This window comes from Rattus norvegicus, chromosome 19 (genome assembly GCF_036323735.1).
Source record: "Rattus norvegicus strain BN/NHsdMcwi chromosome 19, GRCr8, whole genome shotgun sequence".
NCBI lineage: Eukaryota > Metazoa > Chordata > Mammalia > Rodentia > Muridae > Rattus > Rattus norvegicus.
Window position 1 is genome coordinate 61929391 of NC_086037.1, and position 127458 is coordinate 62056848.

At 48.8% G+C, this 127458-nt stretch overlaps 3 protein-coding genes across 3 annotated transcripts; all 3 read right to left on the bottom strand.

The window, feature by feature from the left end:
* Positions 1-1723: 1723 nt before the first annotated feature.
* Positions 1724-12127, bottom strand: C19h16orf46 (similar to human chromosome 16 open reading frame 46). Its single transcript, NM_001101015.1, has 3 exons — positions 11956-12127; positions 4094-4341; positions 1724-2763 (listed from the first exon to the last, which is right to left on the bottom strand). The coding sequence occupies exons 2-3, from the start codon at positions 4301-4303 to the stop codon at positions 1753-1755; spliced, it is 1221 nt and encodes a 406-aa protein (NP_001094485.1). The 5' UTR covers positions 4304-4341; positions 11956-12127; the 3' UTR covers positions 1724-1752.
* Positions 12128-15459: 3332 nt separating this feature from the next.
* On the bottom strand, positions 15460-26217 carry Gcsh (glycine cleavage system protein H). Its single transcript, NM_133598.2, has 5 exons — positions 25989-26217; positions 22439-22518; positions 20716-20779; positions 17201-17332; positions 15460-16201 (listed from the first exon to the last, which is right to left on the bottom strand). Exons 1-5 carry the CDS (start codon positions 26125-26127, stop codon positions 16104-16106), a joined length of 513 nt encoding a protein of 170 aa, NP_598282.2. The 5' UTR covers positions 26128-26217; the 3' UTR covers positions 15460-16103.
* A 2743-nt stretch (positions 26218-28960) lies between these two features.
* On the bottom strand, positions 28961-115934 carry Pkd1l2 (polycystin 1 like 2). The gene is made up of 43 exons (XM_039098121.2): positions 114674-115934; positions 113854-114018; positions 113176-113361; positions 108543-108653; positions 105083-105230; positions 101653-101882; positions 98866-99270; positions 97452-97529; positions 96577-96626; positions 93571-93688; positions 92573-92780; positions 90487-90607; positions 89618-89759; positions 88146-88322; positions 83894-84039; positions 83324-83515; positions 81837-81968; positions 79961-80137; positions 77756-77880; positions 76184-76310; positions 74930-75061; positions 73928-74147; positions 72451-72644; positions 68735-68965; positions 66709-66810; positions 65520-65698; positions 63266-63412; positions 59989-60188; positions 58974-59188; positions 57795-58011; positions 55782-56010; positions 53339-53543; positions 50553-50646; positions 48164-48301; positions 45878-46063; positions 43627-43954; positions 42606-42739; positions 40667-40794; positions 38259-38419; positions 33513-33723; positions 31757-31858; positions 31192-31323; positions 28961-29361 (listed from the first exon to the last, which is right to left on the bottom strand). Exons 1-43 carry the CDS (start codon positions 115065-115067, stop codon positions 29200-29202), a joined length of 7479 nt encoding a protein of 2492 aa, XP_038954049.1. The 5' UTR covers positions 115068-115934; the 3' UTR covers positions 28961-29199.
* Positions 115935-127458: the final 11524 nt, after the last annotated feature.

Sequence of the window (127458 nt, forward strand, 5' to 3'; positions counted from 1 at the left end):
GCTTATCTGTGCTTCTGCTGCTGCTTAGTCAGGGAGTTAGAGAGAGCCCTGGCTCAGGTAGGCAGGCTCAGGGCCTGTTAGGGCCTACCTCACTGTCCACAAACAGTGAGATACCCAATTTGTCCTTGGTATGGAATCCAGGCGGCTTATTTGGAAAAGGAAGAGCGGACAAGAGGACAAGTTCTTCCCGAGCTACCTCCGGCCAGCACATTAGCTTCTGACCCTGTGCTGTGCCTTCCGCTCCTTTTCCTTCACACGTTGGCTTTGTTTTGGTTTTCTGTGTTGGGACTGCAAGCTTCTACAATCAATACTGGCTATCATTTTGGTTTTCGTCTTCCAGAATGCTAGACATTGTCACATGCCTATAATCTAAGCACTTGGGAGGCTGAGGCAGGAGGATCAGTTCAAAGCCATCTCAAGGCAGTAGGAGTTAGATGAAACTAAGACACCAGAAACAGTGAAGAGAAAAGAAACAGAAAAACTGAGGCTAAGACAAGATGTTAGAGACGAATTCTGTAAAGCAGGAATATACAGTCATATTCTGTCATCACTGAGGAGATGGAAAATCTGAGTTCAAGTACAGCCTACTCTAAGCAGTTCAAACTATGTCATTACAAAGCAGTTTAATGGTTACTGATTACCACAAAATGGTTGGAGCACCTGTCCACACAGCGACAGCACTTGGTATTAAGATATCATATTTTATATCTAATATACAATGCATGGAGCTACAGACTGGTGAAAACACGCTTAGAGAAGAGGGAAAACGGATAAAGCTAACAGCAGCATTCCCTCTGTGTCTACAGGCCGAGGCTTCCCAGAGGCAAGGGAAGGCTGGAGAAGGGAGGTCAGGTCAGAGTAATCAGGGAGGGTCTCTCCAGACCAACCAATTCCTAACCTCCTCTCAGCTTTATAATCTGTGACTAAGTCTTCTAGACACAGAGGTGCCTGAGGCTGCAATATGAGGATGTGACACCCTAGGCAGGAGAGGCATGGACAACATGTCTCTGGATGTAAGACAGAGAGATGGCACCTTGGACATTGGTATATCCACTTGGATACAGCTGAGACTTTCCATGTATCAAGTATCTAACATCATCACTGAGGGAAAGAAGGCAACAAGAGCTGCCTTGTTCAAAGGGCAAGCCAGTGCCTCTCTAAGCAGACCATGCACTAATCTGGGCTCTACTGTGGCCAGAAGCCCTATTGGGAAGCTCTGGGGCTAGGGTGAGAGCAGCCGGGTGCCTTTCTGATGCTCCACCTTCCACCATGGGAGCCACTGCCCAAGAAGGCAGACACAGGCTGACCCAACTTAGATTTTATAAATGGCTTAGCAGCAGAAGCAGGTGACATGCATACAGTGTCTTGTTGTATAGTCCAGACTGGCCTTGAATTTGGCGTCCTCGTGCCCCGGTCTTCCAAATGCTAGAATTATAGCTGTGTCAGCATACCTGCCTAGCTCAATGAATGAGTCCAAGCTCATTTTTAAAAGGAAAAGAAAAAGAATGGGTGAGGAGTGGAGAAGATGGGGAAGAAAGGGGAGGAGAAGGGGAGGGGAGAAGAGGGAAGGGAGAAGAGAGGAGGGGAAGGAAAGGAGGAAAGGGAGAGGAGGGAAGGGAAAGAAGGGAGGGGACATAGGGGAGAGGAGGGGAGGGGCCGACTGAGGGGTGGAAATGGAAGGAAAGGGTGGGACAGGAGGGGACAAATGAGTTTCAGGCAGCACTTAGTCCCAGGGAATTATATTGTGGCAAATCAGAGGACTCTGTGGGTGGAGACAGGGATGACAACCCTGCTGACTGTGAGGGATGGCAAGAGAGGTTTGGGGAAGACTTTGCTCTCTAGCACATGAGGCCTGCTTTCCTGCTTGGCCTCTGTGACAATATGCTTAGGAGTGGTCCTGGGAGGTTTTGCTTCCTTGGCTTTAAGCCTAGTTCTGCAGTTTTGCCCTCCTTGTTGCCCCAAAACCTGCAGGGTGGCAAGATAGTGGATGTTGGTGGGGTTGGGTGGGAACACAGAGCTTTTCTGGGGCAGGAGGGACCAGTGCAGGCAGCACCTTTGGGACTCGGCTGACAACAGGTGGGTCCGGGTCACAGTGGGTGGGAAAGGCAGTATGTTGGTGACCTTCAGGCGGCTGGCCAGCTCGAAGTGTGCCTTTTCGCCTTTCCCGTCCACTCCTTTCAGTTCATCCGGACAAGCCATGCACTCGTCCTTTTCCACCCCCAGCACCTTTTCTTCCGGCTGCCAGAAAATATTCCTGCTTTTCTTACTCAGGCTGTCCAAGTTGTGAGAAGAGCTTTTCAGCGGGGGTAGAACCACGAGAGCCTTGGTTGCAACGGCGTCAGAGATGGAGAGCCCTTGGTCGGTGCTGCTGCTGGGGTTCCTGCAGGCCTTGCTGCTAACTGCCTCAGGGATGCCCCACTCCTCCATGCACCAGATAAACTCCTTCATTTGCAGGCTTTTTTTTTCTCCATGCAAGTATGTGGGAAAGCAGAGTTTGTTAGGCTCTCTGGAAGCAGGGCCCTGGGAGGGACTGTTCCAGTTCTTCTCAGAGCCCCAATTCTTCTGGGAGCTCACCTCAGCCACAGCAGCCTCCTCCAGTTTCCCAGCCGCCGAGAGGGGCCGGGGCTCCAGACTCCCTTGCGAAAGACTCATACAGAACAAGCAGTTGCTGCCACCACTGGTGCCTTCTCCTACCCGCCCCCTTCTCACTTTCTTCTTTGACCAGATGCAGGCAGTTGGTGAGGTCCTTCCCCAGCCATGGACCTGCAGAGACAGTAGCATGTCACCCTCAAGCCAGCTGTGCCAGGTCCTGCTTCCCCATCTTGGCCACACTCCTGGCAGCTTTACTTGAGCCACATTTTTTTTTTCTTAAAATTGACGTATCTTAAACACACACACACACACACACACACACACACACACACACACACACACACGCACACACAATCTTAACATGGAGCCTAGCTGGCCATAAACTCCTGCCTCTGAATCTGAAACCCTAAACCTCCTAAAATCAAAACCCTGAACCTTTGCTATTTTAGCCTCACACAGGCAACTGTACTATAGCAGCGTATGCTAATCTCATGCTAATCTCGGGTTCAACAGGAGCTGCTGTTGACTAAAGCCCTCCGCAGGGCACCGGTACCAAGCCACTGGAGTACTGACTACTGCTCCCTTCCGGCACAATCCAGTTCAGCAACATGGGCCTAAACTGTCCATTTCCATCCAACGGCTTCTTGTGCTGAGTCAGTTTCCCGAGCACAGGGCAGGCTATTCAGAAAGGACAGAGGGGCAACAAGGAGCAGAGCAGTCCTGGGAACCCAGAACCCCTGAGTGCCCCAGGTATAGCTATGTCCTCTACCTCTGAAGCCTCCTAGTGAGGCTGCCTACATTAAAAAATAACAACAACAAAAACCACAGGACTGTATAGGGATCACACATCTGAGATTTAAGTAGGGTAGCCTGTGCTTTGTGTTGAACAACCTGGAAACCCCACATTTAACCTTCGATTTGACTGTTTCCTTATTACCCTAACCGTTTAGTGTCCGTGCGCTCTCACAGGCAGTGGGATCCATGTGTGGGTGAGCATGCTGTGGTGTGAGTGTGAAGGCAGGAGACAATTCTGTGGAGTCAGTTCTCTCCTTCCTCCTGCATGTGGGCTCCAGGGCCCCACGACTTGCCCTGTAGGACCTCTGCACGCTGAGCCAACTGCTGGCCCACCGTTCAGCCAACTAAGTCAGACGCCCCACACTCCTTAGGAAATTGTGCTAGCAAGGCACCTGCCTTATAGTTTTAAAAGTTGGAGGGAGCCTGTGTCTCGGGAGCTTTTCCAGCCCTCTGTGCCCATTACTAGTCAGTGATGTCTGGGCGCCACCGTTCACCTCTGGGTGCCTCAGCAGCCTCTTTCCCAGCATGAGGCCCCAGATGGCTACGGAGCTGTTGACAGAACATGTATGGGTGCCTGTGAGTCACTGTGTCACTGTTTCACCTCCCAGGGCTCCTACATTCACCACGACGTTTGCGGTAACATAAACTACTTGGGAGAGGCCCTGCAGTAGACACTGAGGTGAGAAAGACCCAAGAAGGCACTCACAGCTTCCTCCCACCCAGTGCTGATGGTGAACTCGCTGGCCCTCCCATCCTCCTCTAGTGTGAGCTCGCTGACACCAAGGAGGCAGCAGACATGATTCCTTTCACTCCTCTCGTCTGGACAATGGAAAGTCAGCGCCGTCTCTTCTGCATCTTCAATTTTCTTGTTTTCCTTATTTTCTAAAAAAGTCTCACTTTCCTCACAGAGATCCATTTCTGAGGTGATTGCTTATGGTTTTTAACATCTTCTTCCTACAAAGTTCAATTAAGCTTGGTTTTAATACGATTTTTTAAAACAAATCAGAAGCTCAAGTGAAATATTTTAATATACTCAAGAAAGACTGAGAATAAACATTTCAAAACTATCCATTCCTTTTTTTTTTTTTTTCCGGAGCTGGGGACTGAACTCAGGGCCTTGCGCTTGCTAGGCAAGTGCTCTACCGCTGAGCTAAATCCCCAACCCCAAAACTATCCATTCCTAACTGCTGACAAAAAATATGGTAATTTTTGTTAAAAACTAAGGGATTTTTTTAAACATGTGTATGATGGTGAAGGGGAGAGGAGGGACATGCCACGACACTTTAATAGAAGTCAAAGCACAACAGTTCTGTAGTTCTGTCCTTTAATTCCCCACCCCCAGTCCCACCTACACACACACACACACACACACACACACACACACACACACACACTCGGGATTGAACTCCGGTCATCAGGCTTGTGAGGAAAGTACATTTACCTGCTGAGTCATCTACCAGCCCAAGACAACTGAACTTAATAGAAGCCAAAGGAACAGAGAACAGGAAGACACTAGTGTTAGCTCTCTCCCTGGCTACCGTTCCAGAGTTCACAAGGGATGTCGGTCTACAGATGGCACTATCAGGAGAATAGTGGGTCCACACAGCTTACAGAATCAGGCTTCACATGTTCCCAGAATCCTCAGAGTTGGCTGGGGGTCCCAAGTTTCCAAGGAAGCTGGTTACTCTTCTTCCTACCCTTCTGTATGCTGGCCCTACTCTGCTCCCCAGGATAAGCTCTACTTCCCCCAAACAAAGCAAAGCAGCGAGTGTTGGCGGAGAGATCGACCCCCAGCCCTGTGCAGGATGAAATGGAAATACTTGGAAAGCATCGTGGTAACACACAATGACGTAAAACAAGATTGTCACAGAACCTGATAACTCTGCTCGGAGTTCTACACTTAGAAACTGATCCTCACGCCTCTGCCACAGTCTGGACAGTGAGTGCGAGGACTGGGAAGGGCTTACAGTGGGACTGACCACTGGTGGATGTAACATGGGTCTCCCTGCACTGCCAGACTAGAGCCAACTTCCTGTCTTAGCCACCAAGTGGCTGGAATTTTGGAAGTGTGCCACCACTTATAGCTAAGCATTGATATATTCGCATGTATTGTTTGGAAGTAAATATATATGTTCCACCTTTACATAGGTGGTTATGAGGGTGACAGGTGCCTTTATGGGCTGAGTCATGTCGATGACCTTTCTTCCCAATACAGAGGCAACACTGGTTTCTGCACACCAGCAACAACTTTTAGCCCTGCACACAGAGCAAAGCTTTTCAAGGGGAAGTGCACAGGCTAAGCCTAGGGAACCTGAAAATGCTGGTACCTGCATCACAAAGTGGCCTAGCAGGATAAAAGTGATCGAATCCCAAGTCTCCACAGTCTACCATCCAACCAAAGCCCCGTGTTCTCTCTTCCAGAGTAGCCCTTTCCGGCTGTGTGTGTCATGAGAAGAATCTGAGGTGTCTATGCAGATTGATAGTGAGGTCAGCAAAGGATGAAGGGTGCGGTTTGGGGTGAACCCCATGCTGCTATAGAAACTGGACCTCACGTCTAAGAAGATGATCCAGCTGCATCCGATTACACTGCAGCAAAGGAAACTCAGTATTGGTTTATAAACAACATTTTTTATATGTACTTTCCCCATGGCCTGCATTGACCCCTTTGACGTCAAAGGAACGAGTCAAAACTTGGTCAGATCACTACATAGCAATTCATTATACGCCGCCACTTGAGAACACTGAGGTCCCTGAGGCAGAAACTAATGCTCCCCTAGCAAGAGAATGTGGCTGCCCTTTTCCTAATTAAAAAAAGTCAGGGCCAGTGAGGTGACCTGGCTGGTAAAAGCTCTCAAAGTACAAACCTGATGACCCAAGCGCAATCCCCAGAAGCCACAGGATTTAATTAAAAAAAAAAAAAAAATCTACTGAGCTGGACCTGTAACTCCTCACAGACTCCCAGTGAAATAGAAGGCACTGACAGTAGAAGCTTGCTAGTCAGCCTAGAACACACAGCACAACAGAAAACACAGGCGGTGGACGGAGAAAACCAACTCCAGAAAGCTGTCTTGTGCCTGCCATACACAAGCCGGGGCATCGTCATGGGACGTGTGCATGCTAGCATAGAAATGCCTAACTATACTAATACATTTTTTATTATTTTGAGTATTGGGGGTGCGGTAATTTGCATGTGCTGTGCCCACAAAGGCCAGAGGCACTAGTGCTCCAGGAACTTAAGTTCCAGGTGGCAGTTGTGAGGTACCTGATTGGGATAATACAAGGAACCAAACTCGGGTCCTCCGAAAGAGCAGTTGGTGCTCTTCTTTCTAGCCTCGAAATTAGAAATGAATGAGTCAGTCAGTTCATGGCTTCAATTTTAAGTTTTCCTACTATAAATATACCTTCAACTTTGGCTACCATTCTTTTCATCTAATACATATTAACAGTTAACAAAATGTAAGCGGCAACTAGAGCTGAGTATGATAGCGCATGGCTGTCATCCCATTGCGGGAGGCTGAAGCAGAAATTCAAGGCCTATCTCAATCTTCCTTTATCATCCTCCCCCTGCCTCCACTGCCAAAAACAAAAATAAAATCATCAAAACCAGACATGTGTGGTTTCATCTTTTTGTTTTGTTTTGGCCTTTCTTTTTAAAATTTGTTTGTTTGTTTGTTTGCTTATTATTTGGGGGGCTAGCAAGGTTCTTCAGTAGTTGAGAACATTTGCTGCTCTTGTAGAGGACCCAGGTACAGTTACCAGCAACTACACAGCAATTCACAACTGTCTGTGACACCAGTTCCAGAGAATCTGATTTCTCTCTTGGCTTCTGCAATACTGCATATATGTGGTTCACATACAGGCAAACATTTTTAAATAAAACAAAATTTATTAGGTTTATTTGTGTTATGTGTATGAGTGTTTTGCCTACATGTACATATGTACTTTCCATGTGTGCCTTGTGCTTCAGAGACCAGAAGAGAGCACTGGACTTACAGACAATTGAGAGCCACTATGTAGGTGCTGGGAATCAAACCAGGGTTCTCTGCCAAATAAGTGCTCTTAACCAATGAGCCACCTCTCCAGCCGCTCTAGTATGTTTTTGAGACAGAGTCAGCCTTAAACTTGGGGCAATCCTTCTACCTGTGTTTCTTAAGTACTGGGATTAAGCCAAGTATTTCAATGGCTAGCTTGTGACCTCTCATAAATTATATGCAGATTTACTATTCTGTTAGAATGCAGGAGGTCTGTATTGTTACCCTCCTTGCCTTTTTAAATGTTCCTGTGTATATGATGTCTTGCTAGCATGTATGTGTACCACAGGCATGTCCTGTGTGCTAGGACACCAGAGAAGAGCACTGGATCCCCTGAACTAGAGTTAGTCATTGGCTACCATATGGGTGCTGGGTATGAACCTGGGCCCTCTGCAAGAGCAGCCAGTGCTCTTAACTCCTTAGTTAGCTTTCCAGTCTGTATTTTTCCACCTTTTAACTCACATCTTTATACAGGGTCTCATGTAGCACAAACTAGCCCTGAACTCAATACATAGTGAATGCCTGAATTTCTGATCCTCCTGCTTCTATCTGCTGAGTGCTGTGATCACTGAAGCCTTGAGCTTCAGAATTAAACTGTATGTGTCTGTCGACTCGTGTAAAGGTGTGCACATGGTGTGCACATCAGCTGTCTTGCTCTCTTACTCACCTGCCTTGTTCCCTTGAGACAGTCTCTCAGGGGGCCTGAAGCTTAGTGTTTTCAGGTTAGGCTGCCTGGCTAACAAGGCCAAGCGTTACATCTAGGGTGGGCTTGAAAAGACAGCTCCGTCGTACAGTGCTTGCCACACAAGCAAGGAAAACAGAGTTCAGATCCCCAGCACCCACATAAAAAGTCAACTGCTGCGGGGAATACCTTTAATTCTGACCCTAGGAGGCAGAGACAGGGAGGTTCCTGGGCTTGCTGGCTGGCCAGTCTGGCTAAAATCAGAGAAGTCTGGGTTCAGTGAGAAACATGTCTCAAAAAATAAGGTGGCCGAGGGCTGGAGAAATGGCTCAGTAGTTAAGACTATTTGCTACTCTTGCAAAAGATCCATGTTCGGTTCCTGGTACCCACATGGCAATTTAACAACAGCCAACAATTCCACTTGCAGGGAATCTGATGCCCTTCTCTGGCTTCCATGAACACCTAGTATGCCCATGGTATACATACATACATTTAAGCAAAACACTTGTATACATGAAATTAAAATAAATAAATCCTAAATTTATATAGATATAAAAAAGAAGGTTGGGCTGGAGCGATGGCTCAGTGGTTAAGAGCACTGACTGCTCTAACAAAGGTCCTGAGTTCAAATCCCAGCAACCACATGCAGATGGTTATCTGGAACAGGGATCTGGTGTCCTCTTCTGGTGTGTCTGAAGATGGCAACAGTGTACTCATAAATAAATAAATAAATAAATAAATAAATAAATAAATAAATAAATAAGGTAGAGAGAGCTTGAGGAAGATGCCCAATGTCAACCCCTGGCTCTACGCACACATGTACATCTGAACATACGTACACCCATACACAAAAGGAGAAGGGTTTTAGTTCAGTGATGGAAAATACTGAGTAAACTAGACGTGCATACAACTGATATTGCCCGCACAGAGGTGTGGTCAATCGTGGAATACTAAGCCTTGATTGGCTGCATCCATCTGACGTAAACAGCACAACCCTCACTGGTTTGGTTTGATTTTGTTTTTGTAAGACAGTCTTGCTATAGAGACCAGGATCTCCTGGAACTTCTTAGCCTCAAATTCGTGATCCTCTGGCTTTTGCTTCTGAAGTGCTGTGACTTCAGGGATGGGTAATATACACACAGCTACAGGTTTTTACTAGGAAAACAACCTAATCAGGACTGGACACATGGCTCAAGTCAATACAGTGTTTGTCTCACAAGCATGAGACCTGAGTTCAGTCCTGAACTACCAGCCAAAATGTTAGGTATGATGTCATGTGTTTGTATTTCTTATACCAGTGAGGCAGAGATAGGTAGACCCCTGGGGCTGGCTGATCCAATTGGTGAGCCTCAGTGAGAGACCCTATTTCAACAAACAACACACACACACACACACACACACACACACACACACACACACACATATACACACACACACTTAAAAATTTTAAGAAAGCAAAAAAAAAATAATTAAAAGTTACCATGTAGGTTGGGGATTTAGCTCAGTGGTAGAGCACTTGCCTAGCAATCGCAAGGCCCTGGGTTCGGTCCCCAGCTCCGAAAAAAGAAAAAAAGAAAAAAAAAAAGGTTACCATGTAGCCTGCAGACTCTCCACGGAAGAAGTGTGTCCCAAAGCTGGGCTTGGAAACTGTGAAGTAAGGAACCGTGGCCAGCCACATTACGTCATCTAACTAAGTACATGACCCTTCCCTTGGGACTGGACTGTAACACAACACCCTCAGCTCACACCAGCACAAAAGAATATCCTTCCGCCGCTCTGCAAATGGCTACACCTTATTCAATCTCATCGTGTATAACATGAAGATGTTCAAAGGCAGAACCATGTCATATGCCAGAACGTTGACTGTATGTAGTAGGCTAGCTTTTCTGTTTTACCTTGAAGAGGGTATGAACACATGGTCAAATGTGTATAGGGCACAGAGATCCTGTGCCCCTGCAGTAGATTCCAGACATAGCAGATCTTTGAAACATTTTGATGTAGAACTATCAGCTGATTGGCTTAGATAATTCAGAATTTGACTCTGAGATCCCATAGTTTTCCTTTTCTGCTTTAAGACTACTTTGATTTGCTGGCCATGATGGCAAACACCTTTCATCCCAGCATGAGGGAGGCAGAAGCAAAGGCAGGTGGATTTCTGTGGGTTTGAGGCCAGCCTGGTCTATATGGTGAACTCCAGGATAGCCAGGACTGCATAGAAAAGAGAAAACGTTTCTCTTCCTGAGGACCTGGATCCAAGCACCACATGGCAGCTCATCTCCATGTGTAACTCTAGTTCAGCCTCTGAGAGAACTAGGCACCAACATGGTGTACAGACTTACATGCAGACAACAAGCACTCTCTCTCTCTCTCTCTCTCTCTCTCTCTCTCTCACACACACACACACACACACACACACACACACACACACACACAATTAAAGAATGAAAAATAGGGTGATAGATGTGTGATAGAGCACTGGGTTCCAGCCCCAGCAACCAGGCACAAGGAAGGTGTGGGCAGGATTGGAAATTTAATGTCATCCGAGACTACCTAACAAATTCAAGGTTAGCCTGGGGTACTAAGCCCTGTCTAGAGTGGGGGGAAAAGCGTTTATTCCTATTCCGATGATCAACTCCATACAAGCAGAGGCTACCTAAATGTGCTGAGAAGCTTGATACACAACCACTGCAAGAAACATTCTGTTGTTGATTGATGATGCCTGCCACAAGCACAAAGAGGTAGTGCACACGTTTGCTTTTGTCAGTGCAGTCAGAATACAAGATTCCTGCGTCTGACAGACACGTTCCTAATCTATCAGCAAGTACTGAAAGCAGGTTGCCTGGCAAGAAGCCAAAGCCCAGGATAGTGTAGGCAAAAGCATATGCTACTTGTATCCCAGGGACACTGGTTCCTGAAGCCTCCTATCTACCATGCCACAGCACCTTACTGTTCTACACCTCATCTTACTAAAAGCGATGGCTTTAAGAGACTGCTGTAGCTGCTCCCAGGATTCAGAATCCAGATGCTGGCGGCACAGCTCAGGAGGTTGGCAGGAGTATACCCAGTTCCAAGTCTACCAAGCTAGCCTGGGCTACAAAGCAAGACTCTGTCTCAAGTAGACAAAAAGAAAACAAGAACATCTCCCTATACTAATTAGCTGTGGCATATACTTACATGCCTACACGCACGCATAGCAGCCATTATGAAGCACTCTTTTGAATTCTTCTGATGGATCGGGGTTGGGGATTTGGCTCAGTGGTAGAGCGCTTGCCTAGGAAGCGCAAGGCCCTGGGTTCGGTCCCCAGCTCCGAAAAAAAGAACCAAAAAAAAAAAACAAAAAAACTATAAGGAATTCTTCTGATGGGTAGGGTGTGTGCCATTTCTACTCAGACAGCTTCTAACTCTTGCTCTCTTTCATTTTTGCTTAGGGTCTAGATTTTTGGTTTTAACAGGGTCGCATTTTGCCCTTTTTCGGCTCTCTGAATTCACTAAGTGCTGAATCCTGAAAGGGACTTCGAGGGCTCCCAAGGCTCACAGCAGACAGAACCCTGGCACCCAGACCTTCCCGTCTGGTTCCTTCCTTCTACTAGTAGCCCCTCACACTCCTTCATGCCACATAACAGCCTCTGGCTCCTCTCCTCACTCCCAGAGGCTCCTACAAAGCTACAAGCTGAGAGTCAGCCCATCCTTCAGAAGGTCCCACAAGGCTGCACCAAGTTCTTCCCATTGAAACCTCGACCACGCCCCCAAGGCCACGCCCACCAAACGACTCCTCCCCTAAGCCCGCGCGCTCCCCAGGCCCCGCCCAATCCAGGGTCCCCATCAGAGCCATACCCCCATCTTCGTCTGACTTACCCGCCCAGAAGGTTGCTTCCTTCCGCGGCTCTGCCGCCCGTGAAGTGTCTAGGGAGTGTTCCCCGGGGTGAGGAAGTGGCCACAGCCACTTAGACGCTCCTACGGGGCCGCGAGGCAAGGAAGGTCCGGAGCGGCTAGTCGCGGCCCGCTAGAGCCGGACTGTTGCCCTAGGTTACGGCCGCGTCGGAGGCGAGCCTAGGGGCAGTCTTGACGGAAGTGACGTAAAGCCTCAACAAAACAGCTCAAGGGAGGAGGCTCTCTGAGGGCGGGACTAAGGAGATTCCCGTCGCGCAGTTCGCGGTTGCTTGCTTTACCCCATGGCCTGTTGCTGGGTCCCTCCTTTGCCTAAACGACGATTTCGGGCGACTGGCCGGTGGCGCCTGCGCGCTGCGGCCCACGTGCTGTCAGGCTCTTCGAGGGCTTCGCACCGTCGACGTTGGGAGGCCTAGTTGCGTTGGGAACAGCCTTTTGCCTTCTAGAAGGAACGCCTCAGATGCCAGGCAAACAGTGTCTGTAGATTTGGCCACTTCTTCCTTTGGGCAGAATCGTCCCTTCCTTCTTGAGATCCCGTGTGCTGGTGGAATGCAGGGGCAGAACTTCGTGGGAGGACTCATTCCGGTTTGCATGTTTTTGAGTCACAGTCTCCTCTGTTTTGTAGCCTAGTGTGGCCTTGAACTCATGGCAACCCTCCTTCCTCGGTGTCCTAAATAAACATTGAGGGGATTGAGGGTGTGGGTTTCCACCTCTGCTGATATGAAGGATTTGTTTTGTTCTTTTTAATGCTGCCCACTTTACTGGGGCAGAAGCAGCAAACAAATACTCGCAAGGGGGGCCCCACTTCACCATGCTGCTCTTGGTGCCTTTGAGCACTGAAAAACACACCCCAGGCTCGTAACCTATGCCTGACGTCGGGCATTGGGTAGTAAATCTAGCATCCCAACTCTTCATGTCTAGTACCAAGGCCTCTCTGCTTTCTGGTTTAAAAAGTATTAGGAAAACAAGCCTTCAAAAGCACGGTGAGTAAAAGGCATTTGGAAAAATAGCTAAGAATTACTACTTTTTACATTTATAGCATTATATAATATATACACTATAGCATATATCAATCGATGGCATAGATTCATAGCATTAACGGCCTCTAAAAATGTGATGTATGTGACAGATTATTAAGTTGGAACAAAGTCCTCTTCTAAACTATGAATATTTATTTCCCACATACATACATACATACATACATACATACATACATGTTTGTTTGGGAGAAATACATATTGTAATATGTATTTCATAACATAGGATATGACACATACTTCTAAAACTTTATGTTTTTAGATTTATGTATACAGGTGTTCTGTGTGTGTATGTACAGCATGTTCCTGCTGGGCAGTAATAAAGGCACACTGGTTGTTTTCTAGGTTCACATGTTAGACAGGGACTCACCGAGATGTGTCTCCATTCCACATTGTTTAGAGGTAGGGTCTCACTATGCTGCCTGGTCTGGCTCCCAAGTCAACATCTTCCCTCTGTCTCTGAGTGCACGTGCCACCAGACCTGGCCACTCAAGCATAATCTTTACAAGTGAAGGTAGGCAAAAATCTTTTAAACAGCCACAGAAAAGCTCAGAAATGGGGGCGGGGGAGGGGGGAGATCAAATTTCCTAGTCGGTGGAGACAGGATCTGGTGTCCTCAAGCACTGGTCTTGGTCTTTTTCATACAGGATACTGTCTGTGGAGAGCCCTCTAGTGGTTCTACTAAGACCCAGCATAGTCAACCTCCAAGGTGACTTTCTTTTGCTCTGTGGAGTTTTGTCGTTGTTTTACGTTTTAGTGCCTTCTGAACAATCTGTGTTTTTAAACTTTAATTTTTTTTAAAAACTTTTAAGTGTATTGGTCTTTTGACTGAATATATGTTGGTGCAGCACTCCCATGCCTGGTGCCCATGGAGGTTAAAAGGATGGGGGACTTTGGAACTAGCGCTACAGGCATTCATGACCATCCATGTAGATTCTGGGAATTGAACCCAGGTCTTTTGGAAGAGCAGACAGAGATTTAACCACTGAACCATCTCTGCAGCCCCCCTGCTATATTTCTGAGGTTTTAATCTTTTGAAAGCATTCAAAGATGTTAAGAAAAGACAAAGACGGGGTTGGGGATTTAGCTCAGTGGTAGAGCGCTTGCCTAGCAAGCGCAAGGCCCCGGGTTCGGTCGCCAGCTCCGGAAGGAAAAAAAAAGAAAAGACGAAGACTAAAACAAAAAGGCAAAGGAAGAAAGTATCTTTCCAAAGTCTGGCCAGGTGTGACGGTGCGTCCTTTAATCCAGCCCTTGGAAGATGAAAGCAGGAAAATCTGGAGTCAAGGTGGTCCTTGGCCACACCCTCCAGCTCAGCCTGGGCTTCATGAGAGCCAAGCTAAAGCAATTAAGTCAGAGGGAGTGTGACAGAGCTGTCTACCTGCTTTCCTTAGGAGGGTGGGGGAGGGGTTGGGGATTTAGCTCAGTGGTAGAGCCCTTGCCTAGGAAGCGCAAGGCCCTGGGTTCGGTCCCCAGCTCCAAAAAAAAGAACCAAAAAAAAAAAAAAAAAAAAAAAGGAGGGTGGGGGAATTCACCCATGGGTTTTGGTTTGGTTTGGTAGTGGTGGAGTTTGTCTGTGTTCTTATTTGAACGTCTGAGCCCAGGCTAGCCACGGGATCTATAGCTAAAAGATGACCTTGAACCTTGAACTCCTGATCCCCAGGCCATCCCCCTTCCAAGTGTTGGGGGTCACCAAGCTTGATATACATATCGGTGTGCATACCATTCCCCACCCCCAATTCCCAGTCAGCACTTTTAAAGCTGATCTTAGAGAATCTGCCGGACCAGCTTTCTGACATCCCATCTGTCAGTAAGCACACTTGAACTGTAAAGAACAGTTGTTAAGTCAATGTCAGAAAGTTTTAGTGTCTACAGCTGTTAAATAGAAACCTGAACACAATGCAAGTTCAGACACAGCATGTTCCCCTCTCCTAGCTAGCTATGACGAGACGTTAAGAGGATTTCGTTCTCTTTTTTATGATCACAGGGGAAAGAGTGAATTCGATTTCCCACCATTGCTAGTTATATAGATGAGTTTGCCTTTGGGGAAAACACAGGGTCCACGCACACTGAGAACAATGGGTAAACCTGACCTGAGCATGTGCACCTCATGTACGTTTGTGATACCTTCAGAGGTCAGAAGGCATCAGATGCCCTGGAACTGGAGTTGGGGATGGTTGAGCTACCATATGGGTGCTGGGAACTGAACCCCCAGTTGTCTGCAGGAGACGCAGGAATAGCAAGTCCTCCTAACCACTGACCCCTTTACCCCTGACCTAATTCTTTTTCTTTTCTTCAATAGTTTCACATGGTTCGGCAGGGTACACCTCAGTGGTATCCCTAGCACCAGACATAGTAGTGTCCTATAATAAAAGCTAACCTTTCTAAAACTAGCAGTCACTGAGTGAAACACTGATATCCAAACAAGACCATGACGAACAAGGACATGAGTGTTTTATTTATTTCTCAGTGTTGCAAAGCCAGTGCTTCACCGTGGGAGAACAGCACAAGACGAGACAAAGACGGGAATCTCCTGCATCTGACACTGCACAACACCTCCCCACAGGCCCAGCATTTCCAAGGAGAAGACACGAAGTCTCGGACCAAAATCCAGTGGTGGATATGGGCAAGTCACAAAAGTACGTAAGATACACCACTGTTATCCTGAATTATGAAATTCCCATAACCAGTAGGTAGCATCCCACCTTGTAACTGTGGCTGGTCTGGAACTTGCTATGTAGACCGACCTTGAACTAACATCTGCCTGTTGAGTGCTGGGATCCCATGGTGGTCTGTCACCAAGCCCAGCTTCATAACTACTTTTCACCACAGATGATCTTAAGAATTCTAAAAACCAGAGCTTAACCCCTAGTCTAAATACTTATTACGGTGATTATCAAAAATCTGTACACTGTGTTTATCTGCATCCATTAGGAAGTTGGGGGTGGGCCTTAAGTAGCACTGTCAAGAAGAGTTCCTTTCCTTCACTATTGCTAAGTTATGTCAAGTCCTCTATTCTCCACTAGTTTAAGACAAGCATGCTGGAACAGGGCACGTCCCAGTTCTATGTGGAAGCCATGGTCACTCCTCAATGGACTTCACATATTTCTCATACGCTTCTTCACTCATTAATTCATCCAGCTCAGAAGGGTCACTCAGTGTCATCTTGATCAGCCAACCTGTACCCAAAACAAAACCTCAGTTCAAATTGCCTTTTCGAAAGTCAAATTCATTCAAAATGTAAAATTTTAAGTCCCTCAAATTAATACAGTGCCTTCATTTAAGTGATGTTGTTGCTCTAACATACATCCATTCTTTCCTCAACAAGTTTAGCCCTCAGACATTAGTGGGCTGGAGTGCTGGCTCCGTTCTTAAGAGTTTACTGCCATAGCCCAGAATCCATGGTTGGTTCTAAGCACTGATATCAGGCGGTTCACAACCTACGAACTCCAGCTCCAGGGAATCTAGCACGCTCCTCTGAGGGCCCCTGCACTCAATAGCCCTACATAGAAACAAGTAAGCTTTCTCTTGTTTCCATTCTTTAAGACAGGGTTTCTGTTTAACAGTCCCAGCTGTCCTAGAACTCACTTTGTCAACCAGGCCGGCCTTGAACTCAAGACATTCGAATGCCTCTGCCTCCTTCAGAGGTAGAGTGGAATTAAAGGTGTGCACCACCATGCCCAGCTCAAATAACTTTAATTAAAATATTTAAAATAAAACCTTGGGGTGGGAGAGATGATGGCTAGGCAGTTAAGAGCACCTGCACATATGTTTCTTAAAGGCACACCAAATATTAGCTGTTAGAACTAATGGCAGTAGAAAGACCGAGACCGAATGCCAGGCATGGTGGTATACACCTTTAATCCCAGCACCTAGGAGGCAGAAGCAGGAGGATCTCTGTGAGTTTAAGACCAGCAAGAGCCATGTAGAGACCCTGTCTCAAGCCATCCAACCCCAGAGAGGAAGGGAGGAGCTAGGATGGGGGCACCCTAGAAAGTCTGAAGGGCAAGACAGCAAGCCAAAGAGAGCCACAACCAAATCCTAACATCGCCACCTATTGGCTATGTGGCCTCCGGTTACTTTTGAGGTTGTTCATTCAACTGTAATAGGGAGAAAACTGCTGGAGGCACAGTGAGTGAGTTACCTCTGTTGGAGTTAAATTCTTACCAACAACTTACCGTCTTCGTAACATGATTTGTTGACAAGCCCTGGGTTTTCGGCAAGTGCTTCATTGACTTCAGTTACTTCTCCTGACAGAGGAGAGTAGAGTTCACTGGCAGCCTTCACGCTTTCCAAAGCACCAAACTCCTCTAAAAGGAAGCAGTGAAAGAAATTAGTTAACATCAAGTCAGTGACTTAAAAATATAAAATGTCGGGCTGGAGAGATGGCTCAGTGGTTAAGAGCACTGACTGCTCTTCCAGAGGTCCTGAGTTCAATTCCCAGAAACCACATGGTGACTCACAACCATCTGTAATGAGATCTGGTGCCCTCTTCTGGTGTCTCTGAAGACAGCGACAGTGTACTTATATATAATAAATGAATAAATAAATCTTTAAAAAACATATATAGGAGTGGTGGTGCACTTTAGTCCCCGCACCAGAGTCAGAGGCAGGGGGAGCTCTCTAAGTTTACAGCCAGCCTGGTCTATAAAGTGAGTTCCAGACCAGCCAGGGATACACAGCGAGACCCTGTCGAAACAAACAAACAAGATACAAACAGGAAATCTGGTAAACGATGTAGCTAGGTAGACAGAGCGTTTGCCTAGCATGCATGCACCTTAGGCTCATTCCAAGCACTGCATAAACTGGGTGTGGTGGTGACACCTGTAATCACACTGCTGGGGAGACAGGCAGGAACATCAGTTCAAGTTCATCCTCAGCTACACAGGGAGTCAAGAGGATAGCCTGGGGTAAAGAAGATTCTGTCTCAAAATAAACACCCCAAACAAAAACCTTTTTTAAAAAATTCCTTGAAGTGGTTCCTTAGGTAAAGATGCTTGCTTCTAAGCCTGATGACCTGAGTTCAATTCCCAGGACCAAGGTACAAGGAGAGAACCATCTCTTGCCAGTTGTCCTCTTGACACCCCTCAAAACAACAGTGTTAGAAAACAATTTAAGGGGGCTGGGGATTTAGCTCAGTGGTAGAGCGCTTACCTAGGAAGCACAAGGCCCTGGGTTCGGTCCCCAGCTCCAAAAAAAAGAACCCCAAAAAAAAAAAAAAAAAGAAAACAATTTAAAGACAAACTAAAAAAAGTGGTTACCCACTATTCAGTCATGCTAAAAAAGATTCTGACTGTCTTTATTTATAGTCAAAGTTCTGTTGGTTTTGTACAAGAAAGGCATGAATAGCTTCAACAACGTGTACGTACTCTGCACACTGAATGACCCTGGCAGTGCAGTGTCTGACACCAGTGTGCTGATGTGCAGTAAAACAACTTGTAATTTGCTAGCCACGCGTGGTGTCACATACCCTGGCCTGTGAAGGAGCCCTAAACATCACCCAAGGGACTTGGTAAGGCTGAAAGAAAGAACTGCAGCCCAGCCCAGGGAGCCTGCACCTTAGAGTAAGCAAAGGTCACCTAGTAAGATGAACGCCAAGTGTCTTCTTTACGGTTACTCCTGTGGTGAAACACCGTGACGAAGGGACTTACTAAAGGAAGCATTTAACTGGGCTGCTTACAGGGGGCTGGTCTCCTATAGTCATGGTGGGGAGGGTAGTGGCACACAGGCTGGCATGGTGTTGAGCCATTAGCTGAGAGCTTACATCTGACCAACAGGCCCACAGGCCAGGCAGAAGCCTGGGCCTGGTGTGGGCTTTTGAAGCCTTTGAGGGACACACATTATCTAAAAAGGCCACACCTCCCAATCCTATACAATCAGTTCTACTAACAGGGGGCCAAGCATTTAAACATATGAGCCTATGGGGCCCACTGTTGTTCATACCACGCCAAGCCTACATCTTAAGAGCCAGGCATCTGATCCCAGAACTAGGAAGCCGAAGCAAGGGATCTCCGTGAGTTGGAAGCCAGGCAGGAATACTGAGACCTTGGGGTTTTTTGTTTGCTTTTTGGGGTTTTTTTGATCTGTTATTCTTTCAATTCATTTTTAAAATTTATATATTGGTGTTCTGTCTACATTTCTGCATGTATTCTGTGTGCATGTGCTGACTCCCTCAGAGGCCAGAGGGGGGCATCAGATGCCCAGGAGCTGGAGGTACGGATTGTTGTGAGCCACCATATGGGTGCTGGAAATTAAACTAGCTCCTTTGGAAGAGCAATTAGTGCTCTGAACTATCACTCCAGCCCAGAGGCCCTGTTTTTATTTTGTTCTGTAAAAAAGGTACCTACTGTCGAGTCTGATGACCTAAATTCAATCCCTAGACCCAGGGTGGTAGGGAGAACTAACTGCCCCAAATTGTCCTCTGACCTCCATGTATGCACCGTGGCATGTGCAAAGCACACGCGCGCGCGCACACAGACCGACACACACACACACACACCGACACACAAAACCACACAGGCAGTAGTGGTGCACACCTTTAATTCCAGCAGGTGGATCTGTTTCAGGCCAGCCTGGTCTACAGAGAGAGAGAGTTCCAGGATTGCCAGGACTATACAGAGAAACTTTGTCTCAAAAAACAAAACAACAACAAAAACAAAAATAATCAACAACAACCAAAAAAAAAAGGATAGGGAGTTCAGTACAGCACTGGCTCAGCACAAGGCTTGCCCTAGGCACAGGACCTGAGTTCGGTCTACAGAATCCATAAACAAAGAGAAACTTTGCAAACCTCACACGAGATAAAGGTGGGCGTGTGGGGATAAGCTATTAAAGATACTAAGAGATCAAGACATCCAAGCGGAGCAGCACTGTCTTACAGAGTTCATGGTCAATTCTGTAATTCTGCTTAAGTCATATGACTGGTAAATTGTGAGGCTAGGTTCAAAAACTAGGTTCTGGGCTGAGGAATACCTGCTCCCAGTACCCACACTGCCCTTCTGAAGCCTGTGCAGACAACCAGGCATACACACGGTATACATGCAACATGCAGGCAAACACTCATACACATAAAATAAGAATAAATCTTACCCACACACACACACAAACAACAAAAAGTAGGCAGACTTTTATGTTGGATTCTCTCTGCTGTATGCAAAGGAAGGCAGATTTTAGCCTTTATTTTGCAGTGCTGGAGATGGCACCCAGGGTACACATGCATGCTAGCAAATACACTTGACCACTGAGCTACACCACAGCTCCCTTTACAACCAAAAGCGTTAGTATTATTTTTTGTGGGTGAGGAGGATAGCATTGATGGCCTTCCCTCTGCCCCCTGACTTTCACTGTAGACATTCCCTGTGCTCATCATCTGTGACATGGGTGGGAACTGGAAGAGAGCGCTTGCTGAGACATGACTTCTCCAGAGCCGGTGGCAGCCTTCTTCAGCCTAATTACACACACTGAAGGGGAAAACTGAGTAAAGACCCTAGGTCCTCCGTGGCTCTCTCTGAAACACCTTTTACCCACTCATCTGCAGCCTGCTCGTGTAAGCTAATGAACCAGTAACTGTTACACATTTCTATTTCAATATTCTCTTTTCCTGAAATTACTCTAACTGACCCTGAGTGCAAACAAATGGTCATTCAGGTAAAGGCCATGGACTATGACATTCCAAAATGAGAAGTACACTCACCTTGTTTTTTCAGTTTTGTCCCAACTTCAGGCAGACTGCAGTAAACAACATCTCCCAAAGCTTCCTAAAACATAAAAACATTAAAATGTCTAAGTGGACCCCACCAGAGAACAGGAAAGAGACAAACTAAATTTAGTCTATATTTTGGTCTATATATTTCACACACAAGGGGCTACATTCTTTCCTCTTCTTTATATCCCTTTAAACATGTAAACTGGGCCAGGTGTGGTGGGATATCTCTAAAATCCAATACTTAGGAGGCAAATAGAGGAGGGTTATGAGTTCAAAGCCAGCCTCAGCTACATAACAAGACTCCATTGCACAAAAAGAATAAAATTGGATGAGACTTGGTGGTACACCTATCAGAAGCCAAGAAGGGAAGAACCCAAGTTCAAGACCAAGCTAGGCTACAGAAGAAGTTCAAAGCCAACTAAGTCACCTTAGCCAGAGCCTATTCATCTCAAAATGAAAAGGAAGAGAAGAAGAGGCATACCTCAGTGATGGAGAACCTGCCTCACATGTGTGAGGCCCAGGGTTCACTCCACAGTACTTCAAAAATAATTTAAAATGTTAGGTGTACTGTGGGCACATGTATATATGTACTGCATATATGTGTGCAAAACTATGTGGACGTTAGTGGACAACCCTGCAGGAGTCAGTTTCCACCTGTCACCTCTGTCATGTGCATCCCAAGGATCAAACTTAGGTCGCTAGGCAAGTGCCTTAACTTGTTGAGCTGGCCCAGCAGCCCTAAGTATATATAGTTTAACTGGAGATGCACTACAAGAAACAAGCCTCCAGCCGATCTGACCTCCAGGCTAGAGGAACCCTGGGCACAGACTACATATTCCAACAATTACCACTGGTTCTGACCCAAACTGCAATGCCTGAAACCCTACCCACTGACCCATCAAACAGTGGTCCTCACAGACCTGCCTTCCAGGGCATCGCCGTGCCAGGTGAGTGACCCACCTTTGCTCACATCACCCAGAAGGGCTCTATCGCACGCATTTTGTACTTTGCTGTCTCATAGGTGATTCCCCTTTGTAGATAAACAACCTGTTAAACAACCTGTACTGTGCCCCCTCAGGAGGAATACAGCCATGGCAAAGAAGGTATCAAAGACGGAGACCTGAGAATCTAGCATGTCTGAGGGGCTGTGCATTTATTTTCTCCAACAGTTCCCCTTTCTCCCGTCTCACTGCACACATGCAGCAGGGAGAGACCACTGAGTGCTACTGCATGGACAAGGTTATAGAGAAAAGGCCAACCAAACAAAAGGGCTCTCTGTGTATTTATCCTTAGCTGCATGCCCTGTCCTTGGTCACGTGGGTCTCACAGTACCTATAAAGACAATGAACCCCAACCCCGCCCCCAGCTCGTGAGTTTGCTCTTAACTGCCCAACACCAAACACTTCTTAAATTATGTTCCCTCCTTTTGAGTGTTGACCTAGTATAGTAGTTTTTTCAAAGAATCTTGAGGTTGATGTCAAACTCATGGTGGTCTACCTGAGTATGAGGTAACACTTATGTCACCATGCCAAACATGGTATCCCTTGTAACAATACACGGGCCTACTAATGTACATCTGAACTCTTTTACCTCTGATTTTTCCCTAAGGGTCTTTAGAAGAGCCCAAAGCACTATACCATTTTTATAAGGTAGAGAGAATCCAATCTACTTGAGAGCACGCTGTTACAGATACATCAGGGCAGTCCAATACCTGTGCAAAGTTGCTGATTCCCACTGTTCCAATACCATCCTTTGCTGTTACCCATTCGTGCTTCTCTGTGAATTTACGCACTAAAACAGAAGACCAGTATTTCAGAAAAGTAGCAGCAGCATTTCCTCAAAAGCCCTTCAAACATCATTGCTGTCAAAGGCTAAGACTTCTCCAGGGTTGGTGATTGACTTAACCGACATTGCTTCAGTAGTTAGATGCCCAGTAGAACAACAATGTATAAAGATGAGGCATTTTAACAACACTGTGTAACCACAGATGGACCGAGATGAATGTTGAAAAGATTGATGTTTACGTAGGTGAGGGCCTTACCTGAATACATGTATGCATACCACATGTGTGCAAAGTCCACTGAGGCCAGAAGATGTCAGATCCCCAGAAACTGGAGTTACCCAAACCCAGGTCTTCTGAATAGCAACTAGTGCTTTTAACCACAGAGCTATCTCTCCAGCTCCAAAGATCACATCTTAAATGGAATCCTTGTCCATCTCTGGGCGTATCTGTTTTAACATCAGTCTAAATCATTCAAAAAACTTCAGAGCCTATTTCGTGAATTTATTCAATGACTTCTTTTGAGGACAGGATTGGGGTGATGGGTCTGGGGAGACAGAATAAAGCCTGCTTATACAGAAAGCAATGTATGCTAGTACACAGCTGGTTGACCTGGAATACAGGGGCTGAGGTGGGAATGTGGCAAGTTTAGCTGGACAGCGTGGCTATGCCTGTGACCTAGCACTTAGGAGGTGGGAGGACTGAAAGGTTAAGACCATTAGGATGGCTTTAGAGATGACCCAGCAGTTAAGATACATATAAAAGTAAAATACCATTAACACAATTCTAAAACACAAGAATCAATTCTGAAGGACTGAGAATAGATGATAACTTGTCTACCATGTGGGGCTCTGGATCAGTCCCACTGGTAGGGGAGGGGGGTTGATTTACACCGGGCACAGTAACCTGTAACTATAATACTGTGGAAAGGGGGATCAATTGAGTCTGAATTCAAGGGAGCTTGGGCAACACAAGACCCTGTCTCAAAAAAAGATCTGAAGTGAAGAGATCGCTCAGCAGTTAAGAGCATGAGTTGTTCTTGTATAGGACCAACCATAGGAGTGTGTTCCAACACTCGCCTGGCTGTAAGTTTAGTTTTAGTAAATCTGATAGCCCTCTCTGACCTCCAAGGGCACCAGGCACACATGTGGTGCACAGACATACATGCAGGCAGAACATGTGCACATGTGCAGCATAAATCTTTTAAGATCTGAAAACCAAAAGATTTAACCTAAAAAGGGTAATGTGAGTCTTTAGGTAGTTCATTAAGGTGACTACAACTTGGTTCTGAGGACTGAAACAAGCTTCCTATAACAACTATAACTTGGCCAAGTTCTTGTCAAAGCCTTGGCTTCAATTCCCAACCCTGCTAAAAAATAAAGGAAGAGGGATCTGGGTCAAAGATGATGTACGGCTATGTGGCTGTGGCTCTCAACTGCCATTCTCTTACAAGTCTAGAGCTCCCTGATCACATCACCGACCAACCATCATCAGTCCAATGCAACCCCTGACCAAAGAGGCAGACAACCACTAAAATGTGACCTGCTTGCACGATCCTTGGTCACCCTGCTAACAGTGAGTGCCGCTGCCCTGGCCTCAACTTTGCAGCCCTAGCTTGAGCCGGCAGCACTCTGAGCTCAGCACACGTAGGTCCACTTGTCCTCAAAGTCTGTATTGTCCTTTTAACCCAGGAATGCTACCTAAGCTTAACCACAGGTTGCAGTTCTCCATTAACCCTTGACCCTACTCAAGAAAGCAGATTAGGTAAGTAACCCTAGATAGAAACACAGTTTAAGGCCTGGGGATGCTGGGATGGGTGCTTGCCTGTCCCTGAGGTGGCTCTTGGTTCAGTCTCTACCATTGCAGAAACTGGGCCTGGTGGTGCTCACCTACCGTCCCAGCAACGTCAGAAGGACCTGAAGTTCAGTGATCCTCAGCTACAGGAATCGTCCAAGCTGAGCAAGTGAGATCATGCCTCAGAAAGCAGGCACATGCCTTTAACCCCAGCCCTCAGGGAGGCACAGGCAGGAGGATCTCTGTGAGTTCCAGGCCAGTCTGGTCTCCAGAGAGAGTTCCAGAATAGTCATGTTTCTGCCTTGAATTGAGAAAGTAGAAACCAAACCCCATCAGGGTTTGGAGTCACAGAAAAACTGAGCTGAAACTGAAGATATTGCATTTTCGAGGACAATCTCACTTAATAAGGGTCAGTGTTCGCTCTCTGGCGCTACACACTAATAGTCAATAACACTATTCACGACAACATGTCAAGCTGCAGGTGACAGGACCTGACTTCATTTCTTCCTCCCAGTAACTCTGAGGTAGCTGTTGCCTCCAGTGTTCTAATGCAGGGCACTGGGGTTCTGAGAAGTTGAGAGACTGCCTGAAACCACACAGCTGCAAGAGGAAAAACCAGAATTGAAGAATGTCTGCTTTAACAAGCGCAAGGCTCTGTACCCTGCATAATAAGTGCACGCACTATTCTGCCAGTTCAAAGAGGGTAAAAATGAGAAAACCTGAGTGGTTAAGCAGGCCACAGGAATTGATATATTAGGCAATATTTAACTAAATACCTGGAACTCGGCATGTAGCTCCAGCTGGCCCCGGACTCACAGCGATCCTCCACTTCAGCAGTGCTCACACTGCTACAGGTGGAAGCCACCCACCGTGCCTGCCTTGAAACGGAGTGCTTATTTGAGCATTTCTTTACCCCTGGACTCCAACCAGTAACAAACTGGAGGCATTTTAGCAAGAAAGGAACAAACGTGCCACTCCATACTGAGGAATAACGTGATCAACATTTTGAGTTCCACAGATTTCTGAGAAAGCACTTGCTGAGAGCAGCCGGTCCGATTTGTGCCGCCTGAGTAAGGTTCCCCACTACTTGCACATAAAACAGTTTCCCAGCTAACTGCAAGCGTACGCGTATAATGGGCAGGTCTCCCAGTTATTTCCAGTCCATCAAATCAGCCTCGTTTGAGCCCCAGTACACATCAATGACTCAGTTACAGACGTTAGAACTCTGAAGTCTAGAACTGTCTGTAGTTCACAGCTCAAGCTTCAGCGCTCCGCTTGGCTTTGCGGGGAGCGGGGGAGGAGAGTAAAAAAGCTTTTTTGTTTCAGTGCTTTGACTTTTCATTCATCTGTATATACATTCTGCAGCATTTTAGTCCACTTAGCAAACCTAAGCGCTCCCCACATTTAGAATCTCGGTGTACCCAAAAGCAAGCTCACCCCGGAACGAGTGGCCAGCTTACCTATGGGTCCAGCCGTCCTTCCCTCCCAGCTCCACCTTTCTACCCCGGGTTCAAAGTTTGCTTGTGTCTTCTCTCGCCAACTTTGGGAGAAGGGCCGCAGAACCAGGATCCCAAGAGCGAAAAGAAGCGCGGGCAGGGCTATAGCTCGCTCTGGCCCGGAGGCTTGGGAGTGGGGCGCCGGAGGTCTCCGGACCGGCGGGAGCGGTGACCACGTGCCTCGCACTTACCCGAGAGCAAAGCAGATCCGGTGCGCAGCGAGCGGACAGCGGCAGCGCTCGGCGCCCAGGGCCTTGGCGGGCAGGAGGCCAGGGCGATGCGCAGGCTGCAGGCCACAGCCCGCACACTCCTTACCACTCGCAGCGACATGATCCAAGGTTCCGAGGGTAACTGCGCTTCGCCTCCGCCACCGGGCCGGCGGGGACGAGGTGGGCCAGAGTAAGCGGAGCACCGAGGCCCAGGGGCGGGGCCTGGCAGAGGCGCGCTCTGATTGGACAGCTTGAAGATTCCACTTCGGATAGGACAACGCGCGCGAGGGGTGTGTACATGTGGAGGGGCTAAGGCCCGGATGGGGCTGTGTGAGAGGCTGGACTGACTGGGCGGGGAGGAGGCGGGATCTCACCGGAGGGCAGAGCTTCGTCCCAAGAGTGGGATCTTGCAAAATAGAAGCTCTAAGTCCGCAATTTACGGATTGCACTTAAGCTGCATCACCGAGCAGCCTGAGAAAGATTCCAGAAAGGATGGCCTTGCTGAGTTAACGCAGTCTCATGCCACTAAGTCCTAGGAAAGACGAGGTGCGGCCAGGCCCTTAAGCTTGCAGTCACGCCTATCTGCACAAGGTCACCATCAGGGGACTCATTTTGTCTAAAGACTGTTCTAGGTATCAAAGTCGTACCGACACGGATCACAGCTTTTTTTTTTTTTTTTTTTTTTTTGGTTCTTTTTTTCGGAGCTGGGGACCGAACCCAGGGTCTTGCGCTTCCTAGGTAAGCGCTCTACCACTGAGCTAAATCCCCAGCCCCCACAGCTTTTTAAAATGCTGAAAACAGCCTGGCGTGGTGGCTCACTCCTTTAATCCCAGCACTCAGGAGGCAGAGGCAGGTGGATCTCTGAAGTTCTACGCCAGCCTGGTCTAAAAAGCGAGCTCTAGGACACCCGGGGCTATACAGAGAAATCCTGTTTCAAAAGAGAGAGAGAGAGAGAGAGAGAGAGAGAGAGAGAGAGAGAGAGAGAGAGAGAGAGAGAGAGAGAGAGAGAGAGAGAGAAAGAAAAAGAGAGAGAGAGAGAGAAGTAAAAGAAAACATTCCGGGCTGGAGAGATGGCTCAGAGGTTAAGAGCACTGTCTGCTCTTCCAGAGGTCCTGAGTTCAATTCCCAGCAACCACATGGTGGCTCACAACCATCTATAATCAGGTCTGGTGTTCTCTTCTGGCCTGCAGGCATACATGCAGGCAGAAAGCTGTATGACGTATACATAATAAATAAATAAATGTTTAAAAAAAAGAAAAGAAAAATAAAACAATCCAGGAAGCCACTTTATTACCTTAGAGATCCCAAAAGGGGTAGAAACTCTAAACCCAACAGACAGAACCACATGATTTATGTGGGCCTGGTACACATGTGATTGCGGTCCCCAGAAGGTAGAAACAGAAGATCAAGATTGCAAGAGCAGCAATCTCTCTTAATCATTGAGGTATTTCTCAGACCCAAGAGAAGATTTCTAACATCCAGCTAAAAAGCGTGTTGTCCATCCTCGGGTCATCAAATCAGAGCCCTTCATTTCTTCTGCTCACTGTCAAGGGTCATGGGTTGCCATCACCAAGACAAAACAGGATTTACTTAACCTGATGTGGCTGTGGAAGTCCTGGGGAGAGGGAGAGAAGGCTCCCTGAAAAGGCCCAGCTTCTTCTACACCCTCCTGAGCAGAGACAAAAGCCTGGCAACTTAAAATGGGTGGGCTTTTCCTCCTGCCAGCAGGCCCCTGCTCAGGGACTGGCTTAAGTTCCAGACCATATCAGGACCTATTTACAGCACCTGTAGGCCAACCAGCCACCCTGTCTTTCTTTAAACTGACCAGCTCTATAGGGAAGACTCTTCAAAACCAACAAACAAACCCAACCCTCAAGAAGAGACTCCAGCCAGGTGGTGGCACACCTTTAATCCTAGCACTCAGGGACAGAGGCAAGTAGATCTCTGAGTTCAAGGCCAGCCTGGTCTATAGTGAGTTTCAGAACAGCCAGAGAAACCCTGTCTGGACAAGCCAAAGATAGATAGATAGATAGATAGATAGATAGATAGATAGATAGATAGACAGACAGACAGACAGACAGACAGACAGACAAAAAGACTTATAAAAAGAGGAGGAAAGTGGTTTTCTTGGCTTTCCTAGTCACCAGCCTGCTTTGCATAGGGTCTTTCTGTGTCTGCTATTTTTCATCTCCAATAAAACCCTCTCTTCAGCGATGATTCTGTCTGCTCCTGCTTACTGTGTTCAAGATTTCTCAAAAACTACCTGTAGAGACTTTTCCCTGCCTTTAAATTCTTTAACCGTAAAAACAAACCCAATCAGGACCCCAGAAGAGCTAGGCATGCTGGGATTGCAGGTGTGCACCACTACCATCTGACCGTGGATTTTTGACCTTGTTCACATTCTTGTTTGGTTGGTTTTGGTTTTTGTTGCTGTTTTTGTTGTTTTTGAAGACAGTTTCCTCTGTATATCCCTGGCTGTCCTGGAACTCACCCTATAGACCAGGCAGGCCTCCAACTCAAAGAGCCATTGTTGAGGTTTGGTCCGTTGCTGTGTGTTGTAATGCTAAAATCTCAGCCTAGACTGAACATGGCAAGTTAGATCTCAGGGTTATTAACAGGGAAGTAGACAAAATAGCACAAAGGGTCGATATCTGCACAGCTCTAGTACTTTAAGGCTTATTATAAATAAGCCTTTTGTTTGGCTTCCTTTTGTTTGGGAACTACATGATCTAAGGTGGGGTAGAAACCCCCAATTAATATTTACAACAATCTGATGCCTCTGCTTCCTGAGTGCTGGGATTACAGGTGTGTGCCACCAACCACTGATGCTGTCCTGTTCTTTAAACCTATCACTTGTCATTCTTGGTCCCAGCAAGCTAACAGGATTCCTATTAGCATTCAGGAGTCTTGAGAACCTTTCAGAGACAACTGCCAATAACCAAAGCCATGAATTAATTGTTCCATGCCTGTGTATTTTATTTCAAGGAGAAAGTACATCAAATCAAGCCCACACACATGGCACTATTATGTATGTATATATTGTGACTATTTTCCCAGCAGGGCTACAGAACTCCTCTACAGACAGCAAAGCCAGTAGGACGGTAGTGTCACTGGCAAGTGCAGGCCGGAAGCTCTGCCCCCACCCCCACCCCCATTCCCCACACCCTGCCTCTGCCACCTGTGGATGAACAGTTTAAATCCCGGGCAAAGCTTGTGCTGGCTGAAGGGACAGAGTGTTAGGGGACAACTCCGGCTGCTCACTGCTGCTCCAAGTCTCTTCCCTTTTACATCTGATGCCCAGAAAGCTGAGGATTTTCATCAGGAGCAAGTCCGCAATCTCTCCTTCCTCTGAGAGCTGCAAGAAGAAAGGACCAGGTGGTGTATCTGGAACCATCTTAAGGTTTTACTGCCTTGTTTGGTCCCAAAGATGAGGCTAGCGCTTGGTGGTAGAGCGCGTGCCTAGGATGCTCCAGGCTCTGGGTTTTATCCTCAGCACCACAAAGCAAACAAAAATAGTCTGTTTGTCCCAAGCTGAAAGTCACTAGGTTGTCCTAGACTTGGGATGCCCTTCTACTGGGGCTCTACCTCCACTAGGGAAGGGCAGGCCTATGCTTCGTGTTGTCTGCAGCAAGCCCTCTTTCTCTGCCGAGGATGCCTGGGCTTTCCTGGACGTTATATCCCAAACTGGACAGGGAAAGCCTCAGTTAGTTACTGAACCTAGACTTAAGCACAAGCAGCCTTTCAGAACTGACTGTCTGCTCACCTCACTTACCTTTGGCCAAGTTCTCTTCCCCTGTCAGTATTACCCTTCTGCCTGCCCTGCTTACCTCAGTCTAGCCCAGTATGGGAGGGACTGGGATTCCAGGGGAAGGAGAAACTAAACAGGTGTTTCTCACAATGCCTTTCCCTTACTTAACCACAAATGACAGATAGATAGATAGATAGATAGATAGATAGATAGATAGATAGATAGATAGATAGATAGAGCTTTAAACCAAAGGAAAAGGCATGGCTCCACAAACCTGTAATCCTAGCCCTTACACATGAAGACAAGAGAAAATCAACTTCAAATCCAGCCTGAGCTGTATATCAAGATCCTGTCTCATTCAGAAACAAACAAAGCAAAGCAAAAACACACAGGAAATAAGACTGGCAGGCCAGACTTAAAGGCTGTAGACAGAGCACACAGACACGGTGCCACAAGCCTGTAATCCCAGCACGTGGGAGGCAAAGACAGGAGGATGAGGAGTTCAAGGCCAGACTGAGGATCCTCCTGAGCTCTTGTCTAAAACAAACAGCAAAACTGTACATACATTATGAAGAAAGCCATCCTATTGGATTAGGGATTCACACTGCTCCAACATAACACCACTTAACTGATTATGTCAACAATGACTCTGTTCTCCAGTGTGGCCTTTTATGGAATAATGGGGCATAGTTAGCACCCTGACCTGTTTCTTTAGAGGACAATCATTCAATCATAATAGGCATAACTCCCTCCAAAAAGGTTCTTAGACTGTGAAAATATGGGCAATGCTCAATTACAAAAGATAATGTAGGCCAGGTGTAGGGGCATATGCCTTTAATCCCATCACTAAGGAGGCAGAGGCTGTTTAATCTGAGTGTTAAAATCTAACCTGATCTACAAAGATTTCTTTTTTATATACATAATTTATTTTTTTATTTTATGTTCACTGATTTTTGCCCGCATGTGCATCTGTGTGAGGGTGTCAGAAGCCCTGGAACTGGAGTCATAGACAGTTGTGACCTGCCAAGTGGGTACTCGGAATTGAAACCAGGTCCTCTGAAAGAGCAGCCAGTGCTCATAACTGCTGAGCCATCTCTCCAGCCAAAGATTTCTTTAAGAGCGAGTTACCAATGATGGATACTACAGCATAGATGAGCCTCAAAAATATCCTCAGGCCGGAGAGATAGTTCAGCAGTTAGAAACACTTATTTCTCTTTCTGAGGACCCAGGTTCGATTCCTAGCACCCACACTGGGCAGATCACAACCGCCTGTAACTCTAGTTCCCGGGGATTCTAGAAACTTTTCTGACCTTCACAGGAACTGCATGCAGGTGGTGCACACACAAACACAAAGGCACACACACACACACACACCCCACATGCACACATACACACATATGATCTCATTTATGTGTAGACTAGGTTAAAAGAGTTTACCTGGTCAGACTTTTGCTCCTCGCTGAAGGCCACCAGAATGACAGAGATAAACAGATTCAGTACCACAAATGTCATAAAGACTATGCAGGACCCAATGAGGAGGGAGCCAAGAACTGGGCTGTAGTCCAGGACCTGCCAGGAAGGAAGGCAGTCATTACGCTTTCCCTCAGCAGCAAGTCAGGGCGTCTGAACTGAGAAGACTGGGGACAGTGGCCTCTGTCAGGGGTGGGAGTGTGGGCAGAGGAGCTCCCCAGAGCTGCCCCAGAGGGGGTATGGGCTACACCCCTGCCCACCCCTGCTTCCTCTAAAATAAGGCACTATAGCTAGTGAGGGCTGGGTATTTCTACAGCCCAGCGTGGCCCTATCTGACAGTTCTTCTGTAAGCAGGAGCCCCCAGAGTGGGCTGTCTAAAGGTATGGGGAGTGCGTTTCCATTGGTCTAGAGAAGCCCCATGTGGGCCAGGCACTGCATTCAAAGCTGGCATAGGGGTAGGTGGGCATAGGTGAAAACTTTGATTTTTCAAAGTTTCACACAGATTGCAGTAGCCACGCCCTCCCACCATTACCTCTTCATAGTTGAAGATCCCCAGCTGAAGGCTGATCATTGTTTCTGCCGCGTCAAAGAGGGTTTTGTAGGAACGGAGTTTCCAACCAAATATTAAATGTGACTGTCATGGAAAGAGTATTCATGAACAGGGAAAGAAAGCGTAAAGCCTCCCCCTAATTCTGATGTTTGAGAGAGTAGTAAGTCAGCCACTTCCTTGGCCTGGCCACATTGTGGACACCTAAGCGGTCATACAAGTGAATACATATACACACCCAGCTCAATATGAGACATGGGTCTGTGCATGCATGACTAAACACATGTGAATTGTGTGTGTGTGTGTGTGTGTGTGTGGGTGTGTGTGTGGGTGTTTCTGTGGGCACTGATACATGCACATATGCATTTGTGTATGTTATGTTTGCCTATGTTATATGCTCTGGAAGTGTCTGATCCATAACTTGGCTGCATTCTCAGCCTCCCATTGACAGATACCTGTGCGCCCACCAGCACGGGAGCATCCGGATACTTCAGGGGCTCAGGTACCCCTTGTCCAACCCTCCCGCATCATTTGCCGGACTCAGGGATGGCACTGGCTGCTCTCAGGCCCCAGCCTCTCTCTCTACCTTGGGAGGATGAATGGGGCTCCTCCCACCACGCTGTCTCTCATTTCCCTAACACTGTCGCAGGACTGCGGTATCCGAGGAAAGCCCAGAACCCCCTCCTTTTGAGTTGGTGGCGTCTGGCTCCACAGGATTTCTGCCTTGTCCCTGATCTTTAAATGGAGGGCTAGGTAGAGCAACAGGAGTTAAGGTATTTGCAGGAGAGTTGTTTGGGAGAAAACCATCCTTACACAGACCCTCCACCCTTCTCTCAGTGCACCTCAGCCTGGGTGGGATGGAAGGAGGAAGGGGAGGTGAGTGGGCGGAGCCGAGATGGCTAGAATGTACAATGGGAGCGAGTTGGGGATAAGAACAGCGCAGCGCAGACAAAGACGTGCAGGCTGCTGCTGCACATGACCTAAGGGATGACAGCTACTGAACTGGACAGAGCTGGGCTGAGATAAGATCAAGGTGGGGCTAAAGGTCAAAGACAAAGGGGCACCCGGGACTAAGTTGGAAAGCCAAAGCCGTGGGGCTTCTGAGCTTCCGAGTGGGAATGTGTATTTGGACCGAGAGCAAGAAGAGGTCAGAAGGAGCCTTTGCTCTCCTCGTTACTTGATAATAAGAAAGAGGTGAAGACTCCGGTGCTTCATGGTCGTCGGCTTTCTAGTGACAAACAGATGTAATTGTCAACATGTAGTGTCAAGGGGCAAAATGAAAGAACGTTGGCACTACCGAGTCTGAGTATTTAGAACAGCATGGCCTGCACCCTCACCTCCCCATCCCTGCCCTAGCTCAAGGAGAGGGTGGGCCGATTCACCCACCAGCGTAGGAGCTCACTGCTCTTGCCTAGAAAGCAGCTGAGAGTCTTCTGAGCAATTGGGGCATGAGACCCTGCAGTCTGAGAAGGGTTGGCTGCAGAAAGCAGCCCGTCATGAGAGACCATGGGCCCTTCTGGTCTCAGATCTCACACTGCCTCACCTTTTTACTGAGCTTCCCCATCTTGGTTCTTGGAGGTAGCAATTTCAGAAGCTCCCAGTTAGCAGATCCTGGATTCACAAACTCTGTCACTTCCTTCGGATTCCCAGTCTCCCCCCTAATCCTGACTGGCCACACAGTATCAAGTAGCCTTTACTTTCACCAAGACCTGCCTGAGGAGGTCCCACAGGAGGTGCTCACCGCAATGGAGTAAGCCAGGAGCATGATAAGAATGACGGTGACAAAACCTGAGATGTCGCCCCAGGCACTGCGCAGTGCTGACGTGATCATGTTCATTTTGGGATTCAACCTGAGCAGGTGCCAAAGCTTCACTGTGGACAGCAGGACAAGGAAGGCGATGATGTAACCAAGCGCAGCATCAGCCGCTGCCGTCTCGCTGAAACTGACCCCCCTGTGGGAACAAAATGGGAAGCCCTGCCATCTCAGATACCAGAGGAGCAGGGCCGGAGCCCATCGGATCCAGGGTTAGATTTACCGTGATCTAGAGGTCATCATGTCCTGAAAGTGGTCTGGAAGACAAAGTAGTCCCAGTTCCCCCCAGTCAGGTGGTGGTGATGATGGTGGAGGTGGTGGTGATGGTGGTGGAGGTGGTGGTGATGGTGGTGGTGGTGATGATGGTGGAGGTGGTGGTGATGGTGGTGGTGGTGATGGTGGTGAAGATGGTGGTGATGGTGGTGGAGGTGGTAGTGTTGGTGGTGGTGGTGGTGGTGGTAGTGGTGGTGGTGACGGTGACAGGGATAAGAACGACAGTAGCAGATGTACCAACTAGGTGGCTCAGTGGATAAAAGTAATTTCCATGTAAGCCTGGCTACCCGAGTTGATTCTAGACCCCATGTAAATGTGGTACAGGTGGAAGGAAAGAACCAATCCTTGAAAGTTGTCCTCTGACCTCCACACCTGTGCTGTGGCATGTCCGTGCTCCCCAACAAATAACCATAAATGAAATAAGCTAGGTGTGGTGGTGCATGCCTGTAATCCCAGCACCTGGGAGGCAAAGACAGGTAGATCTATGTGAGTTCAAATCCAGCCCGGACTCCTACATGTGAGTTCTGAAATAGCCGTGTACAGACCCGATCTCAAAAACAAACAAACAAAAAAATCAAAATAGGGCTGGAGAGATGGCTCAGCGGTTAAGAGCACTGACTGCTCTTCCAAAGGTCCTGAGTTCAATTCCCAGCAAGCACATGGTGGCTCACAACCATCTGTAATGGAATCTGATGCCCTCTTCTGGTGTGTCTTAAGACAGCTGCAGTGTACTCATAGACATAAAATAAATAAATCTTTTTAAAAAATCAAAATAGGTTAATACATCAATAAAAGAACGATAGTGGGGGGGCTAGAGAGATGGCTCAGCGGTTAAGAGCACTGACTGCTCTTCCTAGTAGGTCCTGAGTTCAAATCCCAGCAACCACATGGTGGCTCAAAACCATCTGTAATGAGATCTGATGCCCTCTTCTGGTGTGTCTGAAGACAGGAACAATGGACTTATAAGTTTAAAAAAAAGGAATCTGCAATTACAAAGTCAGAAAAATTCTTTTTTTTTTTTTCCGGAGCTGGGGACCGAACCCAGGGCCTTGCGCTCGCTAGGCAAGCGCTCTACCCCTGAGCTAAATCCCCAGCCCCCAGAAAAATTCTTAAAAAAAAAAAAAAGAACGATAGTGGTGGTGGTACTGATGATGGTGTTGGCAATGATGTAACAGTGACAGAGATGTAACAGTGATGATGAGGATGGTGATGGTGGTGATGATGATGATGAGGGGGAAGAAGTCGGAGGAAGAGGAGGAGGAGGAGGGTGATTGGGATAACAAGGTCTTGAAGATCCAGGGGTTTGTTCCCAGGACCTTTAACCAGTAGTACTGGTCATTGGCTACAGAGCTATGAAAGGATGGCAAAAGAGGACTAAGTTAGGTGTGAGGGTTGGGAGGACGGATAGAAGACTCTGTTGTAGTAATTCTCTTTTTCTCCTCCCTCGCCCCTCACCAAAACTCTGTGCCCGCCCCACTTTCTCTCTGTCCAGTTACAGACCTCGCCTTAACTTGTGCCAGCTGTTGGTATTCTGTCTAAGCTCCACCCCCACAGCTACCTGGTTCCGCCCCACAGTTGCCTGGCAGCAGCCAGTTATGCATGACTATAAAGGGGGCTGCTTGCCCCCTCCTCTCCCTCTTGCCCTTTCTCATCTCGTGCCCTCTTTGTCCCTGTCCCTTCTTTCCCCATCCCCCCTTCCCTCCACGTGCCCATGGCTGGCCTCCTTTACTTCTCCCTTCTACTCTTCTCTCATTAAACCTCTCTACGTGGAAGCGTGTTGGCTTGGTGTGCTTTATCTGAGGCCAGCCGAGATGTAAACCCTAACCCCATCCCTCACCTGCATATAGACATCAACCTACAAGAGTCTTTTGAGAGCCTTCACCTCCCTGCTTTGGGTCACTAAATGCCACTGACATTTGAATATGTTCCCAGCTTCCCTCATATTGAAAGAAGCACGGGGTGGAGATGGGCTATTTGTTGTGCTAATCAAGAATCTGATTTGCTAGGGTTGGGGATTTAGCTCAGTGGTAGAGCGCTTGCCTAGCAAGCGCAAGGCCCTGGGTTCAGTTCCCAGCTCCGGAAAAAAAAAAAAGAATCTGATTTGCTTTGTGCCATTGCACTTCAAGATGAAGCAGGTCCTGCTGTCTCCGTTACACAAGTAAGAACCGGGAGTGGGCACAAGGTCACTCAGCTGGGGTTAAACAAGACAACTTCTGAGGGGAGGAGCGAGCTGGAATCCAGGTGTGTCTGATCTCAAAGCCCTCCGTGTGACCATCTGATCTGTGCCGTCGTATTCCAAATTCCGTCTGAATACTAGGGTGACATTTTGTTGTTTTGAAGCAGTCACTCATGTTGCCCAGGGTGGCCCCAAACAGACTAAGGACGACCTTAACCTTTTGAACTCCCCCCCTCAGCCTCTCAAGTGCTAGGATTTCCAGTGTGTAGCACCGTGCCCAAGCCAGTGCCGATATACAGGTTTTCTATCAGCTTCCATCAATCGCTCAGTAACGGGTTTCACCAAGCTAATTCTGTACATGCACGTGATGTGGTTTGTTTTGTTTTTAGCTGTCTTCAGTCACACCAGAAGAGGGCATAGGATCCTGATACAGATGGTTGTGAGTCACCATGTGGTTGCTGGAATTTGAACTCAGGACCTCTGGGAGAGCAGTCAGTGCTCTTAACCGCTGAGCCATCTCTCCAGCCCGATGTGTTTTGATTATAGTGTGTTTTTACTCACGCCTCTTAACTCTCCTGTCCCCTTACCCACCTCCTGCTGGTCCCCTTCCTAAGCAGCCCCCCTCCCTTCTTGTCCTTTTGGGATTTGTTTTGGTGAGCCAGTGGGTTTAACTAGACTTGTGGTTTACATATACACCAGCAATTAACCAGAGTTTACAGCTTTTCCAAATCTGTTTCTCTGATCGGTACATTTAAATTTTCTTGTTTGTTTTAGACAGGGTTTTTTTCCCCTGCTCTGTAGCCCTGGCTGACCTGGAACTCACTCTTCTAGACCAGGCTGGCTTTGAATTCCCAGAGATCCACCTGCCTCTACCTCCCAAGTGCTGGAATTAAGGGCCCGGGCCACCACCGCCCAGTGGTATTTTTAAGTTTTATGCAGACATATCACATTTCTCATTTATTGAAAAAGGTACATCCATTGACAGGAGGAACCTTGCCGATCAGGCCCAGAGCCTCTACTGAGAAGGCAAGAGCTCTCCCATACTCCAGCTGGGCTCAGCGACCCACCAGAGCAGCTTTCTACAGGGAACCTAGGCACGGGCTGGCTTTGTCCCTTTAGGTCTAGTCAGGGCTGAGTGAGAAGCATCATACTACAGCAGTCTCCAGCCTTCCAGAACTTTCCTCCTGCCTGAGCAAATGGGAGCTGCTGGTATGGATGGGTCCTTCTTCCCTTGGCTCCTTGAGCATTTTCCTATTCCTACTCCTGAGCTAGCAAGACGGCTCAGTGGGTAAAGATACTCACCAGCAAGGCTGATGACCTGAGTTTGATCTTAGAGACCTACACAATGGAGAGAGCACTCCCTCAAGCTGTCCTTCGATGTTCACACGCATCCCCCCCCACACACACACACAAAGTAAGTATAATTAAAAAACTCAAATAACCAGTCCCCACTCATGTCATTGGATTGCTCAGTCTGTGGAAAGAATAACAATTCCTGGGCCCTTGTCTGAGAAGGTAATTAGTGCCACTTACAGTGAGCCTCTCGACTTTGGCTACATATTAGAATAAGCCGGAAGAATGATAAAATACCTACGGCTGCCAGAGCGCTGTCTCTGGATATCATGAGGACATCTGGGAGGCAGTCTGACCCACAGGCCTAGCTCCCTTCCTCCCAGAATCCTACTGGGAGCCAGAGCTAAGAAGCACTGGGTTGCAGAGACCGTGAAACAAATCACTAGGTCTTAAAAGGTCGTTTATTAATGGGTGTGAGAGACAGCTCTGAGGTTAAGAACATAAGCTGCTCTTCCACAGGGCCCAGGTTCAATTCCAATGCCCATGCGGTGACTCACAACGATATTAACTCCAGTTCCAGGGAATCCTCCACTGGCCTCTGGCCTCCTTGGGCACTACTAGGCACACATGTGGTGCACAGACACATGTTTAGGCAAAATACCCATTGTGATGAAAGCCAATGTTATGTATCTATAACATACATTCATACTTTGTAGCAATTAATACATGCTCATTTAAAAATAAGAAATGAAAGAACCCTCTCCAGTTTCCTAAGTCTCAGGCCCACGGTAAGCTAAGGGCAGCTGCAGTTATATCTGTGGGGACTGCCCTCTTCCCACTCGGGGCCAGCAGGGTTTCCAAAGCCTCTTTCTGACAGGTATAGGAAGGAGAGGCAGGGAAGGGCTAGGGAAAGAAGAGAAGTCACTACATACTCGCCCCTGTTCTTCCGATAGTGCTGGAGGTCACGATCAGCCAAGACGGCTCTCTTTACAAACACCACAAGGGCGCTCCAGCTGGCCAGGATGATGGCCAGCTCCAGAAGATTCCACTTGCTGCAAAAGTAACCCCACTTCTGCTTCCTCATGAGCTTGCCCTGGAAAAGGGTCCAGAGAGATTCTGCTTAGGGCTGTGGCAATGTCTGCCCCTTCATGCCTAAGGTTTCTAGAGGATTTACCTTGGCCCCACCCCACATACATATACTTCCTGGAGATCTCTCCTCAACCTGCTCCTGGTGACTCGGGCTAGCAGACTTGTAACTAAATACAATAGCTAAGAATGTATGTGTGTTAACTGGGATTGAGCCTGGGGTCTTAAGCTTTCTAATCACGCAGTCTGCCATTGTTATATCCTCAGGCATCTTTTACTTTTTATCTTTAGATAGACCCTTGATAAGGTACCTAGTCAGGGCACTGAACTTGCTCTGTAGCCCAGGCTGCCCTGGCACTGACCATCCTCCTGCCTCTGCTCCCCAAGGTCTGGGATTACAGGTATGTGCCCTATGCAGTTGGGTACCCTGCTTTAAGAGGCTCCTGTTGCATCACAGGAGATTAGGGTGAAGGTCAGATGACAGACTCTGACTTCAAATTCTGAATTTTGATAAAACACTTGTCTAGCAAGCAGGTAGCCGTGGTTAATAAGCTAACCTTGGTAGATAAGGTCTCTGGGCTTTTGTGCTTCCTCTGAATGCTGAAGAGGACCTTTCTTTTGTAAAGAAAGAACATAATATCCTTAGCATAGTGCCTGCTTCATAGGCAAACACCAAACCTACCATCCTGGTTTTCTTTATCTATTCATGGTTGGTGCATGAGAAAGAGGGAGAGAGAGAGAGAGAGAGAGAGAGAGAGAGAGAGAGAGAGAGAGAGAGAGAGAGAGAGAGAAAGAGAGGGGTGTCAGACTACAATTTATGGGAGTGAATTCTCTTCTACCATATGAAACAGCAACAAAACAAAACCTTTTCCACCTGCCTCAGTCCCCCACCACCTCTGGAGGTAGGAAGGCCAAGGGATGAAGTCACCAGGCTCTGTAGCAAGTGTCCTTACCCACTAAGCAAGTCATCTCACCAGCCTGTCCTGACTTTAAAGAAGTTGTTAGGTTAGGCCAGGCACCATGGCTCACTCTTGTAATCCCAGAAGTTAGGATGCCAAGACAATAAGATTGCCACTTACGGGTTGGGGATTTAGCTCAGTGGTAGAGCACTTGCCTAGCAAGCACAAGGCCCTGGGTTCAGTCCCCAGCTCCAAAAAGAAGAAAAAAAAAGATTGCCACTTAGGAGAGACCCTGCAAACGGAATGAACAACGAAAAAGGGAAAAGCAAGAAATAAACCCGTTGTTGGTGCAGGAAATGGTAGGTAACCAAGATGCCTGGTTTAGACAACCCGTGTACATGTGTGGGGGAAGGAGAGCTCCTCGTCCACTTCAGGTAAGGTTGTGACATCTTTAAACTCTCATAGTGCGACATGGTAGTGAAGGTGGTTAAGGCCCACAGGTGAGGACAGAAGATGCTAAGAATACCACATGCTAAATTCAAGAGAACCCCAGCCTTAGGAACGGTCACTTCTACTTCCCATCATCCCTTCTGTTGGCATTCTGTGTAAGCTCCACCCCCACCGTTACCTGGCAACAGCCAGGCATGCCTGACACTATAAAAGGGGCTGCTTGCCCCTCCTCTCTCTCTTGATCTTGCTCCCTTTGCTCCCTCTTACTCTCTTCCCCCTTTGTCCCTTCTCTCCCCATTCCCTTCCTCCCTTCTTTTCACTGCTCATGGCCGACCTCCACTATTCTATTTCTCTACTTCTCTCTCTCTTTCTCTGCCATACTACCCTCTTAACTCCCCTCCCCATGGCCTGAATAAACTCTATTCTATACTGTACTGTCATGTGGCTGGTCCCTCAGGGGGAAGGGATGTCTCAGCATGGGCCTGCTGAGGCACCCCCTTCCCCCAGTCCTCCATAGAATATACCTCCCCCTCTATCTTTTTATCAATATATTGGTGCTGAAACCCAGGACATATCTTCTCTATCTTTTTATAAACACATTATCTTCACTTAAGACTTCGGAAGGTTTCAAGTCAGAAGCCATAGGACCCACCTCCCCCTAGCAAGGACTAAGCCTGAGATGTCAGTTCCTGAGGAATACCAACCCTGGTCCTTCTTGCAGCAACCTGGATTGGCACTCAGGAGCAACAGAAGGTCTACCAGGCAAGCCCCTGGGGCAAAAACAGCAACAAAACAAAACAAAAAACAAAACCTTTTCCACCTGCCTCAGACCCCCATCTCTGGAGGTAGGAAGGTCAAGGGATGAGCCCCCTTATCTCTGCCCCCTGAGCCCTCTTCCCCCTCACCTGCTCCACCATGTAGTAGAAGAGGAAGAGGAAATAAACGAGCTCAGCCACCACCACGAAGGGGTGCCAGCCATCCGTGAAGGGGTACAGGCGTAGGCTCTGCAGGGTCACGTGTGAGAAGAAGGTACCTGGGGAGAAAGGTGCCTTCTGTTCGCCTGTGTATTGGAACCCGTCTTCTGACCAGACTCGGGCCACAGACCTCCAGCCCTCTCAAAGTTGGCAAGGGGAAGACAGATGTCCTTAGGACAAGGAGATACCAAGGACAGTGGACAATCCAGAAAGAGCTGCTCCAGCAAGTCCCTGAGGTCTTCCACTTCCGGGGTAGATGTGCATGCACAGCACCTCACAGAGCGCAGAGCCCGTCCACCCAGCATCTTTTTCCAGCCTCCCACACTGCTCATTGAAGCCATCCTCCTCACAGAGCTTCCCGGAAGACCATCAAGTGGTCTATACTGCAAGCCAACCTTCCTGTGCGTTATCTGCCATCATTTATCAATCTCTTTTTTAGTTTGAGATAAGATCTCACCATTGTTGGTATTCTAAGCTCCACCCCCACAGTTACCTGGCAACAGAGAAGTATGCTCCACCCCACAGTTACCTGGCAACAGCCAGCTGTGCCTGGCACTATAAAGGGGGCCACTTGCCTCCTCCTCACTCTCATCTCTCCTCTGCTCTCTTGCTCTTCCCCTCTTCCCCTTTGTCCCTTCTCTCCTCATTCCCCTCCCCACTTCCCTCCACGTGCTCATGGCTGGCCTTTCCTCCTTTCCTCCTCTACTCTTCTTCTCTCATTAAACCTTTCAATGTGGAACCATGTTGGCCTGTTGTGTTCTGTCCGGGTGCAAGCTGAGATTTCTACCCCAACAACCATATCCCTAGTTGACGTGGAAGTCCCTGTGTAGATGAAGCTGGCCTTGAACTCACAGAGATCTACCTGTGAATACTGGGATTAAAGCTGCGCGCGCGCGCGCGCGCGTGTGTGTGTGTGTGTGTGTGTGTGTTAATCTAGTGGTGGTGGTCTGATAAAAAAATACACCATATACATGTATGCATGAGTAAAATTCTAAAATAAAATATATATTTTTAAAATTTAGGCTGCATGTGGTAGTTCTCCAATATAGAGTCAGTAATTAAGAAGGAGAGAATATGATAAGTTTGAAGCCCATCTGGGCTATCTGAGACTCTGTCTGAAAATAGCCAAACAAATAAAATAGCAGTTGAATATTTATTAAATATTCAGTGTTTAACAGAGAGTAAGCTGAGTTCTGCGCAAGTTGTATGTTAGCCGAGAAGGGTTTAGGTTGATTTTTGGTTCTGGTAGCTTGTAATGAACATTTTAAAAAAGATGGTAGATGGGGAAAAAGAATAAACAAAACGTATAAAATCCCACCACAACAGTTAGGGTGAGTATGGAGTTTGAAGCTCTGGCCTCCATTGTGTGACAGCGGTGATGAAAGTGCTTCCCACTGTGGGATTAAGAGAAGGATAAGCGGGCTGGAGAGATGGCTCAGAGGTTAAGAGCACCGACTGTTCTTCCCGAGGTCCTGAGTTCAAATCCCAGCAACCACATGGTGGCTCACAACCATCTGTAATGAAATCTGATGCCCTCTTCTGGTGTGTCTGAAGACAGCTACAATGTACTCATAGATAATAAATAAATAAAATATTAAAAAAAAAAGAGGATAAGCTACCTTCTCACTCTACTGGATTCCTTTAAGAAAATGAAAGAAACCAGGCCAGAGTAAGAAAGGACAGTCGGCTGGGGTACAACTGAGGCCTTGCTGTCCGGAACCCAGAGATTCATGGCCCATTGTGAGGTGAACGCAGACCCCTCCCCCACTGCAACTTCCCTGGAACCCAGCCCCCCCCCCCCCCAGGCAGCAGGACCCAGCTTTGAGGGTGGGGACCCAGGGTGAGGCTTTCTAGGAGAGAGGGCTCTCACCCAGGCCACTGGTCTCCAGTGTGAGTGTGACACAGCACAACAGATTAACATTGGCGTTGTAAACAGTGAACTCCACAAACAGCGCTCTGGTCAGGGCGTCCAGCCATCTATTGTCAAAGAGGTGTTGGAGAATCCTGCAGAGGAGGGGGGCGCTTGGGTATCTTCATTCTCGGGAGGCTCCCTCCCCATGAACCTCTGGATGAGCTAGGGCGTACTGTCCAAACCTTCTCCTCTACTCTGATCCAGGCTATATGCTTAGCTTTCAGGGAGCTTGGGGGGTGGGGGAGACAGTCACCATTTGCCAGCCACAAGGCGTGTTAGCTTATAGAACAGAGGCTCTCAAGGGGGTCCCCAGTCAATATTTGGAGCATATGGTGAGTGCAGACTCTCAGGCTGTCAGGCACATCAGAACATCTGGGTCAGGGTGCAGAAGCATGTGCTTGGATGTGCCCCATTCCCCGGAAGTGGAATGCTTTTGTTTTTTTTTCTTTTACATCAAAGAGCCGTAGTGTTCTAGAGGAACCCCATGAAGCACTAGGACTCAGGCGGTGGCTGCAACTGTGGAAGTTCCTCTGGGATGGCACCTTACATAGGATCAGGTCCTGGGGAACTCATCCTGGCGTAATTAAAGGAGCAATGTGCCCTGGGGTGGCAGAGGGAGTTGGGTTCAATTCCCCACTGCCACTTGGGTAAGGGACTAACTTCTTCAGGCCTTGGTCTCCTCATCCACAATGGCACTGACATCAGTCCCTCCAGATGGAGAAAATGAAATCACGCATGTGCACGCACATGCATGCTTAGCAATACTAGCTGCAGAGCGCCTTGCCTCCCAGGTCTGGGGACGCGCCTGAGACACTTGGGGCCTGGAAATATTTGCTGGATGATTCGTGCTCGCCCTTCCCCTCCCACAGTGGCACGATCGAACTCAGCCTGGCCTTATTGTCAGCGCTGCACCTCCACTCCACCAGGCGCTCTCAACAAATGCCATCACAGAGACAGAAAGGAACTGAGTGGCTCTTACCTTGAGGCACTTTGGTGATCAGTCCCCAAGGGGACCACATAGCCTCCTCCCCCATACACGGCAAGTTTGCCCCATGTGGGATAACCCCGGCGTCGGCTCTGGCTCTGGTACTGCCACACCTTAGGGAAGCCATCGCTGCTATTGTGGGCAGAGGCATTCCAGCCTTCTCCATAGTCTGCCAGGTCTTCAGCATCCAGGGAATATGGCGCACGGCATCCATCAAAAGAACCCCGTAACTGCCAGGCAACAGCGCAAGAGCTTTCTCGGACCCTTACTTGGCGAAGGTGGGCACTGCCAACCAACTTGGAGTTCCCGTCAGTGACAAAGCCTAAAGATGAGAACCAGGAGGGCGAGGGTAGTATCTGAAAGCCTTCTAACACATCCCAGGCTCCCCCACCCAGACGCGCATATGACCATAGGTGTATCCGCCACAGAGATAGACACAGTATGCATTCTGTTAGAACATGGCCCTGTCCCTTTAAGACCCCGGGCACTTGGGCTGGAGAGATAGCTCAGAACACTAACTGCTCTTCCAGAGGTCCTGGGTTCAAATCCCAACAACCACACAGTGGGTCATAACCATCTGAAATAGGATCTGATGCCCTCTTCTGGTGTGTCTTCAGACAATGACAGTGTACTCACATACATAAAACAAATAAATCAATCTTTTAAAAAAAGTCCCTGGGCACTCTTGAGAAGTCAGCGCCTACAGCCCAAAGGGATTAGGTCACACCTCCGTGCAGCTCTCTCTGGGACAGAATTGAGCAGTACTCTGTGCTGTGGTTTTATGATTTATGGTCCTAACCAGTACCCCTGCTCTTTGTAACATATGCTATTCTGTATGTGAGTACACTGTGGCTGTCTTCAGACACACCAGAGGAGGGCATCGGATCCCATTACAGATGGTTGTGAGCCACCATGTGGTTGCTGGGAATTGAACTCAGGACCTCAGTGCTCTTAACCGCTGAGCCATCTCTCCAGCCCCAATGTACGCTATTCTGAATGAAAATCACATTATGCAAAACTTCCCACCCCCTAAAAAGCATATAAAAGTCTGATATGTCCTATGTTCTGGAGATTGTTCTTCAGATTTCTCAGAAGATTCCTCACAGGACTGCCCTGGGGATTTTCTCTGAAGGCACTTGTCTGGCCTCCTCCTTATCTCTCTCCACCCCCACCCCCACCCTGTGGTCTCTCTATGTAGCCCTGGCTGTCCTAGAACTCACAGAGATTCATCTGCCTCTGTGTCTCAAGTCCTCTGGGATTAAAGGTGTAGGCCGCACCCCACCTTATTCTCATCTTTAATGAAGGCCTCTCAGGCTGTAAAAGGAAGTCTTCCTTCCCTTTAAGGGCCTCATCGTGCTTGGCTCTCCCATATGCTGTGCCACTTTCTGTCTAATGATCTCCCTGTCTTGGGGCCCACCAGGGTCCTGAGGCCCTTTCTCCGAATAAACCTCACTGCTGAAGGGCAGTTAAGCGTCAGGTTCCTTTCCTGGACCAACCGCTGCCACACTATCATGAATATATCTAATCCACTCATCCTTCCTCACCATTAATCCATTCTGGACACTGTATGTTCCACATTCATTCTTTTGGGGGACCGCACCCCCACTCTGTCAGCCTAAATACCATCTGCGTCCTTACCAACCCTCACTTTCTAACAAGCTCCACATCCCAACAGTACTTCCTATCCCCCCTCTCCTGTATCCCTCATCTCTCCCCATCCTCCCTCTCCCTCCCCCCCACCCTCTCTTCCTGACTCCACTCCAGCCTCCACATCCTTCCAGAGTGATACTCCTTGCCCCACAGGTTTGCGCTGCTTCCTTGTGTCCAAACCTCCATGCTGCCTCTTCTCTACAAGGATAAAAGTGATCCTTACCTCTCCTCCACAACCTCCCCTCCCTGTCCCTTTCTTCCACACAGCTCCACACCCGCCCTTCACTCAGATACCACATAGTAGTCACACACACCATCTTGGAGTTTCAAGATGGACTTTGCAGTTCCATGGTTTGCCGGCATGACTAGTCCCACGTCCTGTCTCCTGCCTGTACACTGTATTTGCCTAGCCAGTTTAGGCTTCCTACCTCTTACACAAGATGATCGTCCGTGCACACCAGCCTTCTGACAGCCTGTCAAAGCCTATGACCATGCGCCTATTGTATTTTCAAGCTGTCTGTGACTTACAGCTGATCACACACAGTTACACGCACAAGAGGGGCTTTGACATGCTGTCTCGAGGCTAGGGGACTACCTGGGTGATGACCATATAGGTTCTTCACAAGAGTGGTGTTGGCCCATTCTAAGAACCCTCTGAAGTCCAAAACAGCTGAAAAGCCTTGAGTGAAGCTCCGTTCCAGATGTCTGTTGAAGTGGTAAGCACTGGGGTCCCTTTGCCCGTAGGCCACCAGCAGCAGCATCCACAGGAAGCCCAGGTAAGCTGGAAAGGATGCACAGCCTGGTCAGGCGGGTCCTTGACCAAGTCCAAAGAGGAAAGAGATCGCACATGGCTCAGAGCCCTGGAGGGCTTGCAGCCCAGCCCCCACTCTAGCCACAGAAACAACAGAAAGGAGGGACATGTACAAAGAGATCCTGCTACTTCCTCTCCACAGGCGCCTCCTTGTGGATTATTCAGATAATAATTTTAAGGCCTGGGACTGTGATGGAAGGTTCAGCTACTGTTTCTAAAGAAAACGTTTAGAACACAACCCAACCAGGGCATCATGCTCTGTGTTTCTTTTAAGCTCGGTCTCATGTCCGAGGCTGACTTTGAACTTGCTACGTCAGCGACATCGGCCATGATTTCCTGACCCTCCCAGCATCGGAATTATAGATCTGAGCCCTCCTTGTTTGACCTTCTCTTCAAAACTACTTATGCATTGTTCTTATGTGTGAGTGTGAACATGCATATGCCACATCATGTGTGTAGGTCAGTGGATAATGTTGGCATTCTGTCTAAGCTCCACCCCCAGTTACCTAGCAACAGCCAGGTATGCTCCGCCCCATAGTTACCTGGCAACAGCTAAAAATGGCTGACTCACTCTCTCTTGTTCTTCCCTTTGTCCCTTCTCTCCCCATTCCCTTCCACATGCTCATGGTCAGCCTTTTCTCCTTTCCTCTTCTACTCTTGTTCTCTCATTAAACCTTTCCACGTGGAACCATGTTCGCTTGGTGTGGTTTGTCCGGACGCGAGCCGAGATTTCTACCCTAACAGATAGCAGGCAGAAGTCCATTCCCTACTTCAACGATGGGTTTTAGGGAGTGAACCCAGATCATGAGATTTAAGCAGCAAATGGCATGGCTCACTGGGGATTGGCTGGGGATTGACTGCGGTGTCTGTGCTTGCTAAAGGAGCTCTCCCACTGAGCTAAACCCCAGAACCTGTTAGCTTTTTCATTTTCTTTATGTGTGTGCCGTGTATGCACATACATGCGGGTGCACCAAAGGACGATGTTGAGGACGATGTTGAGTGTCATGTTATAGTATAACTCTCCACCTTTGCCCTTGAGACAAGATCTGGCACTGACCCCAGAGTGAGGCTGGCAGCCAGCAAGCGCTCATCATCCTCCACTAGCACTAGGGTTAAAAGTACACGCGACCACCTCTGTTTTTTTATGCAGGTGCTGGGAATCCAAACTAGGGTCTCGTGCTTGCAAAGTGGACACTCTTACCTACTGGGCCCCCTTCAGACCTCTATCAGTGTATTTATGACAGAATTGTCAAAATCAGGCACCTGCCCTGTGACATTGCTACCAATACAGAGATGGGGCAGACAGATACGATCTCTGTGCTCATGGCGTCTACCTGCTTACTGAAGACCAGCGGGGTCTTGTCTTTAGATCAGAAAGTCACACATAACAATCCAAGCAGGGTACAGATTCCTACTGAGCCAGACCTTCCAGCCTTGGGCTTGGGATCTGCACCAGGAGGCACCACCATCACCCAGTCCCCTGCTGGGTCTGAATGGACACCGATAATAATACTTCATAGGAAAATTGAGGGAGTGGGTCCCAAGGTCTCAGACTTTTTCCTTTTCCTGTGGTATTTCCCTCCTGACCCATCTGCCTGGGATCACCTTGTTAATGAACTATAACTACCACCCAGATCTGCTGCTTCAGGGGAATCAGGCAGACAAACTCTGAGCTTTGAAAGCTTCGGTTGCTCTTTGAAGATAAGCTCTAAGAGTTAAAGAACAGGAAGAATTAGCCAGAAGGGAAGGTAGGGAAGAGGGTGGCTACACTCTAGGTAGCTGAGGATAGGACAGAACAAAAGGTCTGGGAAGCAGCAGAAGCATCAGATCTTAGGAGCTGCAGAACCCTTGACCCTGGGAGGCAGGAGAGGGAACCCAAGTGGGTAGAGCCACAATAGGGAACTCAGACTTCATCTCAAGTGCTTAAAAGATTCCAAGCAGAAAGGAGAAGCCAGGACAAGTTGCCATGGACTGAAACTGAGGCCTAGAGGCAGCACGGGGCTCATCAAAGGACACTCGGTGTGTCTGCTCCAAGATGTACCAGGAACCCAGGTGTGGGAAGTTGCCCACCCAGGATCTCTCTGATGAGGGCAAATGCTTTCTGCTCCTTGAGGCGTGCGGTTTTCATCTTCTCAATGGCAGCAGCGGGAGGAGGCCGGTAAGCATCCTTGCTGCTGCGCCTCCGTGATTGGGACAAGACATGGGGACCTGTGGACACAAGGACACAAGAAACAGTCCCCCACGTGACAGGGAAACCAGGTGTTGTCACCAGCCATTCTGATAGGTGCACGGTGGCCCACCTATCGGATGTGCTCATGTCCGTCTGCCTACTCTGTCTCCAGCATTTGTCATCTACCTCCCAGCTGGTCTCATTTTTGACTGGATACCTAGGGTCTCCAGGGCAACACTGGTGACCTCTGTAAAAGACAAGGCAGATAGGGCCACCATTCTCCTATTTTAAATTCAGAAAGCCCAGAATTGCCCCAGACCCTCCAAGTCCCTTCCTGCCCTGCTCCCTAATCCCCTCCACCCTCTCCATGAACCATCTCCTTTAACATAACTCTCTGAGCTCCAGATGTACCAATAGTGATTGCCACAGATGAGTAGTTGTCTCACCTCAAGGCCTTTGTGGGCATCTAGGGGTTCAAGTCTTCCCCTCTCCTTCCGGGGCTGACTAGGGGATCCTGAAGGGTCTTATCCCTCTGCAGCCTTGCCTGCATCAGACTCCCTTAGATGTTTGCTTCTACATTAACCTGCTTTACTGTCACCTGCCTACAAGGTCTATGCTGGCAGGGGTGTGACGTTCCTTTCAGTCAGTCCCACATTGCCCAGGGCTGGGGTTGGGGTCAGGGACAGACTCAAAGGGGACAAAGGGACCCTTCTGGGGGATGGAATGTTTTAAATCTCAATCACAGCGATGATAGTTATATAACCCTCTGAATTTACTAGAATCAACGAATTACACCCAACAGCGAGCGAATTTTATGTTGATTGTGCTCCAATGCCATCGCTTCCTGAAACACAGCCAGCCCTCCTTGAAGACGCGCCCAAAGAATGAACGAAGGAATATCCGCTAGGCTGGGAAGCTGGCGTCTCTTCAAAGAGAAGTTACTCTTTCGTTGAAAAAGGAGATTTTGGTTGGAGTGAAATGGTTCTTTTGTTTTGGTTTTTGGATGTGCAAAGCCAAAACTCCACCCTGGGATGGAAGATTACAAGCCTGGGGCGGGGTGAACCTCTGTGCGCATGAGCGCACTGGCTCCTGCTTTATCTTCGCTAAGGTCAAGGTCAGTTATTGATTCTGTTCCGTTTGCTCATCTGTCTGAGGAAAGCTCTTCTCCAGGTCCTTTGAGAGCTCCACTGGGAAGGGGGGACTGACCAGGGGCCTCTTAGACCAGAGGTCTGGGAGCCTAGTTGTTCCCATAAATCTTTGTTTACCAAAACCAGCAGGGACAGTTTGGACCCTTGGTTACGGACTGCAGACTTTTTGTCCCAGAAGTCTAGTGTGTGGCCACCCTCTGCAACCTACCCGGCAGCCAACTGAATGCTTTGTTTTCATTTGAAATCTCAGGAAATCACTCTGTTGGCATTCTGTTTAAGCTCCACCCCCAGAGTTACCTGGCAACAGCCAGGTATGCTCCGCCCCACAGTTACCTGGCAACAGCCGGGCATGCCCGACATTATAAAGGGGGCTGTTTGCCCCCCTCCTCATTCTCTTGTTCTCTTCTCCTGCTCTTGTCCTCTTCCCTTCTTCCCCTTTGTCCCTTCTCTCCCCTTTCCCTCCCCCCTTCCCTCCGCGTGCCTATGGCTGGCCTTTATTTCTCTCCTCTTCTACTCTTCTTCTCTCATTAAACCTCTCCACGTGGAACCATGTTGCTTTGGTGTGGTCTGGCCGGACAGGAGACGAGATTTAAAGCCCAGCATACACCTTGGTAAAGGATGGCGCTCCTTTGGTAGAGTGCCTGCCTAACTTGGGCTTCGCCTGTGTTTTGTCCCCAGCACCACATAAACTAGCTCGGTGGCACATGCCTGGAGGTGGCAATGGGTTGGGGGCATCTGAAGTACAAAGTCATTTTCAGTTATGTACCAAATTCAAGGCTATGTGAAGGTCTATCTCTAAAAAGAATATATATAGCCTTCCTTATCTCTAAGGGCGCACTCTGGCACAACAGTCCTTCCAGATCCCCAAGGGCACACCCTTGGTTAAAAGGTCACGCTGGGTTATCAGAAAGTACGGAAGGGAAGGAATAAAGCTCTTCAAAGGAGGGAGGGATGAAGTTAGGAAAGAAGGTTATCTCTTGCTGGTCTATTCTGGAATGGCTGATAAAGCCGTGAAAAGGCTGATAACATCTGGGAGTGCCCGAGGCCCAGGACATCTCATAGATGTTCACCAATGGCCTACTCAGCCTTGCCGGACCACCCGCTGGTCAGGCCCCGTCTCCACATGCCAGGGCCCTATTACCTGGGCTAGACAGACGTCCTGGAAGTAAAGGTAAGGTCTCTTCATCATCCTCTCTCTTCAAAACCAGCGCAAAGAAAACAGCAAAGCCCAGCACCTGGAAATCACCTCATGTGAACCCAAGGTTGCAGGGAACTCTCATGCCTGAGACTCAGGGATCAGCCATTCCCACAGAGGAAGGTCAGTATGAGGACGCAAGGCTGAGAAGCCCAGAAACTTCCCAGAGCTTCCCCGCTGTGCTACCCAGCTACCCAGAGCGTGTCTCGCTTCTGACTCCACCTCACCCCATCCCGGAAGCTCTGCATCAGCTGATACAACCTGTGACCGGTTTGTCTGTTATGCCCAAGCAAAGGGGATCCTGTGGTTTGATATGGAACACTGGGGACACACACCCCAGCTCTTCCTAGTCGCCCAGCCCTGGCTGGTGGAATCGTCACAGAAGCTTCTGAGTCTTATCAAAAAGACCATTTGGGACTGGGAAGGTAGCTCAGTTGGTAGCGTGCTTGCCTGGCAGGCACAGAGCCATGGTTTGACCTCCGGCCACATGAATGGAGCCTCTACATTAACAGAGTGACAGCACACACCTGAAATCCCAGCACTAGGGAGGCGGAAGCTGGAAGATCAGAAGTTTGAGGTCAGCCTCAGCTAAATAGTGTGTGACCATCTTGGGCTACATGACCTTATCTATAAATAAATACATACCTATAAATCAGGGTAGAACAGCAGGGTAGATGGAGGAAGGATTTGAGATGACCCACAGGAGAAAAATTTCCAGGGGCTGGGTATGGTAGAAGTGCATATCTATAGCTACAGTTTCAGCTCTTGGGTTATTGAGGCAGGAGGATTGCTATCATTCAAATTGAGTCTGGGCTACATATTGAGTACCAGGCTAGCCAGGGTTACATAGGAAGACTCCATCTCAAAAACCAAGCAAAACCAAGTAACTAGGGCTGGAGAGATGGCTCATTGGTTAAGAGCACTGACTGCTCTTCCAGAGGACTTGAGTTCATATCCCAGCAACCACATGGTGGCTCACAATCATCTGTAATGAGATCTGATGCCCTCTTCTGGTGTGCCTGAAGACAGCTATAGTGTACTCACATACGTAGAATAAATAAATCTTTTTTTTTTTTTTTTGGTTCTTTTTTTCGGAGCTGGGGACCGAACCCAGGGCCTTGCGCTTCCTAGGTAAGCGCTCTACCACTGAGCTAAATCCCCAGCCCCAATAAATCTTAAAAGAAAAAACAAAACCAAGTAACTAAACCTGAGAAGAGTCCCTAAATGGTCACTTTACTTTTACAGATTTCCTGGTCCCCTGCCAACTGGCAACTGCCTGGCTCTTTCCAGAAGCTGGTCTGTCCCTGCTCCCTGCTGGGTTCTAGTCTGGGCTTAGTATCTGAGGCTACCATGCTCCCACATAACTTTAACATCTCAGGGGATGGGGGCAGGTTTCTGAAGGAAACAGTCCTTTAAATTGCTATCTTCTCTCATTTCATACTTAGAAGTTATATGCATGTATATATATATGCATACACATCATCTACAGCTACATATATACACCTACATACATATATCACATACATACACATACATAATATATACATACACATATACATCATATACACATATACATATACATCATATACACATATATACATACACATATACATACAAACATATACACATGCATCATATATACATACACATATACATCATATACACATATACATATACATCATATACACATATATACATACACATACATACAAACATATACATATACATCATATACATCATGTACATATATACATACACACATAAATATCATATACATATACACATACACATACTTCATACACATACATCATACACATAAACATACACACATAAATATCATATACATATACACATACACATACTTCATACACATACATTATACACATAAACATACACATATACACATACACATGTACATCATCATATACATATACAGCATATACATATACAGCATATATACATACACATATACACCATCATGTACATACACATACACAGATACATATACATCATATACATATACACATATACATACTTCATACACATACATCATACACATAAACATACACATATACACATACACATGTCCATCATCATATATATTTACAGCATATACACATACACATGTATATCATATACATATACAGCATATACACATACACATACTTCATACACATGCATCATACACATATACGTATACATTGTATACATATTCATATACATCATATACATACACATATACATCATATATATATTCATGTATGCATACACATATATCATATTCACACACACACACACACACACACACACACACACACACATATATATATATATATATATATATATATATATACACATACATGCTACAAGATGTTTTTGATCTTTTTGGTGGGCGTGCTGGAATTGAACCAGAACCCTGTGCATGCTAGGCAAGCTCTCTCTTTCTGAGCTACCTCCCCAGCTTTCTGAGCTCTCCCCTATAAATTTTCCCAGAATCCTAAGGGTGGTGATGATAAAGAAGCATTAGTACCGGCACTGGGGGACAAGTCTTTTGGGCTATTATGGTACCACCTCCGTTATCCCTGCTCCGTGGTCAGTGCAGAGGTAGCAGCTCACATGTTTGTTAAATGAACGTTAAAAAAATACTTGCTATTCTTGAGGAAGAACTGACCACGGGAGGGTAAAGGTGGGTAGCAGGGGTGGGCAGACACTTTGAATCAGGGTGTTCTGACCTTCAGGGGCTGGGTGATGAACACACTCTCCACAAAGGACACAGCCATGGAGATGAGCCACTTGAGGGAGCTGGCCCTTCCATAGTGCAGGCCGTACAGCATGGTGAAGAAGGCTGCCACCCCACTGGTGGTCGCCACCAGGAGCCAGCCCACTAGGACACACCACCAGGGCAGGCAGCCAGGGCATTTGCTGGCCCGAGGAGTGCTGTAAAAGAGGTTAGACCAGCACAGTTAAGGTACAGCCCGAAGACCCACATTAAAATCCTGATCCATCCTCATCCTCCAAATGGCCTTGCAAAGCTGCTTGACCTCTGAGAATCTGTTTCTCCGTTACTTGTACCTGCCTGAAAGACCTGTTCTATAGGCTGCCATTTGTCCAGTGCCGGCTAGGGGGCAGTCTCCAACAGCAAGCCTCGAAGGCTGGTTCTATGTTATTAAAAGTCTTTTATTATAAAAGAGTCTCATCATACAAAAGGCATCAAGCCATCACCCCCCTCCCAGCACTTATCAGCTGCTTTCAACAACTCCCTCCATCGTGTCTGGCACACCCCATCTGTCTTACAGCCTCCCTTTTCCGTTTGGAGGGGGAATATTAAAAACACATTCTGGGCACAATATAAGATCATCCTAGATTACCTCAGAAGACCTCTCAAGAAGGGTCATTTTCTGATTAATTAATAACAAATATTTTTTAATTTGTTGAATACCAAAAGCTGTGTGTCTGTGAGCTATGGAAAGGCAGACAGCCCTTGGGTCTCCAGCATCCTAGGTGGGTCTGTTACCACTGAGCTATCTCTCTCTCTCTCTCTCTCTCTCTCTCTCTCTCTCTCTCTCTCTCTCACACACACACACACACACATTTCATATATATGAAATATATATAATACTTCATATATATATATATATATATATATATGGAGGGAGAGAGAGAGAGAGAGAGAGAGAGAGAGAGAGAGAGAGAGAGCTCAGTAAGAACACTTTACTTCTCTAACAGCAGACTAGCACATTAGGTGCCTCACAAACACTTGTAACTCCAGTTCCAAAGCATCCAACACTCTCTCTAACCTCTGATACTCTCTCACACACACACACAAACACACATAATAAAGTAAAGTAAATCTCATAAATAACACAGAAAAACATTTTTTTAAAGGAACACCGAGTCAGGTGTTGTAGATCTCAGCACTCGGGAGGCACAGGAAAGGGAGAGTATCTCTATAAGTTTGAGGCCAACCTGGTCTGCACAGTGAATTCCAGGACAAAAAGGGCTATATAGAGAGACCCTGTCTCAAAACAGCAAAAACAGTAAGAAAAATGGACTGTAGGTGCTAGAGAGAGAGCTTCACAGGTAAGAGCACTGGCTGCTCTTCCAGAGGGCCTGGGTTCAATTCCCAGTAACCACGGGGCAGCTCACCACTGTCTGTAACTTCCAATGCTCTTCTGGCCTCTGCAGGCACATGAACTGGTGGCACAGGTATTAAGTGCAGGCAAAACAAAAGGACCAAACAAACGTAACACTGGGTCGTTTTAAGTCAACTTGACACAGCTGGAGTCCTCAGAGGAGAGAGCCTCCACTCAGAGCATGTCTCCATACGATCCGACTGTAGGCAAATTTGGAAGACATTTTCTTAACCAGGATTGACACGGGAGCAAGCCACGAGGAGCAAGCCAGTAAGCAGCACCCCTCCATGACTTCTGCATCAGCTCCTGCCTCCAGGTTCCTGGCCTGCTTGAGTTCCTGCCCTGACTTCCTCCAGTGATGAACAGCAAAGGAGAAGTGTAGGCCACATAAACCCTTCCCACCCCTCTTTGCTTTTGGCCATGGTTCCATCAAAGCCACAGTAACCCTAACTAAGACACCCAGCTTGACCTTGAGCTTGCTATGCAGCTCAAGCTGCTCTTGAACACTCGATCTTCCTGCTTCACCTTCCCTAGAATTCGGGATTGTAAGACTGCATCAGGCCTGGCACACTTAGTTCCGTCATCAAATAACCTGTCTTCAAAGTTTCCTGATTGTTAAAAGAAACAAAAGCAAACACTTGCAGAGAGACTCCCTAGCATGCGTAAGGATGAGGTTCAACCCCCAGCACTTCAACAAACACACAAACCGTCAAACAAATGGAAGAAAACATCCGTTGGGTTTGAACCAGGAGATGCACACTTTAATCAGTGAAACCCAGGCACAGAGAGACCAAGACACGTCTCCAGCATTGCGGACTGGACAATAACCACCACCATGATCCGCAAAGTTCTGTGCAAAGGCTAAGCGTCTTCCAGCAAGTAACCTTGTCCCCTTAACCACTCATGGCTTTGCAGGGACTCAAGAGGATCCCTAGTCCCTTCTGCCTGCATGGTCTGGGTGGACACCTTTCCAAGGCTGGTCAAGGTGTCCCAGGCTGGAGAGGGCAGGTGTGCCCATTCAGCATTTGAGGACGTTGGTTACCTGGTATATGCCAGTGCCGGGGTACCAGGCTGTCCCCAGAGGTGGCCCTTCAGGACATGTAGCTGCCTGAGGGCCTGGGCATGGCTGTGAGGATGCCGGAAGCCTTGGGGCCCCACCAGTCGCAGCTTCCTCTCTACATGCTCCAGCCGAATGTAGAGACATGGCCTGTAGATGCTGTCCTTCCAAAGGTCGCTCACCGCCAGCCGGGGCCCCAGGTGCCATGTGTTCTCTGTGAGTCAAAGGGAAAAGTGACCAGATGGGGGTGGTAAGTGACAAAGAACCAGCTACAGTAAAGACAGCAGCAGCACACGTGTGAAAGTCAGAGTATAACTTGTGGAGTTGGTTCTCTTCCTCCAGGGATCATACCCAAGCTGTCAGGTATGTGTGTGTGTGTGGGGAGGGGGGCTTCCACCTTCTATGCCGTCTAAGCCTCCTTCCTCCTTCCTTCTTTCCCTCTTCTTCCTTCATAGGAGTTTGCTTTGTAGGCCAGGCTGGCTTCAAACTGGTAATCCTCCTGCCTCAGCCTCCTGAACGCTGACATTATAGGGATGTACAGCAATGTCTGACATAAATATATATATATATATATACACACATACATACATACATATACACATATACACACACACCATATATATACATACATATATATATATATATGTACGTGTATGCATGCATGTGTGCATTTGTGCACCCATATATCAGGCAGATATGGAAATCAGAGGACAACTTGTGAGAACTCTTTCTCTGACTGAGTGCTGGGTTTTGAACCAGGTAGTTGGGTGTGGAAGCCAAAAGCCAGCATCTAACCCACCGGCCCCGTTACTGTTTTTCTACAATTGGTTTGGTGAAATTTCAGATTCTCCATATTTCTTCTCAGGGCTGGAGACAGAACCTAGGGATTAGTCATATGCTCCATTTCTATCCCCAGCTCCCCTAAAATGTTTTTTTTTAAAAAATGGATGTTATTTTGTCTTTGAGACGGTGATTTGTGTATCCCAGGCTGGCCTCAAGCTTTCAGTGCTGCCAAAAATGACCTTGCCCTCCTCTCCAATCCTCCTGAGTGCTAAGTGGAGGGATTTCAGGCAGCCTCGGCCACACCAGCGGAAAGAAACGTTTAGACATCTCCTTTTAAATCATAGGAGTGACATAACGAGAAACAAAACATGGGCCGGGGAGGTGGCTCAGAGGACACAGGCACTCGAGGCCAAGATTGATGACCCGTACAGCAGGGGGAAACCAGTCACACAAGTCCTTCTCTGACCTCAAAGCAATCCTTACCCACATCCAGTAGTGAATGTGCTTGTTTAGTAGTGAATGTGCTCGTTCTTTTAAAGGAGCATGAAGCTGTATCTGCTGGTGCATGCCTGTAATCCCAGCATCTGGGAGACTGAGGCGAGGTCTCGAGGTCCAGCCTGCACCGCCTGGCCCCCAAGGACCACTTCCTTTTAAAGAGACTCTGGCCAGCTCCAGTGTGAGCAAGGCTCTGGCGAGCCTACCCTTCTCTCTAGTTCCCTCTGCCTCGCTAAACTGTTAGCCTTCATTCCTAAAGCCAGCCCCAGGGTCCATTTCCCTTATTTGGTCACTTCCTCCTCCTGAGGCTGGCTACCAAGGTCCAGCTATCAAAGTGTTGAACTGCAGCAATCAAAAGCCCCCTCTGGCTCACTTAATTAACACGTTCAATTAAAATGAAACACCTCATCCTAACACAGGTTTCCCCTTTACCTTTATAAACCACCATTTGCCTATGGGCCACATCTGTCTGTCTCTCTCTATCCAGAGGCAGTACTTTGTCCCTCCAAAACAAATACCCCTCCCCATCTCCCTTGCCTTTTCTGTCCCCTCTCCTTTGCTCCCTTCCCCTTCTCCCCTATCCTCTATTTTTGTCTTTGTCCCTTATCTCTGCCCTCTGCCCCTTCGGGCGCAAATAATCTCTTTTGTGCTAAGAACTTGGTCTTGGGGGTCCTGAGCCCTGCTCCTTTCACCTTTGGCACAGAAGTGGGGAGGACTTACCTTCCGGTTTAACAGACCCATGTGTGAAGGTGAGAGGGTCCTCTCTCCCTCTGGCTTCCTCCCAGAACTCCTGTCCTGCTGTGCTCTCTGGAGAGACTATGTCCTCCATTAAAGCGAGGAGGGAGTTAATGTCCATCTGGTTTGTAGAGTCCCAGCCTGAGGCTGGGGGCGGCACCTTCAGGGCTTTAAACAGTGAGCTGATGAGACTCTGTATACCCTGCAAGAAAGCCCAGTGAGGTGAGGAAACATGAGCCACAGGCAAGGGCACACGGTACAGAGGCCAAGAACATAGGCCCCGAGCTGCATGACCCACATTTCAACTACAGCTTTGCCCCCCACCCCAGGCACGATCGGCAACCACTGAAATCTCCCTGGTGGAGCTTCAATGGACTCACTCCAGCGTCTCAGTCTACATTGCGCAAGTTACCACACACAGTAAGGGTCCTATAAAAGATAATCAAGCACCCGAGTGCAGGGAAATGTGTCTCTTCTAGCCTGGGGGGTCTACAGTACAGCACTGTCCTTAGAACCATACTGCTGCTCTATGATTCTGGGCAAGCTCAGAGAGGAGCAGACCAACTGGGCCTGTGGATCATTTACCTTCCCTAGAAGGGGCGGGACAGGAAGGGTCTTGAGGCCCGCAACCAACCTCATGCAGTTCTGACCCAGCACATAAGGTCTGGGTGGGGGTGGGGATGGAGGATATTGGTGAGGAAGGAGGGGAGGGGGGCTCCATCTACACAGCCGTAAAGAAACCATTGTCACTGCAACGTGCTACCCTTCCAAGATGGCTGCTTTAAGGTCCTGTCTGTAACCCTTCTCCATTGCTCGCTCAGTCAGGAAGCCCCAGTAAATTCATTGGTTTCTCCAGGTGAGTTTGGAGGATTCGTTCTTTGGGTTGTCCTTGTAGTCTAGGAGGAGTGTGGATTTTGTTTGTGGCTCCCGCCACGGAAAGAACTTTACCAACAGAATTTCCACAGAGGGTGGGATATCTTGCACACGATAGGTACTCAGAAAGTGTGCACATGCACGTATACATGTATCGGGTCGTCTGTATGTTTTCGGCTGGCGAATCTTGACAACTACGACTTCCAGATAACCCATACACCAGCCTGCACTCCACTCCTGCCAGGTTAGAGCGAACCTCCATTCCTACACAAGTTGAGGCTAAGAACATGCCTTGGTCAGTGTTTCAGGTGTCAGAAGTCCCTCCTCTGTGGGCTGCGGTAAGGGAGTTGGGTGAGGGGATCCCTGTTTCCGTTTCCCATTCTTCTCCATCAGGAGACGAGGTCGGGTGTTCCGAAAGATCTGGACAATCAGGAGATTGATGGGGAACATAAGAACGGAGCTCTCCAACCCGATCATCACCTCCTGCCAAGTGAACTCAATTTTGCCTGAAGGAAAAGGAGGGGAGGAGATGTCAAGTGGAGACAGATGCCCAGAGTCCAGTCCCCTCCACCCTCTTAGCAGGAGGCAGCTACCCAGTGAAGGACCAACCAAGTACAACGCCTGAGAGGTCACCCATGAGCCTTTAGATGTCCACCCTGCTCCTAAGAGGCCCTTAGCTTACTCAGACATATGGGCTAAGCCAGATAGTCCATGCTAACGTGGCGTTTACCACAAGTCTGGGCCATGTTTGCAGGGTCAGGGCTAAGGTCAGCTATGAGGCTACATGGACAAACACATCTACTTTGTCCTAGTGAAGTATCAGGGAGCTGAGGAGGCAGCTTGGTCTGTAGTGTTTCCATGCAAGCTCGGGATCTGTACCCCACCATCCTAAGCACCACTATAAAACCGTCAGGTGGGGTGGCACCTGCCTATAATCTCAGTGCTGAGAGGAGGGACAGGCAGATTACTGGGACATTTTGGCCAGCCAGTGTAGTTCAGCTCTTGAGCTTAAGTCTTCAAAAGTGAGGTGACTGGCTCCCTGGGAGCAACACCCTAGGTTGTACCCTGGTTTCTGTATGCATGAACACACATGTGTTTGCACATATGCACACAAACACTAAGTCAAGTTAGGCATGGTGGCATACACCTGTAATGGTTAGCGATACCTGGTCCACCGAGACCTTGCCTCAGAATATCAAATTAATCAAACAAAGCTAAACATCTCCTTTAGACAACAGTGGTCTTGCTGGAGCAGTGGGAGTGGTAGCCACCAGCCCCAGACACCGGAAGTAATCCCGAGATTTACCCAAGTCCATCTTCTGCTCAGCTGGGTCCTTAGGGACCCCCCAGAACATGATGCTGGTCAGCATGGTGCAGAGAAGCATCGAGAAGCAACAGGACACCCTCTGCACACGTGTGAAGCTGCTCCGAGTGGAGTTACAGAAGACTGAGTACCAGATGTGTCCATCCTGGAAGCCCGTGGAGGTTTTAGTGAAAAACAGGTGACTGTGGACAGATCAGGAGGGAGAGGTGGAGAGACATTTAGGGAAGGAAACAAATACAGAGAGGACTGGTCTCTCTCTCTCTCTCTCTCTCTCTCTCTCTCTCTTTTAAGATTTATTTATTTATTTTGTGTATGAGTACACTGTAGCTGTCTTCAGACACACCAGAAGAGGGCATCGGATCTCATTACAGATGGTTGTGAGCCACCATGTGGTTGCTGGGATTTGAACTCAGGACCTCTGGAAGAGCAGTCGGTGCTCTTAACCACTGAGCCATCTCTCCAGCCCAGGACTGGTCTCTTAAAGACAATCTGGAGTGGGGCACACCTTTAACCCCAGCACTTTGGAAGGCAGAGACAGGTGGAGCTCTGTAACTTCAAAACCAGCCTGGTCTACAGAGCTAGTTCCAGGACAGCCAGACCTGGCATACAGAGAAACCCTGTCTTGAAACAAAACAAAACAAAACAAAAAAAACCCCAAACAAACAAAACCCAACAACAACCTGGGATTCACCTGTAAAGTTTAGCATGTTTGAGGACCAGCAGGATGGTTCAGTAGGTAGACTCCCTTACTCTAAAACTATGTTTTTTTTAAAAAAGCTGGATAAGGTAACTTGTAACCCTGGGGTTCTCCTAAGGCAACATGAGAGTTGTAGACAAGAAATGCTCTCAAGTAAGCAGCAGAGACCCTGCCTAAGAAATGAGGTCAGGCTGAAGAGATGCCTCAGTGACTAAGAGCACCCACTGTGCACTGTTTCATAGTGGATAAGAGCACCCACTGTGCACTGTTTCATAGTGGATAAGAGCATCCACTGTGCGCTGTTTCATAGTGGATAAGAGCACCCACTGTGCACTGTTTCATAGTGGATAAGAGCACCCACTGTGCACTGTTTCATAGTGGATAAGAGCACCCACTGTGCGCTGTTTCATAGTGGATAAGAGCACATACTGTGCACTGTTTGTTTAAAAGGACCTAAGTTCACATCCCAGCACCCACATGATGGTAGTTAACTTCTAAGAGGTTTGACACCTTTCCTGGCCTCCAACAGGCATTACATGGACATGGTGCACAGATACATGTGCAGGCAAAACACACATGCACATAAACTCTCAAAAAACTGGAAGAACCATTTCTTAAAACGTTGCCCTCTGAGCTCTGTAGAAATGCCACATCACAAATACATACATATGCCACATGCATTCTAAAAATACTAGCAGATGGTGATTTTACTTTTGACACAGTCTCCTGTAGCACAGGCTGGTCTCACAATCGCTATTGGAGAACCACCTTGCACTCCTGACCGTCCAGCTTCCAGTCTCTTGAGTGCTGGAATTTCAAGCAGTTGCTGCCACACCCAGGGGCCCTAGGCAAGCACTGTGGTGACTTAGCAACACCCACAGTGTGTGAAAAGAGAACCACCTTGGAGTCCTGGCCTGCCATCCCTCTGCCCAGTGACCTCAAGCGAGTGACGTCATTCCTCATGCCTCGGTTCCCTTGATGTCTGGAAGGATTTAGAGTCATATTCAGCACTAACAGGTAGGTAAGCGGTCAGCATGCGTGGTATCTTTACTGAGATTTGAATTTGACAAGATAGCTATAATATTATCAGCTTAGGACCCATCACCCATGCCCCCATATTAAAGCAGATCTCTAATTCAGAAGCGCCACTGAAAGGGGATATCACCAGACCACTGAAGAGTAAGTAAATTTGCCATCCATTCTGCGCGCGCTCCTGCAAAGCCATTAGGAACACTGGGTGTGATGGAACATGGCTGTAATCCCAGTACTACGGGAGACGGAGGCAGGAAGATCAAGCGTTCGACAAAAACAAAGAAAATTACTTGACTTAAACATACTCTCCCCGAAGGGTGACCGTAATACGTTTATTATATTAAAGACAGAAGGCAGCGCATTTCCAGTAATACCATAGATGCAAAATAAGTGGCCTGGGTGATGGCTTTGGTAGAGTGTTTACTACGTGAGGACCTGGGTTCGATCCCCATCCTATGAAAATAGGTGTGGTGATGCATGCTATAATCCTAGAGTTGTGACGGCAGAGACAGACCGGAAGGTTTCTGGGACTCCCTGGCTGGCCACCCTAGTTAAAATGGCAAGTTGTAGACCAGTGAGAGACCCCTCTCTACAACCAAGGGGATGGTGACTGAAGAACGACCTCTGTCCCCGACATGTATACAAACACAACACACGCACAAAATAACGATGTATGTTGATGTGCATGCATGTAGCTATTAGCGTCTGTCCGTGGGTGTTTGCAGACCAGTGTGGAAGGAAGCACCTCGGGCGAGGGAACAGAGGAATGAAGAAACGGAAAGGAAACAAGAGCTGAAAACCCATCTGCCCTAAAACACAGAAAAGGTCCCCAAAGGGCCAGCGGCTGAATCAGAGTTTATCCTACTTAGGGTCTCCGTGGCTGGGACAAAACACCATGACCAAAAACAGCTTGGGGAGGCAAGGGTTTATTACACCTGACAGCTTAACATCCATCACCAGGGAGACAGAGACAGGAACCTGGAGGGGAGAACTGAAGGGCGGACCACGGAGGAATGAGGCTCGAGTTTGCCTCCTAAGGCATCATCAGAGGTGCAGACACACTGGCCTGCTCAGCCTTCTTTCAGTGCCCAGGACACCTCCCAGGGGTTGTGCTGCCCACACTAATCACCAATCAAGAAAAGATACCACAGGCTCTTCAACTTTGGTTCTTTCTCCCCAAATGATCCTGGGTTGTGTCCTAGTGTATACATAAAACTAGCCATCTCACCATTCAAACGACCATGGCCGCTAACGGAGAAAATAATCCTTCGACATTCATCAGGAAATACGGGTGGGGTGAATGACCCCCATCTCCTTAACCCCTGGAAAACACTTCTGGCTTTTCGGCTGCAAATCCTGCTAGAGCCCTCATTCCAGCAGGACCGTTGGGCCAGCAGCGTCACGTACTCATAGATATCCAGGCCACCGGTTGGAATGTGCTTTCGTTAGCATGCCTGGGCTCTGAGGCTACTTCCCTAAGATTAAGGAAGACGTGCAGTGCATTTGCCGAAAAAGACAGAAAGGAAGTACCTGAACTGCTTCCTGTCCTGCTCTGTGGCCACAGGAAACACCTTGTCCAGGACACAGTCTCCAACATCGATGGACAGCCACGAGTTGCAGAGGAAATACCATTTCTGGTCCACCACAGGATCATAGACCAGCACCCGACTCACATACCTGGAGAAGGGAGATACAGCTCTGAGGGTAAGAGGTGGGGGGGGGGGTAGGACTCCCTGGGACGTCACAAAGGTAAGACCTTCAGAAAGTGAACCCCCAAACAGGCACACGTGGAAAAGTGCGTAATGCTCTTCCCTTGGTGTATGGGTGACATTTGGCCTCCTGTGAGGAGGGAGGTCAGCAGAGAGAACCAGCTTAGCTTTGAAGGCAGCTGCTTGTTCTGAGAGAGGCAGCCGGATGCTGGGGGATACATTTGAAAACTCTGGACCCCTGCTGGGTACACCTAGCCATAAGCAAAAGAAGCCAGGGAAAAAGTGGGTGCTCGGGGTTGGGGATTTAGCTCAGTGGTAGAGCGCTTGCCTAGGAAGCGCAAGGCCCTGGGTTCGGTCCCCAGCTCCGGAAAAAAAAGAACCAAAAAAAAAAAAAATGGGTGTTCCAGGGCTGGAGAGATGGCTCAGCGATCAAGAGCACTGACTCCTCTTCCAGAGGTCCTGAGTTCAATTCCCAGCAACCACATGGTGGCTCACAACCATCTGTAATGGGATCTGATGCCCTCTTCTGGCGTGTCTGAAGACGGTGACAGTGTACTCACATCCATGAAATAAATAAATCTTTTTTTTTATGGGGTTGGGGATTTAGCTCAGTGGTAGAGCGCTTACCTAGGAAGCGCAAGGTCCTGGGTTCGGTCCCCAGCCCCGGAAAAAAAAAAAAAGTGTGCTCTAGCAAGCTTCTTCAAAGCCTCAGAAGAGAGAGATCTTGCTTGTCTTAGGAAGTGTGGGCTAACAGCAGTTTTCGTGTCACTGTCTAGCCAGTAGGAAGATGGCAGAGCTGCTCTTCCCTGGATGCTGAACTGCAGTTGTCACTGCGCTGTACATGTGCCCCTCATTTCCGTAAGCACAGCTCCATCAGGGATGCAAAGGCCACCTATGTCCAGGCCATGGCCCTCCTGGTGACTGACATGCAGTGACTCGGGACCTGGACATTGTGGTCCAACGTGGGACAGCTTCAGAGATCCACAAGGGTGGGCCAGGCTGTCACTGGGTTGCACCACTGTTTCGTACTTCCCTCTGCCTTTCCCAGGCCCGGCTTCCCTCTCCACTGGCTGGTACAGGGGCTCCTTCAACAGACACCTAACAGGTTCACTTCCTCTCAGTCTGCTTCCTGGGAATGCAGTGAGTTTAAGACAGTGGTAAGCTGGGTGTGGTAGCTCATACCTCTGACCCCAGCTCTCATGGGCCGAGACAAGAGACTGCCAGAAGCTCAAGGCTAGCCTAAGCTAGAGTGAGAACATCTATTAAAAGAGCTAGAACCTAAGCAGTATATGTTCTGTCTGTCTCTTTATCTCTTTCTCTCTGACCTTTGTTTTTGGTTTTTTTTTTGAGATAGGGCTTGTCTTAAATTGTCTGTCAACACAAGGAGGACCTTGAACTTCAACCTCCTGCCTCTCAAGTGCTGGGATTATGGGTGTACACTACCCAGTGTCTTTTTATTTTTTTATTTTTTTGTTTCTGAAATAAGAGTCTCTCTATGTAGCCCGGGCTACCCTGGAACTCACTATGTAGACCTTGAACTCACAGAAGTCCACCTGCCTCTGCCTCCCAGGTGTTGAGATTAAAGACGTGTCCTACCACACCTGGCATGACCAGCATTTTGGGGATAAAGTCTCATGCTCCAGCCCAGGCTATTATTCTCACTATGTACCCCAGGCTATCCCAGAACATGTTTTTTTTTTTTAAGGCTCTGCATGCTGATACCTGGGCATACTGACACTACTTGTCTGATCCACTGGTTTTGCTCTCAGGAAGCATGGTTAGGACCTTACTCTGAACGTGAAGCTATGTGTGATCTTGGACAAGTCTCGAGAAAAGCCAGGGGCAGGCCGAGTGTGGAGCACCAGGGCTGGACTTCAGCCTGCCTCCCTTCTTGTCTGGTTTGAAGGGGCCATGAGCCAGGGGCCTCTTTGACCCTGCTTGCCTCATTTGTGCCATGCAGAGCTATTCGATGTGCTCGTAGAGGTGTGTGGAAGCCAGGAAAGGAGGCGCTGACTCAGGCACTGAGGCCAGACTGGACATTGATGGTCCTAGTTGTTTACCATCTCCAAGCTCACCATGATGGCCGGTCCCCAGAGTTGTCATGCCACAGCCTGAGGCTCTGCAGTTCTCCCAGGGGGAACAGAGTGGAAAGCAGGAAGACATCGACCCCTCCTCGCTCAAACACTGCAGCATCAGAGTCTGACAGGTGGTGGGGCTCACTCTCTCCATCTGAGCCGTATAGGGTGAGAGTCACCTAGAATCCAGACACCAGGAGCCTGGGCTGTAACTCAGTAGGTGTGGCCTTTGCCCAGGCTTCAGAAGTGCTGCGCTCGATGCCAGCACTGCACGAAACTAGACACAAGCACAGATATTCACACTCACATACATACACATACATGCACACTCACATACACTTATACTCACTCTCACACTCATACACAGACACATACATCCATACAACACAGTCGTATTCACACACAAACACACACTCACACACATACACTTACACACACTCATTACTCACATTACTCACACATACACACACTCATACTCACACACATTCATACACTCCCACTGATGCTCACACATTCACACACATGCACATTCACATATACTTATACTCACTCTCACACACTCATACACAGACACATACATTCATACACACGCACACTCACATACACACACATGCACACTCACATACACTTATACTCACTCTCACACTCATACACAGACTCATACATCCATACAACACAGTCATATTCACACACAAACACACACTCACACACATACACTTACACACACTCATTACTCACACATACACACACTCATACTCACACACATTCATACACTCCCACTGATACACATTCACACACATGCTCACTCACACACACACATACACACACACACACACACACACACACACACAAGAATATTCTTTCCTCTAAAATACAAAATGGGGGCTGGAGAGATGGCTCAGCGGTTAAGAGCACCCGACTACTCTTCCAGAGGTCCTGAGTTCAATTCCCAGCAACCACATGGTGGCTCACAACCATCTGTAAAGAGACCCGATCCCCTCTTCTGGTGTGTCTGAAGTCAGCTACAGTGTACTTATATATAATAAATGAATAAAATCTTAAAAAAAAAATAAAAATAAAATACAAAATGGAAGGAGGGCACCAGCCACATAAAACCATGGAGCCAAATACACTCCAAAGTGACAGCCACCTCTGCATCAGGGCAGACACACCCACCAAGCACAGGTACCTTTGAAGATGTGGCTGCCCCTCGTCGATGTCCGGTGTAGACTGTCACCAGGTAGTGGTACTGGGCAAAGGGATCATTATCCTCCAGAACTATGACTTTTGCCTGGACAGAAGGACAGAGTTAGCGGGGACCCTACTCAGTGAGCTCACCCACCACCCAGCAGCTAAGGATGAGTTGGTCACCCATGACAACTAACATACAAGAGCAAAACTGCGTTCATTATAATCCGATCCAGTGAGAACTGTCCTTTACGAAAGCAGGACTCCAAGAAAAATGCCAGCAAAAGTAAGGAAGCATCAAGCGCTTTCATTATTGACAGTGAACTGTGGGGTCACGTTGGAAATGGGCATTAAACCGAGAATGTTCGGTGTCAGGTATGGTGAGCCAACTGTTTATCCAGCAGATCTGTTCCCCAGGAAATTCAGAAGGGATGAGATGTTTGGATGTTTTAGCGAAAGCGTCAAGTGACTTGACTTAGCTGGGGGCTGCGGTGACCTCTGGGTCACGCTGCCCTGCTCTCCCTCCCTTGAAAGTTTTACATCAGCTTCTGAGGCACTGCTTTCAAGGATGCGGAGTCATCTCTGTCACAGACATACTCTTTGGGGGCAGCTGAGAGTCAATGACCCATCTGTGAACTCTCTGGGTGTGATCAAGACCTGTGCATCTCATCTCAGCTCGGGCAGATCTCTTCCAGGACTGGAGAGCTGTCGTTGCCGTCTAAACATCCTGCCAGGTCCCCAGGGGCTCACCCTAAAAGTTCCTCTTAGAGCACACCCACAGCCTTAACTCCATTGTAGAGACTGCCTTCTGGGAACCAGCCTGTAGCATTTAAGGCATATTACATAAATCATATGTATTATATATAATGGGGTGTTTCTTTTTTGAGACAAGGTCTCACTATGTAGGCTTGACTGGCCTGCGGTTCTCTATGTAGACCAGCCTGACCTTGAACTCATAGAAATCCATACATCTCAGCCTCCTGAGTGCTGAGATTAAGTGTGTGTGTGTGTGTGTGTGTGTGTGTGTGTGTGTGTGACATTGTACACCTGGCCATGGTATCCAAAGAGGCCAGAATAGTGCATTAGATCCCCTGGAACTGGGGTTACAAGTGATTGTGAGCTTCCTGACGTGGGTTCTAGGAATGGACTTTGAGCTTAGTCCATGGGTAACATCAGTGTGTGGCATTTTGTTATTGGTTTTATCTGTTTATGTGTTTTGTGTGCATGTGTGTAGGAATGTGCATGCATGTGAATCCTCTGGAACTAGAGTTAATGGATTTAGGGATGGCTGTGAGTCACCACGTGGGTGCTCAGACTGAACCCAGGTCCTCTGCAAGAGCAACAAGTGCTCTTAATCACGGAACCATCTCTCAAGCCCTGTTTTTGGGGTTTTGTCTTTGCTGTTAATTTTTTAGACAAGGTCTCATTATGTACCCCTGGCCGGCCCAAAACACACTGTGTAGACCAGACTTGCCTTCAACTCAGAGATCCTCCTGCCTCTGCCTCCAGATGCTGGGAATAGAGCTTTGCTCCACTATCCCAGGCCTAGCAGTATGTGCTCTTAACTGCCGAACTATCCCTCCAGCCCCAACCCGAGCCATTTAGATATCAAAGTTCCGTCTCAGGGAAGAGTCAAAGACGGCAGTGGGACTGCTGAATGGCCCCTTATGTCATTTAATTCTGTGATATATCCTTAGTGATGGATAGGGGGGAGGAGGGAGTGACAGACAGCCTCGAGCTCTCCCACACCGAGTCCTCACACTCACTCACTCGTTCCCTCAGTCGTTCACGAACATACATGGGGTGGTGCCTGCATGTGGTGAATATTTAGTTGGTGACTGACAGCACAGCTCCCTGATGATTTGATGAAAAGGGATGTTCTGTAAATGCATAGGCTGAGGGGCCAACTCGACAAAAATGACCCCAGGGGTTAAGGTCTAGACTACCTCAATTGGTCTCTCCACAGACCCCTAGCCTCTGGCCTTTACAGCCCCTGCTCCTCTCGTCTCAGGAACCCAGCACCTCACCTTGGCCTGATCCTGTATGTCTTTTCTCCTGGCCCAGATCACTACCAGCACGTAGACCATGCAGAGGCAGCCCACTGTGGTAACCACCACGGGGTTGTCCTCAAAGGTAGCGAAGAGCTCGGCAGTCTGGTGGACGTCGATGGCATTGGGCATCACCAGGAACGTGCTTCCGAAGAAGGTGAGGTGGTTGCAAAGGCAGTGTGTCTGGGAGGTGGTGGTTCGTGGGCCCACCTGCAAACCCCGAAGAGACCGTGTTTGGGAAATGTATCTGCTTCAGCCCAGGGAAGAAAAACGCTGAACACCTCAGTGTGGGCACCACACAGTCAGCCTTTCGGATCCAGGGATTTAGCCAACCTCTGGTCATAATTATGTTTAGGGCTGGAGATGTAACTTGGTTGGTAGAGAGCTTGCCTAGAATGCATGAAGCCCTGGGTTGGATCAACATCGCATAAAATGGATGTGGTCTATAATCCCAGAATCAGAAGGTAGGAGGGTTGGGCATTTAACGTCACTCCCTGGTACATATTCAAGGCTAACCTGGGCTACACAAACTCTGGCTGACTGGCTATCTAGGCCAGAGGCATCAAATCCGCCTGGAGCTGGAGTTACAAGTGCTTGTGAGCTGTTGATGTGCATGCTGGGAACGGAGCCTGGCTTCTCTGTGAAAGCAGCGAGGGTGGAGTCCACAGTCCCAGAACCCAAATGGATTGAGAAAGGTGGACCTGCTCACATGCCAGTAAGTCCAGCCTCAGAAGGGGGAGACAGGATCCCTAGGGAAAGCCTGAGCCTAGCCATGTCAGCAAGCTGTGGGTGTGACTGAGACAGCGTGACTCGCTGAATGAGGAGGAAAACGGAAGATGATTCCTAGCATCAGCTTCTGGCCTACATACACATGGGTGCACATGTGTGTGCATGCACCCACATTCAAAAATGCATGTATTGGGGTTGGGGATTTAGCTCAGCGGTAGAGCGCTTGCCTAGCACGCACAAGGCCCTGGGTTCGGTCCCCAGCTCCGAAAAAAAGAAAAAAGAAAAAAAAATGCATGTATACACACAACGAAAAATGAAACTTCACTTTCAGAGAGCAGTATTTACTTTCATTGTGTTATCAAACCCTAACCTCCCCAGTAATACTCTTTCTTCATTTCCTTCCTTCCTTCCTTCCTTCCTTCCTTGTCTTGTCTTCCTTCTTCCTTTTTTCTTTCTTTTTTCCTTCTTTCTTTCTTCCTTTCTTCTCTTTCTTTCTTTCTTCCCTTCCCTCCTTCCTTTCTTTCTTCCTTCCTTTCTCTTTCCTTCTTCTTTCTTTGCTTTTTTCTTTTTTTCTCTTTCTTCCCTTCCCTTTCCTTCCTTCCTTCCTTTCTTTCTTTCTCTTTCTTTTTTCTTTTTTTTTTTTTGGTTCTTTTTTTCGGAGCTGGGGACCGAACCCAGGGCCTTGCGCTTCCTAGGCAAGTGCTCTACCACTGAGCTAAGTCCCCAACCCCTTTCTCTTTCTTTCTTTTCGATTTTTTTGTTTAATCTGCTTGCCAAGCACTAGGATCAAAGGTGCGCACTACCACACTGGGCTTCTGACACAGGGTCTTTCATTGTCCTGGAGCTTACCATGGAGGCTAAACAGTTTGGTCAGAGAGCCCCAGGGAGCTGCTTGACTCTCTCTGCATCTCCACAAGAGATGCCTGGCACTTTCCCATATAACCCAGGACCCGTGCTTACAATGCAAGCACTTTTCAATCGGCCCACCGCTCCAACCCCAGGGGCCTATTTTAAACGGCATCACAAACATCAGAGAGTTCACTTCTGTACTGAGAGTCTTAGGTTTGGCTGAGTGAATCCTGTGCCTTCTCCCTGCCACCACCCTGATCCTGTCCCATCTTATAGACAGAGATGCCCTTTACAACAGAGGATTTAACACAATGGTTCCCTTTAGGATGGCTGTGAGTCACCACATGGGTGCTCAGACTGAACCCAGGTCCTCTGCAAGAGCAACAAGTGCTCTTAATCACGGAACCATCTCTCAAGCCCCACTTTTGGGCTTTTGTCTTTGCTGTTAATTTTTTAGACGAGGTCTCATTATGTACCCCTGGCCGGCCCAAAACACACTGTGTAGACCAGACTTGCCTTCAACTCAGAGATCCTCCTGCCTCTGCCTCCAGATGCTGGGAATAGAGCTTTGCTCCACTATCCCAGGCCCAGCAGTGTGTGCTCTTAACTGCCGAGCTATCCCTCCAGCCCCACCCTGAGCTATTTAGATATCAAAGTTCCCTCTCAGGGAAGAGTCAAAGACGGCAGTGGGAGCCCACTCTGTATGTTAGGCATTGTGCAAAGTCGCTTGCACCCCTGAGCCCCACTCAGCTTGACCCAGTTTTAGGATGTTAAAGCTCAGAGAGGTGGGGCAACTTGCCCAAGTTCATCCAGCGAGTATAGACTAAACTCAACTCTATTTGATGGTAGACTGAACCCTAGGGTGCAGGGGCATCCCACGTTAGCCATATAAGGTAGCTTTGGGGAGTGGGTACTCTGGGAAGTCACTTCCTGCCCAGGCCTGTTCCTGAGTTGCAAAGGCTGGTACCCAGAGTGTGGGCACCTTCTATCTCAGGAACGTCTTTGTGCCATTCCTGTCCCTGAATCTTGAGTGTGGCAACCAGAAGCCAGGGTGGAGATTGACCAGGAAGCTTTGCCTACAGCTGGTACAGCCCAGAAGGGGCTCACCCTTAGCGTCCTCCTTCCATAGCTATAGGATGACACGGCTGTTGGTCTGTGTCCTCAGCAAGGCTTCTAATCTGATGGTTTTCTCACCTATCTACCCCCACCACCGGGTAGACTGACAGGGTGAACAGTTGATCCGTAAAGGAAAGGCAATGCCACACTCATAGATGCAGAGAGGAAGAGGGATAAACTTGGATTCTCCATGGAGGCAGCTGATCTTGGTAGGTAACAGGAGGCAATGGGAAGGGCTCCCAGGAGAGGATTGTGGAGTAGGAGGTCAGAAGGTGTTGGGGGGAGGGGGAGGGCTACTGGAGCTTTCTAGATAGAAATAAGTAAGGAGAGGTGCAGCCCATGTGACTCAAGATTGGGACAATTTGGTCCTATCTAGAGAGTACTCTGGTGGCTTCAAAGCCAAAGTCTCCCTGCAGGACACTGTCCCATGGGCCTCAACCCTGTGATGCAGAGTGGATAAAAATCTGATCACAATAAGGCCATCCTGAACCTTGACAGTTGGGGAAGCTGTCACGGTGCTGATTTGGCCAAGGGCAGACCTGGCTCTGAGGCAGCTCTCCTGGAGCCATATGAAGCACTGATGAGCTAATGCTGGGAAAGGTGAACTCGGGACACAGCTGAGGTCATTTTCTGGGAAGTGGCACCCTGGCCTGCCATGCCCCCCACACACACACACACTGGGGAACCTTCTGAATCCTGTGTGTTCATATTCAGTGATCCTGAACTTCTGGCTCCTGAGATGGGCTCAGGAAAGAGGTTGGGGACCACACTGCCAAGCAGGGCGAAGCAGGGAGCGTGCACCAGAGTTTATAGCAGGAAATCTGACCTAGTCAGAGCCATGACGTTTTCTCAAGGAAAATGGGCTTAGCTGAGGGAAAGGAGGGCGTTCCTGAGCACAGGAATGGTGTACGCAGAGCACCTTGGAGAAGCAGAGACGAGAGACACTGTACCAGAGTAGACACACTCACCAAGCCTCCCCAGCCTGTTCTTTGTGCCCTTACCCGGCACCCAGAGTTGTCCCAGGTCCCCTGGGCTTCATCCCAGAAGACACAATGTGCCAGGAAGGTGGTAATGCCAACTGTGAGGTTCCTGTCAGAGGTAGACTCCAGATCGTCCTTGGGGACCACCCTTAAATAGTAGATTCCTTCTCCAAAGGGCAGGTCCTCTGGGTATAGGATCCATGTGGGAAGATCACCTGCAGGAAACAAGGCTCTGGTGTCATTGACACTTGGGGACACCAAGATGATATGGCAGGGCTGTAGGTACAGAGGCAGCCCCACTACCCCAGGAGTAGCCTTGCTCAGTGTGCAGGGGCACGTCAGGACATGAAGGGCTCGCGTCCTTACCAGCTATGTGGTATCAGGCTGGTTTCTGAGTGTCTATCCTCTTTTGTTTGATTTGTACTTTTGAAGCAGAATCTTATGTGGACCAGGCTGGCCTCAAACTTGCTCTGTAGCTAAGGTTGGCTCTACTGGCCCTACTGGTCCTCCCGCCTTAGTCTTCCGAGTGCTGGGATTGCTCTGCACCTGGCTAGACCCTGTCTGCTCATATCTGGGACATGCAGACCTCTGCAGCTGGCCTTGGAAAGTTATTTATAGACTCACCTGCATCTCCATGGCATGTAATAAATGCTTATCTAACGGGGGGCAAATAACACCGATAACATCAGCCCATGAAGGCTGCTGAAGGTGGGCAGTTTGGTCTTTGTTTTTTCATTAAATAATTGCATATGTGTGTGTGTGTGTGTGTGTGTGCATGTGTGTGTGTGCCTCTGTATGTGCGTATATGTGTGTGTGCGTGCCTGTGTGGCATATGTGTGGTGTGTGTGTGCCTGTGTGTGCATGCATGCGTGTGTGTTTGTGGTGTGTGTGCCTCTGTGTGTGTGTGTGTGTGCCCATGTGTGCATATGTGGAGACAGAAGGCTGACCCTGGACACCTCCCTCAATGTTTTTCCACCTTATTTCATGCTTTAAAAAGATTTATTCTTATTATTTTAATTATATGCACTTGGTATGTGAATGCGGGTATGTGTGGGTGCCCACAGAGGCCAGAGGCACGGATCCTCCTTTAGCTGGAGTTACAAGGGGGATTGTGAGCTACCCAGCATGAAGGATGGGAAGCAAGTGCACTGTGTCCTCTTAACTGCAGAGCCATCTTTCCAGCTCTGGTTTTTTGGTTGGTTGGTTTTCTGTTTTTCATTTTTGAGACAAGTTCTTACCCTAAAACCTGCAACCTCACAGACTCGGCTAGGCTAGCTGCCAGTAAACCCCAGAACGCTCTTGCCTCTGACTCTTCCCCACCCAGGATTGGGACCACAGGCATGGGCTGTTTATGTGGTTTCTGAGGAAGGACCTCTGGTCCTCATACTTGAACGACTGAGGCATCTCCCCAGCCTTCTTCTTTGGTTTTTCTTTGACACCTTAGTTTGAAGCTGGACATGCCTGGGAAGTCACTCAAGAAAATAGCGCAGGAGTCTACCTGCGTCGGCCACAGCAGGCAGGCGTGTTTGGGCATCATAGCTGGTCTCATTGGGATGGTAGCCATAGCCCAGGCTGAGTGTGAGTGCGACTCCAGGTCCCCAGTGCAGCTGGATCCCCAGAGCTGCATCCCCTGCTGTCACATTCACTGACAGAGCGTCACCGGTGGCCAAGCTCAGCGTATTTGGCTTGATGCGTGTTGAAATCCGGGGCAGCAAGATCTGTTTTCAGAGACAAAGAATTCCAGCCAGGCAGCAGATGGGCAGGGAAAGTGATGTATGTCCAAAGCCCCAAGGTGTCGGTGTGGAAGAGCTGATGTGGACAGGAAGATCTCGCCTGGGTGGGGAGTGAGGTGTCTCTCCACCTTCCTGTGGTCCTAGGTTTCTGGCCCATTCCTCCCCTCACCCCAACCTCTCCCTGTGCCATTAACAACAGTCAATGTCCCCCCTTAACCCTTCACCCCACCTGCTTCCCTCTGAGGCCCCCTGTGACTCCACCGGGCCCCTTGATAATCTAGACTCCTTAACTGCACCTCCCTGCCAAGTCCCTGGTGGCACATTCACAAGTGCCACAGGCGACCGTGGGGACATCCCTACAAACAGTCATTGAGGAGAAATGGTAGATGACTAGAAACAAGTCAGAGGCTCTTAAAAGAGTCTTAAGTGCCCATTGCACACGATATGTAAGCTTGACTTTAGAGGGAATCTAACGGCGTTTGGGGGGCTGCATCGTGAACTCTGGAAATGAACATTTGGTCTGTGCGATGATTAGAGTTCCACACAACGGAGTTATGTCCCCAGGGGAACTTGTCACATAGCAAAGATGCCTGAATGGCCAGATATGCACATTTTGAGTTGAATACAATGTTTCGTTAGTGTGAGGGAGACACTGAGCAGTTTCTCTCTCTCTAACCTTTGTTCTCAGAACTGGCCCATCTGATCCCAAAGCAAGCTGAAGAGAAGGCCGAGTGCCACCCGACTGCTGCTAACAGCACAGTGCTTACCTCGATATTCTGTGACAGGTTCTTCACTGGGATGGGACGGCCACTGGAGCTGGTCAGCCGAAGTCCACCGACAGTTCCGCTGACTTCAAAGTGGCTTCGGGAAGGGAAGGGGTTCTGTGAGAAACTCATCATCTGAAAGCCAAGAGCAAGAAGCACTGATGAGGGTCGGGGTGTGCCAACAGGCCCCTGGGTGAACAATTAGATCTGAGACTGGTAACTGGCCCTTGCTCTATAGGGTAGATGCAGGGCCCTGCCTTTAACTGAAGGCACTTTCCAGAGATGCGGTCTCAAAGGGCTGGCTCCAGGAATCATCGAGGCTTACTCCCCCCAGAATTGATATAATCAGATCTCCACATTTTCAGTTTTATGTCTGTGGACTTAACTAAATGTGAACTGAAAACATTTGGAAAAAAAGTGTGTTTGTGCTGATGGGTACTGATTTTTTTTTCTTGCCATTCTCCTAAGTAACATATTAGCATTAACTACTTACCTAGCATTTATATTGTATCAAGACCGCTACAAGCAATCCAGACTTGATTTAAAGCATATGTAGAGTATAGCTGAGCATGGTGGCAGTGCCTTTAACCCCAGCCCCCAGAAGGCAGAAATAGGCAGAGTTCATAGGCAGAACTCTGTGAGTTCAAGACCAATTTGGTTTACATAGTGAATTCTGGGCCAGCCAAGACTACATCGCAAGTCCTTTCTTCCTTCCCCATCTACTCTGTGCACATATGTCTCTGTATGTATATGTATGTGTATATATGCATATGTGAAACTGGGCATAGGTTTTATGTGGCCGCTATACCGTATTCTATAAAGGACTGAGCGGTCACAGATTTGAAACTCATGTTCATAGGCATCCTAAAGCCAACCCCATAGGTAGCAGGGATAGCAAGAGGTGTCGAAGAAAAAGACGTCGGTCTATTTTCTCTAGCATTCAGGGAAATCAGATGTGCCTTAATCCAGGAGGGAAGGGGCCCTGGTCTTTTTAATGTCTTAGTTATAGTCAGAAACCTGGAGAGCTTCACTATCAGCTCATGAAGCCAAGGTGCTGGAGGGCCCTTGTGACCTGCTGGAAATAGAATAACAGACTTGGGTGTCCAGAGCTGTGGTGTCTGAGTCCCACTTCTGCTCCTGGCTATGACTCTGGTGAAGATATTGAACCTGACTGTAATGAATGGGGCCACAGCAAATGCAAGCCCCAGCGCTTTGCGCATGATAAAGGCCATCTCCGAGGCTGCATTGCTGGATTACCCTTATGTCCACAGGCTCTTGGCTGTCCTCCGTGGGGCAGAGGAAGGTGGTGGCAGGCAGGATGAAGATCACAGAGTCCGCGGCAGTAGTGTGCACCGAAGAGCCTTGCCAACTCCTTGGCTGTATTCTGAGCACAGGATGAGAATAGGAAGACAAGAAGATGTGTTTGAGGAAGAACCCCCACTGTGTGCTTGGAAGAGGACGGGGTTCCACTCTATTTTCAGAGATGACTGTATTTGTGTTTTGCAACTTCTGTGCTTCAAATAGAAGCAGCATCAGAAGCTGCTGGTGCCCCTTTGTGGATCAGAGGTCCATGAACAAGCTCGTACCAGAATTGCTTAGAACTGACTCTCAGTCCCTGGTATAGGTCAGTACTTAACAGATGGCTGGCTAATCTCTTCTCCAAGCTTCTCTCCCCTACCTGCCTTGATCTTTGATACCATGGGCTTTCAGCCCCACTTTTTCTGGCCTTTGTCCTTGTCCCATCTGATGAGACCAGGGACCTGTTTTCAGAGTTGGATACTGCTTATGCAATCTGCCACTGGGACCCAAGAGAGCCACCATAGTCTGAAGAGACAAGGACCAGGGCTGAGTGAGGAAGACTCCACTCTGTCTATGGGGCAGGGAGTAGCATTGAGGTGTGTGTTTGATCCCTCTAGGTTGGATATGATCTTCACCGTCTCATATCAAAGTAGCTGTGATCAGTTAACGCCCCTAAGACTGGGCCTGTTAACATTCCACTCTGGAAGGACAAGAAAGCTCACAAGGCTTGTGGGCCCCAGGGAGCACACAGGCTCCTCCTGCCCATATATAAGCAGGTAATAATTATTGACAAGTGGGGCTCTTTTCTTCAGTCTCATAACCACCCACCCATAAGTTCCCCTATGCCTGTAACTAACGTCAGTTAGAAGACTTAGGTGGAACTCTTTCTACATTCTGTTGTTTTCCTCTATATATGGGTGAATTAAAATAGCCATCAGGCTACCCATGGTAGCTCTTGGGCCTATAAAACCCAGCACTGAGGCAGGGGAAGAGTGATTACTGCAATTCTGAGACCAGCCAGGTCTCTATAAATAATCCCAGGGCAGTCACAGCTACTCAGTAAGACCTGCTCTCAACAAATAAATACGTAACTACGGCAGAGTAACTTCCCTGGGAAACACACACAACAGAAAGTATCTTGAAGCTCCAGTCAGCGCTCACTAACACAAACCTTCCTGGGAAAGCTCAGACAAGTGTATCTGGGATTGCCACAGGCTCTCTATAACAGGCTAGCCAGGGCTACCCATGACAAAATGAGAATCATGTGTGTGAGGAGGTGGTTCCCGCCCTCATTAACCCCCTTAACCGCACAGCTCAGGTGATTCTAACACTGCCTTTATCCCTCCATAGTTCTCTTTCTGTCCCGTACAAACACCTACCATGGTGGAAAGACTCCACTACACCCATGTACCAGACTCAGGTCCCAGAACTTCTCCCGCCCTGAGACTGGCCTCTGGGCCCTGCCTTGGGAAGCTCGGGATGTGGGTTAGGGCATCAGCTTTCTTGGGCATGCATAATGGAGCTCAGTACCTGTCTGTGTACACAGAGACGGAGGAGGTGGCCAAGATGGCGGGAAGGCCTCCTGGCAATGTCCCCAGCAGGAGGGCACTCTGCAAACGGTCTACCACCTGAAGCAGCTGGGCCACAATGTGAGCCTGGAAAGAAAGCAGAACTCTACTGGGGACTGTCATCATGGTCCCCTTGGCTGCTGTCCCCAGGTTAGTGTGGGACACTTAGCAGGGACTAGGAGGTGATAGACAAAGACAGCCATGCGGGTCATAGGCAAAGCAGGCATCTACAAGAAGTCCAGAAGCCGACTCTTGTGGACTCTTCCACCCTCACAGCAGCTCCACAAATCAAGCCCTTCCCCTCTCCTTGGTGGAAGAGGAGAGGAGAAAATAGAGAAAGGAGGTGACTTAGGAAAGTCACCTATTGGTGAGATGAACCGAGGCTCTCAGAAAATCTGGCTTCAGGATCCATATGAAGAGCCAGTGTGCTGTGTGGCTGTGCTGTGTGGCTGTGCTATGTGGCTGTGCTGTGTGGCTGTGCTGTGTGGCTGTGCTGTGTGGCTGTGCTGTGGGTTCATAGGCGTGGCTGAGGTCTTGCTCCAGCAGAGGTAAGAGCCATAGGCAAGATTCAGCTCCCTGCCCCATCCAAACCCCCAAGTCAGACATTAGAGGGGAAACATGGTTGGGGTAAGACAATTGAACTGAACCTGACAACCCGAGTTCCATCCCAGGGACTCATGTGCACACGAACAGAATGTGGACACCTCATCCCCCACGGTGGAAGGAGAGAATCAATTCCATGGCATGACCTCTGACCTCATGCATGCTGTGGCTTGTGTGGCCCAGAATAAATCAATGTTTAGAAATGTTTTGACACGTGCTCATGATGACAAACAAGGCTAGGGTAAGGACCTAGCTGAGGACAGAATAGGGTTGTGTGTGTGTGTGTGTGTGTGTGTGTGTGTGTGTGTGTGTATGACTTGTGTGTATAGCCGTCTGTGTATTTGTGTCTATGCAGATCCATGACTGTACGCAAGGTGTCATTGCATGTATGCATGTGTCTGAGAATGTACATGCGAGTCAGTGTGAGCACCAGCGTGAAAATGTGAGTGTGTATGAGTGAATCTGGGTGTCGACCTGAGGGCATGTGTTTAAGTATGCATGAGTGCACATGGGCAAGTTGATGTGTTACTGAAACTACCCACTGCTTTGTTGTGTGTGAATGTAAGTCATTGTTTGTGTGTGTGTGCTTGAGGGTACGAAGCACGTGGATTTGGGGGCTTCCAGGGATGTGCATGGGCACGTGGCCATGTGCCTGTGTGACTGTGCATATGTAGTTGTGAAGCGTGTGTATGTGTGGGTGTGCAAGGATGAGCATGGGAGTGTGTGTGTAGTATGTGAATGTACGGACACATGTAAGACATCTTTGCAGGCTGGAGAGAGGGCTCAGCAATTAAAAGCATTGACTGCTCTTCCAGAGGTCAAATCCCACAACCACGTGGTGGCTCACAACTATCTGTAATGGGATCTGATGCCCTCTTCTGGTGTGTCTGAAGACAGCTACAGTGTACTCTATACACATAAAATAAAATACATCTTTAAAAAAAAAGACATCTTTACATGTGTCTGTCCTTCAGGTGGTGGTGGTGGTGGTGGTGGTGATGGTGGTGATGGTGGTAGTTTTGGGTAGGAAAGGTAGCCCATTGGATAGAAGACTGTGGAACAGCTACTGTATTTGGCATTGTGGCTCTGCCATGATGCTATCCTGAGAAACAGTACTCTCAAGGCCCTCTAGTGACTCTCGGGTGACACCTGTACCTCATTTCTTTCTCTGGGTGGCCAACTCCTAAAGATACTCCGTGATTTGGTTACAAGAGCCAGGACATTGCCCAAACTTGCCAAGTGGTTCCTATAACCCGTCCAGTGGACAGCTGATGGGATGAGGCAGAATCCCTTCCGGTACAGATGAGGAGAGGAGTCTTAGGGCAGTTGGGTGCCTTAGCTCCCAAGAGACAGGTGGGATTCACTAAGTGCAGGACCCCTGTTCCGTGTGCTATCCACACTTGCTTTCTAGAGCCTTCCTTCCCGCCTCCAAGAAGCACTGTAACCTTTACCCCGATTCCCCCGTCTGTAGATTGGCGTGAGGAATCCTAGTGACCCTGGCATGAGATGGGTGTGCAGCACGGCCCAGCACGGACGAGGCCTGCATCTGGTCCAGGGCACTCACCTGGCTGCTGTTGGCCTCTGCAGGCTCATCTGATCCGTGGCTGAGGGAAGCTTTCAGAACACTCCCCACAGCCTCGAACATGGCTCTCGTGGCTTCCTGGCGTCTCTGATCCTTGGGATGAACCTTGGCTGCCAACAGGGCTTCAGTGTTACGCTGCAGAGCCTGGCTGGCCTCCCACTGTGATCACCCAAAGAAGAAAAACCAGGTGAGCCCCTGCCAGGGATGGGTCATTCAGAGCATAAGTATATTGGAGGGGTGCACGGGACGGCCCGAGCCAGGGAAGAGAAAGACCAGAGCCTGACGAAAGCAGTCTGACTTAAACCTGGCTCCTTTCTCCTTACCAGAGTTGAAGTTCTTCTGGGAGAGTAGCCTGGTGTGCCTCTGAATCTTTCCCAGAGTACTGTGCACAATGTCCTGCACACAGCAGACATTTGGTAATATTTACTGACTAGGGGGATGCGGTATGGATGCAAGGAGAATGGATGGAGGCTGGCTGGAGGACAGATAAACGATAGACATAAGCACATCAGGTGGACAATAGATGGATGGAGGATCCATGAAATGGGTACAGGACAAATGGAGAATGGGGGGATTTATGGATGGATGGGTGGATTGATGGATGGATGGATGGGTGGATTGATGGATGGATGGATGGATGGGTGGGTGGATGGATGGATAGACGGATTGGTAGATGGATGGGTGGGTGGGCGGGTAAATGGATGGCAGGTAGTTGGACAAAACACTCATCACAATTTTGTAATTTTATATGTGTTTGTGAAATTATTTGTTTAATGTCTAGGCGCCCCGATAGCCTCGAAGTACCATTAGGGCAGGTCCATGTGTGAAGGAGTTCAATACCTGTGCACAGGCATTCCAGAAGCCCTTGTAGAACGAGTAAGTTAGTGAAAGCACAAGTCACAGAAGGGGGCATGGGAGACGTATGGAGGGGTGTATGTGCTGGGGTGCATAAAACAGACAGATGTGCAGATGGCGCGGAACAGGGAGTGTCATATCGACAGCATAGGGCCCTGGAATAGTTCCAGCCTTGCTGGCTTCATGCTGGGAGATCTGTGATGACAGATCAGCTGGCAGAACAGCTGGACTGTCCACCCCCCCCCGACTTTATGACTTCATTTTTGACCTTGGTCTGCCATAACACTGAGAACATGGTGCTTGACTATGTATAATTCTTCAGGAGGATGATCCTGAAGCAAAAGTTTGCGTGTAAGTCATTGATTTGAAGGTGACCCCAGAGAACATTCTAGAGGAGTGCGGAAGTGAGCATGAGAAGGGTCAAAGGTCAGTGTAGAAGGTGCTATCAAGCCTGTTGAGATTTAACCTGGGACTCAGTCCCGCTCAGGACTTACCCACCAAGAATGTCTAGGAGGTGAAGTACTCGTGCCCTACCCTCAACCGGTCACTGAGCACTGTGTGAATGCCCTGCCGTGTGAGCAGGTAGGGGAGCTCTGAGGGTCAGGGAGACCCCAGGCTAGAAAGGCAGGAGCCGGCAACTGCATGTTAGGTTGACACACAGTGGGTCTGCATGTTAGGTTGACACACAGTGGGTCAGCAGCAATATCTAGACCCACACTTGGGACCCAAGGTGAATAGGATCCAGGTACTCCCGTTGGTGCCCACTAGTGGGCAGTAAACATACAGACCATAAGCCCAGCATGAGGCACCTGGGCTTGCCATGAACCGCCTTCCCTTGAACCACCCATGAAGCACTCTTACGAAGAAGATAGCAAAAGTCTTGTTGCCCCGGGACAGGGCCATAACTGAGGGACTTCTTTGATCTGTCCTCTAATGAGTTGCCACTCCCACACCATGGAGGGAATGTGTGCCATAGTCTGGCTCAGCCAGTGGAAATTCTTACCTGGGCCACAAGGGTGAGCTCCTCACTGTGATGAGTCACCTCTCTCAGCGCCTCAGCCAAAGCCTGGACCCTCTGCATGTTTTCAAGGCCGGTGGTGACCGTGGACAGTGATCTCAGCACAAGCTCTCTGACCTTGGCACGGAGGGAGAAAGGCCGTTAGATGAGCATATTTCAAAGGCACTGGGAAGGCCTCTCCAGAGAATTTGGGGTCCCAGGCATGGCAGTGCTCATCCAGCTCTGTAGACCTCCTTGTATGGCAGACGGAACAACAGTCAAAGGAAAGCTACATCTGGACCTTTGAGGCCAGTGACCGTGTTGTCCTACAGGAAAAAAGACAAGATGCTTTGGCAGAATCATCCTGAAGATATAGCTCAGTTTAGCACCTTCCAATGGGGAGCTCTTTCGGCAGTTACAGGTGGGATCAGTGTAATCGCGGGGGTCTCCATAAGGAAGAGGCAGGAACAATAGGGAAAGATGAGTTATGTGTGCAGAGGAGGGAAAGAAGAGGGTTGAAAAATGTGGTGATGAGGTGCTAGGGTGACAGCTCAATTAGGAAAGCACCTGCTATGGAAGAATGAAGACCTATGTTTGATCCTCTAGAGCACACACACACGCATGCACACACACGCACACATGAACACATGCATACATGTACACATGTATGCACACATACATGCACACACACGCACACATGAACACACACATACATGTACACATGTACACATGTATGCACGCATACATGCACACACATGCATACATGCATACACATGTGCACACACGCACATGCACACACATATGCAAACATGCACACACAACACATGCATATACATACACATGTGTTCACACACATGCACACACAGACACATACTTGCATATACATGTGCACACACATGAACGTGCACACACACATGCAAACACACACAAACACATGCATACATGTACACATGTGTACACACGTGCACACACAGATGCACACATGCATACATGCATATACGTGTGCACATACATGCATGTGCTCACATGCATGTGCTCACACACATATGCAAACACACACACACACACACACACACACACACACACACACACACACACACACCAGGGTAAAGAGGGCTAGGATATCAGGACTGGTGATGATCTCCAGAAGCTAGAAAACATAAGGAGTAGATTCTTCCATACGGTCTTCAGACGTTCTCAGCCTTGTCTATGCATGTCTGACCACTTTCCTCCTCTGCTCCTCCGTTTTGTGATCTTTAGTTTGAGGGAGCCAGAGTAAGGCTCCTGACTTCCCCTCAGATTCCAGAAGACTGGGATTCCACAGAGTTGGGCAGAGAAAGTGGACATTCCTTTCACTTTACACCACTCAGTGGAAGAATAAAAGCAGGAAGTGACCGTGACCACCAGGGGGCACTCAAGGCTTCTATGACTCATGAACCCCACCCCTACCCCAAACAGCCACTCGCAGACCTTAAAGGACCCATTTCATGCACCTTCCGCTTGATGTCCATTCTGAGTCGCCCAGAGCCTGGGCCCTGGTCCTCCTTGTTGAGTTCAGAGGACACAGCCTTGGCCAACAGGAGAAGCTCTTCATGGCCATGCTCGTGGTACAGAGCTGTGGTGATTCTGTCTGACACAGTCTCCTGAAATGTCACATCTTCAACACCCGTGTCATCGTGTCCCACCTGAGAGGGGAACCAGAAACGGGATCAGGGGTCTTTGCTCTGGATGCTGGCACCTAAAGCAGAGCAGGCCTGGCAGAGGAGCGCTCGCACTTCCCGAGGCTGGAGCGTACTTGGAAACGTTTGTGTGCAATGGCTTCCACCACCACATCTTGGGCAAGGTTGCACTCCACCTCCAGCTGCTCTCCCCATCCCATCGGCCGCCCACACCTGCTTCTGAGCCAGGAACTCCTTTAGAGATCTCTCCAGGCTCGACCCGAGTTCTGCTGGCTGATCGCCCATGATGCCCTCGGCTGCCTCCACATACCGTGTAGTTTCTGTGGTTCAGCTGGGTGGAGACATTTCCTAGTAAAGAAACCCTAGTCATCAACCACCACCCACCTTAACTGCCATGTGGGTCTGCTCTCTGTCCCCTGCCTGATCGGTGACGGAGATGACCACTGTCAAGACAAAGCCATCCTTTTCTTCTCCACGTGGCAGATACACAGCAGGAAGGGCTGGTTCGGGGCCACAGTGGAGGCAGGAACCTGGCAGGATGGAAATGGAGCAATTAAGGGGATAGAGCCAACCCCCTGGCCACTGGGACAGAGAAGTCCCAGCTAGTGAAGATGTGACAGCTGCTCTGGAAATCCACAGCGTTGGGGAGAAGGCCACCACATAGGTGGCTACACCTTTAGAACCATTTCCCTAAAGCGTTAGGAAAAATCGAGGGACCATCTCCCCATTTATAAGTGGGTTTCTGACTTTTAGGCTTTTGTTTTGTGTTTATTTTTTGTTGCCTTGGCTTGATTTTTTAATTTAAAAAATTAGATTTTTTTTTTATTGTATGTGTGCAGGTGTTTTACCCACGTGTATTATCTGTGCACCACGGGCATGCCTGGGGATGTGTTTATAAAAAGATAAAGAGAGGGGGATATGTTCTATGGAGGTGTGGTGAGGTGTGGGGGGAGGGGGTGCCTCAACAGGCCCCTGCTGGGACATCCCTTCCCCTGAGGGACCAGCCAGCCACACGAGGGTATAGAATACAATAGAGTTTATTCGGGGCATGGGGAGGGGAGTTGAGAAAGTAGTAGGGGCAGAGAGAGAGAAAGAAGTAGAGAAATAGAAGAGTAGAGGTCGGCCATGAGTATGTGGAGATAAAGGGAGGAGGGGAATGGGGAGAGAAGGGACAAAGGGGTAAGAGGGTAAGAGCAAGAGAGAACAAGAGAGAGGGGAGGGGGCAAGCAGCCCCTTTTATAGTGTCAGGCATACATGGCTGTTGCCAGGTAACTGTGGGGTGGAGCATACCTGGCTGTTGCCAGGTAACTCTGGGGGTGGAGCTTAGACAGAATGCTAACAACTGGTGCATAAGGGGCCAGAAGAGGATGTTGGTTCCCCTGGAACAGGAGCTATGTAGACATTGTGAGCCACTACGCAGGTGCTGGGAATGGAACCTGAATCCATTGGAAGAGCAACATGTGCTCTTAACTGCTGAGCCATCTCTCCAGTCCCCAGGAGGTTTGTTTCGGCATTTAGTTAGTTAGTTTTTGTTTTTGTTTGTTCATTCTTTTTTTTTCTGTTTGTTTTGGGTTTTTTTGTTTGTTTGTTTGTTTTTTGTTTTTTTTTTTTCCGGAGCTGAGGACTGAACCCAGGGCCTTGCGCTTGTTAGGCAAGCGCTCTACCACTGAGCTAAATCCCCAACCCCTGTTCATTCTTTTTAATATGGTAAAACAAACTAAGACTCAAACAAAAACAAGTTAGGGAGTGGATGAAGAGAAAGGAATAGCAAGAGGAAAAGAATCAGCTTCCTAACTCCACTCAGACCAGACCCACACCTCTCCAGGAACCAGCAACATGAGCTAGGTGGGTTTGTTTTGTTGTTTTTGAATCTGTCTCTGTCTCTGTCTCTCTCTGTCTCTCTCTCTCTGTGTGTGTGTGTGTGTGTGTGTGTGTGTGTGTGAGAGAGAGAGAGAGAGAGAGAGAGAGAGAGAGAGAGAGAGAGAGAGCGATGAGGATACCCACATACCACAGCACACATAGGGAGTGCAGATAGCTTCGTGGTGTTGTTTTTTTTTCTAACATCTTTATGTGGGTCTGAGGATGAAACTCAAGTCCCAGGCCAGAGCAGCAAGCACCCGTACCCACTGAGCTATCGAGTCAGCCCACTGGGGGTTTTCCGTTTGTTGGTCTTCGTTTAGGGTTTTGCTGCTTTTGTTTTGTTGTTAATTTCATTTTTTTTTTAATTTTGTTTTTGTTTTTCTGAGACAGTGTCTCACTCGGTAGTCCAGATTGGTCTAGAACTCACCATGGAGCCCAGGCTGATCTTGAGCTCAAGGCAATCCTTGCCCCAGCCTCTCAAGTGCTGGGACTGTAGCCATGAGCCACCACCCGTGGTGTCCACATTACTTTGGGGATTTAACAGTGATGGGAATGGAACCCAAGGCCTCACACAGGTAAGACTCCAGACGACACTCTTCTCCCGGCCTCACAACATCTACAGAGGAGCTCCCTGGTACTATGCTCAAACAGCGCCCCCTGTGGGACATGTCTTGGTTTACCAGTTGTCTCTGCTATTAGATGTTAAAGACTGAAGGTAGGAATTTCCTCTGTCATGCTCACTGCAGCACACCTAACACCCAGAACACATCCTGACACTAGACACCTATCTGTTATAAACATGAATGAGCAGATGAATATCGTTTTTTCCCCCACACATCATGGGAGTCTCTAGTACTCTGTAGTGCACAGACAACTGCAAAGCTATTGGCTTGTGTACTGGCTGGTTTTGTGTGTCCACTTGACACAAGCTGGAGTTATCACAGAGAAAGGAGCCTCCCTTGAGGAAATGCCTCCATGAGACCCAGCTGTAAGGCATTTTCTCAACTAGTGATCAAAGCTGGAGGACCCAGCCCATTGTGGGTGGTGCCATCCCTGGGCTGGTAGTCCTCGGCTCTATAAGAGAGCAAGCTGAGCAAGCCAGGGGAAGCAAGCCAGTAAGTAACATCCCTCCATGGCCTTTGCATCAGCTCCTGCTTCCTGACCTGTGTGAGTTCCAGTCCTGACTTCCTTGGGTGATGAACAGCAATGTGAAAGTGTAAGCTGAATAAACCCTTTCCTCCCCAACATGCTTCTTGGTCACGATGTTTGTACAGGAATGACTAAGACAGATCTCAAGTGAACAGTCAATGTTGGGTGCCCATGCCTCCTGCCTTCTCACTAAGCTGTGTGAGATGGGGCTTGGGGACAAAGGGGAAAACTGGTTTCTCCCTTTGGGTGCAGAATGTAGGAGTTTGGAAATGAAGCTTACTTGCCTTGTGTTTTTTTTCTCTGTCCACACTCAGACCCTGGCATTGTCACCTTAACAGCCCAGCAAACTGCACATCTTTGATTGGGCAACCCATAAAATCTATACTCCCTCAGAAGGGCTTACACCCACCTCACCAGGGTCAGAGCACACTGTTTATGCCATGTGGTGTCTGGCAGGATAATTGCAGAACATGCCTGCATCACTTATGGTGCCTCAGTTGGAAAGAAAGTCCCACGTGAGCTAAGGCCCACACAGAGCTTGTGTGACAGTCCTCAAATGCCTGGGTCCACAGTGAGAACCTTTGGCAACCAAAATACAATGGTAAACGGAGGAGTGAACTGCCCCACGCCACCCACCACTGCCGTCCTGGGTGTGGTTGTTGTGGCTGACATGGCTGACTGGATGGTTATCATGCAATATAGGTAGGGTCTTGGATGGTTAACCCTCTGTGAACCTTCGCCAAAAAAAAAAAATGGGGGCTGGGGATTTAGCTCAGTGGTAGAGCGCTTACCTAGGAAGCGCAAGGCCCTGGGTTCGGTCCCCAGCTCCGAAAAAAAGAACCAAAAAAAAAAAAAAATGTTCTTTGAGATTCGCTTGTCCTGGGCTGGAGAGATGGCTCAGCTGTTAAAGGCTAGGCTCACAACCAAAAATATGAGATTCGCTTGTCCTGTGACACACTGTCATTCTGTGCTGCCACTTACAAGTCAGGGTCAGTGAAAGTGTGGAAGGTTCTATGAGCCAGATCCAGCGCTGACATCAAGGTAGCTGCAACTTCAGACTTTCAAAGAGTCACAGTGACCCCCTTGACCTCTGTCTTCTCTCTCTCTCTCTCTCTCTCTCTCTCTCTCTCTCTCTCTCTCATTTTTTCTCTTCTTTCCCTTTTCCTTTCCTCTCTCTTTCTCTCTTCCTCTCCCCCAACTCTCTCTCCCCTCTATTTACCTCTCTCTCCCTTTCCTTTCCTCTCTCTTCTCCTTCTCCCTGTCTCCTCCCCATGTGTGTGTGTGTGTGTATGTGTGTGTGTGTGAGCGTGTGTGTGCGTGTGCGTGTGCGTGTATTGAGGACTATGACCTGGTATGCCCCTACTTGTTGTGTCTCTTCATCCATTTAACCGTTTTATATTCCCTACAATGGGACAAAGTCATTGCGTCCCCTGGGTTTGGGCAGATGCTGCCCTTCTGGTACTGTGACTGGGTCAGTGCTTTGGGGGTGACCGTGACTTAGGAATCCCTCAACCTGTTATCCTCTCTCATTATAGAACACACTCTATCGCAGCAGATACAGACAATCCCTATTTTTACAGAAAACGAGTCTGGGAGCTGAGGGAAGAGCAGAGCCTCTAGCTGGTACCTGACTGTACACAGAAGCAGTACTCCACAGGGCCCGGAGCTGTGGGGGTGCTGCAGAAGATGGCGAAGCTCGTCAGTACAGAACCTTCCTCAGGGTCAATCACGCAGGCAGGCACCTCAGGTGGAGGTAGCATGCTGATCACGTGGGTGTCCTCCCCGTAGGCGTGGTCGGTCAGTGCTGGGAAATGAAAATTCACTGTGTTTAGAGGACCGCGTGTCTAAAACTTTAACCCTTCTTCAGGACGGCCTGGGAGCTTCGCGGTTTCTGGCCCTCTACAGACCGGCAGCCTCTGACCTCTCTGGAGATTCTGGAGCAGGCCTCCAAACACTTCTATCTAACAATTATCCCCAGTGCAGAGCCCCAGGCTCACTGAGAAAGTGGGCAGATGTGGTGCTGGAGTTCTGCTATTTCCTCTCTAAGTGGCCTTGGTTTGACTTCTGTCATCTGTAAAGTGGAACCAACAGTAACCTCCTCATAGGACAACATGAGCAGATCTCCCAGAGGTCAGATGGCCAAGCCAGGGAGGAACCGAAATACAATGGAGCTGGAAGCAGGTGGATGCTACCCAGAAGCCATCTGTTTCCAGCCTCACACCCTCAGCATTGTGAGCCCCTGTCTGTCCTTCAGCCATGTACCACCACTTGTGACACAGACACAGAGTTCAAAAGAGCACTGGCCACGAGAACTGAGCAAAGGAGAAACTTTTCCCTTTTTAAATGGTTTACTATTTTTTATGTGCATCGGTGCTTTGCCTGCACATCTGTCTGTCTGTCTGTCTTCTGTCTGTGAGAGAGCAACAGATTCCCTGGAGCTGGAGTTACAGACAGTGTGAGCAGCCCTGGGCAGCCATGTGGGAGCTGGGACTTGAACCCAGGTCCTTGGGAAGAGCAGTCACCCCTCCGTGTTGGCCTAACTCAGTTGAGAAAGTCTGGGGTAGAGCAAGTGTGTCCACTGCACAAGTGCCCACCTCAGTTTGTCTGTCTGTGGGCACCCTGTGAGATGCGTCAGAAAATACAGAACCTACAGGCACACACGCAAGTGCCACTAGCCTGCAGTGCTAGAACTTAGGTCATAATGAAGGGTCAAAGGGGGTGTTCTTAGAAAGCATAGCCTTTGTTCTGGGACTCTGTCTGAGCACTGAGTCACCCTGACTTCTGGTGGCACACACAGGTTGTCTTAGAGTGACCGGTTTGTACAACTGGCATCCTGTCAACCATCTTGCATGAGGACAGTTCCAGGACAGGCATTTACGTCACCCCAAAGCCACAGTTGGGGGAAACTGAGGCAACATGAAGTCAAATCCTTTGCCCAAAGTCTTCCAGGCAGAAGACTCCATGCCTTGCTCCACAATAGGCCAAAGTCTCTTATTTTAGTGTTTCCAAGTTGGCCTTGGTCCTATAACAAGAGTTGGAGTGACAGCATCTCACCTATGACCTGGATATGAATAACAGGTTGGCATGACATCATCTCACCTGTGACCCGGATGTGAATAACAGGCCCCCAGGTCTGCAGGAAGCTGCTATTCAGTAGCAGCACAGAAGAGTTGCTGTGAAGGAGGGTCAGTGATCGTGGCCAAAATCCTCTGAGTCTGCAGGCTGCTGGGAGAGGCTCGGCCTGCAAGGGAAGAGCACTCAGGCCCTTAGAGTTTATTAGATAGGTGCCTGGACTTCTCAGTCCTGTGGCTTCCAACCCCCTGGGCCTGTCACATGTCTTTCTGATGAGCAAATCGTGGCCCTGCTGCTACCCATTAGGTCAGTAAATAGTCTCCAGTCTTGCCTCTTGCCTGAGGTCAGCTTCCCAGAAAAGGAGCCCGAGGAGGCATAGGTGTAGACCACTTAACTGAGGGAGGAGCCTATGAGGAGGAGGGATGTGTGCAGGTCACTTTTGCAGGGTGAACTCACTGGGGAGTGAGCTAGGCAAGTAAACAGGGCAGAGAAGGGGGTGAGAGCAAGCGCTTTCAAGAGGCATTCTTCTCAGTGTGGCCCCATGGCTGTGTGTGAGGCATGCTGCAGAAATAGCCTTCCTTTGGGTAAGGGTGCTGGGTTAGGAGATGTTTATAGACCATCATCCCCATGCCCAGCAGCTAGGAGATGTATGCATCCTGGCAGGGCCTTGGGCTGAGGGCAGCAGTCTCTCTCTCCTCATAGGCTTTGCTCCTATGTGTCCATTCACCTGTTAGAAATTCCCTTGGGTCTCTTTAAAGCACACCCCCTAATCTTCCTCATTGCCCCTGCACTGGCTCCAAATGGGCTTGGTCTACCCTGGCTCAGGACCCGGCATTCAACACAAAGCTGGTCCTCTTGGAGGACACAGTTTCTTCTGAGCGGCTGTGACATCTCACCTTCTCTGGTGAGGTGTCATCTAAGTACCAGTTGAACATGGCCACTGGGGTTTCATCTCCCACAGTGACAGTGAGCAGAACATCTTGGTCGGCTTTCACTGGTCGGCAGTTCTTTTGACAGCTGGAAGGTACAGAGGTTAAAGAGAGAAATTTCCCTCAGGCGTCGTGACCACTTGCCTGGTCTTTGCCCAGTTCTCAAGTCTGTGGAGAAGGTGGGAACATTGCCTTTGTCCAAATCAAAGATGGAAAAAGCCCACCAATGCTCCAACCTAAGCCAGGGCAGAGCCTTGGTCTGCAGGCAGAAGAAGAGTCAGAACACGCACTCCACTTGCAGCCAGGCTGGGGGTGGGGGTGGAGGGGCAGGACAGGTCCCTAGCTTCCAATCCTGACCTTGTCACTTAGGAAGATTTGCCTTGTATGAGCTGCTTAATTGGTTTCCTTAGCTGCAAAGGAAGTGGACAAAGTCAGATAACTTCTGAGATCCTCTATCATGTTACTAAAAGTGACAGTGCCGCGGCTTCACAGCACATATATGGTGCATAGCTCTGAGAGTGACATGTCAGAGCCCCGAGAGCACTTGGGAGCATGCTAGCCTCAGAGGACTTGCATGATTGGTCCTAGGTGACACCATTCCTCAGTGGATGGACGGAACATGAACCATGAACCATGAGTCAGGGCCCAACCCCTGGGCCTTCTTTTGTGTTTTTGTTTTGGGGTGTGTGTGTGTGTGTGTGTGTGTGTGTGTGTGTGTGTGTGTACAGACAGGTATGTGTGCATGCATGCATGCATGTGTGTACACAGGTATCTATTTGTATGCATGTGTATGTGCATGTGTGTGTATGTGTGTGCATGTGTGTGTATGTGTGTGCATGTGTGTACGCATGCACGTGTGTGTTTGTACAGGTGTGTGAGCAGGCATGCATGTGTGTATGTGTGTACACAGGTGTATGCATACACAGATGTGTGCATGTGTGTTTACACAGGTGTCTGTGTGCATGCATCTGTGTGTGTGCGCGTGTGTGTGTGTGTGTGTGTATAAGGTTGATATGGAATGTCTTCTCTCTTCATCTTATTGTTTGAGACAAGGTCTCTCAGTGAACCTGAAGATCATCTATTCAGCTACAGCCCCCTGAACCTTCTATATAGTGACCTCCCTCACCCTCCCTGGAGCCCCTGACAGGTCACTTTGACATATGGTGCATGTCTAATGCCTCCCTGAGTCCGCTTAGCCTTAACTTCATGAATCCATCAAACCCCTTAATTCTTTTATTAGTGTCTTCCCTAGTGCAAGCACGCTGGTGGGTTTCTACAGACCTTCCAGATCGTTCTCCAGCTCTCCCAGCAGAGACAATGTCTCAGCTCCCATCCATGGAAAGCATTGGTAGGGGCTCAGGAAGTTTGAGGGGGAGATGGTGTGCTGAGGGGAGCACAAGGTTATTCATTTATTTCTTACCAAAGCGCTGGCATGGCAGAATCAGCATCCCCTCATCCTCTAGTCAAGGCCATGGCTTCTGTCTCTCTCCACAGAGGGGATTCCAGGCATCCCCTGTCTTACCTCTGCAGTCCTAGGAGCGATGGCTTGCCCCACCCTATAGCACTTGCACACTGTCACCTGGGTTAGTCCTGTTCACTCTCACCTGAAAGAGGATGCTTATCCATCTGTAATAAGTTCCTGACTATAGTGGGCCATCTGCTTCCAGCGGGACCCTGTTGACAGGCCCTGATACCTCAAGTTTCTCCTTTGACTCCTATAAGATGCTAAGCCAATCCACTGAGAGCAGAAAGTTTTGAAGCAAGCTTGGAGCATGTCCCCTCCTGCTCAGGGACCTTGGGTAGCTCCTGGGTGGAAAACATTAATCTGGTAGGATCTGCAAGGCCCTGCCTCCCCAGCCCCTCCCCCAACTCCTCCTCCAAGTCTCTGTTCCCTGGATGAAATTGTCATAGACTTCTGCGGTCCCTTCATGCCATTTGTTGTGGATCCACAGGTTGCCACCCCTATTCGAGCACAAGTGAGATTGGTTGATCCACTCTACCAGTCTCACCTCCGAGTGGTGCGGGCCAATGACATGGCACCCACGTGCCTCACCTGATTTGAGGCCCAAGGTCCAGGGGAGCAGACACATAGAGGCACCGTTCTGTCTCTCTCTCCAGTTCTTGGCCCCGTAGGATAGCCAAATGCAGGGTGACAGCAGAGTTGAGAGGTGGCAGACAGAAGGTATGGAGTACCAGCAACCTCTGGTCTGTGTGGAGCAGTTGCCTCTCCACACAGGTCTTCCACTGAGCCCAGCAATGTCCTGAGAGAGATGGGAAGACGCTCGTGCACTGCATCCCTGAACCCAACACACCGTGGACTTTCTGGTTTAGCAAAGCTTCTGATAATGGTTTTGTTTCATCAAGACAAGATCTGGTGGCACAGCCTAGGCTAGCCTCAAACTCATGGTCTTCCTGCTTCTGCCTCCTGACTGACAGGGTTACAGGGATAACCCACCATGCCCAACTTCCAGTTGTCCCATTTTATTTTGGCGTGTGTGTGTGTGTGTGTGTGTGTGTGTGTGTAAGTGAGTGTGTGTAAGTGTAAGTGTGTGTGAGTGTGTGAGTGTGTGTAAATGAGTGTGTGGTGAGTGTGTGTAAGTGAGTATATGTGTGTGTAAGTGAGTGTGTAAGTGAGCGTGTGTAAGTGTGTGTGAGTATGTGTGTAAGTGAGTGTGTGTGGTGATGAGTGTTTGTGTGTGTATGTGTGTGTATGTGTGTGGTATTGTATGTTAGGAGGGAAGGACACTCTCAGAGGAGGCCTATCTGGTCACAGATCTTATCTGGATTTGCCAGTGGATGATGTCAATGAACAAAGCAACCGAGCTTTTAGGCTTCGTTACTGCTGTTAACTCTCCCCATGCCCTGTCACATGCATTCAGGAACACCATCGCTCCTTGTTTTTGCCTCCATTCCCATCGCTGAGGTTTGCACTCTGGCACACATGGGCAGGCAGCGTCAGGCTAGATTTGTGTCCGGTGGAGAGGGAACAGACAAGCCTGATGATGCTCTCTCATCAATGATGCGGGTGGACAGGAACATCATACCACTTACCACAGGACCAGTGGAAGTCCAAGCTTAGGTCATCATCCGGCCAGCCCAGTGTGACGTCTGTGAAAGGGTCCACGTACAGTTCAGGCTCAGTGAACACCTTCATGTCCCACTTGTGTCCCTGCAGAGAAAGGAACCCCCCAGTGATAGAACACTCCATAACTCAGCTTCACTGTAGAGTGCCGCCACCAACTTACCCTCCACCCCAGAGCAGTGCTTGCTGGGAGTGGCCACAGGGTGAGGCTAAGAGCAGAGAAGGTTCTGGATGGTGGTCTGCTCTCAGGTTTCCCTCTGGAGGCACGGTGTGCCTTCCTAAGACTCACTGGATCCACTCTGTGGTTGCCTGCATGGACAGAGGCTGTTCTAGACCAGGCCCTGTGCTGATGTTGGGGTGTAGGATGATGTCATTATGCAGGTGAAGGCAGGTATAGGATAGAATGAAGCCTGTCATTGGACAAGAAGGAAGGATGGGCGGGAGAAAAGTTTTAGAGAGGAAGAGGAGACCGGATCAGGGAGAAGCAGGCCGAGAGAACACAGAGACTGATGTTAAGATTCCTCTCTGCACATTTACAGGGATGGATGTGTACAGGGCTTTGTGTGTCTAGATGAGCATATTATATATTATCAATTGGATCAGAGGTTATTGTGTTGTGTGTTCTTTCATGTGGCGATTTGATTGAGTACAAGAGATACTGGGCCACCACAGAATTGGGATGTGTGTGTCTGGCGTGGTGGCAACCTGCCTTGGGAACTAGACGGGTAGAGAGACTGTTGCCAGGCTCAGAGAGCAGCCATCAGCAGTTTGATATGGGATGGAGCAAAGTGGGTGAGAGGCTTTGCTGACTGAGATGAAGATGTCTACCAGATGTCTTGGGGCACTACGGTGTTGGATCTAGTGCAGGGTAAAAGAAAGCCCTATTTTTAATTTTACAGCAACATTGGGGGACCTGGTAGAAACCCAACTGCTACCCTTAAGGGACATTAATGGACACTTAACACTATGAGTACCACCTGTGCTTCCTTAGAGGGAATCCAATTATAGGAAGCAGGAGAATGTGGAAGGCGGAGGCAATCAGTTAAGAATAGAGGTCTTGAGGGATGTGGGGAGAGGCAGCTCCATTTTTATTATTTTTTTTTTATTCTTTTTTTTCCGGAGCTGGGGACTGAACCCAGGGCCTTGCGCTTGCTAGGCAAGTGCCCTACCACTGAGCTAAATCCCCAACCCCTGCAGCTCCATTATTAAGGTCTTTGTTTTGCAAACACAATGATATGAAGTCAACCCTGCCCCACTTGAACCCACCAAGGGCTGTGACCTGTGCTGTAATCCCAGCCTTGGAAAGACTAGATGAATGGATCTCTGAGCTCACTGGCAGGCCAGACTAGACCACTTGTCGAGCTCCAGGATAATGAGAGGCACTACCTACACAAGGCCAAGGTGTATGGCTCTTGAGGAACATGTACACACGAAGAAAGAAAAACTAGAAGGAATACAAGACTTAGAGGCAGCCAAGTCTCAGAGGGGTCATGAGCCTGTATCTCCCAGCTATGTTCTGAGTCTCTGTGTATCTGTCCCTCTGATGATTTGCTAGCCTCTGACACCCACGGTTGCCACAGACATGGAGAAGCTTCCCTGTGGGACCGGCTTCCAGAAGCATCAGAAAGAAGAGGAGACATTGCTGGTTGGGCAACCATGAAGAGAATGTCCGCTCTAGAAAAGGAATCAGCAGGCCCCGAGGTGAATTCTGGACGAAATTGCTGGTAGGACCAGTTAAACAACTTACCTATGGGTCCTCTTGCTCGAGCCTTGACCCAGAATCACACAAGGCTACAGTGGAACTCAACCTCTGATGGCCTGTGTGTGCCATGAGCGTGTGGAGGTCAGGGGACATCCCAGGTGTCAGTCCTTGTTTTCTGCAACTCTTATATCACACGGGCTCTTACTCTCCACTGTATACACCTGGCTAACTGGCCTTTATGCTCCTGGGGATTCTCATGTCTCCACTTCCTAGCTTGTCGGGGCATCTGGATTGATTATAGGCTCTTAGGATCATGCTCAGTTTCCACTAAGTAGCAAGAGCTCTACCCAGTGAGCCACCTTCCCAATCTTCATGTCCCCTCTGGGCACACCTGCGAGCGCACGCTCTTGATGCTTGCTGTTGGTCCACCTGGTTCCTACCAGACACACAACACTCTCAGTTCTCTTCTTTCGTCTGCTTATCTCTAAGCTTCACGAGGGCAGAGAGCACACCTGCCTCCTCGCCCTCCCGTCTCTGCCCCAGAATGTCAATTCTCGAACTCCGCAGGCGCACAGTAGGTCTTTGTTATCACCAGGAAGCACCTGCACAGTGTCGAGGAAAACTGAAAACTGAAACCGAAAACTGCAAACACTGAAGAACCGGGGCTTTGTCTCCTCAAACGGGTGCTAACGGTTGTGCATTTCCCTGTGAATGCTGCTCCAGCTGCAGCCCACAGATGTGGATCAATCATGCTGCCATTATCATTCTAGTTAGGAATATCTTCTAATTTCTCCGATGATTTCTTGTATTGCCTATTATATTATTATTATTATTATTAATAATATTATCATTTACAGAAATGTGTTATTTACTTCCTAAGGCCTACCTACACAACCCAGGGTTTTGCTGCTTCACAGCTTAACCCTGTGGTGGTTAGAGAACATACTCTTGGGCTCTTTCTCCAAATGGAAGAAAGCGTGGGGACCCTGTCAGTTTCCTAAACTCAAAACTCTAAGGAGACCGCTTGGATACTGTTTCCTTGTGAAGTTAAGTGTTCGAAAGAGGGGGTTGGCTGGAGAGATGGCTCAGTGGTTAAGAGCACTGACTGCTCTTCCTGAGGTCCTGAGTTCAAATCCCACCAACCACATGGTGGCTCGCAACCATCTGTAATGGGATCTGATGCTCTCTTCTGGTGTCTCTGAAGACAGCTATGGTGTATTCATATACATTAAATACATAAGTCTTTTTAAAAAAACGTTTTAAAGATGCTCACGTTCTCTGCTTCGGCTTTCATTCCAGACGGTTCTCGGAGACCGGAAGGGGCTGTGAACATAGTGGGAACAAGAATTAAAGCTTCAGTGGAAAACGTTATAAACTATAAAGGCAGAGTCACGGAAGGATCATGGCATGTACTCCGGTCCCAGCTATGGAGGGGGAGTGGTTGGGGTGGCAGGAGGAGCAGGTGAGCCTAGAGTTTGTGGCAAGTCTAGACAACAAAACAAGACCCTTCTCAAACAAATAAACAAACAAACGAATATGAAAAAAAAAAAACCAAAGAGATCGTGTTGAAGATGCCCCAAGATGTCTACCATTCAGGTGATGGAGACGAAGATGACAGGGTTCTGTGGGAGACAGATGTGTGGCTGCCTCATCCGACTCTTGCCTGAGCGCTAGGGATCCGACCTCAGGAGCTCACACCTGCATAGCAAGCTCTTGACCCTCAGAGTCATCCCCCGGCCGTCATCTTCTATATTCTGTTATCGTGTTTGCAGCTCAGGGGTAGAGTCCAGTGTTTCTGTGTGCTGAGGAAGGGCGCTACCACTGAGCCACACCCTCAGGCCATCCCGGGAGCAGGTGACGAAAACGTCAAGCTCCCCTCCTACACTCTAGATTATAATGCCTAAGATAATGTGAATGTGTGGTCTGAGCACTGTCATGCTGTGCAGTTCAGGGAGTCACGGCAGGAAGAACGCCTGTATGAGGTCAGTGTGGGACTTAATGACACTATCTGTAACTGTGCCTTTAGAGCACCCAGAAGAATCTGCGACTGTGGGCTGGGCTCCGTGTTCACAACTCTATTTGAAGGGCTCCTTGCTAGACCCCAGGCAGGTTCAGCATCCTAGACTCCTAAGAGTACAAACACCTCACCAGTGACCGTGACGTTCCCAATGTCCAAGCTCAGGTCTGAGAAAGCGTTCCGCACGTGCACAGTGACCAGGAAGGTGCCTGCAAGGCAAGGGGGTGGGGGAAGAGTCACCAGCGTTGTCACAAATTCCGTGACACAACGGAGACAGCTCTCCCTCCGTGTGCCTGTCTGGCAGCCTTGACAGCAGCCCCGGACTCTCTCATCCTCTACATACTTATTAGCCCTACTATATACTGGGCCTGAGGCAAGACTCTGGGAGCACACAGGGGAAGGTACAACGACCCGGAGACATAGCAGGCTTGGAGTCCAGTATGGCGTGTGAGTTGGAAGTGGAACAGTGCTACCCTTAACAGCACGAGAAGGTTCTTTGAGCAGGGTTCTTTTCTCATGCCCTGTGGAATCAGCCTGTGGTGGAGGAATAGAGAGGGTGGAATAAGCGAATGGATGTCTTTCTGCTCCTAGGAAATACAGTGGACTAAGTGTGGGTAAGAACTATGGACCAGACATAGGCCTTCAGGAGAGGGATGGTGGGAGAGTAAGATGCTGTTTACGTGCAGCCAGCTGAAGGGGAAGCACAGCGCTTATCATCCTGTGGGCTGTGGTTTGAGGGGCCCAGCAGATGGTCTCAGGAGCTCACAGAGGCAATTTCAAACATGCCCACCAAAGGCAGAGTCCTGACCCTTTGTGTCCTCCCTCTTCCTGGAGAGGCCTAGATCATCTTGCCTCAGGAAGGAAAGAAGTCTGTTAATCTAAAACCGAGCAAAAGGAGGTTGGGGATTTAGCTCAGTGGTAGAGCGCTTGCCTAGAAAGCGCAAGGCCCTGGGTTCGGTCCCCAGCTCCGGGGGAAAAAAAAAAAAAACCCGAGCAAAAGGCCACTGGATTGGCCCAGGTTTTAGCAGTTAAATGTGGACAGACTTCAATGAATAGTTTCAGCGGGAGCAGAGGGAGGCAAAAGCCAGCAGGTGGGAACAAACTTAGGGCACGGGGACATGATGTCACCCACAGAGCTCAACTCAAGAACGGAGCAAGTGGGTTACCATAAATAAGTGAATAAATAAATCTCATAACATTTTAAGTAAGCTTACAAGTTTACGCTGGACCACATTCGTGTCAATCACAGGACACAGATATGTCTGCAAGTTGGCACGGGGACTCAAGGCCCAGTGTGGTGTGTACTTTTTCATTTATTTCTGTCCTTTGGCTTCTTCCTATTCCAAGCAAGACTCTTGGAGAAAGGGGTGGGGAAGGAAGCGTCAGGACTATGCTGGAGGAGGAGGCTGGCTCTCTTGTGGAACCTTTGTTCTCTGGCAGACCTTTGGCGGAAGGCCTGAGACTCTCATACCTGCCTGGTGTCACCCCTCTGAGCCCCAGGGGGACCAAACTAGAAACTGGCAGGGAAGCTGCCAACCCCAGTACCTTCAGCAGGAACAGCCACGCGGTAGCTCCCAGATGACCGCCCACCGCTCTCCTCCTTCTGGGAGAAGTTCGCATTGAGTCCCGCCACCTCGAAGGTCAGCTCCTCCAGGGTACCATGAGCCACCGAGACGTTGACCAACAAGTCCCACCCAAGCTCCACGCGGTCAGAAGCCCAGGAGGCCCGAAGCCCCGACAGCAGCTCCACAAAGTGCACAGTGAAGTTTCCAGAACGGGCGGAGGCAGTGCTGGTGCTGACATCTTGGATCTTCAGGTGGTGCCTCCCAGGGCCCAGCAACTCCTGGATGTCTCTCCCCAGGGTCAGATTGTAAAGCTGCGAGCCCCTCCGGGTGGTGAACTCAGCCAGAGTTCTATTACCCGAAAGCACAGCGTAAGTCGCACCGACTCCTAGGGGGAGTAAGGGAAATTTAGGAAGGCCATTACCAACTGTGCACTAGCGTTCTAAGATAGTTCAGGCTGAGTTCTGATGTCAAGTTCTGCCGTAGACATAGATATGGATCCAAAGAAATAAGTGAGGACTGACCAGCCTCCCTAAATGCTAACTGTATTTTTTTTTTCTTTTTTAAGTTTTGGCTTAATAAGTGATTATTTACTTTTTTTTTTATCTTTACTTCTGAATCCTCTCTGAAAATTTTTTTTTATTGTTTGTTTGTTTGATTGGTTTTGAGATAGGGTCTAATGGAGCCCAGGCTGTCCCTGACCTCACTATGTAGCAGAGGCTGGCCTTGAACTCTAGATTTTCCTGTCTGAACCTCTCAAGAATTAGGATAACAGGCAAGCCCCACTGTGCTCAGTTTGGAGATCAAACCCAGGGTTTCTTGAATGGCAGGTACTCTTCCAACTGAGTCACAGCTGCAGCCTCGTTATTTAACTAAGCCCTTGAACCCAGGAATTTAAAGCAACTGCTAAGAACAGCCTGATGATAGGGACCCCTCCCCCCTTTTGGTGGGAAACAGAGGAATCTGGGGTGGGGGTGGGACACAAGAATATTGAAGCAGGAGCATGAACTTTAAGCACTCTTTTCAGCCAAAATAGGTGAAGGTGTTTCCCTTAGCATCCACTGGTGACCTCCTAGCACAGGTAAACTCTGTGAAACCCAACCCCCTCCCCACAAAATGCAGCCTTCCTTGCAGGCTGCAAATGACTGTCCTAGCTGGATGCCAAATACTGTAGTTGTTTGACAATGTGGTGTAAGGCGGGAGAGATGGCTCAGCGGTTAAGAGCACGGACTGCTCTTCCCGAGGTCCTGAGTTCAATTCCTAGCACCCACATGGTGGCTCACAACCATCTGTAATGGGACTTGGAGCCCATTCTTCTGGTGTGTCTGAAGACAGTGTACCCACATACATGAAATAAATAAATAGATCTTTTCTAAAATAAAAAATCTTAAAAAAAAGAAAGAGTTTTATTAAAAGAAAGAAAATGGGATCCATGCAACTAGATGATATTGTTTCCAGTAGGAGCCACGCCAGATATGTCTCGTTTGGATGCTGATGAAATGGGCGGAAAGGGAAGAAGAAGAGAAGGAGAAGGAAGAGGACATACTGGTGGTGGTGATGATGGTGACAGTGATGATGATCATTTGGTGATGATGGTGATACCATAAAGCCCTATAGGAGCAGGACCCTTCACTTTCATGTGTATTCCTACCTCCCACACACCTGGCAAAGAGCTGACACACAATTGTATTCGTAGGAAGACTAAATAAATCAACGGAAGATTATTTTACTTTACCCTGGGTGCACATATCAGCCCCTGTTAGGCAACAGGCACACAGGAACAGGAAGGAACCTCGTGAGTGCCGAAGCCCATCACAATGCCATTAAGACGATCGGAGTGAAGGATGTCATACTGAGTCAGACCCTTCCTCATTTGATGATCACCACCACCATCACCGTCATCATCACATCCCCATCATCCTCATCATCCCCATCATCATTACGCCATCACCACTAACATCCCCCGCACCACCACCACCGCCATCCTAGATCTGCACTGCATCATTTATGTCAATAGGGCTCTCCATTCAGAGCTCTAACTGGACTGCGCTTTGTGGAAAAACGTTGTTGTGGATAAGGCAGGGCGGTCTCTGTGGACAAAAGTGGTGCTACTTAAAATATCAATGGGAACTATCCAAGCACCGGGAATGGATGTGCTGAGGAGTAATGGACCCTGTGGGCACAATTAGAGTGATCTCTGTAATAAATTAGAACGGAAGCTGTAACCAATCAGCGTGGAAGCCTTGGCTAAACAAGGTAGATGTTGGAACCAATCAGAATGGCCTCTGGCTTAATTAGACGACACCGTGTCCAATCAGAGTGTACCCTCGCCAGAACTGTGGGTAGGCCTGTATCCCTACGTGTACAGCTGACTGCGGGGCTTCACGGCCACAGGATGGCGCCATGCTCACGGTCACCACTGGCTGTGTGCTATAGGCAGCCCCTCCTAAGCCCACCCCTTCTTATTGAAATTCCCTCAGAGGGAAGTGGTATAGAGGGCCAGTGTTTCAAATAGGATTGTGGACATGCAGACAGATCCTTAGGAAGGCGGGGATTCTCTCTGGCCCACTGGCCTTCTAGATTGGGGTAGATTAAGTGGAGTCTATCCTGAGTGGGCCATCATAGGCCAAGCACTTAGCCCTGAAGATACCATGGGTGTTAAATAAATGAACACAAGGACGCTAAGACACTAAAGCCTCAGGTTAGCTGGATAGATTTAGAGGAGGCAAATCCTCCGTGTGCCTCCACCTGCTCGACCCTGCAGACTCACCTCCATCCAGATCCACCTGAACCCACAGGGGTTCCCCAAAGACAGCCTGACAGAGGAGGCCGGCTCCAGATCCAGACAGGCCTGAGCACCCAGTGACACGGGGCGTCTCCATCTTCTCTCGGAGGATCACTTGCTTCTGAGCGGTCACGTGCCACTCGCTGGTCGTACACTCAGCAAACACCGTGAACTCCCCGGGAGAGGTGAACTGGTGGGTCACATTGCTGGACACACTGTAGGGGAGCCGGGGTTAAAGGAGCACAGCTTCAACAATCATGCATGGGTTCACCGCTTCTGTGCTCTCCATATGGCAAGATGGCGGCGGGGCCGGGAGTGGGGGGTGTGGCGGGCAGCATGTAACGCAGGGGGCTTGCTTAGCACGGATGCAGGTCGGAGTTTGATCTCCAGCCCTCCATAACTAGGTATGACAATGCCTGTCTGCCGTCCCAGCACCCAGCAGGAGGAGGCAGAAGATTAGAAGTTCAAGACCGGGGGCTGGAGAGATGGCTCAGTGGTTAAGAGCACTGACTGCTCTTCCAGAGGTCCTGAGTTCAAGTCCCAGGAAGTACATGATTCAAGGTTCTTCTTCTCCCAGGAACAGTCTCCTCAGTCCTCTCAGTCTCTGTCTCCTCAGACAGGCAAGCATCAACAGCTTTTCCTGGACAGGTCACTGTCGAGCTTTCCAGAATCTTTCATCTTCCCTCATACTCATGAGTACAATGGGAAATGAGCGTTTGCAGGGTATGACCTGCTTCTTCAGGTTCAGGCCAGGCCCTCCCCTAGACCAGCGGTTCTCAACTTGTGGGTGGAGACCCCTTTGGAGTCGACCGACCCTTTCACAGAGTTGCCTAAGACTCTCGGAAAACACAGATGTTTACAATTCGTGACAAGAGCAAAATTATAGTTATGAAGTAGCGATGAAAATAATTCTATGGTTGGGGGTCACCGCAACATGTGGAACTGTATAAAGGGCCACAGCATGAGGAAGGTTGAGAACCACTGTCCTAGATTCTCTGCTTCTGCACCCAAATCCAAAAGACTTCTTCCCAACCACCAACTTCCTCTGTGCTTCCCAGCCGCCTGTGTGTATCTAGTTCCTCCACAAGGCTTGTATTGCCTCATAATTATCATTTTCCCAACAAGATTGTCACCACAATACAGCTCAGCTATCAAGGCAACCCATGGTGGGGAACAATAAAAGAGTCAATTCTCAGTCCTGCCAGTAGGGGGCACATGCTACCCAATTCCGGGCTTGAACAAGGCAGGCCTTCTATAAAATGTCCCATAAGACACATAGTACAATCTCAGATATGCAGAGGCTTTTCCAAGACAGATAAAGAAAACAGACTGACATATGTATGAACAAGGACATCAAATGCAAGACAGAAACCAAAGGAGAACACTCTGGTCCATCAGGTTGGTTCTCCACAAGGTCATGTAGGAGGAATGGCGTCCAACTTTAAAGTTCCTACCTCTTAGACTAACAAGAAGTCAAGCACAACTAGAAGTCTCTAGTTTTGTGGTCAAGCACCAACTTAGCATGCATGAGACCCTAGGTTCAAACCCCCCAGCATTGCAAAAAGTCAAACAAGTAAGGGCCCTGGGGAGTATGGAGGCTCATACCTATAGTCCAAGCACTCTTTATGAGGTTTATGAGGCAAGAGGGTAAGAAGTTCAAGGCCAGCCTGGGATAGGTAGTAAGTATGGAACGAGATTCTATCTAGAAGGGGGGAAGGGGAGACAGAGACAGACAGATGAATAGACAGGCAGGCAGACAGATGGATGGACAGGCAGATGGATGACAGGTGGACAGACAGGCAGACCAACAGACAGAAGGGGTGCTCAGTGAGTGAGCTGGCTGTCAGGCCTGATGGTCTGAGTCCTATTCTCAGAACCCATGTGGTGGAAGGAGTTATCTGCCTCCTCAGTTAAAGTTATCCTCTGGCCTCTACACGTGCATGTGGCACAAGAGTGCCCCCCTATAATAAATAAATGTCTCAGAAAGAAGAAATAGGGGCTGGAGAGACGGCTCAGTGGTTAAGAGCACTGATTGCTCTTCCAGAGGTCCTGAGTTCAATTCCCAGCAACCACATGGTGGCTCACAACCATCTGTAATGAGATCCGATGCCCTCTTCTGGTGTGTCTGAAGACAGCTACAGTGTACTCATATATAATAAATAAATAAATCTTTAAAAAAATAGAAAGAAGAGATAAAAACGAAGGAAGGAATTAATGAAGGAAGGAAAGTGGTAGGTTAAGCACAATGACATTTGCACAGTATGGCTTCTACGTAATTAAAAAAAATTCATGATGTTTTCCAGTCAATTGCTCCCAGAAGAGACAAGATGCTGGTGATCTTTGCTTAGAGCTGCTGCCCAAATAGGTGTCAGAGAGAAAGGGTCGCTTATGTGTTGGGGTGCTGCACACACGTGAACATGCATGTACATGTGTGTATGGGAGCACGTAAAAGTGAGAAGAAAACTTCAGATGTCATTCCTTGGGTCTTGTCCGTATTTATTTATTTATTTATTTATTACTACAGGTGTCTCTCATTAACACAGACCTCATCAAGTAGACTAGGCTAGCTGGCCAGCAAGCCCTAGGGGATCTTCTTACTGTTGCCACACCATTGGGAAGGCAGGGTAGACCACTGTGCCTGGTGGGGTTTGAGGTGTTATTTTATCAATGGGTTCTGGGGAATCAAACTCAGGTTCTTTGCCCCTGAGCCATCTCCCCAGCTGTCCTAGCTGCTTTCACGTCAACTTGACACAAGCTAGCGTCCTCTGAGAAGGAAGAAGCCTCAGTTGAGGAAATGCCTCCATGAGACCCAGCTGTAAGGCATTTTCTCAACTAGTGATCAGTGGGGGACGGCCCAGCCCATGGTGGGTGGAGCCATCCCTGGGCCGGTGGACATGGGTTCTATAAGAAAGCAGGCTGAGTAAGCCACGAGGAGCAAACCAGTAAGCAGCACCCTCCATGGCCTCTGTATCAGCTCCTGCCTCCAGGGTCCTGCCCTGACTTGCTTTTTGGTCATGGTGTTTCATCGAAGCAGTAGAAACCCTGAGCACACTACCTGGCACCACCCTAGGGCAGCGCTATCACTCCACACTGACAGAAGAAGCCCAATAGCTCTCACAACACTTGACTCTCAATTCTAGAAACCACACGGAATCCAGCCCAGGCCAGCCTGTGTAATAGTGAACAGCTCATGCCCTCCGCTGACATCTAGTTAACCACGGGACATGCGAGAGACAGAGGCCTTCCTGGTCCAGTCACCACCCACAGGGTCAGCGCAGCCGGGAAATCTAGGCAGCCATCCCCAGAACCCTGAGAAATGAAAACTATGGTCCCAGCCATTAGGGTTGGGGGTTGCTTGTTATACAGCAGAAGCTGACCGATACAACCTGCCTTAAGGATCAGAGGTCACTCTTACCTGGGAGGGTAGTAGGGGTCAAAGGTATAGCCATCTCCCATGCTGAGTACACAGGACAGGTTTCCAGTGTAGGGAGAAAGGAGCCACATCAGGGAGATGGTGACATTGTCAAAGGCGAAGTTCCCGTTGGGCACCACCAGCCGCAGGCCTGCAGACCCAAGCAGGATGCTCTGTGAATTCGTGAACCAGTGATGTCTGTTTCTGCTTAAAACCCACTTCCTTCTACCCATGTGGCCATTACTTTTATATAAGACATTTAAAGTTTATTATAGTTTTACTATTTTTAGTGTAGTGTAGTGTAGTTTAGTTTAGTTCAGTTTAGTTTGAGAATCTCTTTATATAGCCCTAGCTGACCTGGAACTCACTGTGTAGCCCAAGCTAGCTTCAAACTCACAGAGATCCACCTGCCTCCGCCTCCTGATTAGTTCTACTTTCGAGAGATCTGCTTGTTTGTTTGCTTACTCACTGTTTGTGGTGCACGCGTGAACAGGTATGCACATGTATGTGAAGGTTAAAGGACAGCCTGGAAGAGCCAACTCTCTCTCTTTGCCATGTAGCCTCCAGGGATAAACGTCAGGCCATCCGACCACAGGCGCCTCTGCTGCTGAGTCAGCATCTCTCTGGCCTTTTAAATGTTTGTCATTTTCATTTTTGTTTTATTTTCTTGGACAGGATTTGTACATCTCAGCCCTCAAATACAAAACATAGTTTCAGATGGCCTTGAACTCCTGAGCCTCCTGCCTCTGCCTTGGGAATTCTGCGATTACAAGCATGCCTGGATGTATGTGGCGTTGAGATTCAAACCCAGGATCTCTCACATACTAGGCAGGACCCTGAAAGCATGCACATCCCTCAAGACCCCTGCTTTGATGACTAGTGGCAGTCATTGTCACCACAACCCTAGATTGTTTCATAGAGAGGGATACAGGCGCACAAGCACACCAAAACATGCATGCTGTTCTGTTTGCACGGACGGCACAGGCCGTGTTTACTACCCAGGACCTGGCACTTTATAACCTAATGCATCACAGAGCTTGGTGTGTGTGGCAGACCTAAAGCTGTGCTCTTCCGTTTAACAGCTTCATAACTTTAATTTATGTAACTGGGACACTGATTATCCAAGTATATCTAATGCAGACAAACAACGCCCCCCCCCCCCAAAAAATAACTTTCTTTAAGAATAGCTAAAGGTGGCAGAAGAGTGACTATAAGCTGGTCCCCATTAAACTTGGTAAGCCTTGAACTTCAAAAGCTGGGGTGGGGTGGAGAGACAAGCAGAACCAGCTTGGGCTCCACATAGCCCTGTGTAAACCTACCCACCGCAGCCTTCCCGTGCCTGGCCGCAAAACTGAACGTGAAAGACTCTGGATCGAGGCAGAACAACATCAGGCTCTCACCCTTAGCTGTGAGGGTGCAACTGGGACCAGTAAGGGTGCTCAGGGTGCAGCTGGGACCAGTAAGGGGTGCTCGGGGTGCAACTGGGACCAGGAAGGGGTGCTCAGGGTGCTGGCCTCTGGCTCCCTCTTCATGAATCAGAGGACAGCTCTCATCAGAACACCCTGGTTCACAGGGACAGGATGAAATGTGGTTGCCACACCTTCCTCTGTCCTAAGCCACACACTTCAGTGACACCCTGCGCTGACAGATCTCCGAAAGACAGGCTTTGCCCACTAGCAAAACCACCAAAGTTGGTGCCAAGGCATATGAACCTGCTTTTCCCAGACAACAAGAGAGGGAAAACGGCCCTCAGTCTTGCTTCACCGAGACACAACCAGCAAACAAATGCCATGGGTAAAGCCTGCTGGCCACAACCCTCCCCTTCCTGTACCTGTTCCACTGCCTCCACTCCCTGCACGATGTCCCTGGGAACCCCTCATTTCCCTCCCCGCTGCAATGATTCATCCTTTCCCCTCAGGTCCTTATGGCTCATGCCCTGGGCAGAAGTTGCTTTTCTGAGTCATTTGTCACAGGATGGCACAGTGTGCTGTCTCACCCTTAAGAGAATTTGGCGTCTGTACTCTTTGTAGGAAAATGAATTAATGCACCTCTTCGGGAGGGTAATGTAGGGCTGTCTGATGGCACTTAAAATGCACTTAGCGAACTACTAGCGATTTCAATCCCGGGTCCATGTCAAGATAGGCGGGCACAAGGGGCTGGGGATTTAGCTCACTGGTAGAGTGCTTGCCTAGCAAGCACAAGGCCCTGGGTTCAGTCCCCAGCTCCGGAAAAAAGAGAAAAAAAAAAAAAAAAAAAGATAGGCGGGCACTGTGGCAGAAACCTACACAGTGCTCAGTCCGAGCAGCATTCTGACACAGGATGGAGACTCTCATGGGGTCTTATCCTTCTGGGGAGCCATGGGCAGTGGAGGGCTGCTGGAGGAGGGGGGTCATTGTCTCCCGTGTGGTGTGGCCACTACTGAGGTGCTCAGGCTTCAGTGGGCAGCGCCACAGCCGTGCTCACACCCAAGATCCTGGGTAAATTCTGGGTCACAGAACCAAGTCGCCCCTCCCTCCAAAAATGTAAGGAAATGACTTAGAGATGTGTCCGGGACATGTTATAAATGAAAAAAGAAAAGACGGGCTGTAGATTAACGTGGTTCATATGATTATGTTTTAGTTCAAACTGCATATATATTCACTCACAGCCATGTCTGCTGACATTTCTACAAGTAGAGAGGAAATGTCCTCTCAATATTAGTAGCATTTCCTTAGGGGGGAATGGGGGAGTGTCACGTTGAAGGGAAGGACTCTCCCTTCTTTATCATGACGTTTTTACAAATTGTGATAATGCGGGCTAATTCATGACTTTTAGGTTTTGATCTTAGGGCTGGAGAGATGGTGGTTTGGTGTGCTCTTGCAGAGGATCTGGGTTCGGTTCCCAGCCCGCTTGTGGAGGCCCACAGCATCTGTAACTCCAATTCTAGGGGATCTGTCACCCTCTTCTGACCTCTGCAGACACCACATGCGTGTTTCACCCACACATACAAACATACAAACAGGCAAATCATTCATTCATATATATATATTTATATATATACTTTTAAATTCAATTTTAAAAGAAATTGTGGGGGCTGGAGAAATGGCCCAGTGGTTAAGAGCACTGACTGCTCTTCCAGAGGTCCTGAGTTCAAGTCCCAGCAACCACATGGTGGCTCACAACCATCTGTAATGGGATCTGATGCCGTCTTCTGCTGTGTCTGAAGACAGCAATGGTATACTCATAAAAGAATAAATAAATTTAAAAAAAAGAAATTGTGTGTGGCACACACACACACACACACACACACACACACACACATACACACACAGAGCTCCAAGAGAGCAGGCCAGGAGGCAAGGGTGTCTGGATGTCTGTCTACAGGGAAGCTGTTGGAGGGGAATTGTCACCTGGGGAGGAGAATTTCAAGCTGACATACAACAGAAACAAGGAAATTCCCATGCCCACCCAGTTGGAGACTCACCTTCCAGACACCGGTACTGCACCCACAGGTAGCTGCCCCTAGTGGGGCACGGGTCTCCAAAGTAGGTCCCATCTGCCGCAACCTGGCATGCCTGCAGCCCCTGACACTGGCCTGGGAGACATCCACATTGCACGTAGATAGGAACGACGTGAGAGAGAAGAGGACATACACTCAGCAGAGCATCATGGATGTTACTTTATCCACTCAGATACTCAGCACCCACCCATCAACGCCTGTTGACACCTACAGGTCCTGAGCTAAGATGACAGGAAGACCGCCCATGCTTGCTCTAAGCTGTGACATAGTAAAATGCCTGCGTCCTTGTTCAGCCAGCAGTAAACATTACTTCCCCAGTCCCCAAACACCATCCTGGGTATAGGCTCCACCCTTCTTCTCTGTTTGCTATGCTGCTATCAAACGTGGGGTTGATGGTTCCCAGGGACCAATGATACTCTCTCATATCCAGCTTGTAGAAACAGAAACAGAGACTGACGCTTCCATAAGCCAAGGACACGAAGGGATACCGGAAGCCCTCTCACACACGGTGAGGGAGCGTGGCCCTCCTGATATCTGATCTTGGGCTCTGACCTCTGTAACCATTAGACAGTGGATGTCTGTTATTCAAAACCTCCGTTCTGACAAGCCTGGGACCCTGCTCCCCCTTTCTTTCCCTTCATCCCTCAGTCTCTCTTTCAGCCTTTCAGACACAGAGTGGTCCAGGCCAGGGACATCACACCATCCTGAACTCTCTCACCAGGGAGCAATACCACCAGGTTTGCTTCTAGAATCTTCTCAAGGGTACCACCTGCATCTCCCACCTAGGTTTCGGGTGCCAGGCTCCCTGTTTGTGTTCTAGCGTACACGGGCACTCACGGCAACTCGGGTGCCTTTAAAACCAAATCCCAGCTCTCCCCGCTGCCTCCACCTCTTCTCAGCAAGAAAAGCCCAGGCTTCCTTGGATGGACTTCCTGTCGCCCTGTGCACTAGAGCCACACCGTGCGCTCTGGAGTTTCCTATACCACCAAACCCCCTCTTCCTGTAGGACTTTGCAACCCCTTCCTTCCCCCTTCCCCAAACCCCCAACCTGCACCTTTCCTGGTGGTCTCTTACTTCCCATCTCCTCTGTGGGCCCCTGTCCCCGCCCCACGTGTCCCCTCACCCGACTCCGTTCCACATCACAATCTCACTTCCCAGACACCCGGGCCCCAGCACGTGTGGAGGACACGTGTTCATCTCCAGCTGCTCCAACAGTGGCTCCGAGCAGCACGGGCTCTTGTCCTTCCGTTCTAAAGGTCAGATATCTGGGTGGGCTGGACCGGCTGCTTTCCCTTCTCGGGGCTCTGGGAAAGACTGCGGCCAATACCACTTCTGAGACAGAGTCCAGACCTCGGATGCTTCAAGTTTCTCTTCATCCTCAATGTGGACTCTCTAGGCCACAGCAGTGTCCACTTGCTGGCTTCTCCTCCCCAGCTCTCTTCCGTTTCCTTGAGGAGAGAGTCCCCTGCCTAGAGGGCCTCACGGGTTTTCATTGTTCTCAACTAGACAATCCTAGAGATTGAGTTGAGGGTGGGGGATTTCCATCCCCAAGTCAGGTGACTGGTGGTCTTAAGCATACCTGAGACACCCCTGTGCCTCGTGAGTGGCTTTTTGAACCCCATCTCATTCCCCACCCACCCCCCACAGTTCTAGGGATTAGGGTACTGTAAGGGCTGTTTGGTTTCTCAGGTCTTCCAGGACTAAACCTCCCTGTTTAATGACCTAACACGATTGACCATTGATGACTGACAGATTGTCTCCTCCCTCCCTTTCCTTCTTTCACTTTTCTTCCCCTCTGTTCCTTCCCCCTCCTCTCCCTCCCTCATCCCCTTCCTTTCTTTCCCACTTCCTTTCTTTCTACGCTTTTAAAAAAAAAAGCCTCACTAGAAAACTGAAACAGAACTCCATGTAGATCAGGCTAGTCTTGAACTCAGAGATATCCACCTGCCTTTGCCTTCCAAGTGCTGAGGTTAAAGGGGTACACGTTACAGCTGACTGATCTCTAGTTTTGGAGCATTGTGGGTGGAGTCTCATTCTGCCCTTTAGGCTGTCCTTAGTCTTTGACCTCAAACAATCTCCTCTCCACTTCCCGAGTTGCTGGGACTGTCGGTATAGGCCACTGCCTCCAACTCGAAACATTAATTCCTTCAATTGTGGCTTTTGGGGGTGTGGGGGCTTCTGAGAATTAAACCTAAGACCTCCCACATGCCAGGCAGGCTGTCTGTAGTCGGCTACACGCCCAGCTCTCAGCATAATACCTTAGCACAGTGAGGCCTAGTTGGTGACCGCCCGCCATCTGGCTACATGCTTCTGTGGGCATCCGCAGTACTAGATGGAGGTCTCCGAAGGCCTGGGGAGTATTTTAAATGTTCTGCACACTGTTGGGTCTCCCCTGTGCACATGCACGCGCGCGCATGCGCGCGCGCGCGCGCGCGCGCACACACACACACACACACACACACACACACACACAGGGCCGACACATGGTAAATCTACCACGCTTTACTGAATAAATGCATGGTGCCTTTTGCCCCCTCCTGCGGCAACGTTTATCTGTCTCCTCACTGGACTCTGAGCTCTTCTAAAGCAGACACTTGATTCATCCTATCTCTACAGAGCCCAGGGTAGCGCCTAGCACTATTGGTCCTCAATAAATGTTTATTGGCCACTTGGTGATTGAGTGATCAGGTACTCCGATACAATCAGATGTTGAGGGCCTGCCAGGTTTTCTCGCCCTTTCCCTTCCAATGTGCTCCCTGGGGTGTGCTGACCCTGTTTCTAAAACTTACAGCTGACTGTTGAGGAAGTAGCCAGCCCAGCTTTAGCATGCTGGGTGAGGAAGCCTCCACCCTCAGCTCGTCCAACTGAGGCCCTTCTATCTTGGAGGACCCAGCACAGGAGTCTGGAACTCAGAAGAGAGATGTTGAGAACTACAAGCTGACTTCAGTATTTCCTCCCCCTACACCAGTTCCAGGGGAGCAAGGACACTGTGGTGAACACGTGGGACAAAGAGGTGTGGGCAAGGAAGAGTTCCAAGGGAGAAGTGACTTGCTCTCCTTAGGGGGAGGAGCCACGGAGAGTACTCTGCACCCCACACTCCTCCACTCCTCACAGGTCTTCGGTTAGAGAGAGACCTCTGAGAGGAAACGCTAACAGGCACATCAGGGAGGTTGAACCCATGGTCCTGGGCTCCAGGACTGGGCATGCAACATTGTGTCCTCATTAGTTGAGGAGCTGAAACCTTTCCTGGTCCATTGTGTCTGAACAGTGGTAACTGCAACAAACAGATTCCCTGAGGTCCTGGATCCAGGAAGATTCTGGAGTCTTCACAGGAGACCCCAGGAAGCCCCGGTAGTCCCTGAAACTGAGTCCTTTGATGGAGCAAGAACTGGTCAAAGGAGATTTTATCTGATTGAAAGGGGGTGGGAGGAGCCCAAGGGAAACCACCACATAACTAGGGAATAGCATCAGAAATGTCTGCTCTAAGGGCTGGGGAGATGACACTGTCGATAAAGCGCCTACCACACCAACACACAGACGCAAGTTCAACCCCAGAACCCAGGTAGAAAAGCAGGGTGAACCCAGGTAGAAAAGTGGGTATAGTGGTCAGATGTATAATCCAAGCACTGGGGGAGTGGAGACAGGCAGACCCCTGAGGCTCATTGGCTTGCTTGTCTAGTCTAACCTCGTCTAAATGAGTTCCACTCCAGTGAGACCCCCCATCTCAAGAGTAACAAGGTAGATGAACCCCGAGAGATGACACCTAAGGTTGTCGTCTGGCTATACCTGGGGGGGGGGAGCATTGTATGAGAGGCAAACTAAATAAACTAGAACAGCATGAGCCAAGAGGGACCACATGGCTCCAAACAATTTTAAGCTGCCGGATGACGCAGGAAAGAGCACCATTTACATAGCCAAGATCACTCAAGGCTTAGGCATGTGCAGAAAGAAGGCAGAACTGAGGACCCAGTGCGCCTCAGTGGACACAGTGTTTCCAGCAGTAACAGGCAGGGTGGGAGCCCTGTGGTACCATATTCAGTTCTTTATGAATAAATCTAAAGCTAATGCTACAATGTCACATTGTATTAAGAGCTAACGAAGGTGGATAGTGGCTGTTTGGAGTTTGTCACAATATTCTGGCTTATGTGAGACCAGGCCCGGTGTAGCACAGGCTGTTCCCAAACTTTCTAGGTAGTTAAGGGTGGCCTCGAACTCCTGACCCTCTTTCCTTCATATCCTAAGTTCAAGGATCACAGACATAAGCCGCACAATCCAACTTTCTTTACTTTTGCCTGTAGATTTGAACTGTTTTGTAATTTTAAAAATTGGGTTAACCAAGTTGATGTTCTCTACACTCAGGAGGGGGAGATTAGAAGACTTCCTGCCGCAGGAGTTGGCTTTGATGACCTTGGTGAACCTGCCTCAGTGTCCTGGTCAAGAGCTTGGTGATGTGGACAGAGATTGGTTGGGTCCCCACATGGAGGGGGCCCAGGTCATATCTGAAGAGTATCAGAATTTTCCAGAACCCTCTAATGCAGATAGAAGATCAGCAAGTGCTCTCTGATCCAGCCAGAGCTGTGGGGCCCTGGGGTCCTACCTGCCACCTCATCCTTGACGCTGACCCAGCCACAGTCTCCCTCCAGGTCTGGGGGAGGCCAGACGCCCCGGGTGCACAAATAGGGGGTCTGGCGCCCATAGAAAGCATCTTGGACTAGGATGGCCTCTCCTGAGTCGCAGTGCATGGTGATGTTGTGGCCCTCACAAGCCAGACTGTGGCCGACCCCTGCAACAGAGGAAGGTGACAACTTAGGAACCTACACTGATCGGGGAAGTACTGGGCTAGGACTCTGAGACACCAGGCTGGAATGGGGCCAGCTGGAGAGGAGGAAAGAGACATGGAGAGATACTGAGCGTCATACAGGCAGAGCCTGGGGAACAGGGGATGGGGGTGGAGAGAGGGAAGCATCAAGAGATGGAAAGGGAGAAAGTCCCAAACAAGCCAGATAGTATCAGAAGAAGTCTACAGGCAAGGCGCCTGAACAGGAAGATGAGGGACCCAGAGAGACAGATGGGGAAGAGAGGAGAAGGAGGAGACCCACCAAGAGACATGGAGATACAGTTAGGAGGACAGAAAGACTACAAGAAACCTGCAGAGATGGGGGGGGGTGGTCAATAAAGAGGGGTTAGAGAGATGAGGACAGAGGGGAGGAGAAAGGGGAACAGGAGGCAGGGAGAGAAGGTGGCGCAGGGAGGGAGCCCCAGCAGACCAGCTCACCAAACTCGCAGATGAAGGCAAAGGTCTGTGCGCAATCCTCTAGGGCAGCCCACTGGGATGAAGGACCACTCCCGATGTAGCCGCAGGCCCCCGGGGCGGGCGCGGCTTGCCCTTCCTGCCAGTTGCTGTAGTTCACATTCGAGGTGTCCAGCCAGATCCCAGAGCCTGAATGGAATCAAGTGTAGCAGGGCTTGGCAGGAGTCCTCTCTTACCCTCCCTTAAGGGGAGCCCGAACTCAACAATTCCTGTGCTATAGGTGCTCTGTCGATTGCTCTCTTCCCCACACCAGAGAACCGATTCGTCCTCACCATTAGTTTCAAATGCTCAGACTTAACTGGACACTATCTTGGAGAACCCATAAAAGGTGGTGCTACCGAGCTGGGAGTAGCAAAATGTAGAGCCCTGAGTGTTCCCTGATGCTCATGGGGAGACGACTCAGGGCATGGGTTGAGTTCATATTGAAGTGGCTTGCATTGCTCCAGAAGTTTCTAGAGCCCAAGAAGGTGGTTGGAACTGTTCAGCTGTGAGACTTTGCAACCTCCCAGGGGAGGTTTGCCCTCAGAATGTACACACAGAGGCACCACACCACAGAGAGCATGGACTGCAGTGGAAACTGGAAGAATAGAAGCATATTTTTTAGACTCCCCCCTCTGCTAGTTACTATACATGAATTATTTTTACCCGGTCCACCAAACAACTAATGGTCTCTTTGCCATGAAAATTAGGACATGTTGATTTGCCCCATGGGGTTCTGGGTAAGACGTAGTGATAAGAATTTTTATCACATGCTTCCTGTTAGACCCAGCTATGCGGCACCTACCTCCCGTAGTGCCGTTGTGCGCCGAGCCTCCCGTGAGCCCGATCCACCATTCTCTGTCCTGGGTAACGTGTCTCTGCAGGAACTGCTGGGTGTCTTCACCAGGAATGAAGACCAGATGACCTCCGCGCCGTTCACACCAGCCCTGGGCACCGTGGAAGGTGTGTTCCAGCGGCACAAACTCATAGCAAGTGTCTCTGAAGAGCACCTGGCTCCTTGAGCAGAGACCGCGTCCTTCTGACTTAGCCACCGTGGCCCCAGTGCTCAGTGTAAGCCACAGAAGCACCAAGCCTACCATGCTCATCCTGGGACCACTGCCGGGGCTGCAGGATGGAGATCGGTCCTTCATATGCTGCCATCCACATAGCCACCCGCCATCCATCTTCCTTTCCCTCATTGCACCAAATAATCACTCTTTTGTTTATGGGACAAAACGCACAGGGTGAATGTGTCTGTGTTTTGGCTTCATCCAACTCTTTGTTCAATGGCTGTCTGAAAACCAGTTCATGTTCAAATTTCTTCTAGAGAAAGATAAAGTTGCTATGATACCTGTTTGATAAATTCTTTACTATTCTTTTCTTCTTCTTCTCTTTGGGCAGTCAGCATGTGGGAGGCTTGTGATATAACTAGCGTAGAAGTTAGTTATGGGATGGCTCGCGTACAGAGTGGTACCACATGCAGTTCTATTGTGTGGAAGGCCACCTGCGCCCAGGCGATAACTGTCTTCCCCTGTCTGATGGGACAGGCAGGTCCCCTTCTGACACATCATGCCATCATTGTGCTGACCGGAGGATAAAGCATCCCCACAAAATGTATTTCGTGCCATCAAATAAGTTTTATAACCTATTCATCCTCAGCTATCGCCCAGACCATCTGGAGCGTGTCCAGGGTCTGTGGCAAAACGCAAGGGCTTTATCTTTGCACACAAGGCTCTGTCTAGTCTGGCTTCAGAGAATACGCCAGTCCATCCGGCCCACTTCTCCTTCAAGGCTTGATTCAAAAACTACTTCCTGAGACTGGAGAGATGACTCAGTGTGTAAAAACTCAAACCACACGAGCCTGAGTTTGGGCCCAGAACCCTTGTAATAGTCCAGATGTGGAGGCGTGCGTATTTAATCTCAGCACAGCAAGATTCTAGCAAGACATAACACACAATCCTATGGCAAGATGGGAGGAAGGGACAAGTTTTCTGCAGGCTTCTGCTGTCCATTTCCCACCTTAAAAAATATGTTGTTACACCCCTACATGTATGTGTGTGTGTGTCTGTCTGTCTGACTCTGTGTGTATCTGTGTGTGTCTGTATATGTTTGTGTGTGTCTTTGTGTGTCTCTATGTGTCTATGTATGTCTGTGTGTGCCTATGTCTCTGTGTGCATTTGTGGCTCTGTGTGTGTCTGTGTGTCTGTGGCTCTCTGTGTGTCTAGGTGTGTCTATGTCTCTGTATGTGTCTATGTCTCTGTGTGTGTTTGTGTGTATCTGTGTGTCTATGTGTGTCTTTGTGTCTCTGTGTGCATCTATGTGTGTGTCTGTGTCTCTGTGTGTGTCTATGTCTGTGTGTCTCTGTGTGTGTCTCTCTGTGTGTTTGTGTGTATCTGTGTGTCTCTGTGTGTGTCTGTGTCTCTGTGTGTATCTCTCTATGTGTATGTCTGTGTCTCTGTGTGCATCTCTCTATGTGTGTGTCTGTGCCTCTGTGTATGTGTGTCTGTCTGTGTCTGTGTCTGTGTCTGTGTCTCTGTGTGTCTGTGTCTGTGTCTCTGTGTGTGTCTGTGTCTCTGTGTGTGTTTGTGTGTATCTGTGTGTCTCTGTGTATCTGTGTCTCTGTATGTATCTCTCTATGTGTGTGTCTGTGTCTTTGTGTGTGTGTGTGTGTGTCTGTGTCTCTGTGTGTGTGTGTCTCTGTGTGTGTCTGAGTGTGTGGAGGGGTCAGTCCCCTCTCCATGGGTTTCAGACCCCACTCTTCGGGCTTGAGCAGAGAACAACTTGGTAAGTCAGTTCTCCCTTCCACCGTGTGAGCCTTTACTCACTGAACCGTCTCTCCAGCCTCCTACTTCAGTTTCTGAGACAGGCTCTCTCACTGAACTTGAGGCTCACTAGCTAGCTAAACTGGCTGGCCAGTGACCACCAGGAATCCTCCCGTCTTCCCAGTGCTGGGATTACAGACACACATGTCACTGCCTTGGCTCTGACGTGGGTGTAGGGGCTAGAGCTCAGGCCCTGTTGTTTCTCTGGCAGGGAGTTCTCCGACCAATCTCTCCCCAGCTTCATCTGTAATTATCACCTTTTATCTCCAGTCTCTGCACCTCAAGTTGGCGATGACAAATCTACACTTTTTTGCCTCTAGATTTGCCCATTCTGGACGTTTCGTACAAACGGAATATTCCAGTCTGTCACGTGCCTCATCTGGCTTGTCTCACCGAGTGTCACGCTCTCTGGGCTCCCACATGTCATAGTGTGTACTCATAGGCACATATGACCTTTTGGTGTAACGTGACTCTCTAGTCTACAAAGCTCACACTCACTTGGAACTGCTTGCTTGCCTAGTGAGTGGAAGGCCCTGGGTTCACTCTCCAGAGCAAAAACAGAGCAAAAAACCACAAAGTTCCCAGGACGGACTTCACAGCTGTCACAAAAGTACTGCAAATTGGTAGAGCGCTTACCTAGGAAGTGCAAGGTCCTGGGTTCGGTCCCCAGTCCCGGAAAAAAAAAAAAAAGAAAAAAAAAGTACTGCAAAAAAAAAATCGTAAATACTTTAATACTTTAAACGAGTTTACTTTTTTTTTTTTTTTTGGTTCTTTTTTTCGGAGCTGGGGACCGAACCGAGGGCCTTGCGCTTCCTAAGCAAGCGCTCTACCACTGAGCTAAATCCCCAACCCCACGAGTTTACATTTTTAAGACTTGTTTACTTTTTTTATAAATACTTTCTATTTTATATGCATTAGCATTTTGCCTGCTCATATGTCTGTGTGAAGATGTCAGATCTTGGAGTTCCAGACAGTTCTGAGTTGCTCTGTGGGTGCTGGGAGTCGAACTCGGGACCTCTGGAAGAACAGTCAGTGCTCTTAATTGACTGAGCCATCTCTCCAGCTCTGACTTGTGTACTTTTTATGTTCATTTATTATTTGCTTTGCATGCACACAGGGGGAGTTGGTGCTCTCCTTGTGGGTCCCTGGGAAATGAATTCAGGTTATCAGGCTTGGTGGAAAGTTCCCTCCAGGAACTGAACCATCCTGGAGACCCTAAATTTAGTAGTAATGGAGGCAGCGGCAGCGGCAGGGTGTACACGCCACCTCACATATCTACAGGTCAGAGGACAACTTTGTGAAGTTAGTTCCACCTTTACATGAGTTCCAGGGAATCGATCTCAGGTCATCAGGCTTGAGCAGCAAGCTCCTTTGCCTACTGAACCATCTTGCCAGCCCCAAAGCTTATGATTCTATGTTGGGCTATCTTCCTAGCTATTCTTGGGCACCTGTGGTCCAGGCCACTGGTTGGACACACCTCATACTGCTCTTTTTAAGTCCCTGCAAACTTTATGGGGATAGACCTCACTTTCTCCCTCTTCAGCTAGGGAACACTCAGGCTGTATTTCTCTGTGAGTTCTTCAGGGGATGAGACAGAGTTCCTTTAATCATATTTATCCCAGGACTGGCCCATTGCAGGATTTGATGGGTGTCCTCTTGGCCCCGACTTTCAGTTTCTGAGGCTGATCTTTCCCCTTCACCCCCATTTCTGCAAACCTTTCCGAGCCCCGAGGAGCAGAGCTGCCAGATAGAAGAGGGACAGAGTTGGGAGCAGGACAGGATATGGTGTCACTGGATGACTCAGGGGCTGGAATGCAGCCTGGGCAGAACTGCCCTGTTATCTGCAGAGGCCAAACTTCTAGTGACTTCCATCAGTAAACCATGGGAAAGGCTGCACGCAATGATAGTGTATCTCCTGGGTAAGGGCTTAGTTTATACTTCTAATGAGATGAGCTTGGTGGCCTCAGAGGACACGTGAGAATCTGCAGGCTAACTCCCATTTTCAAATTCTTTAAATTCTGATAAAGTGTAAGTTGCCAGCCTGGGGATTCCTCTTGGTGAATTCAGCAGCTCTCAATGTCCCTTAGCCTCCGTGTCTGTGTAAGCCACATATCTAGGAGCCAGAACACAAACAACCCAGTATGTGAGCATACTGCTATTGACCTGGTCAGCCATCTGAGCCTGTAGGAGGGCTCAGCAGCACAGGGGCAGGAAGGCAGCTCGTTTTGTCTAAACAGAGCGTGGGTCCATTAAAAAGAACTCTAATGAGGTGTTGGGGAGGCGGCTCAGTCGGTTAAGTGCCTTGCCAATGAGCATGAGGACTGAGCTTGGGCCCCAGTGCCTGTGTAGAAAAGGCAGGCATGATGCTACATGAGTATAGTCCCAACTCTGAAGAGGTGGAAACAGGCAGATGCCTGGGGCTCACTGGCCGGCCATCCTAGCCAACTTTGTGAGCTCCAGGTCAGTAAGAGAACTCTAGCCTGTTCTAAAGAGAAAAAGGTGGGTGTGGGGGGCAGCACCCAAATGTGCTCTCTGGTCTCCACACGTGTGTGCATGTGCAAACACAACAACACAGAAAGAACCACTATAATATGTGCACCCTGCGGCACCAGTGTTCCGTTCTGGGGATGATACTCATTTCAGCTTGGGTTCCAATGACACCAACACAGGCAAGGATCTACTGCAAGCAACCTATGTGGGAGGAGACCCAGAAACCACTTGCAGACCCTCCACAGACACCTGTTTATTGGCCATAGAATCTCTTGAATTCTTCCTTCACCCTAATATGTTTGCTTCACAGGGAGGGGCCTTGTGACCATGTTTGCTTGAGGGAAGGTGCTACCCAGACACGTGTCTGTGTCCCATTTCCATCTGATATAACCCGCAAGCCTTCTCTGTGGTGTTAAGGATCATAGTAGTCATGGTTGCTGCCATGGTGTTGCCCAAGGATCTCTTTTACAGACAAGTGATGGAGCTCTTGGCCTCCTTCTCATGTGTGACAGGACAAGAAGTCAGCATCTCTTGGGAGAACAAAAACATGACCAGCCAAAGTCAATGGGCTGTTACCTTGAGTGTGATCAGTAGTGTCAACTTGACAAGGTCTAGAATCACCTAGAAGACAAACCTCTGGGTGTGTCTTCAAGGGATCTAAATTTGGTTAATTGACATCAAGGAAGACCCACCCTAAATGTCCCAGAGTGAATACAAAGGAGGTGAGTACCAGTATCCATCCACTCTCTCTGCTTCCTGGCTGTGGATGCCGTGTGACCAGCTGCCTCATACTCCTGCCGCCATGTCTTCTCCGTCACGATGGACTGTGTTCCTTCAGACCGTGAGCCAACATGAGCCTTTCCTTAAGTTACTTCTGTCATGTGGTTTGCCACAGCAGTGAGAAAGGAAATGATACAACGTGACTCCCTCATACACACCTTGGAGCCAGGGAACACCCCAACCAGACCGAGCTACTGTCTGGGCTTGATAATGTGTCGTTAGTGTCTTCTTGCCACTGTTCACAATGTCTTACGCATAACATCTAAGACCACTTGTAATGTCACAGTGCCTGCTTGGCATGACACCATTGTGTTACTGATAATCCTTTTGCCTTGATGAACTTCTTAGCCCCTGCTGGGATCTCATGGGTTCACCTCTGAAGAAATCTCCATCTTGAGGCTTACTTCTGGTAGGGAGGGGAGTGACCTGTTCACACAGGCGTACTCCCAGCACTGGGACAGCAGGACCACCTGGCTTGAACACCTTGTAATTCTCACCATGAACTCAATGCTCCATTTAAACTAATTAATTCTCTACCCTGACTCCCCCATAGCTTGTGCCACCAATCCCACCAATCCCCTGGCAGACTGGTCTTAGAAAGCACGCTTCCCAGCTGGGCAATGCTTGGGGCACCTTCCCGTGTTCGTTAATTCAACATTTGGAAGTCACTGAGGAGAAGCTGGCACTAACAGAGCCTTCAGTGTTTTGCTTGCACTTGTGTGTGTGCCACATGGGAACCACATGACAAAAGAGGGCATCAGATTTCCTCAAACTGAGTTACAGGCAGTAGTGAGCCAGCCTGTGGGTGCTGGGAACAGAATGTATTCTGAACTGCTGAGCCATCTCTCCAGACTTTTAGTGTGTGTGTGTGTGTGTGTGTGTGTGTGTGTGTGTGTGTGTGTGCAAGTGTTTGCCATAGTGCATGAGTGAATGTCAGAAAACAACTTATAGGAATTGTCTCTCTCCAGCCTTTTATTTAGTCTGTGTGTATACATGTGTGTGCACATGTATGTATACATGTGTGTACATGTATGTGTACAGAGGTATGTCAGTGTACATGTTATAGCATATGAGTGGATGTCAGAAGACAACATACATATAGGAGTTGTTTCTCTCCAACGCTTCACTTAGTCTGTACATGTTTATGTACATATGCCTACACATATGTGTATATGTGTAATTTGTTTATATGTGTGCATGTTATAGCACATGAGTAGATGTCAGAAGATGATGTACAGTTATTTCTCTCCAACCTTCCCTTTAGTCTTTATGTGTTAATGTATGTGTACATGTGTGTATACATGTATGTGTAATTTGTGTGTACATGTACATGTTATAGCACATGAGTGGGTGTCAGAAGACAATATACAGGAGTTGTTTCTCTCCAACCTTTCATTTAGTCTCTGTGTGTTCATGTATATGTAATTTGTGTGTACGTGTACATGTTACAGCACATGAGTGGATGTCAGAGGACAACATACAGGAGTTTCTCTCTCCTAACTGTCGATCAAGCTCAGGCCATCAGGCTTGGTGGCTGAACCATCTCACCAGCCCTCTTGTGATTAAGACCCAAGTGCTTGCTGCCAGATCTCACAGGATAACCTGAACTTTGAAAGACTGATCACACAGAATGAGGCAGGGTTTGGGTGTGGTGAGGATTGCTTGCAATCCCAGTCAGGGATACAGAGACTGGCAGATCTCTGGCTCCTGCTGACCAGGTAGCCTTGCAAAATCAGCAAGTTTCAGGCCGGAGATAGACATGTTTCAAAAAAACCAAATTGTTCTTCACCTGAGAAATTACACCCAAGGTTGTCCTCTGGCCTTTACCCATATACATACATACATAAATACATAAATACATAAATACATACATACATACATACATACATACATACATACATACATACACAGTTCTCCCCCCCTTCCAGAATGTGACGAAGGTGGAGGTGGGCAGTTGGGGCAGAACTGATAGGAGGGGTCACAATCTCACAGAACCAAAGCCTTGCTCATCAGTGTTCCAGCACCCAGAAAAATTACAGCCACCCCAGTCACCCTCCACAAAGGTGGAGGCCACACACGATCCCTCCCCAGCCTTTGGACGTGCTGTTTCCTCAACAAAGGTCATGTCTCTTCAACGCTTGCCGGCTCGTGTGCCCATTTGCTTTCCCCAGGAAAACATTAACACTGGCCTGTTCCCGCCAGTCTCACGAGAGCTGACTGATTTCTTTCCTGTCCTCAGAGCAGCGTGACTTCCTTCCATCTTCGCATGGTTTGAAGGTATTATCAAGCTTCCAAAGAGGGCAGGAGGAAGCCCAGGGGCAGCTAAAAGCACACTAAAAGCAAGCATCAATCTACCATCGCCTTTTCCCAGTTTTACCCTGCCTTTGCTCCCTCGGTGTTGTGGATTGAATCGTGTCCTTCAGGGAAGATCTGCGGCACCTTGGAGTGTGACATCATCTGGGACCAGATTTGTAATGCGATCAGGTTGAGGTGAAGCTGCACAACGGTAGAATGACCAGTATCACAACCAGGGCCCTAACAGCAAAACTTGGTCATAGCTACACACAGGGAAGAATGGAAGGATGTTCATTGAGGAAATAGCATGTCCAGACTCATAGAAATGGAGGTAGAGGTAAGAGCCTTATATTGTATGCAGAAGAATATCAAGGTCGCATGCAGGTGTCAGAAGCTAGGAGAAGCAGAAAGAACAATCCTTCAAACCCTCTGAAAACCAATGGCCCCGTTGACACTTGGATATCCAACTTGTGACCTCCAGCATGGAGGGTCGATTCCTGGTTTTCAGCTGGCATTTGTGGTACTCTGTAAAGGACTCTCAAAGACTCTAGTGCAGTGGCCACAGAATGACCAGCTACGGACACGTGTGTACCAGTGTCTACTGAACACCCACTATGTGCCACGCATGCTGTTCTCCTTCCATGAGGACAGCTGCTGCCTCAGTGGGGACTTTGCCTTTCACCTTTAAACCTAAAAACCAAGATGTGGACCTTATCTGCCCAGCTTATCACCCTGGCTAATTAGCAGCACTGTCTAGAACTTAACTTAATTGGAAAACTGCAAAGTAATTTAGATATGATTACACTATCTCCCACAGGGAGGGTGGTATTCGCTCGCAGTGGGCAAGGACTTCTCGCAAGAGATACAAGGTTGCAAAGTAAGACTGCGGGGTTGTTTTATAATACAACTTGTGTGGCCTGCTGAGTTCAGCTTTTACTTCGTGTGTGTGTGTGTGTGTGTGTGTGTGTGTGTGTGTGTGTGTGTGTGTGTGTGAGAGAGAGAGAGAGAGACAGAGACAGAGACAGAGAGAGAGACAGAGAGAGAGGGAGGGAGGGAGAGAGAGAGAGAGAGAGAGAGAGAGAGAGAGAGAGAGAGAGAGAGAGAGAGAACCATCTTCAGGATTGATCTGCTGGCAAAAAGATGATCATAGCTGAGGCTATCTACATCTATTTTGGAAGGAGGAGGCCGGGAGGATCGTGATACCCTCACCTGTGTATCCAGCCACCCCTCCCAACAAGCTTTATGCAGTTTTGCCCTAGCTGCGTGAGGCCTCAAGATCTCTGAGAGGAGCAAAAGGATGTGGGTAGGGGTTAGAGTTGGAATAGGGTTGGGGGAGGGGACTCTATCATCCATGCTGAGGGCAGCAGGTCTTCCAGGATGGCCGCTTTAAGGTCACCCACCCTCCTTCCTGTAACTGTAATTTCCTGCCCTAAAAGTCAGCCCTGATAAACTCATTGGTTGCCCGGGGGAACTTGGCTGGAATGGCTCCTGGGTTTGCTATTGTGGATGTCTCTCCTGTCTTTTGCCGCTATGAACAGACACCACGACCAAGGCAACTCTTAGAAGGACAGCATTTAACTGGGACTGGCTTACAGGTTCAGAGGTTCAGTCCATTATCATCAAGGCAGGAACATGGCAGCATCCAGGCAGGCATGGTGCAGGAGGAGCTGAGAGTTCTACATCTTCATCTGAAGGCAGACAGGAGAAGACTAGTTTCCAGGCAGCTAGGAGGAGGGGTCCCCAAGCCCACCCTACAGCGACACAATTTCTCCCACAAGGCCACATCTCCTAGTAGTGCTGCTCCCTGGGCCAAGCATATTCAAACCACCACATTCCCCATGGGAGGAATTTTAGCAATAAGTATGTGCTCATGTATGAGTGAGTGTATGCAGGTGCAGGCCAGATGCCAATCTTAGGTGATAATTCCACTTCATTTTCGAGACAGGGTCTCACTGGTCTGGAGCTCACCTAGTTGGTTCGTCTGGGTTGCCAATGAGCCCCAGGGATCCTCCTGTCTCTGCCCACCAGATATCCTGAAACTCACTCTGTAGACCAGGGTGGCCTTGAACTTACAGAAATCTGCCTGCCTCTGCCTCCCAGGTGCCATATGGTTAAAGGTGTTCGCCACCACGCCTGGCTTCCCACACAGCTTTGAAATGTTCGGGGAGTTGAGTTGGGTCCTCAGGCTGGCACGGCCAGCAATTGGCTGTGAGCCATCAACCCAGCTCTCCTTGTTTACCTGTTAACCTCATGAATCCATCCTGTGGGATAGGTTGTCCCATAAAATGGGAGACACACACTCCCCTTCCCACATTACTGAGGTGCTCCCATGTTCAAACTTTCCACCCCATCACAGAGTATGATTCCCTACCCCAGGTACACAAATTGGTGAGGCCTCGGTGACTTCCTCAACCACTCACGGGGCGCAGTACTGGCTATGAGGGGTGAGATGTGGTGTATGCTGAGTACAGACACTAAGTCACTGAGACACTAGGTCACTGAGCATGAATCCCCCTCCATTAGCCCCAGCTCTCACGTTCTTCTTCCCTCCCAAGGGGCAGGGGTTGGTAGAGGCTGATGGCTAACCCTCTGAGTACCTGATACCACCAGGGCGAGCTGGGGCCTTTTTTTTTTTTTTGAGATGTAGCCGGGACTCATCCATGCTCCTAAAATCATGGATTCGCCAAGCTAGAATCATATGGTCCTATCTGGGTTGGATAGATATCTGTTCATGACTCTCAGGAAACTTTTTTATAGTGTGTGTGTGTGTGTGTGTGTGTGTGTTTGTGTGTGTGTGTGTGTTTGTGTGTGTATGTGTGTATGTGTGTGTATGTGTGGTCTGTGTGTGTTTGTGTGTGTATGTGTATGTGTATGTGTGTATTTGTGGTCTGTGTGTGTGTTTGTGTGTGTGTATGTGTGTGTATGTGTGCATTTGTATGTGTGTGTGTTCTGTGTGTGTTTGTGTGTATGTGTATATGTGTATGTGTGTGTATGTGGGTCTGTGTATGTATGTGTGTGTATGTGTGTGTGTATTTGTGGTGTGTGTGTGTGGTCTGTGTGTGTGGTGTGTGTGGTCTGTGTGTATGGTGTGTGGAGATGGGGTGTGGTGTGTATATGTGTATATGTGTGTGTGTATGTGTGGTCTATGTATGTGTGTATGTGTATTTGTGGTGTGTGTGTGTGTGTGTGTGTGTGTGTGGTCTGTGTGTATGGTGTGTGTAGAGATGGGGTGTGGTGTGTGTGTGTGTGCACACACAGTGATCAGAGGACAACTTTTGAGGGTCAGTTCTCTCCTTCCAGCATCTGAGTCCCAGGGATTGAACTCAGGCCTGGAGGCTACGGCATTTACACCACTGAGCCCTCTTGATGGTCTACGTAGCTCAGGAATGAGTGACCACATTACACCAAGCAACCTCTGGAAGGTCCTGGCACCAGGTGCTTTTGCACAAGGCCAACCTCTTAGTCTTCTCATTTCCTCTCAGCATCTCCAGCCTCCATGCCTTAAGACCTGATGACAATTCTCCTCTCCCCTCCCTTCCTTTCCTGAGGGTCATTCTCTCCTTCAGGCACCAGCCCGACAGGACGCAACGCTTAACCCTCTCATGGTCAGAGCCCTCTGTGTGGGGGCCAGGCTGGGAGACCTGTGATAGCCCAGATCTTCCACTGTCCCTCATCATCTCCGGTGGGCTTCACATAGTCATCCTCTAGGTCTTGGCTCAGTGGCTAGTCCTTGGGGAAGCCCGCTGTCTTGGCTCCTGCCCTCCCACACGTGTCATTTGCCTGCAGTGTAGAACCTGAAGTGTGGAACGCTCCTGCTGGACAGGGGTGGCTCATACTCACGGAGCTGATGGATGAACGACTGAATGTGTGGACTAATGCATGCTTTTGCCATCTCAGTATTTTGACTTTTCTGATCTGACCTTGTGTTGGCTACTCTTACGTCATACAAACTAGGGTCATTTGAAAGGAGGGACCCTCAATGGAGAAAATGCCCCCATAAGATGCAGCTTAATTTTCCTTATTAGTGATTGATGGGGGAGGGTCCATCCCATCGTAGGGGCTGCCAATCCTGGCTGGTGGTCCTGGGTTCTATAGGAAAGCAGATTGAACAAGCTATGGGGAGCAAGCCAGTAAGCAGCACCCTCCACGGCCTCTGTATCAGCTCCTGCCTCCAGGTTCCTGCCCTGCTTGAGTTCCTGTCCTGACTTCCTTTGGTGATGAACATGGAATAAATCATTATCAAAAAATAACTCCACCCCAAAACCCTAGCTAAGACGTACCACCTACAATATTTGTTAGTCACAATTGCCTCTGCCCCCTTAGGTTATGTGTGACATTATTTACTCTCCTGCTAGCTCAGCATCATCAACAGAACTTTCTGGAGAAAAAAAAGTAGTGCAATTTGTTTTCCCTCTGAGCCCTTAGTGTATCCCAGATACATGTACAAGGACGTAGCTTTCACAAATTGGGATAAATAATTCTGGCCCAGATACACGTGTGTGGACATGACAGCAGCGTAAAGTAACAGGCAGGCTGTCATGGGACCTCCTGGAAATATGGAACAGAGAAAAAGAGTCCTTCTTAGAAGAGAGGAAAAAGATAATAGGTCTTAGGATTCTGATATCCTTCATAACTATGGGGAAAGAGACTCAGAGTGATGTGGCCCAGGCCCACAGGAACTGCAGCCCCGTGTCAGTCAAACTCACGTCTCTTCCCCATCATGGTCTCCTCAGCTCCAGCTGTGCACTGTAGAGACGTTCCTAAAACACTGGCCTCGGGTTCCACTGAGATTCTGAGTCAGTGGATCTGGAGCCCAGCCCAGGAACAGCACTTTGCAAACTCTCACCAGGTGATGACAAGATGCAGCCAGGGGAGGAAGCACAGTCTGTTCCAGAATGTTCTGAACCCCCGAATGACTCTCTGCTCAGCTCTTACCCTCCTCCACAGCTAGGCTATGGGAAGGCAAGCACCATGGCTCTCTCCCTCTCTCCCTCTCTCCCGCTCTCCCCAAACTCTGTGTGTGTGTGTGTGTGTGTGTGTGTGTGTGTGTGTGTGTGTGTGTGTGTTGCACATACATGAGCCAATGTGTGCCTGCTTCCACCTCCTAGTGTTGGGATTATACACAGGCAGCACCAGGCCTGGCTTGGCTTGGCTTGGCTTTCTTCCTTCCTTCCTTCCTTTCTCCCTCCCTCCCTCCCTTCCT

Excerpts from the sequence above, each read along its gene's own strand:
- C19h16orf46 (NM_001101015.1), bottom strand. The coding sequence starts at position 4,303 with ATGGATCTCTGTGAGGAAAGTGAGACTTTTTTAGAAAATAAGGAAAAC. Across the intron at positions 2,764-4,093 it reads GCACTGGGTGGGAGGAAGCT|GTCCATGGCTGGGGAAGGAC; the intron begins GTGAGTGCCTTC and ends CTGTCTCTGCAG.
- Gcsh (NM_133598.2), bottom strand. The coding sequence starts at position 26,127 with ATGTCGCTGCGAGTGGTAAGGAGTGTGCGGGCTGTGGCCTGCAGCCTG. Across the intron at positions 17,333-20,715 it reads GACAAAACTGAAAAAACAAG|AGGAGTTTGGTGCTTTGGAA; the intron begins GTGAGTGTACTT and ends GCTTCCTTTTAG. Across the intron at positions 16,202-17,200 it reads CAAATCATGTTACGAAGACG|GTTGGCTGATCAAGATGACA; the intron begins GTAAGTTGTTGG and ends TTTTGGGTACAG.
- Pkd1l2 (XM_039098121.2), bottom strand. The coding sequence starts at position 115,067 with ATGAGGGAAAGGAAGATGGATGGCGGGTGGCTATGTGGATGGCAGCAT. Across the intron at positions 48,302-50,552 it reads AGGACGTCTGTCTAGCCCAG|GTCCCCATGTCTTGTCCCAA; the intron begins GTAATAGGGCCC and ends TTGTGTCCACAG. Across the intron at positions 46,064-48,163 it reads CCTCATCAGAGAGATCCTGG|CTTACCTGGGCTTCCTGTGG; the intron begins GTGGGCAACTTC and ends CATCCTTTCCAG.